The sequence below is a fragment of the Brachyhypopomus gauderio genome, chromosome 11, assembly GCF_052324685.1.
Source record: "Brachyhypopomus gauderio isolate BG-103 chromosome 11, BGAUD_0.2, whole genome shotgun sequence".
Taxonomy (NCBI): domain Eukaryota; kingdom Metazoa; phylum Chordata; class Actinopteri; order Gymnotiformes; family Hypopomidae; genus Brachyhypopomus; species Brachyhypopomus gauderio.
In genome coordinates this window covers 20,932,379-21,044,837 of record NC_135221.1, presented here as the reverse complement: position 1 = coordinate 21,044,837, position 112,459 = coordinate 20,932,379, and the positions used below count along the sequence as shown (strand labels likewise).

General features: G+C 42.1%; 4 protein-coding genes and 3 long non-coding RNA genes across 20 annotated transcripts; 3 read left to right on the top strand and 4 right to left on the bottom strand.

The window, feature by feature from the left end:
- Positions 1–43,012: 43,012 nt before the first annotated feature.
- On the bottom strand, positions 43,013–75,761 carry arhgef9b (Cdc42 guanine nucleotide exchange factor (GEF) 9b). 12 transcript variants are annotated; one of them, XM_077022664.1, is made up of 16 exons: positions 75,468–75,761; positions 73,063–74,659; positions 71,662–71,964; positions 70,626–70,767; positions 70,219–70,319; positions 59,041–59,220; positions 58,654–58,743; positions 57,572–57,772; positions 56,373–56,552; positions 54,999–55,231; positions 53,536–53,665; positions 51,896–52,027; positions 48,295–48,538; positions 47,857–47,948; positions 47,054–47,123; positions 43,013–46,439 (listed from the first exon to the last, which is right to left on the bottom strand). In XM_077022664.1, exons 2-16 carry the CDS (start codon positions 74,605–74,607, stop codon positions 46,258–46,260), a joined length of 3,825 nt encoding a protein of 1,274 aa, XP_076878779.1. In that variant the 5' UTR covers positions 74,608–74,659; positions 75,468–75,761; the 3' UTR covers positions 43,013–46,257. The 12 variants fall into 12 exon arrangements, 11 of the variants coding, with proteins under 11 accessions (XP_076878779.1, XP_076878781.1, XP_076878780.1 ...); XM_077022666.1 differs by having other exon boundaries at positions 47,054–47,104; positions 47,880–47,948; XM_077022665.1 differs by lacking the exon at positions 75,468–75,761 and adding an exon at positions 75,040–75,307.
- On the bottom strand, positions 59,081–64,111 carry LOC143527572 (uncharacterized). The gene is made up of 3 exons (XR_013134176.1): positions 64,041–64,111; positions 61,403–63,151; positions 59,081–59,220 (listed from the first exon to the last, which is right to left on the bottom strand). It is a non-coding gene; the product is annotated as an uncharacterized LOC143527572 (long non-coding RNA).
- A 4,493-nt stretch (positions 75,762–80,254) lies between the features above and the next one.
- Positions 80,255–82,707, bottom strand: asb12b (ankyrin repeat and SOCS box-containing 12b). Of its 2 annotated transcripts, none has more exons than XM_077022660.1 (3): positions 82,553–82,707; positions 81,494–82,359; positions 80,255–81,181 (listed from the first exon to the last, which is right to left on the bottom strand). In XM_077022660.1, exons 2-3 carry the CDS (start codon positions 82,299–82,301, stop codon positions 81,048–81,050), a joined length of 942 nt encoding a protein of 313 aa, XP_076878775.1. In that variant the 5' UTR covers positions 82,302–82,359; positions 82,553–82,707; the 3' UTR covers positions 80,255–81,047. The 2 variants fall into 2 exon arrangements, with proteins under 2 accessions (XP_076878775.1, XP_076878776.1); XM_077022661.1 differs by having other exon boundaries at positions 81,622–82,359.
- A 908-nt stretch (positions 82,708–83,615) lies between these two features.
- On the top strand, positions 83,616–84,880 carry LOC143527449 (uncharacterized). Its single transcript, XR_013134126.1, has 4 exons — positions 83,616–83,799; positions 83,953–84,176; positions 84,425–84,577; positions 84,746–84,880. It is a non-coding gene; the product is annotated as an uncharacterized LOC143527449 (long non-coding RNA).
- An 11-nt stretch (positions 84,881–84,891) lies between these two features.
- Positions 84,892–88,221, bottom strand: LOC143527448 (zinc finger C4H2 domain-containing protein). 2 transcript variants are annotated; one of them, XM_077022663.1, is made up of 5 exons: positions 87,871–87,988; positions 87,347–87,518; positions 86,265–86,437; positions 85,983–86,145; positions 84,892–85,706 (listed from the first exon to the last, which is right to left on the bottom strand). In XM_077022663.1, exons 1-5 carry the CDS (start codon positions 87,885–87,887, stop codon positions 85,593–85,595), a joined length of 639 nt encoding a protein of 212 aa, XP_076878778.1. In that variant the 5' UTR covers positions 87,888–87,988; the 3' UTR covers positions 84,892–85,592. The 2 variants fall into 2 exon arrangements, with proteins under 2 accessions (XP_076878778.1, XP_076878777.1); XM_077022662.1 differs by lacking the exon at positions 87,871–87,988 and adding an exon at positions 88,011–88,221 and having other exon boundaries at positions 84,894–85,706.
- A 5,784-nt stretch (positions 88,222–94,005) lies between these two features.
- Positions 94,006–97,709, top strand: LOC143527450 (uncharacterized). The gene is made up of 3 exons (XR_013134128.1): positions 94,006–94,478; positions 94,569–96,366; positions 96,828–97,709. It is a non-coding gene; the product is annotated as an uncharacterized LOC143527450 (long non-coding RNA).
- A 345-nt stretch (positions 97,710–98,054) lies between these two features.
- On the top strand, positions 98,055–108,415 carry LOC143527445 (progesterone receptor-like). Its single transcript, XM_077022659.1, has 8 exons — positions 98,055–98,847; positions 101,881–102,011; positions 102,215–102,331; positions 102,728–103,000; positions 103,648–103,792; positions 104,330–104,460; positions 105,746–105,897; positions 106,006–108,415. Exons 1-8 carry the CDS (start codon positions 98,414–98,416, stop codon positions 106,162–106,164), a joined length of 1,542 nt encoding a protein of 513 aa, XP_076878774.1. The 5' UTR covers positions 98,055–98,413; the 3' UTR covers positions 106,165–108,415.
- Positions 108,416–112,459: the final 4,044 nt, after the last annotated feature.

Sequence of the window (112,459 nt, the reverse complement as noted above, 5' to 3'; positions counted from 1 at the left end):
CACTGCAGTACTACAATCACGAGAGTGCTTTTTTTTGTTGCTTTAAATTTTATATAATGGATCTGGATACAAAGGCCACAATATTTTGTATATAGCCTTAATTTTCTCACACTGCCTCTCTCTCTCTGACAAATGTCTCAATGTCATCAAAGGAAAACATCGGATGTAAAATGTGCAGGAGGAAATCAGGGCGTAAACAGTAACCGGGCGTCTTTGGGAACTGGGAGAGTGTCTCCGGTCTTTGTTTATGTGTTTCAAATCAAAAACATGTTTTGATTTCAGCATCATCTTTTCAGTTTGTTAGCACATCCCATTTTCATGGACAGCAAGAAAATGTCAAAAATCAATAACTGCGTGACATATCAGTATCTCCACTCTCTTATCTGGCCATACCTGCAGTGCGTGCTATACCTCTGAAGATAAGCAGCATCTCCTGGGTGAGAACTGAAGGAGAACCGGTCAAACAGGAGTAGCAGAGTGGTGAGGCTTAGACCACACGCCCCTGCTAGCGGTCTCGGGTCTGCGAGTGGTCCGAACCTTGTCAGCGCACAGGTCAAGTTACGACCTGAGGGAGAATATTTGAATTGTATTGTACACTGTGGAAGAAACTGAGGTTTGTGAAAGGTGGTCTGCGTGCAACAAAAAGCTGAAGGAGCTGAAGAATTTCCGAGGCCACAGGGAAGAAATGAGAATCAGCAAGCAGTGCGCCCCGCCCGTCCTGGCCAGCGGGTCAGAAATGGGGCTGTCTTGAACAAATGCATGAACACACCTGGAGTCTCAGCAGCCGTCCCCACGGGCCGCCTGCTAAAAGACTGTCAAAAGAAAGCAGTGGGAAACCACCGTTTTCTAGCAATGAAAGTGGGTTTTGAAAAAGCGCAAACTCACCCAAAAAATCTGTCCCTCTAATCATAAAGGAGAAGTAAACACTGAACCAAAAGCACAGGTTCCCTCCTTTTGTGAATTGTTCCTCAGAATATACGTGAGGTATCTGTGGAGAACATTCCGCAGAATGTCTGGGGCCTCGTTGCTTCTAGGACTGGGACCTTCCAGCCCTGCCCGGCTCTGAACGAGGACTTAAGACAGATGGAGAAGCTTCTTCTGTGACTAATTCAACCTTGACTAGTGTGATACTGCCCAACACTGAAAAAAATCTAACCAAAAACATTATCATGAATCATTGAAGCTATGAATCATCACAGTTAATAGCAAGGAAGAGGCAGACATGAAACTCCTGTCTCTTCCTCCTGTTCCTGGACAGGATCCTTGTACTATAGAGAGTTCAGCGACAGACCCAGATAACCAGTTTCCGGTGCCAGAACGAGAGAAGATTCTGAGTACTCCATTTGATGTTGGAAATCTGAAGCAGGACAGACAGCAATCGAGGTAATTGGAGATTCTCAGGCTCTGAGGTAAGATTTACCAGGACATCTAGAATGTGCGGGGGCCAAACCTGTCTGAATGCAAACTTGCCGAATTCGTAAGCCGTGCCCTTGAACTCAAAGTGAACAAAATGCCACTGGTGTTGCCTATCAGGACATGTAAATGTACCTCTGTCAGAATCGACACCGTGAAAGGAGGTTTTTAAAGATGTGCAGTGTTCTCATCGATAGCAGCATGATTTAGCATGGATCTTACAGCTCACTTAAGGGCTGAACAAATTCTTCTGCACTTCAGCCGTTGGGACCCTGTTCACTTCATTTTCTGAGAGGTGAGGCTAGGCTGTCAATCACAACCTTATCACGGTCAGCAGAATATTTAACGATAGCCTTCTTTCAAAAAATAGGGGAGTATAATGGCAGAGACACTTTAATCCCTCATGAATTCTTTGCAGCTCTGTAATGCTATAATGCTATTTCACATTTGGGGAAGAGTCAAATCGAGTAAGAGAATTGTATTTCTTCTTGTGGTAAGGCTAGCAGCGTGATTTAATGGTCACTCTCCATGGAGCGCACTTGTGTCTGCGAGGAAAAAGTGAAAAAGGGCAGAAAAGTGAAAGAGCCGCGAAGATCCTCGTTCTCAGCATCACTGTGCACCACATTCCAACTCTGGATGTCCAACACTTTGACGACCTTTTGATTTGTTTGTTTGAAGGCGACTTTATATCGGTGTCTTGAGTTCCGCCACCTCAGCAAAGCCAGCTCCCCCTCCCACGGCATGATTAGACAATCTGGATATTGTGGAAGGTAGTCAGAGACCATCCAATTTGACGGCTGCGAGTTGAGGAGCCACTTTGGGAGAAAGGGATGTGGTGAAGCTCCTCATTATCCTTCTCGTCCTTAGCTGTGCCGAGCAATGCAGTCATGCTCGGAGAATCCTCCGCAGCTGGGTCAGGAGCATGTGACACCTCCAGGACCAAAAAGTCACGCATGTCTTCAGCGGCTAACTGCTTTAACGTCGGCCAGGCGTCTGATGAGATGGCCTGAGCTTGGATGGGAAAATGAGGTACGAAGCAAAAGTGTGGACACGGTCTAGGTCTGGACATTTTGCAAAAAGGACAGGGGAGGACCACGTGAGTGCTTTCAAATATTTCTACAATTTTAAATGCTGATAAGATTAAAGGATTAGATTTACAAATGAGGCATAAAAGTAGTTTGAATTAGTCTCCTCAGGGACCATCCACTGTTCTTGTTTTAAATGTTTACATATCGTAAAGGCTTTAGGTATCAAAAGTTTCTTTAGTCAAGAATACCTTGATTACAGGCTTAGAAGATTACTTAAGAGCCCTAGTTGTGACTGTAGCAAGGAGGGATAACAGTCCAAATCCCCAAACCCCAACCCCACAACCCCAATTCCCCTTTCACATTCATTTACCACTGAAGAGATGCAGAAACCTAACCCAGCAACCCTAATCCAGCACCAGTTGGTTAGATTTTCTGGAAGACACCAACTAGCAACGTCAGATGTGATCAGTAATTAAATTAAATTTGCCTGAAGAGTTTTTTTTGTGGCAGAGCGGGGTAACTTTGCTTTTCTGTTAGTAGACCCTGATAATATGAATACTGCCTTCTTTCTCTTAAGTATTGATTCTACACTGCTATCTTCCCTGTGTCTTCACTTACAGCATCGACAAAAGCTATTTGTCATGCACGGTGTTGCCTATATCCAATTTACATTTAATGAACAGATGTACGCATAATCTAATGACTATTGTCTTCTGAGAAGGTTCCTGGGGAAAAAGTAACAAAACCATTAGGACACACCTTTCTAAAGAAACACTGCAATATCTTTTAACAAAGTCAGAAGTGTAGCAGTTTGGAGGTGAGGATGCACAATGGGATTCAGGATCAAATCCCAGCAGTGCCATGTGTTTTCCAGGAAAGCAATGTACAAGCAGGTCAGACGGCTAGATGGTGGTGTGACCGAGACACACACTCTCCTCAGAGGCCGTCAAGGTGCTAGTCAAAGCTGTGAGGCTATAATGCCAGGCTGCTTTTATGGGACTTCTGCGCATCAAAGAAGCAGCCTCTCAGATGGATGGCACTGCTGGGTATGGATAGCCCATTTATAATTATGCACATGTACCAAACATCTCAGTTGACACATGCTATAGGATTTTATGTCGTTGCCACAATAACTATATATCAGATTTTAGCATGTACAGCAACCCACAAGAAATGGGCATGCCATAGTGAACAGGATGCACACTGTAAAGAGTGCACACTATAAAGAGTGCTCACTGTAAAGAGTGCACACCAAAGAATGCACACTGTAAATAACTATTTGTATATGTTTCTTTAGGGGTGATATGAAGGCAAAGAGGTGGGTTGAAAATCAGACATTTTTAGGTCAGTTGGAACTTGGCAAGCAGTTTTTATTACTCTAATACATATTGATGATTAAAAGTGGTTGAAAGTGCACTTTTCTTGCTCTGTGTCAACCTCGGTTAGCTTCAATCAGACATATCAGACATAGGCTGATATTAAAGTGAGAATGATCTATTTACTCTGCAAGAAGAAGTATTCTATAATTTCTACAGCAAGACTTCATTAATCAAGCCTGAAGTATACAGCACCAAGGCTTATTTGTCATACACCTCTTTGCTGGTATGGTCAGTGTCTGCTACTCCAGAGAGGTACTGCTTGGAAGGACTGAACATACATATTTGCCCATTTGCCTATAATAACATTACCCTCTTTTTTCACTTGGGTGCTGAAATTTGTGTTGAACTGCCCTCAATAATTTACTGATCCGAATAACACTGCTGTAGAACCTTGGAAGCTCTGTGCTATGCTATTATAATCTATTGTAATCCATTATAATCTTCTGAGTACATATATATATATATATATATATATATATATATATATATATATATATATATATATATATATATATATATATATATATATATATATTTATATATATATATATATATATATATATATAAGCACACAAATGTGCACTCTGGAATTGTGTATGCATGTATTTATTGATCAGTAGGGATAAGGGATAATGTTAGCTGTTGCAGGTCTTAGCAATCGCTGTCACTCAGCGATTAAAGGGATTTGAGCTTTGATTTATCTCACATGGTCCCATTACTGGGAAAAGGTCATTAAAGGGCATGTATTTTTATGTGATGCAAGACTGAAACATAATGTTGCAATATATATATATATATATATATATATATATATATATATATATATATATATATATATATATATATATATATATATATATATATATATATATATATATATAGAGAGAGAGAGAGAGAGAGAGAGAGAGAGCAAAGATCTAAACAGTAGTCATCCACATAAATGATATCTTAATATCTTAAAACTCATAACACTCAACATCTTCTATCACACCTTCTCTCTGTTACCGAGGGCAACCATCTGTTACCATGTATTTTCATCAACCTTTAATCAACACTGGTCAGTTTGTCATCACAGGACCATACATTATTATTTTTTGCAGATTACACTCAAAACAATACTGACACGAACATGGTAGTGACATAGTGGCAGGTGTTGCAGTGATATGAATTCATCAGACAGAACAGCGTTGCAGGAGTTTTTCCACATCAGGGTCACAAAAATGTGTAGGCTGTAATCAGACTCTGACTACAGATGAGGAGGGTGGCTGACGTGAGCTGTACAGGGCAACAGATGGTGTGTAACGTGCAAAGTATTACTGATCTACATTTCTGATCAATAACATCTACAAGGTGTGTATAATCAATAAATTGTTTTTTTCTTTAATAAAGCAGGAGGTGTAATGTAGGATGGATCCCATGCAGATTATGACACACTAACTGCTCTGTGTTTGCTGTGTTTATTCACTCTTTAATCTTCAGTAGAAGTTTGGCATGGAAACACTCTGTGTACACATTCAACAAAACGTGCAGCTTTGGAAAAAGAGAGAACTTTTGAGAGGCTGTCAATCGAAGCCTGGCCAGAATATTATAACATTTACTGTACCTTTGACATTTTCCATCATTGTCTGATGCTTGAGGTTAGCCACACAGTGGCCCATCTGCAAATGTCAATATGACTACAGGGATTCAATTGGCATAAAAGCATACTGTGGTGAGAATCTGCACAGCCTCTGTGAGGTACCTCACAATGTGTTTCTCAATCTGCTTTGTCAAGGAATCTTTGTTTCTGTTTGAAGAGAGAGCTTTCTAAGCAAGGAGAGACAATCTCATCAGAAACAAGCATTGGAATAGTTACAAACAAATCACTGGCATCTCAAATGTTATAATGTAGGGTCTGAAAATAAATCATCTGTCTTTTTTAAAGCCACTGTCATTTTTTTTATATATAAATGTAAAATCTTTCGGAAATTTGTGAGATATACGAGTATTGGGTGAGGTAGACAATTTCTGGACATATAGAATTCTGTGGTTATAAATGTTCAGCGACATAAACCGTATAAGGAAAGTGCAAATGTAAATCATCATTTATTACTGCCTCATTAGTGAGCTACCGTCAACATATTTCTCTACGTTTTATTCGGAACCATATATTTATCCTTAGCCACATTATATATTTTGAATAATGAAGCCTGTATATGGTAAGAATGTTCTCAGCTTCCTCTGAGTACATTTTATCACAGGATGCCCATTATATTACGCCAATTATAATTGCCCATGATCTTGTTAAAAATGATTTTCTTTTCTGAATTATACATTGGATTTGAATAAAATTCCTTCTCAGTATACATAGCCTATGCCAAAAATCCAATACTCTGGTCATTCTGTAAATTGCGTTGCTGGTAGATATGCTATTCATATGATGCAAAATAAAGTGCAAAGAAAACTGTGCATACGAGCAATGTTGCCTCTGTGAGGTAAGAAGATCGATCCCGCACACCAACTTGAAATCCATAATAAACACGCAGCACTGACAGCAGTGTTGAGATGTTAGGAATGCAGCTTTTATAAGAAATCATTTTAAAATGGCATCAGGAAACATAATGTCAAATTCTGTCACCATGAATTTGAGGTTCTGGAGGAGGTATCATCGCTAGCCTGCAGAAGAATGCTTGTTCAAATATGCCATATTCCTCAGATTTACCTTTGCAAGTAAATCAATACAGGTCACTTCACAGTGCCATTCTTTCCAAAGGCGACTGGTCTCCTCAGACTGTTTTGATATAAAATATTAAATTCCTGACAGTGTGCTAAATGCACCACATTTTGACTTGTTGCACTTTCATTCATTAAACGTCTGACTATCAATAACATTGATGTGGAGGATGGCAGGGAATCTTACCTCAAAACCACTTAATTTGCGAAAGCTGTCAGTTTTGGAGGTTTGCAGATAATTATATTTGCGTTTTTTTTGGTGCTGTGTGCTGCTATGCATCAGGTACAAACAAGAGCAAAAGTAATTAGTACTTTGCCGGCTCCCAGACATTACAATTTTTCTGTCATTCCAATTTCCCAACCTTCCTTTTTTTCCTTGTCATTTAAAAGTCTGTCACCCTGATAATTAGCTCACACTAATTAGATGCACTTGCATAATTGTTAATCATTGGTTCCACTGGATACATTGCGAAGAGTGCTCAGAATGCAAACTGGAGCACCGAGGGGAGAATAACGCACTGCTCTAAAAGGAGTAATTGCAATGATTTGTGCATTAAAGCTGATTTTATACAATACCATGACCTTTGGCATAACAGGCCGTTTGTTTTGTTTTGGTTTGCTCTGGTTTAGTTCGGCTTGGCCTGGTTCTTTTGTTTTATTGGCCATTATCAGCAGACTATATGTCTGTTGAATTGAGCCAAGGCCTGAAGTCATCTGCATGAAAATAGACATTAGAAGGTTTGTATACGCACATGTTAAAGTGTGTCGGTGGGGTGGGAGTTATTAGTCTTTTTTATCACCACTACGGACACAACAGAGTGGGCACCGACGACCCAGTCTAATGGCGATGACTCTTGATTCGTGTCACCACAACAGAGCCGCGCACCTAGCAGCATTAAACGCTTTAACTCATGGTTCGGACCAATAAAGCGCGCTGGCCAACAGACGGCTTTATGGCATGTACAAGAGAAAATGCCCCGCGTGTTTATTACCCTGCTTACCGAGTCACCAGAGCCTGACTCCGTCTGATTACAGCTCGAATGCATTCAAGAGCATGTGTGTCAGGCCCCCGGAGACTGCTGAAATGACGAGCTCCGGTGATCCCACATTAACACCACACGCCCTCGTCTCACTGTCAGCTCCGGCCCGGTTGGGGAATCAGCACCATCCATCACCCGCCCTCTGAGAATCGTTTGTTGGAAACTGCAAATGTTTACTTCGGGGTGGGGGGGTTTAGACGGCTAATCATGACCCAGAAGATAACCCGCAGAAGCCCAACATCCGCCCGCTGCTCACATTCTCCAAATTCACGCCACGTAAATGTTTACGGTACGAGATCTATTCAAATGATCTGGTCACGATGGATCCCCGGACAAACATAACGGAGCGCTTTACGCGCGGCTGTAAACAGTTGCCGCGTTTTATTGTGGCGCAACACTCGCTTGTGGAAGTCAAGTCTAAAGGGGGCAGTTATATTTCAACTTCTTATTCTCTCTCTCTCTCCCTCCTTTCTCCATCCCACTCTCTCTTTAACTTGTGATGCCTTTTTCACCCTTGCATTCCCATCACTTTGCTGAAATCTTCCCGGAGCTTAATGAGTTCTATCTTCTGGGGGGGGTTCGGGAGAAAGCCCTGTTCTCTATGCAGGCCCATGAGCGCCCGTAATCCGCCATCGATCCCTCCGTGATGTGTTGCTGTCAGCTTTCCTGAAATGATAGAAAGAAAAAAAAAAAAAAAAAAAAAAAAAAACAAAGGCTCGGATTTCCAATTAGCCTCGATTATAATTGCGTGTTATTACGGGCTCCCGAAAGTCAACGTCACTTTGGCGCTAAAAGGTCCGCGCGCGAGTCTCCGGAGCGTGTGGCGCACCTGACGCAACACCGCGACACGTCCACTTCGAAAAGCGCTTGTTCCGACTGTCAAGCCCCCAGACAGCGACGTAATAGGACTTTCGACACCCGAGTAATTATAATTTCATTGTAGTAATCCGAATGTGCACCGGATTGAACAGAGCCAAGCGGTTATCAGCCACGTGCGCAACCTGCTCCGTGGAGACGCAAGGTGCACGCGCTCGTCGAGGAACACTACAAGCACATTAGAGTCAGAACCGCACGAGGCTCATTTAAAATACATTATTACACTGTCGAACCTCTCCCTTCTTATTTCTTGATGGAGGATAAACCAGTCAGTGTGCTTTCCTACCGACGTAAAAAAAATCGTTCAGTATCCCACTTCAGATTCCAAACGGTATTTTGTCAGACACTGTCATATAGCCTACTGCACACCCTCATCGTGCTGTCGGCTCCATCCAAGTTGGGGATGTCCTTTTATGCAGGAGAGACAGTGTCCTTCACTGACACTTCAGAAGAACAGAGTTATGTAAATTACGAATGGAAAACACGAGGAAAAACAAGCTGCATTGCATGTGTGTGTTTTACATTCTGATAACCCATCAAAGAGTTTGGCATAGCCTATGTGTATTAAAATAACAGGAAGCTCTGTGCGGGGAAAAAAAAGTATCTGCCCAATGATATAGAGACACCGCAGGATAATTAGGATTATATGAGCCATCATCATTGTTTCACAGTTAATGTCTTTTATGGAGCATTTCAGATACAGTACCTTAATGGCAATCACCATTCCCCAGCACACGGTGAAAGGACCCCCCCCCCCCCCCCACACTACCCTGTTAGGGAGTCTTTTGGCAAGGCTGCACAAATATCAGACCTGCCTTATCTGATGAAAAGCAGGCGCCGAAGCGGGTGTTGCGTTGCCATGGCAACAGGAAAGCAACTGACAGGGCTCAGGCGTTCTCTACAAAAGGGCGTCTCACAGGCACGAGACCGTCGGTGCTCACGTCCGTCCGCCTCGCGCTGGCCGGGTTGCTCTCGTTGGCTGTCGCTTTTAATGTAGTCGCGGATTTAAAAAAGGGAAAAGTTCGCGATACAGCGGTGAGCACAGAGAGCCGTGTGCTGAACTTTCCTTACACCGCACTCTCTTGTCGTCTCCGCACATCTGTGAATGGTGCATCCTGTCTTCTCTCCTCACGAATAAATGAATATTACCCACCCCCCCCCCCCCCCCCCCCCCCCAGCTGCGCGAGAGGCTGAACTGTGGACAGAACGCCACGTGCCAGTTCGGCCCCCCTGGTTTTCACTGTGCTGTGGATGAAAACACGTGAACGTCCCCGATGTGTCGTCAAACTTCCCCAACAGCTGCCGCACTCACAGCGAACCCTCACCCCCCCCATCCAGAGGCGTAATGAAACCAGCCCCTCCCTCTACACCAGCCTCTATTCCCTCTGGGCGATAGACATTTTCTTTGTAGCTGCAGTTTGCAGTTGATTAATTAGGCCATGTTAAATAGCTATCTTATTTGAGTTCAAAGGTTAGTCAGCTCTACCACTGCCAGACCTCGGGATGATAATCCAAATATCTATCTATCTATGTGTGTGTATATATATATATATATATATATATATATATATATATATATATATATATATATATATATATATATATATATATATATATATATATATATATATATATATAGAGAGAGAGAGAGAGAGAGAGAGAGAGAGAGAGAGAGAGAGAGAGAGAGAGAGAGAGAGAGAGATATTTTCATAACTATCATGAAGATGGAAACGAAGCTATTTTGGCAAAACTCAAAGCAGTAATTACTCAGGAGACGAGGGCCTGTTGGCAGCCTCCAGTTGTACTCCCAGTGGAAATGGCAGTTGTTCTAATATCCTTCTTTTGATGTTAGTTTTCAGTGATTTTTATTTTGGCAATATGTAGTGCAAATCAGTGTGAATCTAGCAGTCCCAAACACCACCATTATTCTGCATCTTTTGCAACCCCGTAATTCATTCCCCGTTAGGCCGAATCATTTCTGGTGTGTGTTACGGGATTTCTGCTCGTGTTCTTCGGGATCTTGGTCTTGTAGATTCGCAGTAGTATAGAAGAGACCCTAATTACATTTTCATTATGATTTATGATTTTTATTGTCAAGGAGTATGGTGGTATAAAGCTTCTGGTTTGTAGCAGGTTCATTAACAATGTGTACGTGTAAATCATTTCTTGGTTGCACAAGAGCTCAGACGTGGTAATGCACTAAATGTGCCATGAGGCCCTCATTACACACAGATTTACAGATTTATGCAAATGCGCATGCAGGGAGGGGGTTTTGATTGGATGTTAGCCCTGGTGTTTCAGGGGAAAGAGAAGAGGGTCACTGGCAATAAGCACTGAGCATCACAGTAATGTGATATTAATGCTCTCTGACATTACATAATGTCATCAATCGTCCCTGGTGCAAGCAACAAACTAATCCCTTTGGTAGGAAGCTCACCAGAACACTAACACATTCACATTAGATCAGTGTACATATGACATATCTTGAGAGTGCTATTCATTGATCATACAAACTGAAATGTAAACCATTATGAATGTAATAGTCTACTTGGTCTGCACAGTTTTACCGATGTTAAACTCCTGGAAAAAAGCCTTAATCAGTGGCATCAACAGGTAGCACAGGGATGTGAGTGTGTCAGTTTTCATTCATTTAATGTACAATGACACTGTGTTTTAAGAAAGACGGGACAACTAATCGTGAAAAGAGTCTCTCATTTACACTAATTTGTCAGTGTTGATATTATTGATAATTCTAACAGAATTTACCTTGACCTTTACATTGACCTTGTGTTGAAGGATATAAAAAATGAAAAATAATCAGTTGATTCTTGCCCTGATCACCAATAGAGCAATACAGACCTGTTGAATGTGCTTAAAGCCACATATTAATATACTGGGACAACTGCGTATTTTAATTGTGTGGAGTTAGATGAGCTTCTACAGCAAACATTTTTTTTAACTTAAACCCATTTTTTAACCCAACCTCTAAACCATACTTTTATGATGATGTCTACCAACAGCCTCGATTAATCAAAATACACCAATTGTTTGATCAGAATGACTATACACTCAGTCTCCCTTTGATGAGTGTGAAGAATATCTTGGGGGCAAAGAAGTAGGTAAACCAGCAGGTTATTAGAACAGACAGGGAGAAGATGAAAAGCAATCAAAACCTTTCAAGAACATGAGCATGAGAGCATGAGCATTGCAGCTGGGAGCTCTGCTCACCTAGCAGGTGCAGAGCAGAAGATCTCGGTCTAAAACCGAACTATTTAAGTACAGCATGGGAGAAACGAATGAACAAAGAAGATCTATAAATCAATATAAGGTCTGCAGCCTGTGACACTTGTCACATCCATCACACTTTTCCTCACATCAGTGCCGAACGTCTGACTCGGTGGCTTTGTGAAATCTGCAAACTCTGGCTTTAATCTGCACCAGCTTGCTGCAGACATTTAAACTCCCTTAAAATAGTTCTTTTGTACATGTGCTTGTGACCCTTGCTCGCATGTGAGAATAAATGGGCTATAGAAAAGTTTTTTCACCTGATAAGCCATCTGAAGTCAGCCTTCCAACGTGTTCAAAAAACGCCTCCTGATTCCAAAGATGAGAATCATAGTGAATTCGGGTTGTGGCAGATTTAATCGCGTGCGTGAGCCGTCTACCCTAAACGTGGCACTTAACAAGGCTCGATCAGGCTACTGTGACACATCAAACTGCGGCCTGCACCGGTTTCACCCCCCCCCCCCCTTTTCTCGCACCTCTGCGCGATGGCGCGGCTTTCATCAACGCACTCCTCATCACAGCCGAGCTCGCCTCTGCACCGTATTGATCCACGAGCCACAACCGTCCCTCCCCGAGCGAGAACATAACACCGGCATGCCGAGAGAGATGGAGGTGTGGGCGTCTTTCAGATGTCATGATTAATTAGCTGGTGCAACACCGGTTCTTTCCCTAACGCTTTTCATCAGCGCTGACTGTCAGCTCCGCTTCGTGCCTGCAGGTGGGTCCCGGTGCGGGAGGCGCGGGATGAAAGCACCTGCACACAGGCATCGAGTGCGACCTGAGGTTCGGGTCAGCAAACACTGCGTTTTCTCATTTTCACCAAACCACGCGCTGCACGCCTAGCGTGGCTGGCCTGCAAATGGAGGCGCTGTCTTTGACGCCTACCTTTTGTCGTCCCGTCCGTATAAACCCACTGGAAATGTCCAACGAGCCCCATTAGAGCTGCTCATTTGAATACAGAAGAGTAAATCAGGCACACATTTACTCTGTCCTGATCCTTCCAGTTGTTTATATTTTAGTTAATTAATACGAGGCAAACACAGAATTACTGGGCTTAATGCGTTCACATAACAGCACCCCCCAGACACACATATGACCCCATTATGCCATTCTCCTGTACTGTTTCCACAGTGCCCCACACTGTTCCATCCTTCACTGTATTTCTGTGGTTAGATGATTCCCAACAGCTCTTTGGGCCTATTAAAGGGCTTGTATGCCTACTTGTAGTGCTGTTAATGACAAAAGGCATTCCAGATCATAAGCATGCACGGCCTTTCTTAACTTCCACCACTCTTTCACTTAATAAGGGCAGAAGGTATAATTTAGCAGTAATGAAAACTAAAGTGGTGCAGATATATAAACAGCTGACACATTAATCTAGGGTTACTCTTTCACTGTGTCTTCAAGGGATCTTATTACATGTTGTCTATTAAAACCCACATACACACAACTCAAAAGCCACTCAAATCCTCATAATAATGTTTTACTTATCAAGGGGATGCATTAATATGTTCATAAACTTCAAAGGGCATGATATACATACTTAAAATATGGGCGGCTCAAACGGCAATGCTTGTTATGTTGCAGGGCTTATGTAATATTACAAATTGGCATTACTTAGCATGCTACAAAACGATGAGTAACATGTTTCTTCTATTACCACAGCATGCCGCAGACTCTAATTTGCAAAAACCTGGCAGCTAGGGGCCGGCTCAAGGTAAACTCAAGAAGAATGCATACGAACTCGGACAAGTGGAAGTAATTATATTGGATTTCGTTGCAGTGAAGCAGAAAAAGCCATAGTCACTAAACTGCTGATTGTTAATAACTTTTTGCTAGAAGTGACTTGTGCAAATTCCAATGAATCTGCACGACACCATGTGAGAGGTGCAAGATCTCAAAGGGCAGTCTAAAGGGGGAGTACAGCTTGGTGGCACTTTCTGACATTTTCTGGTAAAACTTTCCAGAAGTAAGAATCCCTGAAGGTGAAGGTTTTATTTTGGGAGGCCAGCGGTAAAGCCCCGGCCCGGCAGAGCTGTTTGGTGTTTCCCGTACGCCGCATACCCGCCTCGCCTCAACGTGAGTCTGGTAATTAGTTGAAGTTTTGAATTGGATGTGTAAGGGCAGAGAAACACAATTGTCAGTGCATGGGAGGCCAACCACTGGGATCAAACAGGTCTGAGTTACACTAGTGGAAAATCAACTCAAGGCAACACTTAATAAAAAGCCAAGGAGAGAAATAAAAGAACAAGTTTCTAGTAGAGCTGCAGACTCTTAAAGGCAAAGTCTGTGGTCTTTCTGTTCCTGCTCTTCACTCTCACATAGGTAATCTGGATCGAGATTAAGAAGAGCTGTGTCAAACAAGAGGGAGTCAAAGCCCACCTAAACCTTGCTGTGCCAGCTTCCACTTTATCCTCTCCCTGTCTTCCATGGTAACTTCAAGCACATCAATGTCAGTATTACCAACTTCTTTCTAAACTTTTTTAGTTACACACCTATCAGATGAAGAACTATGGTTTCCGTTGACCATGCTGAAATATGTGAAACTCGTCTTTTCTCTTGACCATTACTTATGTCCGTGTTCTAGTGAGTCATGACCACTTTGACCCAGAGCACAATTAACTGGACCAAATCTTGAAATTATCAGAGACATGAAGCATCCCTTCACTTAATTATTGCTCTGAGCAGGTAACCAGGCCATTAAAGTGAAATATCCTAATTAAAGTGCACTTGAAAGACTGAAAGACTGATTTCAATGTGCAAGAGTCTGACTGCAAACTGGGGGGAAATGATACAATAATTACATCTCTGGGTCGTTATCTGTGGAGTGCACAATGCAATTATCCTCACCAAATTTGCTAAAGAATGATGACGTATTATGAACTTTATGAATGCATGCAGAGATTGCATTAAATGTTGGTTTTTTTAATCATCATTTATTGACAGTGTAACCAACTATACGGTATATACAGTGTAAACCGACACAGACTATGGTTACTCTTGTAAGAAGTGAAATCAAGGACTTCTGTGTCTGGTCTCTTGCTTGGCTCCATGTGATATACCTGTGCTGTACAGAACACCATAATACTGAATCATAAGGCCATAGGGCTCTGGTTTCAGCAGCATTAATTATGGTCACATGACCTTTTAGAGACCAAACTCTGTTCAATGTTGCATTCCAATATTAGAAATAAAAGCAAAACAGAAGCCTCTTGGAGTGGTACATTAAGCTGTCATTAAGAATCAAAACACCAATAATCTTTGTACATGCACCGTGAAAAATCACATTTATCAAAGAAGGCCAGTTTGTCTTATTGAAGGTCAAAGGAATGAGAGGTCCATGTGTTGAACCCGAATCCACCACACCCCACCCTATTTTAAAAAGAATCTGTTAGGTTGATGGTTGGCAACCTTAACGCACCGTATTGACACCTTAAACAACTGATGAATCTCCAGAAGGACAAAATCCATCTTGAATGATTTTTCCATCAGTTAAAAAAAAAGGAATGTGCACATTAATAATTCACACTAATTTCTAGAGCAATTGATCCCCAGTCTTTGCTCTGGAATAACTTAAAGACGTAAAGACAACTGCCCACTGTAAAGCACAGAGATTCCACTGACGCAATGAAACATGCATGCGCTCAAATCGCCGTTGTTTTAAAGTAAATTGTCCCAAGGGACTGCATGACATGATTTCACAGCTGTTTGCATTTTAGCTTTGACAATGTGTTTTTGTCAACCAAGTCATACCTGTTAACGGAAACAGGTTCTTTCTGTTCGTGTTATCGGCAGCACGGTGAAACACTCCTCTTCCTGCCTTGATGGCTTTAGAAGCAAGAAGAGGAGAGAGAGAAAGAAAAGACTACTCTTTCGTTTTTGTGCTTTTTGGTGAACCAATTAGATAGCCCTCAGTCCTCTGGCCATTTCCTCAACAATAGCCTTTGCAAACTGTTCTGAAGGTTGCTCTACAACTTTGGACTTAGCAAATAAATAGGAGGCACTAACTCCATTATATTTTATAGACTATGCTTCAAGGCGCTGTCTAAAGATAAGGCCCAGTTTTATTTGCCACTTTCATAAAGGTGACTTATAACTCATTATTGGACTGTGGTCAGAAGTGTCAATAGCAGATTAAGAGGTGAGGAGAGGGGTGGATACTGGGCCTCCTTCCGGATGATTTAGCGTGACTCCCTGGTATATAACAATGAGAGGGATGCAACTGCAAACCTGCTTGTTAACAGGGTCAATTTAGTTTTTGGCCCCTATCGACACTTTTATCAAAGTGATATATAGGACAGGTCCATTATTGCAACAATATTTCAGGTCGGGTAACGTGGCACGGACAAAAGAGTTGGTAATTATTGCCTGGGTGCGGCCAGGGACGAAGGATGGAAACTGAGGGATTGTTTTTTCCTCCACGGCCATCGTGCTGGGGGGAGTGAACAGGGACACGAGGCGTCCACGTGTGGACTCGGTGCTTCTTAGTCGTTTGGGCCTCTAAATGAACACACAAGCCTCTTCACTGGGCACATGTGCAGCTCCTACCATGGGGTTGATGAGAAAAAATTATTAATGAATAAGTCAGGAGAGATGGCAGCAAAGCTCGGGGTGACTGGTCCACAGACTGGAGAGTGCACTGTTTACCCAGAAGTCATTAAACAGACTCGGCTGGATTTTGAAGGGAGGTTAGACAGACTGATGAACAGTGGTTTGTTTCCGAGCCCTCAGTTGCATGTTTTAATGACAATGTGACTGCAGGAAGTCGTGTCTGCGCACTACAATGGTGGAATGTGCTCACACTGCTTTTCCAGGTCAAAGTCACAAAACGCTGAGACCTTACTGAGCTCTGAAAAGACTTCGCCTCAGGCACGACAGAGGGCATCGGATTCGTGCGGAACTGTTGCTCTCATTAAAAATGAAAATGAAAGACTTTGGATAGCTGCCTAGACTGTGAGGTTAAAGAAGCTCATCTCATTCTGTAAGCACTTAACTGACCAATTATTGTCACCACTTTTCACAGAGGGAACCATATTTCAATGCACTGATATGATGAGCAATTACAACTGTTCAACCTTGAAGGGTATCACAATGCTCCTGTAGGGGTATATTGCAGGCAGACTACTTTTAAAAATTCTTTTTAATTCGAAAAAATCAGCGTGGATGTTGCGTACCGGCTCCCTGAAGCTGAGCTGTCATATCTGGCAATGCTATTTGTGCCCCCCATTTTCAGAACAATCCAATAAGTGTCACGTCTGTCTGCATTCATGCCTACTTACCATCGCTCCTCACAGGTTATTAACAGTGGAGAAACTCTTAAACGCCCACCGGAACAAGGCCGGGTCATGCTCAACAAAGCTGCCTACATTTAGTTGAAGATAATTGGTCACAATTAAGTGGCTCTCGCATAATGAAATAATAAGCTGTGCATGAAGGTCAAGACGGAGAGTTTCAAGCTGCTCTGGAAATGCCATGACGTATCGACAAGTTCAATAATTACTCGTGTTTGCTGTGGAGAAGTCAAATATGAGCAACTGAAATAGAACTCTGTAGGCAAAATTTTGTGGTGCCCGTTTGTGTCAGTTTCGTACCAAGGGCAGTCCTAAAGGTAACTGCGTAATAATGTTGTGGCGAAACAAAAGGCAACACTGAATCAACTTTGCACTCAGTAGATCAGTACAGGAGGTTCAGTACAGTATGTTTTCCAATTTTACCATTACTGACTTTCCAAATCCCCTCAGTGAACCTGTAAAAAAATAATAAAATGAAGGAATCAAAGCAAATGACTGAAATCATCTCAGGTGTTAAAGAAGGCAACTTCATTGCAGTGACATTCGGCGCAAAAGTTAACACTAGCCTCGCTTTTCACAATGTCTCAGCTGGGTCCGCGTCTCTCCCACTCCCCTCCGCTCGCGCCCCAACGCCTCCGCGTGAGCCCACCCACCCTTTGTCTTTGTCGTCTGTTCCTCTCTTTTGCAGTCTGTCTCCTTCGACCGCCTCTCTACCCTTCCATCTGGCGACGGCCGCGACGGTTCCGCGGGACGCGTGCCATCGCAAACTTCGCCGTCCGCAACACGTCTCTTGCCGTCCCTCGGGTCTCGGGCTCCGGCGCCCAGCACGGAGAGTCTTTCTACCGTTCCTGGGCTGCCTCGGATCCTGGCAGAACCTCCTCCCGGGTGGCCGTGAAGACACGGAGTGAAGCGGAGCTGAGAAGCACAATCCCTCCGTCGTGCGGTTTCAGTGTGTAAGCCATGAGAGAGCTGAAATGCACCTTGTCGTAGAGGTTTCAAACGGACAAGGTGAGTCAAGGATGGTATCAGGGACGGAAATACACAATGGTGGGGTGTACTCTTCAAGAGAAAGAAAGAAAGAAAGAAAGAAAGAAAGAAAGAAAGAAAGAAAGAAAGAAAGCAACAGCAGTTTGACTTTGAGTCCTATGACATGGCCGTAATAAAGGTCACATGAAGTAAACCATGCAAACATCCTTGCAACCATGAAGATTTATTAGTCATGTTCGGCTATTGGAAACACATGGCTAATTTAGCAGCCATTACAGGTGACATTTTGATGAATGGTAAAACCTATATTCGCATAGCAGGGCAGCATAATGGTCAATTTACTGAGGTCTGCTGGAAAGTTCAAAGGAAAATAACACCACAATATTTTATTTTCATATGAAAAAAAAATGTCACATTACACAGAATATCCTGTCTTTTAAAAAATTTCTTCTTTTTATTTTTCAATATGGGTCTACTTATGTATTTTATAATAATGAGAAACTACATTCGCCCATAAAGAGAGATAAAAAAAAATAAATCTTTAAAAATCTTTTAAAAATTTAAGGTCAGCTTGTTCAAAGTCATGTGTAAATTGTGCCATTTTAAACGGTATTAGTCATATGTCAGATATGATCATACGAGAAGTCATCAGTCAGGCATAACAGAAGTATCATCATGCAGAATATAACTGTAATTATACACAGGATGTCAAATATCCTGAGACAGACCGTTAGAGTTTCACACAAGGCCTGGCCCACTCACTTCACAATAGACACCACAATAGACCTCATGAGCTCTTCACAGCGGTTATCTGGTAAGCACCCCCCTGTGCCTGTGTTTGGGTGACTAAACCCACAACACCCCCAGAAGGCTCAGCGCTGATGTCTGGCCTACCAGACCCATCCCTTCCAAGCTCATGTCTAAACCTACCACAAACATAACCTCTTTAGACATGACCCAAACTGGCCTCCCTGGTGACTAAGGCCATAACCAGCCCCACTGGAACTTCTAACAGATCTTTCAACCTCCAAAAGAACTCATTACAATGATTTGCAGTAGTGTCTTCATTGTATATATTATACAATATCATGTGCATTCGGTGTTGCTACAGTAGCCCAGGGAGATGAAATCTGGTTCCACTCCATGTTTGTAAGGTTCCGGATTGTGACAAGTAAAGTTTATTCCGCAGGAGCCCCAATATGCAGTTGGAGCATAACCGATAAAGGACACCGAAAAAAACAGCAGCAACAACAAGAAAATAAAGAAATATCAGGAATGAATTCGGCTGCAGCACATCACAAACACGACCCAGGCAGTCGCACCTATTCCGGGCCCAAACCAAACAGCACAGAACCAGTTCGTTGGGAAGAGCACAACAGACCTTGAGACAGTGTCTCCCCTGCTGCGATTTGGGAGACAAGCACCAGGGAGTGCCTTGTACCACAACACAAGATCGCTTTTGATTTAAGAAAACAAAATATAAACGGGATGTCTATGATATGAGTGTTGAATCAGAAGTGAACTAGGAGACCTGTTATTGGTGTGATATTGAATTCCATTTTTTTCTCTCCCTGAATATGCTCCCTATGGTCACCGTTTACGTGGGCATAATGGGAATTTGCCTGGAGCAGAACTTGCACCATATGCTCGTCCAAGTAAAAGCAGCAAGGATTGCCCCTGGGGCAGTGAGCTGTAGTACTCTTCATCTCAGGGTCTAGGAGCAAGTCTTCAACTCTTAACAGCCTACAGCAGGAAGCTGTTGTGCTCTGATAGGCTGGTGAAAGAATGACCTTTGGCCTTGTGGGTGCCACGCTACTTTTGCGCTCCTGACATAATACGACATAAAAATGACATGTAGGGAACTCAAGGGATCTGTCTAGCTACTATGGCACTAGATGTCATGGCAACAATGTCAGGGTAAAACCTTACAATACCGACAATCCAGTATTACAAACATAATCTGGGTTCATTTTGAACCATTGGTCTGTTGTATAACGGTTCATGTGAATTCTTTGGAGCAATGCTATTGGAGAACCGGTGTTCTGAGCTTCATCTCATGAAGTAATGACGGCGATGGCGTTAGTATAAAAGAGTCACTGTGTCTGAAGTGCTCTAAAATGTGCCAGAGTTTAAAGGGGCACATTTGCCAAATTTGTTCTGGCCGTGCACACGGGGCCAGTCCATCAGACTGGGGGTGGCGTCAGAATATTGGCTGTGAAAAACAGGGCATTGTGCCCTCAGGGTGCTCGGAGCAGGCTCTCAGCCCCCCCGGGGAGAGGCTTTCAGTGGTCAGCACCATAACACGCTGCACAATAACCCCCCTCCTGAAACAGAGCTCTCGCTCTGCACTGGTAGTTGTGTTAATGTTACAAAAAAAAAGGGTTTCGAGCAATCACATTGGTAATTGCTAGATGTTTGTCCATTTATTTAATGCTGTCTGTCCTTAGTTAATAAAATGGTTGATGGGATTTTGATGAGAGCTTGTTTGATTCTGAATGGGTAAAATGGATGTATATGCTCACAGAGCTGAATTATGAACAAGAATCTTTTGTGCAGAAGCTTGTGCTAAAAAAAAAACAAAAGGTGAATCATCAAATGAGTTTCCCCTGGAGCCGTCGTGAGCGAATCTAAATATCAGGACTGCTCTCACTCAGAGCTGGCAGCGAACGTGTCGACTTTAAGTCACAAAAGAGAAAGTGTGACATTTTGATGCCTAATGGCATTTCAAAGCAGGATCAGAGAGAACTGGAGAAACTCAAATGGCATATATGCAGTTGTATGTGCGTTAATCCCCTAACGGTCATTTGCATCACACACCCCCGTCGTTTGGCCTTGCATACAGCAGTCACTGCAGCTATACCTGCTGTGTCAGTGATGTTAGGAGTATGTGGTAGTATGATGTGCTGGCGTTATAAGGTTATAGGGCACTGGCATGACACATTACACTAAAGAAAATGCAAGCTGTCTGATTCATGGTCAAAAGAATGAAAAGACTTGTCACTCTACTGAATGTGATTCAAAGGTTTTATTCATCAGGTCAAACTGTAAAATGCAGTGTTAAACACAGACAAACACTGGTTTATTCATATGGGCTGGTTCACATTTTCTTCATTACTATATGATGCATTTCTGTCTGACACAGGAGCTGAGCAGGACTGCTCATTAGTATGGCTACAGGGACTCTCTGCTGGAAACATGCCTACATGCTACTTCTGGTGTTATTTTGAAGGGATCTGTAATATAAATCCGCTAGCAAAATGATAGGAAATATGGCCAATTAAATAAAAGATCTCCACTTTATTTATTTCCAGCATTATTAGTACAACGTCACTGCCTGTATGCATGCTAGCCAGCTCGCGTCAAATGGGGACTGCCAGTGCGTCAGATCTAGACGTATTACTATTCAATTAAGCGTTCCTAATTGAAAAGAATTTTTCAAGGTTACTGGCACTTCAGAATCTCACAATAATTCATAAAGGTTGGCCAACTCCATCTACAACCAAATCTTAAGTTAAAGTTAAAAGTAATAAAAGTAATATCTGTGAATTCATTTTGCACAAGAAGAAGTATGGTAAATCCGGACGCATCTCGCCATGGTAATCCATAACGGTTATGAAAATGAGCTTTATGGTAACCTGCTCCATACGTGATATAGCAAGCACACTTATTTTGTACTGTTTCTGGGCAGAAACCATTGGGTTGCCACATTTTGCGTTTTGCGCATATTTTGATCTTGCCGCGGTCATTGTTTGGAACTGGGGAGACAGGAGGCGGTATACAGGATCAGTGCCCACTCCTTGCCATGTATGTCACTAATGCAAATATAACAAGGACTGAATGTTTAGGTAACTACATAACAAGTGCAAAAGCGTGAGGCATGCTAACTAAACACCCTTTCATTTTGTGCTAAATGACTTTCAATTGCAAATCTGAGGACATTTTCTGCACAAATGATCCAAGTGACACAGTTCATTGGGACCTTCAAAGAAGAGCACTTGAGGTAAAATGTAAAACTATAGCATGAACTATTCATGACCATTAACAAAGCAGTGCGCAGCAAAGCTGAGCAGACAGGTCCGAGGAGCAGAACCATAATGTATGTTTGCTATGGCTAATGCTAACACTTCAGAATCCTCAGTAGCAGAATAGGAAATTTAAATCATTCTGAAATCACCCAATAGAATCGAACTGTATAGACATGTATTCTGAAATCACCCAATAGAATCGAACTGTATAGACATGTGGTGACGTAATAGACGTAACACAAACATGGAGAGGTTGGAGACTTACTGTATATCCCAGAAAGATACTAAAATGTACAGAGTTTGGCATCCTGGCAACTGGGCTTGGGAACCATTGCTTTACAATAACAGTGTACAGTTTCTCACGGTTTACAGACCTCCTCAGATGACACAAGCAGCCACCAAGTGTACATTCTGATGATGCTCCCACTTCCCCCATGTAGACAAGGTGTCAGTGTCCTCTCTTCTATCGTTTTATTCTCTATTGTTTTTCTTGCCTTTCACTGCCCTCTTCTCACACTGTTGTGTTGTGCGTTCACAGTTCTGTAGTTCTGTTCACGGCGCTACAGTCCTGATGTTGTGTTGCACCATGGACCAGAAGAAGACACACCTCCACATTTGTTTACACAGTGACAATAAATGATAACAGGATAATTGGGGAGGAAAAACCTTTCATCCAGACTTCAGCAGATGAGCTGAGCAGATGAGCTCAGATCTAAGAGTCATTCCAAATTAGACTGAAAGGGATCTAGCATTAATGCTAATGGTTTTGCAAAATATTTCGCCTCAGCTGAATCACTGGATATGCTAGAAATATACATTAGAACTCAGGGAAATACAACCCTTTCACCAAAATGTCTACACCTGGGTTTTGAAGAAAGGCTCTATTATCCAAGTCTGATGTGGCAGCAATAACACATCTTTCATAAAACATCGCAGCAGGTGTTTGGAAGGCCTCGCCTGAGTCTTTTTGTCACAACTAAGAAAAAGAGGTCAGCGTCGTCATTACTACCTGCTCTTAAGCAAATGCACTTTGAAGGTCAGTCATGATTAAACCTAAAGTGCGTCGTCTTAAAAAGAGCGACCATTAGCACCTGTGTAAGCTAAAATGATTCAGCGCTTGGCCTGGTGAAGCACAGAGAGACAGATGGGCATATCAAACCTGAACGCTGAAAAAGTCCGCCCGCCAAGAACCTGCCAGGAACCCAACGCCATGCCTAATGATTAGCTAGCGATCGTGCCCTTGCCTCTTAGATGGGATGGTGAGAGGTTACAGTAGGCGGTAATGAGAGTGGCCCACGTCAGTACAGCGAGCACTAACAAGGGACTTGTATAAATCTTGCATATGTTTTGGAGGAGAGCGGACCATCTCTCAAACGCTACAGCGGGCTCTGCACTTGTGATAAAGTGCTGGTTCCCTGCAGTATAACTGCTACGATGTGCAATGCATAATGAAGGAGCCAGGCACAGGGAAAAACCCCTTCCCACTACTGACAGAAGAAGCCAGTGGAGTTTTGTTTTTGATCTGTGGGAGAAATTGGGAAACTGAATAAAAAACATTGGCATGAAATATTAATGGCAATTCAATTAAATAATTAATTATGCGATTAGGCTGTTTATCTGGATTCAAAGCCCAATAACAGGCCTGTGAGACGTGTGCGTATGTCGGCCTGTTTGATAACTCACAATACACACTTGGGAGAAATGATCTTTTTGTTTTCACTGTGTGTGAGATTGTTTTGTCCTGTTCCAACCCACTGTAATTTTTTTATGTTTCAATTAAGTATTGAAACAAGAGTTTCTTGTGGAGATGCTGTCCACAAAAAAAATGTTGGCATGTTGATCATTTTAGTGAGAACTGTTTTCATATATATTTGTGGCATCAAGTGATAGAAACACCCACAGGAATGAATAAGAGGTGTTGCAAAAACACCAGTGACTGAGAGAGTATGGAAGGTTAAAGGTTGGTCCCTGTGGCGACGTGGGCACTTGGGGTGGCATCTCTAATTGGCATCTCTAATAAAAATACCGCACAACACCATCGTAAACCTGTGGTAGAAGTGTGAGCGAAAAATATATATACATATATACACACCCATCCCATATCACTTATGATAAGTCAGTGATCACATAATAGAAGTATGCCTAAATATAAATTTTTTTCACTATAAAACAGAAGTCTGAATAAGACTATATTTTAACTTATTTTAATGTTACCACTTTTAACATGTATAAATGGTATTCTCTTCAACACTAGTGTAATTGCTTAAAAAACAATGTTTTCAACATTCAGAGCTTCAGAAAACAAAGGACGTAATGTTAAAGCTCTTGAGCACACAAGATCCATGATAATTCTCTCAAATGGGCTTTGCTGCCTCAGGAAGTGCACGTACGTAAACACTAAGCTCTTGCTCCAATTGTAATCACCCAAATCTCATAGGACTTACACCAACGTGAAACATTTCGCTGATTTGTACTCTTGCTATAGGACTAAAGTGCTAGTGGCTCTCTTTACCTCTCTAATTAGCATCAAAAGTCCATCATAAACACTTTTGGCATGTTGGTTTAAATGCGAAAAATGACAAAAGAACTAGAAATTCTGAAACAATATGCTGAAATGTGTGATGTGCGGGCAGGGTGAAGGATGAGACATGGAATCCCTCTTTTGCAACTGACGTCACGTTTATTTTTACAGATATTGCGCAATAGCGCACGTAGAACAAATAACACAACGTGTAGACTTTAGACAACGACGAGCACAGGACACTGTGCGCACATTAAATAGACAAACCACATTAGCCCCACGTGATTACGAGACGAGTCACAGGTGAGACGGATTATCACAAGACATAACCACAACCACGTAGGTCCACAGACGCAGACGATACACGTGGACAACGTAAACACACGCCCAAAAGGGAGGGGCCGGGGTCCTCAACGTGACAAAATGTAAACATTTAGATCAAATATGACATAAAATGTCCAGCAATGGTGTATAAATTTTAAATCAGCGAACTGAGAAACTGTGAAATTAGGCATCCGGCTTTTTGTGTAATATTAAGTCTTCACAGCTTTCACAGTCGATTAATATATATTTTTAGCAATAAAATATTTTAGTAACAAAATCAATTAGAAGTAACAAAGGTAACATTGTGCACGTGTAACTTTCATGACTGGCGTCTCCCACCTGTCAGTCGTGTCTTTGTTTCCTGGTTCCACGTGTTCTTGACCCACTTCCGTGTGTTTTTAGTTGTCACGCTCCGTCCTTTAGTCCTCCACCCAACGTTATTGTTCTCATCTGTGTCTAGTTATGTCATTGTGAGTTGGTGTGTTTAAACCCTGTGTTCTGTCTTCCTGATTGTCTTTGTGAGTAGTGTTATTCTGGTTCTTCTGTGTGCTACTTGTTTCCCACCTTACTCTGTATTGTTTTACAACATCCACGCACATGTTTCCCTATGACCCTCGGCTTCGTGTTGCAGTCTTGTCTATATTCAGTGTTGGTTTGTTTGCTGTTGTGTTCGGTTTACCATTATTAGATGTTGTCATTGTCCTGCTCCCAGTTGTTATTTCAATAAACTGCCTTAGACTACACACTTGTGTCCCACATCATCAGTTCACGCGTTACAGTAACAAAGTGTTGCACACTTGTGTCCCACATCATCAGTTCACGCGTTACAGTAACAAAGTGTTGCACACTTGTGTCCCACATCATCAGTTCACGCGTTATAGTAACAAAGTGTTGCGCTTATGTTGTAACAACTAAAACAGAATGTATCGTAGGTTACATGCACACACATTCTGACTGGTGTTTCTGAGTGCACCAGTCACAGAGCCAGATATGTATTTTTAAGAATATTTGTAATATAATATTATATGATAAACAGTATATGATATGATAATACCTGTACTGTGGGTTTACAAACTATTGCACTGAATGAATTTAAATATGTGTGTGTGTGTGTGTGTGTGTGTGTGTGTGTGTGTGTGTGTGTGTGTGTGTGTGTGTGTGTGTGTGTGTGTGTATGCACACACCAACATGCACACGCACACAAATACACATATACATGCACACACATGCACATGCTCACACACACACATGCTCTCACACACACACATGCACACACACACACACACACACGCGCGCACACCCCTCGGAGGTCTGCTTTCAACGCTTAAGCTCCAAGGATTAAATTAGGAGCAAACTGTGCCTGAGAGTTAGTGAGGAGGGAAAGGACCCCAGCAAGTCCTGTACCACAGCCATGAGCACCGCCTTGTGCTCCGGTGTCATTAGCGCCAACCTTTGTAGGAACGGCCCATTACATCTCTGATCATGCACTCCAATTATAAAGCAATTCACTTTATACATTTCTTCTGGGATGTGGGTATAGGGTACAGTTGGAGTCTGGGAGGTTGAGGTTAAGTTTGCTGGCACTGGGAATAGCCCACGTGTCTTGGGACTGAGACATGGCACAAATGCAGGAGGGTTTATTGAACAGATCAAAGTCAGAGACTCCAAAGTAGAAGGACAGTGATCTTGATAATACAGACAGAGGCAGAAACATTACTGTAAACGGAGCAGGGGTTGTAACCAGGCCGACGGGACAATGTGAGCTAAGGCGAGACGTATCTGGCAAACAGAGCAGGAAGGGGAAAACGTGGCAATGTGGCAAAACTGGAGAGATGTAGGATCACAAACCAGAGACAAAACAATGGAGAAGCAGAAAAGCCCAGAGGCACTGGGTGCACTGGGTGCACTGGGATTTACTGGGAATTACTGGCAAGAATCAGCAGAAAGTTGGAGCAGCCGAAGTCCTTTCAAACAAGTGTAGTGTAGTGGGTAGAGAACTTAAATTGGATAATTAGAAGACTGGTGGTCTGGAATGAGGAAAGCAGTTCAGAGGTGGAGTGGTCCAAAGAGGCCTTAGATAAAACATCACTTTACCCATCCCTGCCTCTGTCTGTACAACATGTACATACTGTATCTGCACCGCATGAGCAGAGAAAACATTATGACTAAATATCTGGCAGTAGTTTATGAAACTCCATACACAGGGACCTTCAGCTCTGGTATTTGGTTAGGACACTTCAAGCCTATTGCAATATTTAAAGAGTCTGCAATGCAGCAATCAGCTCTTATCATCCTATTAATTCAAAGCATTTTCAGTGGAAGCTTGCAAACAAAAGAGAACGCAGATGCCATGAGCAACTCACACCACAAATGGCTTTTGTGAAATGCAGCCACTTGTAAGAAATCTGATTAGACCTGGTGTGCAGTGTAGGCAGAGGATTAATTGAAATACTTGGTGAATTTGCTGTGTAGATGTACCACGTTAATGTGAAAAACAACACTGTATTTTCAGGAGGCCGGAGAGGATTGCTGTGACACGGGCATTTTGCAACCCAGAGTAGTTTTTCAATGAAGGCTATATCTCCTTGAGAAGTCAGTTTCATTGAGGAAGAATACACCGATTCAGAAACCTGAAGGGAAGTAAATATGGTCCAGTTTATATATCAACCTGAACACCTTTCCTTAACACCTGACTTCCTACAAACCCACTTTCCCTCACCACTTCTAGAACTGTCCGTCAACGAAGACGGAGTGAAAAACAGTAATAGCATATGCACACCAGCCTTTCCCTTTCGTCGACTGGTTCGGGTGTCACCGGCACCATGACAGGCAACAAAATGAGACATTGCTACGTGAAGAGACCTGTCATGAAGCTAGTGGTGGTGCGGTTTGTGCCGCGCTACCTGTGCTAACAAGCCTGCCGGGCGTTAGCAGCTCTCCTTCACGTTCGCCTGTTCCTCATCGTGTCCACACAACATACAGCTACAGCACAAGCGTACAAACCACAGTGAATCCTGCGCCGGCTGAGTATAAAACCGCTGTCTTCTTTTCAGACAGTGAATCGCATGCTCCTTATGATCCAGCAGCTCTGAACGTCCCTTTGTGTGCATTCTAGCAGCGCTGACATGCTCACTGTCTAAATATGGCATGTTTTGGGCCCTTGGAGCAGAGTGGTTTTACCTTTGGTGTTTTATCATGCTAATTTGAAATCTGTGTCCTGTTCCATCTTACATCCAGAACCAAAGCAGCATTCCTAGTGTTCTTTCTTTCTTTTTTCTATCCTCTGTTCTCCTGTTCTCCTAGATTTGCTTATCAAATATCTCCTTGGGGAGGGGGGGGGGGGGGGGGGAGAAAAAAAAGTTACATTCCAATCACTGTCAAATCACTTGACATATCAATAACGAAGCCAGAAGCAAGATCACTTCCTATTGAAATTCTAACAAAAGTCGCTCACCATAATTAAGTTATACCCACGTCTTTGTTGCTGCCATTGATACAGAGACAGAGAGAGATCCGTAGGGTGAAGAGTATGGACTCTTCTTGACGTTAGCCTCAGGGGACAAAGACATCAAAGATTAGAATTAGGTCCCTCTAAATCAGTTTCCTTATCTTTATGCATTAAGCACAACCCTTAATTTAATTCCCCACGAGTCATCTGCAAACACGGTCCTCCCTGTATTATTTAGAAGTGACTCAGTTTTATCTCTGCTCATCCAACCAAGACTGATATCAGTGACAGTGAGTCAGAATTCATGTGGTATGTGCCATGATGTGTATTTGAAGTGTATACGCGATGTGTATTCATTTTGAAGAGCACATAAATGAATGTGCTTAATCTTACAGATTCATCATGTTACAGACAATGATCTGATTAGGTGGAGGAATCTTTAATTCAGTTCTGCAAAAACACCAATATTTTGCTGCAAAACATTTTGTTAGACGTTTTGTAAATTGAATCACTGTAGGCCCTAGACAATCAGAACTATCACATAACATATTATTTTAAGACCCTCTGATTTAACCTTATGCTCCATATTGCATTTTGAAAGTTCAAAACTTTGTATTTTGTTATGACTCATTGTTAATTCTGAGTTTCACAGTGTGTCTATAACATTTTATTATTCTGGTGACAAAGATATGTGCCATAAGGCATTTTCACTTCATTTATTATTAGTCTTTACGACAAGACATTATCGGGTTCCCTAACAACAGCATTTACTGCCATGATAAATGCTAAACAACTACTTTGTTCAAAAATATATTTTTTTACTTCTGTCTAGCTTTTTCAATAACCAAAGGAAAGAGATTTATATTCTTTTTTACTTTCTACTGCTTGCTGCTTGTGAGAGGGACTGTTAAGTTTCAAGGAGCAAGTAGGAAAAAGCATTAGGAACTCACTGGTGAGTATGATTTTTAATGTAAGAGGCATCAGTATTTTTCCAGTGTGTTTGAAAGGCCTTTAAAAAAGGAGACACACCACCACAGAGCCAATACTGTAAACACACGAGAAGTCAAAGGGTGTGAGTGGGTGGAGAGGACAAACAGAAGGAGGGAAATGGGGTGAGAGAGGTCGCCAGGGCGCCGAGGGCTGACTCAGAAAGAAGAGCGCACCGAGCACTTCTGTGGGCCTTCTCAGCGTTGGCTCCGCCCCTGGCCGGCTCCGCCCCCTGGCCATCTCGCAGGTCTGCACCAATCATCCGCCTCCGTTTAGACACGATGTAAATCCTCTCAGTGGCCAGTGTGCTCCTGGGGTCGATCCCCCACGCCACGGCGTCCCTGTTCATTCAGAGCAGCCCTGTATTCAGCGGTGGAATGACATGCAGACTGGGCGCGATGCCTTGAACCCGTGAATCAGACCGACAGCTCTGTGAATCACTGAGTGTTATGGAACATTCCTAGCAGGCAATGCAGTATATGGTGCGCGGACTGTGTAGGCAAACAGATCTCGGCAGCTCGGGCGCAACAGCTAGGCATATGCAAGCGAATTCAGTCATTATTCAGCACCATATGCTGTTGGACGTGTGGGCTCCAGAAGGTTAGCGAGCACCGAAGCTCATACAGTGAAACAGTATATTAATTTATGGTCCCATTCTGACGGAAATGAAATATGGCGGAGTCTGGCTAGAACGATACTCAACCTAAACAGAGGGGTCTTGTGCGGAGGTCAAGCGTGGGAGGGCCCTTGGCATAAATATGATGCATGGTCTGAGATTAAAATGCAAGGGAGCAAGACAGCACAGATTAGTGTCCGAACACTGCAGCTCTGTGAGGAGGGGCGGGGCGGAGAAGGTACCCTGGTTCGGGGGGGGGGGCAAGAGGCCAGGCGCAAGAAATCTGAATCCCAGGTTTATTGGATTTTCTGACCCGTTCCGTTAAGGGCGTGCAGGATGGATTGGACACAAAGGAGCAAGCGGACGGAGGTGAGGCGTGTGAATATCAATGATTCGCCATAGACGTATGGATTTCTCCTCAGTCTCCCAGAGCGCCCAACTTTCAAAGAGTCAACAGAAGAGCATTGAGTGGGGGGAAGAAAAAGTGCTGGTTGATCCTCCTCATGTGGGAACAGCACTTGAGCAACGAATTATTTCCTCAAGGTTTCAATCTGTTTTACATCCACTGGTCTGAGAAATTGCAGCGCCAAAGAATGCCATTATTATCATGCGCTTATACTTAAAATTCGGTATGAAGAAGTCCATGTAAGTACTTATTCAAAAAAACTATGAATATTATATGAATGATAATGCATAATAAAAAAAAACGTCATTGGCTAGAACGAGTAATGAACATGAGAAAAGTTATGAATATTTTTTCGGATCCCACCATGTACTTGTGGAAATCTTTTTTGCATAAGTGGGTAAGCAATGCGATGCTGAGTTCAGAGAAATATTTTCTCCTGTACTTAGTCAAAACTCATCAAGGTCTGACTCACATTTGAGCAATGAATGAGATGATATAATGTTACTTGAATTCAAAAGCTCAAAGAAAGTGCACTTGCTCTTCGGGAGGAAAAGGTGAGGATTAACCCAAAGACGCAACAGCTTTCAAGGAGATATAAAGAAGAAAAGGTTCCTATAGTGGATTTTCCAGGATGATCAATGCAACCCACAAGAGGAACAAGGCACTTCCACATTCTTTCCCACATTTCTGCACCACGCCTGCTCCCCTCCCAATGGGAAGACTGTCTCCAATGTGAGATAATCTGTAAATCAATGAGGCAAGTTGTAAAACTCTTGCTAAGCCATGTCGACCCAGCTGGGGGTAAATTCACTTGCCAAGAGCATGAAAGTCCTAATTAAAGGGGCGCCGGTTCTGTGGGGCAAAAGGGAATGAGGTGAGAAAGGATCGGACAGGGCATGAAGACCAAACATGGGCATTATGGGAAATTAAGGCTAACGCCCAAACCATAAGTGCTAGCCCTAATTAGTTGAATTTGCTCAAATGGTTTATATGAATTATTGTCTTGTCTCATTCTAGTTACCCTCATTTAGTTTAATTAATTACTTCTACTACTAAGAACAACATGTTCCAACAGGATTCATTATGCTAACTACACTGAGTCATTGCTATCATTTCCCATAAACCATTTGACTGAGTACCACTGCCTGTGAGATCTTTAGTTATTTACTACTGCACAGTTTTACAACCCTAATTTTCGTGGTCTTTCCTAACTTGGAGCCAACAGCATCTTGGATCAGTCAAACCTAATAAGCCCCTGACTGCAATAAAAATATTTTTGCAGTAATGAATCAAAATGAACAGCAAACATATTAGTCTTGCAGAGTGAATCAGGTCCTTACAAAGGTGGCAGGTTGTGGGTGTATTAAACTGCGGAGAAAAACCGCGATGAAGATGCACCAGTCTGACCTTCTCGGCTGGGGCTCTCTTTGCACATGCATGCCTTGAATAAACTCTGTGCACTGCAAAAAATTGATTTGAACAGGGTCAGTTTCACACCACAGCCACTGTGGACACTGTAAACATGTATGTGACTTAGCAAAATAGGTCAGTGTCATTTCCATAAGTTCACAACTGCAAAAGATAAGGCGTGCAGGTCAGCGGGAGCAGAGAATGCCAAGGTAAACATATCGAGCTGTAATTAAAAAGCACAAGGCCAGTAGGCTTTGGTGAGGTTCGGTGGGGCTCAGATGTTGTGGTGAAGAGGAGACCTTGGATCAGCTTGATATGCATGCCACTGCTCCAGATTAATCCATGGACTTTCTCAGCGTGTCCCCAAAGTACTCACTGCCTTTAGGAAGACAAACAAAGGATATCCTTGAATCTCTTCTGGATCACGTCAGTCCAGTAATTATCCTTTAGCTTAGGACAGGGAGGAGATGGTGTGAACCCTCTGGATTGCTGTATGCTGTTGGATGTTGTGCATTCTTTCTGCCTTCCTTTCTATCGTTCACTCTCTCTCTCTTTTGCATAACCTTTCTGTTCTTTCACATAGCCTCTTTTCTGTCTTTTCTCCTGAACTCCCTCTTTTCTTCTGACCCTCCAGCTACCCATAATACACTGGCCATGATTCAACTTCAAAACAACACACACAGACACACACACACACACAAACAATGAAGAGATAGAGTCATTGGCATCAAATGAAAAATGACACATGCCGATTGAACATATTTTTGCACCCACACTAAGTTATGATATATTTGACTGATTTTGCAGCTGGTTGGCTCCAGGCTATCATTTCAAAAACATCATATATCTATAACATATAACTAAAGCATGAATGTGAGAAACATTCACTGGCAGTATTAGAAAATAAGCTGCTTACCATTTTGCCTTTAGAAGACCTTGTGGCCCATCTTCCACCAATCAGGATGTCTAAGACAACATCTCCTTTCCTTGGAATAGCCTCCCTGCCCAGGCCAATATGTAAGAAAGCAAATCAGTATGTCAATATACGCGTGTCCCCTGTCTTGGCTGTGTAAGCATATGCCTCCATTCCTGTCACCTCAGTGGATCTCCTTAATCTGCACCATGGTGGAGGCTCCTATCAGCCATAAGCATAGCACACTGAGGGCTCCAGTGAGCTGTCAGACGTTAAAAGCTCTCCATGGAGTCAAATCTAATAAGAGCACATGGGGGAACTGTCTTTCCAGCTAAACTTGACTATGCTTGATCCCGAGCCCAAAGAGAGTGCTCAGAATGGGTCAGGGGAAGACTGGAGTAAGGAAGATCTTCTGTCCACAAGCCTCTGAGATTCTACTGCAGAAGGTGTCACATCTGAGCAGGTGATTACGGTGCCCTGCGGACGCCAAAGTCTGCTGCACCTGTGAGAGAATGTTCCTACTGACTCAAGACAAGTGGCAGCAGAAGCTTCTTGGCCATTTCTTTGTCCCTTAGATGTGAACAGAGCCAGAACTCAAAGAAATCCCATCCACATTGGCAGACGATGAAGATTAATTGAGTTTTATATAAGGTGAATGTATTTTAAGTGCTAATAAAGGTATGAAAATGCCTTTTGGGTGGTGTGTCTAATTATTTTTCTTTTTTCTCTTTTCCTGGTGCAAAATAAAAGAGACATAATTGTTAAACTTAACCGTTTGAAATCAATGTACTGGTTTGTACATGAAGCAAACAAGTTCTAAGAGTTGTTCAAAGACAACCCCCCCCCCCCCACACACACACACACACACACATGCACACAAACACACACACACACACACACAAACACACACACACACACTCTCACACACACACGCACGCACACACACACACACACACACACACACACACACACACACACACACACACGTACTCAGCAATCAAATGAGTCACAGGAGGAGGCTCACCCTAAACTACAGAACATTATTTTAAAATCACAAACCAAAATAACCAGTTGCATGATTTAATTCAAACTGAATTAGAAGCCAGTTGGTGTTGGGTTTTACTGCACTTGTATGTTAATGAAAAGAGCTTATCAGTACCCATCTCTCCTGGAGTCAGTGGAGGTGTAGGCATTATTTATGAAGTAAAATGTATAATTAATTTTAAACAAATCTTTTAAACAAATGTATTCAGCCCCATCATTATGCAACCTCTCGCACACCAAGAACCCAGCAGTGGATCTAGATCCTCATTTTTCACTCCTATACCTACATACAGTAGCTTGCATAATGCTGAGTCACAGTAATTACTGAATAATATGCCTTAAAATTAACAACTAAATAATAAGCTTGGAGATTTGAAATGTCTGACTGTTTTCTGCTCTTTATATCTTCATAATGGGAAGAAAGAAATGAAGAAATAAAAGAAAGAAATGAAGAAAGAAAGAAACTTTAACTCAACTTTTGTCACTTGCTTGATGGGCTATTCTTTGTGCTGTAGTCTTGATTCTCTGTGAAATGAGTCTGAAGCGCTCTCTTCTTTGTACTTTATTCCCAGCCCGTGTTCCCAAAGGTTAAAAGGGATTTACGTTTTTTTTCCCCACTTTCTGTGTCACCTTGTGAAGCAGGAATATAATAATCCTTAGGTTGCCAACCCTCGCAGCCCGGTGCAGAGAGGCTCGAGTCACAACATTCCCTGACAATCCAGACGGGCCCGCACGCGAGCTGGCGCGCGCCTGACTTCAAATCCCGAGGTTTGCACTTCAAAGACATTGTCACATAATAAGGTATCTCTTCAAGCACATGATCCCACGTATCGTTTTTGATGCCACCGGGCTATTCAAATAATTTCTACTTTAGCGACACATTTGGGTCAGTGGAATCCAAGTCAATTACATATTTACGGAGATATGAATTGCTAATTGAGAAGTGTGGGTCATCTGGGCTCGCCTCTCCTCCGGTCTGAATGGCATTTCGGTGGCTTCAGTCCCTTTGGTTCGGATTTGCCTCGGAGCGGATTTGAAGTGTCACAAATACATTAATGCACCAAGCATTCCCAGCACCCGCAATGAACATTTAAATGAGATATGATGGAAAAGGCAGAGCCGTTCTTCCCGGTCTCCAAACAAGCCGCATGGCTTTTGGGTGCTTTGACTTTGCCGTTGACTCATATTCAATTATAATGTCCCTCTTTGAATTTTTATTTTATTATATTTCAAGGTTTTTAATGCCTTTTTCACATATTTTCCTCAATAGCCATTATTAATCAAACAGGACGAAGAGAGTCAGACAGCGGAAGAAAGACACTGAGTCTTTTGATTAACAGTAATTAATGAGCTCAAACTGGTGCGGGTGGATAAGCGAGCATCGCGTTAAACCGCTCGATGCAAATGCGGATTGTTTACGGGCGCAAGGCCGCCTGGCCCGCCTGGCCCGCCCCTGCTGAGGGCTCGGTGCCACTGCACTACTGGGCCTGTTCCCCGACTGTGACATTTCCAAGGACAGAACCCCACTGCCTTCCCTTTTCAAACTGTTGTTTTCGCTTAATTTCCAGTGAATGGGGCCTGTACAATTCCGCTGTGAGGAGAGCAGCATGCAAAAATAGAAATAGATTGATTTCAGGCTTCCGGCGTCAGGCTTGAAGTTCGGGCACAGTGGCTTCTAGCTTGTAGTGCCTTTGATTCACAAAGCACAAGGCATTAATCTATGATTTTATGCGCTGTTCTGTGTGGTTTTATCACCTCATTTTGTGAGTGTGTAGACAAGCGCATAAGTTAAAATATGACACACACATACAGAGCGTGTGTGTATGTGCGCACCTGTGTGTTTATGTATTTTTATTTATGTTTTTACTGCAAGTCAGTCACTGCACAATGCATTATCACCCACTAAAAATCACACCAGCAATACATGCAGTTGATCCTGTCAGAGCGGACCAATAATCTCACTTTAAGTGCCCCGTGGTGTACAGACAATATTTATTCAAAGCAACAAAACGAGGCCTCTGAGCAAGTGTGCATATTGTGTGAGCTAAACAGTCATAACTAGTTGTGCTCCATCACCACTGAGAATAAGCTAGCAGATGGGATCTGCGAAACATGTAGCAGTGAAGTTTTTGTTTTTTTCTTTTTAATTCATTTCTTTCCAGTCCAGACAGCACACGTTGTGAGCACATCTCTCCTCAAATTAACCAGGAGGGATCGCCCAGATTTTCAGAACGTTGCCAGTCACTCCCAAAGAGTCGCTGCCATACCCGGTTAGTTCAAATGCGAACAAACATAAGGGTTGCAGCAATGGCTCCGGCCCATAAAAGTAGCCTGTCGGAAATCATTACGGAGATGACAGCGGCCACCCTGTTGGGATGTAATTATCAGAGGGCCAAACCAAAGTGGGACTGAGTGGATTTGTTCCGAACGAGCTGTGGACTAGAGAGGCCCGGGCCAGTGTTAATGCAGTGAGGCCCATGTCCTTATTTACTGCAGAAAATGAGCGTAGAGAAGCGTTGACACGTTCTGTGCAAAGGCGCCATACTCGCTTTTAAAGGCAATTACTGGGATTATTTCCACAAAACAAATGCCAGCCTTCTTCCACTACCTCGTGCATAATGCATCTAATTGAATAGATTGCCTCTGAAATGAGAAATTCAGTATGCTTCTTTTCCATTAAATGTGGAGATATCATTTCAGAGTGACAATTTGCAGGCTTCAGAATCACATCCACTGACTGACACTCAAGCTTGTCTTCTGTGAGTTTCTCAGTCTTCTTAATTGCAACAGACTGAAGCATGTAAATAGATTGTGTCTTAGTTATACTGTACGCTTCCTTTCACATCCCTGGTGGGAACAAACCAGGAACTGGTCCACCCCAGGCTGGTTCTTCTCGTCAAGCTACTGATAACCCACAAGTGATGGCTTCATCGTTAGCATTGCTATAATTTCATTATATTACAAGTGCCTTTTGATATTGAGTCTAAAAACAAATGGTTTGTGTGTGTGTGTGTGTGTGTGTGTGTGTGTGTGTGTGTGTGTGTGTGTGTGTGTGTGTGTGTGTGTGTGTTGGTGCATGCATGTGTGCACATAGGACTGAATTTGCATAAAAAATCATATACATTACTCTTGCTTGCATACTGACAAGCTTGATTTACTTGCTTTCATTTGTTTGACTCCTCATGTCTAGAAGTGTGAGTGGATAGTTACTGGTCCATTCAAACGGTAGAGCACCTTGGACTGCACTGTTTCTGAAATGGCTATTTCAATAGAAGGAGTAACATTAAACCATCAATCACCTGACATTAATATACATTTATCTTACCCACCCATTTCACGCAATTCTAGGCAACAGAGAGGAATTCTGCACTGTACATTAAAGTATACAAGTCTCAGCTCTCAAGGCCATTTTAGGAGAGATATTTTGTAATCGTGAATAATTGATGGACATTCAACTTGACTTGTAGCTTTTAATTCAAGTTGAACACGAACTTGTTTCAATTATGTATCCAGCCAAAAAGGACAAGCACATGCTTCCTTTATGGTTATGTATACACCCAGTTTTCCATAAAGAAAAAAAAACACTCATTCATTCCAACAAACACATTTGTTGTTTCCTGGCCACTATCATGACACTCAAGCACTGAATGAAGCCACCTAGAGCTTAAGATAACTTCAGGCATTGAAACAAGGATCCAATCAATGCTTCCTAAAGCTTTAATCACACCCCTCTTTAATGATACTCTCTTCTGCAGGTTCTAATGTCTCCTTTACCAAATTACTTTTTTGCCCTCTCTGTACTTTCCCCCTATGGTTCTCCCTATCATATTGATTGATATTGGCACTTTTACTCCAGTTAGATGGAGGTCTGTTTCTTAAGCTGCTCTTGGAAAACGTCTTCGGTCGTTACCTATTTACGGTCCAGACAGTTGGGTTAAACCAGATGACTAACTGAAGCTCCCATTACAACAACCTGCTTTCCAGGGACATCGGTTTCTGTCAGTCTAGTGGAGTTCTAGGATAGTAACTGTCCCTAATACCGACCACCTTGATTGTGGGTGGATGGTACGAAGAAGAGGCAGATTCTGAGCACAGGCACACCCAGCTGGGAATGTCACTTTGAAAAATGAATTTTGGATCAAATCATTAGCAAGGTGGCAGGAGGCATGAAGAAAGCCCACACAAAAGCTCTTCTACCTAATTTTTTTACATCTACAACATACACGCTCACACACACACGCACACACACACACACACACACACACACACACACACACACACACACACACACACACACACAGCACAGCATTGTTGCCTGACTCTGTCTACACCCCACTACACCCCACCCCCATACTCTTGGAGTTCTTACCGGCAGGATCCAGACCATCAATCTATAACGAGCCAGCGCTCAGAACTCGAGGCCAGCCTGCTTTCTAGTTCTCCCACTCATCCATCTTCGGCCTCCCTCCTTCCTTGAACGTAGTCTCTCCCTTTGAGGGCGTGGCACAGTGAAACGAATAGATATTGTGACTATCACATGAAAGTGCACTCACTCCTAAAGGCAAGAAAATTGCTACTCACTGTCCAAAGGGGCAGATCCATTAGCAAATCACTAGTCCCCACGTATGACTGGACAACACCAAGTTATGAAAGCCGCCTGTGATGTGCTGCATAACATCATGAAGAACATGACATGATCCAAGGATAGGTGTTTGCTTAGGAGCAGACTGACATAGGCGAGGGTGTTTGCACTGCAGTCAGAACCAGCAGGCCCGGAGTCGGCGCGTGTGTAAGGAGGATCATGTGGACTGCGCGTGATCAGATTCGGTCATTCGAGATGATAATCTTGCCCTTTTCTGCTGATCCGAGTCCATAATGATAAAGATGGGTGGATTAAAGTTTGAGAGAGTGGGAGTGACCCTACATCAGTGAGACCTGATTAAGTAAAAATACTAGTCTAAATATTTTGTGGTTGTAGTATTTGTTTTGCACGCTGACTGATACATTGACAGAAAAGTGTGCATGCGTGTTAATTCAGAACAACATTTTAAAAGCCTGTAAGGCGTATGTGCATCTTGGGAGAGTACAAAAGGTTACATGAGCAAGAGACTATAAACTACAGTAGCTTGTATGAACACAGTGTTATCTTTTGTAAGCTGCTATTGTTGATGGAATCACAAATAGCTATAATTCATTTTTCTCCTGAAGAGAAACGTGTCAAAACATTGACCAGCCGATATGACAAACTGTGTGGCGTGACAGTGGAGCCAGAGCGCCATCATGTGGCGGTTGGCGTTACCGTTTTCACTGACACGGGAGCATGCGGTAGACATGAAGGCACTCTTATTAAAGCTCGTGTCTAATGGGTACTGTACCTGCTATGATCTAAATGACAGTCACACACTAATGATCCTATGATGACACTGCGCTATCCATTAAATTGGACTTCACATTCAGACTTATGATGTCCACCTAATGAAGAAACTTCACCGTCTGTCAATTTAAAGCCCCATCGTGCATAAGTGATGAGTCACAGCGAAATTGGGGGGAAAAAAACGTTTCTTACTTGTAGTCAGTTAAATTGGGCAGACAGAACCAGAAATTTCTACCTCAGTACTCTGGGGGGGGGGGGGGGGGGGCATCTCATCGGTTGTGAGTAGCGCTTTGTAGTATTTGACCTTAATCTATTTTGTACGTTTACTCATAGTTATTTATTCAAATTGCATAATCTAAAAAAACATCGACGTCTAGGCTTCATTGCCACATAAGCAGGTCGGAATTATGAATATTTACGATAAATGTTTACGACACATAAACACACACACAAACACACTACATCTTCAGTGAAACTCTTAAGACATGCGTCTATAATCAGCATTTATTCCATTATCATTAACCTATCACACATTTCTTTTATATACATTTTTAGGACAGTAGCATGGTGACTGTATTATTGGTACACTTTGTTGTTATTTCGCTTGCTTCTACGAATACTCAGTGCTGTTATTTAAAAATAACGCCTACAATGGCTATCCTAACCCATGTGCTTAAAAAAGTAAATATGCTAAACTTTGAACTGAAATGCAAATCGAAGGAATAGAGCAAATTCGTTTGTCAGTCTTCAAACTGTCTTCATGCTGTAGTCTTCCTGCAGATGATAGCTCCATCTCTCTTCTGACACCTTATCCTGCATGCCTTCTCAAAAACAGATTTGAGATGTCATTAAGAAATATCATTTCGGCACTGCAATTACCCCAAAAGCATCAAAGGTAGAAGGTTGCACTAGCATCAATTATGAAGAGTGTTAACAGAGTGGTGATGGCACGTCAACGCCAGTCTAGACCCACTTCACGCCAACTATTGTGGTAACCAATGAAAGTCACAAATCTCACATTTTACTATAACATTTTACTATAAACGAGTGAGGCGCGGTTGCAGTGTTACTTTGACTTTCTTCTCTCCTCATTGACGAGTGTGGCTAATTTTATAAGCGTTCGCATCAGGTTTGCCGAAGTACCACTGTGCTTGGTCTAATTAGCAATGAAGGCGAAGCCTCTTACAGGGCCAAATGTGCAGCGTTAACGGCAGTTAACGGTTAAAGTGGTGTCATCGCACTCATAGCGTATATGGACACGACTGTGGGGATCACTGCGCACTTCGGGTGTCATCGCACTCAAACCCAGTGTGGACACGGCAGCGCAAATCACAGCGCACTTCAGCTGATATGGGAGGACGCGCGCACCAATTAGCAGTGGTGAGGTCTCTGTGGAGGCTGTTAATAGTTCCATGTTCCTCCAGATTTCAGACAACCTCAGATGAACTGACATTCTTAACAAAGGCTCATCATCAGCTTTTCTTTCGACGACGGCTGCCTGAGTATTAAGGTGCCTATTCGTTTTCATCATATACGGTGGAGCATATCAGTTTGATATATAGCAGCCCTGCTTTGCCAGGCACTGATGACATCTATTTCCTTGGGCATCACGGTAAGGCCAAAGCAATCATTAAGGAACGCAAACCACCTGAGTCACAGACCGCTTTACACTTTAGTATCTGACAAAAGATGTCATAGTATAAATGCACACACCGCCAGCCTGAAGGACAGTGTTTACTGTCGGCCAGTCCTCACCCGGTAGTGCCTTTGGCATACTTTGACAGGACTACATTTATGTCTGTGGTATATAGATTTATTCTGTTACTGCTTACTGCTACTAATTTTGTGATTCATCAGGTTTTGTCCTGTCATCTAATCAGCTGTTCAACCTGTAAAAACATGTGTAGAGTGTAAAAATGTTTTACATGTTTATATATACATTTTGCCAACACTTATAATTCGGCAGTTACCAAAACATGAAGGTGACCTGCTCAGCCCACACTGAAACAAGCAGAACCAGTGGCCCGGGTGTACGGGAACACTGACCCAACTGCAACAGTTTGGTGAGATGAGGGCCTGTCACATTGTACCATGTAAGTCTAGGCCTAAGTCCACCCCAGCATTGGGAGAAACTGTCATATGGAGACAAGGGTCTTTGCTGTGAGATATTGTTTCATACTGCAGCGTTTTTCTCTGCTGATTCTGCCGAAGTGGACAGCGTACTAAAGGCTGGCGCAGAGATGTGACGCGGAGGAGTTGTGTCTCCAATGTCCCTGTTTGGTGCATAGGGGTGCTGATCTATCAACTCTTGGCCTGAGGATGTACTTGTGAAAAACAAGGCACCAGCCACAGGGGTGCACGTACAACTGCTGTTTGCTACCAGAGGCTGGCGTGCGCAACCCTGCAGAAGTGCTTCCGTGAACAGGGAAGTGACGTTCACAGGTCGTTATCTCACATCTTTGCAGATTTTAGTTTTAATCTCATTGTTTTTTTCTCCATGATTCCTCAGAACAGCAAGGACCATATCAAAGCTCTCAGCACAATGTTTACGAAATGTGTATAGCTCAGGTCCATATCAGAATGTAAAAACCTATAATGTTGTTTTTTTAAGAGTAAACATTTATTCCCCTGCTAATTTGACTGACTGAGACTTTCATCACTCCAGCTAACTATCAGGAACCTTCTGCCAGTTCGTTGAACTGTCCCTGCTTATCTTATGGCTCAGAAGCAACAGCACAGGTGTGTGGGCAAGATAGCTTGTGAAGCAGCATGTGGAGGGGGGGCACCCAGGCACGAGACGGTCCCGGCACTGGTCCATTTGGCACTTTTCGGCTGTCAGATAACTCACCAATCAAAAGGGCTTTGAAGGTAGCAATGAGACCATGAGTCATTCTCCAAGCTTTTCTCCCCTAGGACAAAAGGCCAGATCAGATCCTTGTGTGTTTAATATCACTTAGAGGAAATCACTAAGTCTTCAACTAATCCTGTTAGAAAGGAACATATTCAAACTCCGGTTATTGATAACAAACTTTGTTAAACTACAATGCACTTTTTGGTTTAGGTGAGTTTGTATTATGGGTAGCTTCTATTATATCACTTCACTAACTAAAGTGTAAAGAAATGAGTTACCAACAGTGTAGGCCAAAGGGCATATGTGAATTGAGCCCCATATCGTAGATCCCACTCATTCATCTGGATAAATTGAATCTCGTGTTGCATCAGTTCTAAACCCGAAGGGGGTGTAGGGAGTACACTTTGATGCCATCTTTTCTTTAAATGGCAATGAATTGCATCATACAAATAAAAGAAAAATCATTTGCTTCTTGTTACAACAAAATATTTGCATAAAAATTATTCACCAACAAAAGATAAGACTTGTGAGTTGTATCAGGTTTACTGCTGAAGAACTTAAAAATATAATTTATAAAGGGAAGGACTGATTCCTAAAACAGTACCCAAAGATGTGGATAAAATACTCTGTTGGAACAAATAGACCCTAAGTACCCAGGGCTGGCAGTCAGTTCTGCTAATGCAATGAAACATATCCTTAATTAGAACTGATGCCAAGTGTACACAGTCAATGCTATGAAAAAATAAATAAATAATGCAATTAAAGTCAAATTAAAGGGCAATCGTGGCCAGAAATGACTTACACTGTGTGCCTCATACTTATTCAACATCCATTTATAGCAGCTTAACACATAAAGTTATAAGGTCAAAAGTGCTCTTCAATGACAGCCAAGAGCAGTTTACGAATTGTTTTCAAGTCTAAGACTAGCAAAAGAGAATGAATATATATATATATAGACACATACACACTCACACACACACACAAACATACACACACACACACACACACACAATATATACACGTACACAATATATACACAAAAAGTCAAAAACTTGCCAAAATATCACAAACATTAAAATAAACACCATCATTACAGTTTATTCATCAATTTAGGCAAATCACCGCTAGGACTACACTGGTAGTCCCACAACACATACAAAATAAATGATTTAAATACATTATAAACCAGAACAGTACATTAACTATTTGTTGTCTGGCTGTGGATGTTATTTGTTTGTAAATTGAACTGTAAATAAAAAATAATAATTACAAGTCTACAGTACATCAGTCTAAAAGATGTATGAGCAGATCGCTGTAGTTTACCAGTTTTATGTGCTGCCATCTTGTCAGTAGGTCCCTACATTCCTCTCTTCAGCACAACGGACAGCTCCGTTTGAAAGACTGCTAATTCTAGTTCTTCATGCTGTCTAACTGCACTGTCGGTTTAATGACAGACTATAATGAATGCAGTATTTTTACATTGAGAATATGGATAAATTAAACCCAGTGAGTCATCACAGGGCAAACTGAAACAACCTGTTTTCTGTGTGCTGATGTGCATGAAGACACGTGATTGTGAACTGCACTCATTTTTAGAAACACCATCATCAAGTAACACAACACTGAAAACACTTTCATGGGTGAAGACTTGATATAGCATGGAAGTGCTCGCTTTCATGGCAATCTTTCCCTATGGTGCTGCTTCACTAAATGAGATGTCTCAAAGGTGGCGTAAGGCATATGGACTCACAGAAGCACGAAGAAAGATGGAAGAAAAATAAATTGATATCTCATGCACCCCAAATTTTGTGCCAGTTCCATGCATATATAAAATTTTACACTCTAGTATACAGTTCACCTGTGAAGAATACTTCTTATACTTAAAAAATACATCTCATACTTAAAATACTTCAAATATGTGATCTTTTGATATTTATCTTACATACAAGTTCAAGCTGCATGGTCCTAAGTGAATGAAGGTTTATTTGATTAATTCAGTTTAGAAGTATATTTTATATGATTGAAGCTTTTTTCATTCACCTAAATAAAATGCCAGCTTCATAATCTATGACAAAGCACTGCTGCTCTTAGGGAGGTCAGTTAAATAAAAATCTCATTTGGCACCTCGTGAACCTTGACTGTTATGGACCTGGTGACACGTCGACAGACGCCACACACCGCTTTGTCGCGCGCATGCATATATCGAACGTGACAGCATCGAAACAAACATCCCAGTGGCAGAGCCAGGAACTCTGGAAACAGACCAGCAGCTAGGAACTGAAAGATGCAGATTTCATTGGCTCGGGTACTGAGCAGCAGTTCAGTGCTGCAAGGCACTGATCAATGACATCCAGGCTTCACACCCTGCAAGCTGCCAGAAGATCTGAACCCATTCTGGGCTTAACCTGAGCTGGGCTCCCCCACAGAACCACAGCAGCTCACGCCAGGATGTCGTAAAGGATTTGGGGAAAAAAAAAAAACCAAAAGTGATTGTTTCATACTCTTTAGAAATCTTGGCACACTATAATCCTCAGACCATATCAATCCAGAAATCAGTGATAAACAATGAGGACAAAATAAAACATCTGCATTAATTTTAACATCAAAAGGTTATATATTTTGATATTTCAATTTATCACATTTATTTATGGGTATCTATGCTTATTAGTCCATATTATACAAAATGATGCATCACCTCCAAGAGATTACTTCTACATTGTGCCGTGTAAAATGCAGTTCATTAAATATCAAGAGTCACCAACAAGTCATTGCAAATGTTGTAGGGACTTTTAAATACTCAAGGGATTTGCTGTCCTTCCTCTGTTTCCGAGGCCAATCACACAACAAACCAGCAGACAAATTCAGTCCATGTTCTTAGTCACAAAGTTACAAAGAGTTCTTGGCAAAAATGAACTTTCATACACATTTGTCATGGTGCATAATGCAACCAGATTTGATACATGGGAAATCCATTTTTTCCAAGTCTGTACATGAAATTGTAATTTTATTCATATTTACGTTATCAGGAAGTGTGATAAATAGCATTTAGTGCAGCTATTAGACATAGACAATAAAAAACTATTAAATACAAATTTTATGAATGATTTGACTGTGCTCATTAGAGTGTGGTGATACAATACAAACAAAAATAACTCTTTTGACAAAAATATCAGAAATATAGTTTTGAACAAGAACTCAGTGGACATAGAAAAACTTCAGTGTTTGTCTTATCATGTGGGCTTACAGCATAAAACAAATTTTCAAGCTGTATTGTTGAATTCACTCTCTCTATATGAAATTCTTATCCACCATTATGTCTTAACATTGCTTTAACATTCATTATCTAATATCAAAGACAGAACTAAGCAACTATCAAAAGTATATCCAAGCATTATGTGTGTGATGTTATGCTTAACAATGCTACCAAGATGTTATAATTGAACACTGAGTAAAGTGCTTCAAATAAGATCTGGAATTGATCAGTCAGTCAGACACTCAACAAATCTACAGTATTTGTTTAACTTGACTTTGGCACAAAGAAGAAACCTTTTGACAAACTACAAATTCATAATGGGTAGTCACCTTAAACAAAAGTAAATGAATACCCTGTTCAGAAGATTTGGTGAAGGCTTTTGTCATGTTAAACTGACATTCCCTAGATCCACCTGCGTGGCACACCTCCAAACGAAACACTAAAAACCCCAAAGCCAACGTTCTCACCCTCAGAGAGTGTTTTACAGCTGAAATCTTTGGCAGCTCAACTTCAACCCTCTGCTGCCAATCACCACAGAACATGATCAGAAACGAGAAAGGAGTATCAGTTGGTGTCTTATTTTGTCTTGAAGGACAGCATTCAGCATATAGTTCATACTGTTGGATTATACCGCTAAGGAACCTTCCCCTGAATCCTGCTGCTCCTGCTAACAATAAGTGAATCATAGAGAAACCTGTTAGCATTTTAGCATTAGCTCATGCTAATGGTTACCACTAGCTTCTATTCTATTGTTAGCTATGTCAGCCAATTTGGATGAATTATGTCTTTATTATTGCCCTTAAATCCTACAAGGTGAACGCCAACTGTACATAAAGCAAAACAGTTAGAGACAGTTACATATCCTGTGCCGTTAACCATAGCAGAGGTGACTCTTGGGAAAACAAAATGGATGAATGAATGTATCATTCCTGGGATACTGACGCTTAGAGATGCCTTCATCTCCAGAAGAACAGAGTCCATTTGTCCTCTCATTATTGTCCATCCACAGTGTGGCATACTCACTTGAAGTGCCATCCAGAACACAGTAGTCCAGAATAAAAGCTGCAATTTCAGCTATTTTTTCAATGATGCTAACCTACCAAAATTTTGCCAGAAGGGAGATTGGCTCCGTCTAGGTTGCTGAATCTCAAATATGTCCAACTGTGTCAAGTCATCCGGGAGTACACACTGTCCTTGGGTGGTGGACTCCTGGGGGGGCGGGGACGAAGGGGACACATACCTGGTTTGGCTTACACCTGAGCAGCGCATAGGCAGAGGAGAGGGGACAAGGAGAACAGGGGGAGGGTGGACAACGAAAGACAGACGTTACTACGAGAGGCAAACCCTCACTGCCATTGTGAAATTAGAACTCATGCTCCACATAACACACACTACACAGGAAAACACACTTAGCTACAGCACTGACAGACTTGAGGAGGACAAGTTACTTTTCAAAGTTACTGGGGTTTTGAAGAAAATCTTAAAGCATATCTACATAATCCCAACTACGCTACAACTAGTACTAATATCAATCTGGACAATTGATATTTGTTGTTTAAAAAAATCGAGAAGTTGCCATGGCATCTTGGGGGGGGAAAAAAACAAACACAGCAATCTTGCAGCATGGAAACATGCTTTAAGATCAACTGCTTGTTTACCTTGGCTGGGAAGGACTTTTTATTGAGTCCTGTGCATCTTAAATTCCACAAACATTCAAGTCCAAGGATGCGTTTATGAACGTGTCAGCAATAGCTTTGGTGCTACTGCCCACTCTGATATAGAACTGTCCTGACAACAGTTGCCATGGCATCTTGGAGAAAGTTTAGCTCTACATAGAACGCTTATAAATATACCTTTATCATTTTCATACCATGTCCATATAATATGGCCCTCTTTCTCAAGATGATATCTATAAATGAATCTGCAAATTCAAGAAAATACTTCACCGTTTGTCAGTGAAGTACAATGGATTTCAAAACAAGGTGTAAATATGACAGTAAAAAAGTATTATCCAAAATACTTTAAAGATCATTCCATAGAAACGTCAATGTTCATGCTTTACTTTTTACTTTACAGATGACACACACACACGACTACATGGTTAAAAACATTACCACTTTGTGTTGTTCTTTAGAGAAAATTATATCATCATGCACAAATATTCATCTGTCTTTTCATTGATGTTTAATTAAATATTTCCAACTATCGCATCCATTTATCAAGTAACGTGAGGTCAAAAGACCAGCATCTTGATCACTGATTATATGCTCATTAGTGATTTGAAAACATCAACAGATAAATAAAGGGGGGAAAAGATTATAATATATATATATATATATATATATATATATATATATATATATATATATATATATATATATATATATATATATATATACGTATATATGTAAGAACAAAACCCACAGAGGTAGTGTGGTTATATTTTTTTTATATAGAATGCTTCTATCATCACTGGGAACACCCAACAAAGAAGAATAAGAACTTGGATATTTAGTTATGTCTGTCACAGCCTTTTCCTCTCCAGTTTGGTAAGATTAAAGGGGGAATAAGGATATCAGTACCTACAGAGCTGTGGGGTTCCTTGCAATAGGCCTTAACAGCAATGATAAGACAGGATCTCATCTTAAAGAGTAGAAAAATAACTGAATTCACCTGATATCGCTTCGGTGCCTCACCTTTCTGTTTGGTCACCTTACGCACGGTCATGGCTGCTTGCCGTTTCTGGTATTCAGAAATTTCAAAGCCTGAAGTCCATATGAAGTAAATAAATAAATGAAGAGACAGATCAATCAGAAAGTTGATGACTTTGAGCAAAGTCAGTAGTTTGTGAAGCAGGCATAGTGATATTAGGTCTGAACAGCAGAAGGTTCTAAAGGCATGCAAGAGGCTTGAGCTAATGTAAAAACCTGAAGGAATAGGGGTATTAGAATGCTGACTGGAGTACCTGAAGCAGGGTATCTGAAAGCAGGGACTGTGTATGCAATACAGCCTTTCTCACACACACCACAGAATTTTGATAAGCAGTCAGCATGGGTTCTCCAGAGACAAGAGAGAAGACCAATATAAAAATTGGGTCTTCTCTGCATTTACCTATTTTTTCATCTTCCTGCACCATCTTGCGCTCTTCATGAAAAGCCCTGAGCCAGCGGATCTTCTCCTCCAACTTCTTGGCCAGGAAAATGTGGATCTCCTCCGTGTCTTTGTTGTGCAGCTTGAAGGCGTTCTTCACGCTGACGTTGAAGTCGTCATCGCGCCCATCGATGGCGTCCCTCACGTCATACCTGTCCATGTCGATGCGTCCTTTGTAGTAGAGAATGTCACGCCGTATCAGGTCCTGCCAATGGCGGAGACGTCAAACGCATTAATAAAAGAGGAAATATAGAAAATGAACCCTGCGGCTCAGGCAGAGTGGGCTCGTGGGATCGATGTCTCCGTAAACCGCCACATTTCTGCGCAATTACTGTTGCTGCATCATTTCCCAATCATTTGAAAGAATGAATCGGACAATTCAGTTCAGTTTGATTCGGTTTTGTCAGAGAACTTTTTGCAGTCGGGATTGTCGCAGGGGAGGTTTACAGAAATCTGGGTGTGGATGTAAAACTTCCTGGGATGGGAAACACCAGGGAAAAACCTGGAGATCAGCCAGAACTCAAGAGAGGAAGCCCATTTTCCACTGGCTGATACTAAACAGTGTGATTTTGATATAGAAATTATAACAAGCTACATGTTTCATTAAGGTGTAATTCCAGGGAGTATATATACAACATGGGTGTCATAAATCTGATTAGATATTTTAAAACATATCGTTTTAAAAACATATCATGAAAATTTTTTCCAGAATCATTTTATTATATCTTTAACTTTGCAATAACCGCTACCACTACCTGTAATCTGGACATAAGAAGCAACACCATTCATACATTCATTCTCCTAAAATGAATTTGCAGGTGAATGAGGATTGTGTATTTTACTTGATCAGGATGTTGGAGGTGCTCACCCGAGTCCAGTGGTGTTTTTCTTGTGGTTCACGAATTAGGCTAGTGTTTGTGGGGACTACTCTGAAACCAGCATTAAAGGTCATCTTTTACTTAGACTCCATTTCTTCTGACAGCTCTTCACAGTTAGCACTCTTTAGAAGAGATTTAGAAGCTATTTTTACCAATTGAAGTATCCTTAGTGGGAGGATGGAGGCATGTAGCCTCCCTTACACCTTACACTGCTGTAATGAAGTGCACTTGATATTCCCACTTAATTCCCATTTAAACACATTTATATAAATAGTGTGAAGGAGCAACTGTTACCTCACTTGTCTTTTAACTTGTCACGCAGCTTATTAATCTACAGTTTGACGGGCTTTACAGTTTGAGATTAATCCTAAACACTCACATTTATCCACATAACCTGTCTGTGAAAAGTGTGTTTGTTTTATTTACTGTGTGTGTGCATGGGCGTGGAAGTGGGGGTAAAAGTGGACGTGACTACCCAGGGCCCATGTAGGGAGAGGGGCCCATTTTGCTCATGTGCCTCGTTTACTGGCATTTAAAGGGGTCCACTGACATTGAGAGTTTACAGGACCCAGAATTTGCTGCTACGCCCCTGTGTGTGTGTGTGTGTGTGTGTGTGTGTGTGTGTGTGTGTGTGTGTGTGTGTGTGTGTGTGTGTGTAAGTATGTATGAAAGTCCAGATATATAGTGCTGCTATATTCAGTCTATAACTGTTATAAGGGCCTACCATAAGGACCTATAACTGTTGATTGTGGCTGTGTATATATACTGTATATGTACACAATATTTCTGATCACCTTGCAAAATATTTGTCTTGACGGTTCATGAGAGACAGACAATTTAGAACTAATAGTAATTCAACTAAATTGTTCTCTGTTCTCATAAGATAGACTTTTAAACTGAAAGGATTTTAAATATAGCGCATAATTTTTGCTACTGTCAGGTGTACCATTTCAACTATTAAAAGGCTTCAGAGAGATTTTGCTCCATAGTATACTTTGACAGAAACAGAAAACAAGTAAAATATGGCACACAAAATAGTTTGTGTGCAATTTAAATACAAAAGTAACCTCCTTTGTGCTCAGAGAAGTAAACAAAACTAGCTCAAGAAACCAAACACTGTTATCAGACACTTCAGACATCTCTTTCTCTTCTTTCTTTTTCACTCTTGCGCTCAGGTGAGCAGAGAGAACAGTCACGGCAAAGGAATTTCAAAACTTCCATGGTGAGTACAAGCAGGCTAATGAGCATGGATTTATGCAAATCGCTCTATCTGGAGCACGAAGATTGATTTTCATTCACACGGCAGGCAATTTAAACCAGTGAAGTTGCTAAACACAAATACAGAGTTTTGTTGTTTGTTTCTTTTTTTATAAACAGTGATTTTATAAGCAAAATTACTCACCGCTTACGAACGCTGACATGCACGTTATTGCCTGTCGGTTAGCTTTAATAAGCATCTTCTGAATCACTGTCAAAAGCTTCGTAAATGAAATACTGAAAAGCAGCCTAATTGTCTCATAAAAGTATTTACATCTGTCTGCGGGGCTGATGTCAACATGGGGGAGATATCCCAGTTCAGCGTTTATAAGCCACTGATTGGTAGAAAAGGAGAGAAAAGTAGGCCCATTTTCACCATGCCCAAGAGACTACCATTACACATATTGGATTGCCTGAGCTAATAAAAAAAACAACACGGAACAAAGCTTTGTGCTGCATAATCAAAAGTGTCCTGAAGACTCTTCCAAATAAACAGTAGCTGCAGGCAATATTAAAGCAGGCCACAATTTCCCCGATGGAAAGAAATTCATCCGTCAAAGATGAAGGGGGGGGGGGGGGGGGGTTAGAGGAATGGATGCAGAAACGCACAGCCAACCATGTTTACATCCAGAGATTCATTTGTGCATCTATGTTAATTAAGGTCTACTAATGAGATGCTGAGATCCCAACAAGCAGAAACTTCCATTCGTTAGGTGTGACCAGCTTGTCCACAGGCAGGACACAGACACAGCTACTGTATTAACATATTATTGAGGTTTATAAACTCTGGGAACATCCTGGCCCCATCTTAGTTTCACTGATGGGCTTTACAAGTAATATTCCCTCCATTATCATTATAGATGACTAGCCATTAACCATAATGGGGATGAAACGAAGACCATTGTGGTTCAGTGGGGAGTGACACCCTGTATACACTTAAAGGCACAGCAAGTAGCTTTGGGCTCATAATTTGCAACAAACCGGCCTGCTGAGCACGGGTTATCACAACACTTAAATGGGAAGTAGCCTTTGGTGCTTTTCCTGATTGCTGTAGTAAAGAAAGCCATTTTCCAGTGCTCACACACCATGAAGAGCCTTTCTTTCCTGTTACTATGCAAGACCTTTCCCTTATGCAATGTATGTTACATGCTACATGCATGCATTTTCAGGGTTAACATGACTTGATTCTGAGGTCCAAATCCAAACCTATTCTGTTTATTTTATGTTTTAAAGCATACATATTCCACTGATGAAATACTCATAGATGGATTTGGCCCAGATGGATATGACTTTAAAGCTTCATATCATTGTGTTCATTGAAACCAATTGGACTATGAACAATACAAAACTCTAAACCACCTAAATGTACTGTAGTAAGTACGCTTATTCTATTATTGGTTAAGATAGCTTGTGATTAAGAGCCTTACCTTTTTACATAAAACAAGCTGATGGTCAAAGAGGAAGAAGACTCGTTGTTGACTCCGCCCATAAGGCTGATAGATCCAGGACAACTCCCCAGTATAAATCAGTTCAGAGCTTCTGTCTAGGATGTCGTCGCCCTGCACGAAGGAACGCCACTTAGTTCACCACATCTGTTTATTGAAGATGATCTTGAACTTGAGAAGGTATTGAAATGTAATTTCTTGATTTATGTGTTCAATCTAGATTCTATGATGAGGGGTTCTCAGTTTGTCTCAGTAGCAGATGTCAGAGCGAATAAGCATTCTGTTCTCATAGCCCATACCGAATAGCCCCTGAACAAAAAATCAACACATGGAAATAGAAAAGAAAAAAAGACCAGAATCTCCAGGCACATGCAAACATCTCTGTGTCTTCTGTGAGTCATCTGGAAATGGTAATGACAGGACCATCCTGGGATAGACTGTCAGCTTGCTCTCACGCATATGGCATTGTCACAGACAGTCACTGGTGGCAGGCCCTTACCACGCCGATAGGTAATAAGATTAGATCTGAAACGTGTGACAAGCTCTTTAGATACGAGAGCCGACACACTCAGTTCTAACCGGACCCCTCTGGAATGAGAGGGGAATTCAATTATCCTTCTGACACTGATGAAGCATTCTCATGACAAGCTTGAGTATAATGGCAAAAAATAGACTTGCCATCCATACAGGTGTGAGGAATTGGGACAGACTGGCAGCTTATTTAAATTCACCATCTGTTTTTCCATCAAAGTCAAGTCAGATCTCATGCAAATGATGGCCGAGGAGTCTTCCAAGATAGTGTGCAGGAAACAGTGTTTCAGTTATACACAACCCTTTTTAAAATAATAATGCAAAAATGGAAACGTGATATTAATGTACATATGTAAAATTTCCAGAGACTTCTTCCAGTGAAATGACATTAACTTGTGGAGGAACTCTTGACTAGAGATATCTGATTTTTAGTAGTCTAATTTTAGTAGTCTTTAGTAATCTAATATTCAATGAAGATGACCAGATTTGTAGTATCATTTTGCCATGATTTTGCCACTCATTCAAATAACCATCCAAGTTTAATTAGCTAAGAAAGCCTGCAAGACTGGAATTTGAATTTTTTTTGAACAATGACAGTCTTAAGACTCACAGTTGCCGGGTAATAAAAATATAGTGGTAGTAGGTGTTAGTTATTATATATAGTTCATAGAATTATAGCAGGTGTTTTTATTTGCAAAATTGTAAAATTGAAGTCAAAAGAATCTGAAAGAAAATATGTCAGCTCTACAATGTTACAGTGACTAAAGCATGTCAAAATGTCATAACGTCAGCAAAATGTCAGTAAAAGCAAAAATGCAAAAATGTTGGAGTGGCCACATGAGAACATGAAAATGATTCTAATACAAATTTTATCAAAAAAAGGGTAGATATTTGATGGATGTGTTAAAAACTTGGAGGCTGAAAACAACAATGTGTATGAGTGCTTTATAGGACCCAAATCAGCATGCTCATAGTAGCTAAATGTCATAGACAAATGCATGAATGACAACCTCCTCAGCCTATCTCCTATTAAACAGGTAAACCTGGGCCATGGTGAGCGGGGTCTTGTGTCTTCAGCGGTGCAGACTCACCTCCCAGTCCAGCACGGACGCCTGCCACTGCGCTATCTTGTCAATATTCTCCAACCTCCTCTTGCGTTCATTGATCTGCTGGGTGACGTTCCTCATGACAGCCAGTGCTGCGGCCACGTAGCGGTAGTCGCTGAGGAAAGAGCAACCACGGTTTACCTTCACGTCAGGACCACGTCCAGGTTCCAGTGGCAACAAATGAACTATTAAATACATAAAACAGCTTTTCATATGCGATGCAATATCAATATCAAGCAGCCGATTTAACGCGTATGTCTAATTAACGCAATAAATACTGCATAAGCATGCATTGATGAGACAAGAATCTTCATAGGTCCTTCTATTTATTTTCTGCCGTATTATTACATTGACTTCACCCATGTAACCTGCCTGTAGAAACCACCTTCCTTAAAGCCTCCTTTGCCACCTACAGGACAAACAAGCACAGTGGACCTGCCAGTGGCGTGCCAGTCTGTGTGCCAGGCATCACGCGAGCCGTCGTGGGTGAGCCGTTTGAGTTTTCCTGGCACAGCCGTGCTCCGTCTGCACAGCCTATAAATAACGCTGGCTCAAGATCAGATGCTAGCGGCCGCACTTCACACCAGTAATGGACAATGAGCGAGGACAGCTCCTCGTCCATTGTCCCATTGTTCTGGGCCGGCGGCGTACAGACGACCCACTGGGGGAAGGCGGGTCAGTGGACCACTGGGTGGCTCTCTACATATCCGTGTTGTGTTCATTTACAATACCGTCTGTCTGACCTCACCGACTGCTAAATATATGATGCACGAGGCCAGGAGGCGGGGTTAACTTGGCCACTGTTGCTGGCCTTTCCACATGTTTCCATTTTAAAAGGAAAAACCTCCAGCTCTGGGCGACCGGCTCCGAATGTAGATGTCGCAGACAAACGCAAGCTGGGAGAGAAGTTTCAGGGGATGTCTGGCTAAATGTTTAGACCTTTGTCAAACCACAAAGCTGCTCGCGTTTGATTTGAAATGACACCAGGAAATTGAGCTTGATAAGGATTAATTGGAAAGCATTCTGTGAATTAGGGCCAGTGCAGACTGAGCTTTTGTTCCTTTGAGCTTTGCAGAAAGTCTGACATATCAGTAATTAAATCAGAAGAAGCATTATGGGTGGGAGTCACAGTGTAATTCTGTCTCCACAGCACAGCAAACAGAAGCTTTGTGAACTATAACAACAGCTATGATTCTAAGTATAGAATAGGCTTTTAGGTATGTGCGTATACAGTATTAATAGATCATATTTAAACGTCTATTTAAGGTTATGTCAATAATAATCTAAACCATACAGCTACAGCTAGTGATTCGTTCATCTGATTTGAACCACAAATAGCTCACTGGGTGATAAAGCTGCTAGCTGTGTGAATGTTTTTTCCACTGCGTGTACACGTGCGAGGGCACGTGCACGAGTGCCAGCAGCTTGTGCCCACACGCTCGCACTACCTGTGCTCCTGCGCGGTGTACTTCAGGAGCTCAGCCAGCTGCAGAGGGTATTTGCAGATCTTCTGAACGGGCGTGAGCAGGAAGCCATCGATGGCGATGTCGATCATCTGCTGGAGGAGGCGACACGCCTCAAAGAAGTGCTGGTAACGCCCGTCCTTCATCAGCTTGGAGAGCTCCATGCACGCGTCCAGGTGGTTGTTGCAGTACTCAGAGTAAATCCAGAATCCATCTTGCTGTAAAGCAGAAAGAACATGTGTAGCCATTAGCACTGGACCAACGCAGCATCTTGAGCTTCGCTAACAGCTGCTATTTACACATTCCATTATACAGCTGGACTGAAATGTACTAATTTATGACTGTGTACCAGAAACATCCTTAATAATGGAAGAATGGTTGATTCAAAGGAAAAAAATGTACTAAAAAAATAAAAATAAATTTTTTTAAACAAATTACATCTTTAGAAATGACATAAAAACACATAAAAATGAATTGGTTGCCATTTACAACTTGTAAATCAACAATGGCTTATCAAAAAAAAAACTCTGACAGCGTGGCCATACAATCACTCTGATGAGAATGGATGCACCATAGTCAAAGGCGCTCATGTTCAGTGTTGTCACATTTCTGAAGTATTCCACTCAAACCAACAGAGCCACTTTCTAAAGTGCTTGATGCAAAGAATCAGACAGAAGGACCAGCCTGTGTTTCTGAAGCTTGTCATTTGCATGTTGGCACTGAAACAAAGCCAGATACTTTATACTTAAAGCGTGCTTTCACTTTGAAGGATGGCTAACACTGCCTCAGCGTTGCAGGCCCAGACAATGCTAGTGTCTGGAATTCAAGGCTAAGCAAACTTAAGCGCTAATCCTAAAAACGTAACCCTCATACTGCAACTGAGGATTAGCCGCACATAGCTGAAGGGCAGCGATTTTGGCAGTTATCCAAGATGAAACCTAAGTTCATCCACATCTACACTGGGCAAATACATTTGCAGCCTTGTACAGTGGTTAACCTCTGCACTATTATGCTCCATCATAATTCAGGATTGTTAATGAAAAGGTAGGGTTTCTCCAGAATGTCATGTTTTTAACATAATCTAAGAATCGAACCTGAAACTCAAGATTACAGCTATCTAAGTTGAGGACTATTGAGCTGTTGTTGTCACTCAACTGAATAGAACATCCAACATCTGGTCCACCATCAGTTTTTGAACCAACTTTCAATAATGGGATCAAGCATACTAACCTTAATCAAACTGTATAATGGCTTTAAGGAATTTATTAATAGCGTATAATGTTTTATTCATGTGGTCTCATTAACATAATGAATGAATGAAGGCGGCGGCACAGTGCAGGAATGCATTAAGGTACCTACATGTTCCAGGAAGCATGGTCCAATTTCACTGAGATGTGGTTCTTCTGTGTTGTACTGCTTTTCCAAATCCCTAACAAATCCCATTTGAAATCTGTATATGTCCTCGATGTTTCCAAAAATGACCTTCAGCTGGTCATCATTGAACATGTCTATCCTCTTCCTGCACTGCCTCAAGTAGCCCTTCACAAAAAGAGAAAACTGAAACTCATTGCCAATATTGACTTGTAGTAAACCGTACACTGACATAGTTTGATACAAGCGTGTCATCGGTATGCTATAAAACCAAAGGGAAAAACATTCATCAGAGAAAAGCATTTACATTCAGCAAAGTGCAGACAGATATAGGAGACGACTGGAGACAGATGAAGAAAACCCCCTTTGCCATTGGCCTGTCATGTTTATACAGTGCTATTTAAATATCATCCATGGCACAAATATCATCATGGACACTGTTTGCACAATGAGGAGGGGAAGAAATCCCTCAGCTACCAAGAGGACCAGGCTGACTTCCTCCAATGAATCAGAATCATTTGGATGAGTCAGAGCCAAGAGGGTTTTGTGTAAGTCTGTGATCTGACTGAGAGACTAGGCAAAAGCACATTTGACTAGCCTGCTAGCTTGTCAGCCACCCTGGGCAGCTAAGAAGGCACGCACAGAACCTGGGGTCAAAAATAAGTCACAAGAGTCAGGACTGTGGGTATTTCTTCCTGCACAGATCACATCAATGTAATGTGCTGACGGGACATCAGGTTTGCAGAGGCGGACAGACAAAGGTTTGGTTTGAAGCTCCTCCAGAGCTCATGGCTGGGCTATTCAGTGCAGGACCGGTGTCTACACATATTTGAAGAAGCACCGGATTTCACTAATTGGGATTTCTTCTATGTTAAATAAAGATGAAACTCTGGAGAGTAAGAACAAAACACGAGAGATCTCAGGAGCACAGCTGAAGTCTGTGGGATTCCATCGGACAATCTTCAGTGAAGATGAGTGAAGGAATTCACTAATCCTTACATGTGCTTGAGATTGAGCGCTCTGCCAAAAATAAAAGCAGCACAGCAAAGTTTTTGGACCATTCTCTCAGAACCGCTTATTACAAAACACAAGCGTCCCAGTCACAACAGGAACCCTGACAGGAACAACAGCAGCTGTCACTCACAGTCGTGTAGAGCATATGAGATTGCTGGAGTTGCCCGCTGTACCTCGCATATGTCCTTCAGATGTTTGATGTAGTGACGTTCAGTGCTCATGATCTCGTTGATGACATTGGCCCTCATCTGGTCCCTGTTCTGGAGAGGCTGGCCCAGGCAGAGGCAATCACCTCCTGGCTCCAGGTGACCGTTCTGGATCTCACTGGTGCCCTCGGCTGGCTCTGTGCCTCGATCTTCCTGGTTCACCCAAAGCTACGGGACAAAGGAGAGGAGGTACAGTAGACTTACATTATGCTCATGAATAAAAATATAGGGCCAGGTACATGAGTCTTCCTTTTTTTGCTTGAGACTGGGAACAGAACAGGTTGAACCAAGACTTCATCGTTCCTCAGATGAGGCATATGGCCTCTTTGTTTTGTGGAAACACACTTGCTTAACATACATGATTATGGTTTAACATTTACTTACAATGGAGATAACTAGAAAGTCTACAATGTTTGGTTTACTTTACAGTAAAACTTTACAGTACTTTACTTTTCTGAAGAAAATAAAACTTTTTCATTGCTGCTGTTCTTCTCTTTTAGCTCTTCAATATCAAATCAACACAGTGTTGGTTTTCATGGACGTCTGGGTGCCTGAAAAAACCCCCCGCTTGTATCACTGGTGTAGCAGGGCCCCGGCGCTGGGAAATTACACCCCCAGCTAGCAAATTAACTCACAGCTCAACAACAAAGAGCATCTTAAATCAGAGGCATCCACTGAATTATGAAGCTTAGCATTTGCCAAGTGACATTATAAGAACAAAAAACACAAAAATGGGATGTTGGCTCGTGGTACAAAAGAGCAAAGAGAGAGGTGGTATCAGATAAAATGTGAAGCAGCCTGCTATAAAAATGCTACCAAGCACTGACATGAAGCCTGTGGTACAAAAGAAGAGTCTGTGTTATCATAATGGTACGTAGGTGCGTTACAGAATGATCAGGTACACAGAATGTTTCCATTTGGAGTATAAGCTACGAGCTCAAACATGAAGTGCACATGACCTCAGCCTGACGTGCTTTGATGCGCGTGAGGCGGCTGCGTTGGACAAACTCGACGGCACTTGATGGGATTGGATGAGCCAAGAAACGCACCTTTGCTGTTGTATTTTGGAACCTTGGTGTTGCTATAGGGTTGATATAGAAAACCTGTTTTGTTTGGGGTTGAAGAGGGTGGGGGTCGACCTTGGAAAAGAATGACAAAAATACATTTTGGTTCAACATAGCCTTATGGGTATGGATATGGCTGAGTGAGATGGAAATTGGTTGGGGGCTCTTTCACCAGCTACGCCTCTAGTTATCACCTTTCGAAGCATGGCTAAGATGTTCTAACTCCATTCGGGGTCACAGCGTAACCTCACCTTACCATCGAAGAGGGACGGAGCTATGAAAATGATCGGTGTGGAAAATTGATGGCACAGAGAAGCAATATCATATCAGAAGGACGCATTGATCAAACATGTGAACAAAAGCTAGACTTACTCTCACAAAGCTGGCTGGGAACCAACCCTCCTCGTCATCGATCTGGCCCCACCACCAGTCCTTGTTGGAAGCATCCAGGACCTTGATGACATCCCCTGCCTTAAACGCCAGCTCACGCTCGGCCATGGTCACATGATCCCACACGGCCTCAGCACTGACGATTGAACCTCCGCTGATCAGCTGAAGAGGGGCAAATCAAAGGTTGATTAGTTTATCTAGACTGAGACCAAGATTTAGGGAGAATGCTAGTAAAATACCCAGAATGCAAGGTGGTTAAGCATGAGTTAAAGCTAGCGCTGACAGTGTAGCATGATATCCTGTGTGCAATTATAAACAGCACCCCTGGCGTCCAATATTGCTAGTCACATAATAATGAAAAAGTTAACCATAAATTCAGATTTCAGTTAAAAAATTTGTACCTTTGTGCTTTCTATACAGAGTGAATGTTGCCTTGGCACTGCAGAATAAAATGTAGGCCAGTCTATACAGACTTAATATTTAAACCTTTACATTGCAACTTGCAAACATGCAAGTGAATCAAACACGGAAGAAACAAATCTATAAGCATCAGTTAGAATTATTAACTATGGACGGAAATGACAGCTACTTCAGCAGTGCCAAAGAGACCCAAGGTCAGTACGCCCTGGTCCAAAAATCTAGGATGCATCAAACAAAGCCTTATTTTAGACATTCTCAACTTTATCTCCTGAAACACTACTGAACTGCTACAGCCAGGACAGGTACTAGTTTTGGCACTGGGTGAAATGAACTATCCTGTTCTCACATTGCTGATTTTAAATTTAAATTACACATGACAGAAAGGCAAAAGAACACAAGAGACTAAATGGATCTACCTGCAGCATGTTCTTACTATAATTATGACGGCTGCTGTTTTTACTTATTTATACGTGCAGCATGGCTAGTCGTATTCTTCAGAGGTAGACGGTGGGGTAAAGGCCATTCTTGTTAAGACTGAACACGATCTGACACTCGCCACCTCACCTCGCTCCACTTCATCCAACCAAAGACCTTCTCATTCACCTTGAGACTGGCTCAAACAGCCATGGTGTTTTCAGGAGGCAGGTTTGATGTTCCAGACCCACAATGCTGGCTGAGTCTTAACGTCTTAAACAGTGAGCAAAACATGCCCATTCAAGACACGGGAGTCAAATGCGAAATTAAATAATTAAATAAAATAGAAAAGCCTCAACAGCTTAAAAGCAAGGCTTGAACCGGCACGTCCATTCTCCCAAGGGCTGGGTGGCACGTTGATATGGTCAGGTTTCTCCTCCCGTGCTAGAGGGTGGAACTACCCAGCTCATGTGAGGAGAACAGCCAGGGATTCGTGATAGATCGTGTCATGGGAGGGTAAGGAGGCCAAGAGGGGTAACGCCAGCAGCTGCTGGGTGCAGCCACAGGGTCAGGAACTTCAGTTACAGGGTCAGGAACTTCAGTTACAGGGTCAGGAACTTCAGCTACAGGGTCAGGAACTTCAGCATTGCTCTAAGGTTTCCAGACTATTGCCAAACAAAATCCAGCAGCGAACATCTTGTCCACTCCCTGTGAACCATCATATACTGTTCAACCAAGATTTCAATACCAGTGAGGATGAAAATGGACTACTGGTTCTGGAATAAGCCCACAAAAACTAAGAACAATATTTCAATAATTGGTTTTTTATGGTATGCAATTAAAGCATGTGAATATTCCCCCCAAGGAACACTATCTGCTCTGTCTGTTACTTAATCCAAATTCAGAAGTTGCTCTATATTGCTTATTGAGGTTCTCACATTAGTCATGCAACAACCATAATGCATCTATCTCATCTCTGGATACAACATCAGGTAAAAACACGAGGTTCTCAGTATCATTATGATTCAGATTGCTGCCTCTCCTTATGGGATCTCAGGGGTTTCTTTAAACACAACTGAATAAGTGACTGTTACATAATGGATCACTCTGCCTTGCCTCGTGCTTTCTGAGACGTCCCCTGCATGTGAACAGTTTCACAGGCGAGCTTTCTAAAAACATCAGCTATAAACCATTTCAGAGATGAATGTATAACCATGATTTGAATATGATGGGAAAATGAAGGAGAGGCAAGATCACAGAAACACACAACTGGTTCATTAATGGTTTAAGAAGGCAACACAGAATCCACTTATTACATGAGGTTTTACACAAAGCACATTTCTGTACTACCGTGTAATCAACTACAGCTGGCAAATACCTTTCGGTCATCTCCCTTTTCCTAGTACATTAGCAGAGCTTAATGCATAATAGACTTCGTTAAGGTTTTTATGCAAATGATGTCAGACACAACATCCAGATTTAAGAAGCAGATTTAAAATGACAGTCTTACCATGTTCGAGGCAGCTACATGCACATGTTGGGAGAGAGTATGCATCGATCTAGCCGGATCAGACATTTGCGATGCATGAAAACAAAATGATATGTGACTCATTGGTGAGTCTTCCAGGAGAAGAAAGCAGGACTGTGCAGACCATCATTCGGTTCTGCAGGTACGCGACAACACGGTATCCCCACAGCGTTCTATAGCTGGAACGTCTACGTCTGACATTATGTAACACGTTTTCGTCCTGGGGATCAGGGCCAATCAAAGCTGCTATGCTTCTATCCAGCATGAAAATACACAACTGACTCTCTCTCTCTCTCTCTCTCTCTCTCTCTCTCTCTCACACACACACACACACACACACACACACACACACACAAACCCCCTCACTGGGGATCAAACAGAATATCAAAAGGATGTCTCCTAGCTCCTTGAATTGATGCCACAGGTAATGTGTCTCTGACCTGCACTGGGTTGCATGTAGCAGAGCATCACAACAGAGCATCACAACAGAGCATCACAACAGAGCATCACAACATCAGGTGCCCATCAGTTGTGCAGTCCTATTTGTTCCATCTATTCAGCACTAGTAATATTTTAGGGATTTTCACAGCTGCTGGGGTGAAAATTGAATTTAGAACTGGGAAGTGACACATGTTCTAAAGAGTGAAGAATTGTGGTGCCACACTCTTGTGCATGTGACATCACCATTGAATACTTCACTAGGATTCACATTCCTCACCTATTCTCCTCATCAGATCATTCAAGATGATCTTAAACCCTGTTCTTCTGATCCATAGCAATACCAAGAACAGCATAGGGTAGAAAAGGCATTTCACATCACCCATCATGATAGTCATGTGGATATCAAACGCTTGGTTGTGTGTATCATTTACACATTTCTGCACATTGTGCCAAATATTGAAAATCCAGAATAATGTGAAATCTCCTAATGCAGATGTTTTGTTTTGTGATGCTTACGGTGTGTGTGTGTGTGTGCATTCAGAGTATGGATCTAAAATATTTTTTAACACTGAAACACTAATCTTGAAATGAACCTCCAGCATAGGTTTGCCAAAAAATGAACTTTTGATTATTGTGTGCTCTATAACATGTGCTTTAACGGAACACGAGTCTCCTCCATTTCAGCCCTGGCCTAATTTTTACATAACAGCAAAAACCTTAGGCTTCAAAAGATGCAAATGAACTCGGTTGCAGATGTCGACAAGAATCCCACTAAAGGACCCAATTCCCCATATCATAATTCCGAATATTTGAATCATATAGCATAAATGATTCTGGCAGACCAACAACATAGACGATAGCTGGACGCACAATGGATCACTCACGGAGAATAGCGAATAACTCGGAAATAACTGGACCCTGAGACAGTGCAGCTGTAACTAAGCGACTGCCAAAATATGCGCTTTGTAAACAGACATTTCTGGAAGCCAAGAGGACTGGGGACGTGTATAATAATGTACGGACGTCATTCATCTCTGTCTTGCCATGTTGAAACGATGGGTGTCCCCAACTCAATCGCTCCCTCGCTGTAATAACCGAGTGGATCACGGTGCGGCCGGGCACACGGTGACCCGGAAAACCCATTAACGGGAACTGAAGAAGAACATTAGTATAACGTTCACAAGCACCAATATCGCGATCACTGTGCACACCACCACCGTTTGTACGTCCAAGGTCATGGTGCAATGCAGGAGGCTGCAATATTCAAGCGAATGAACCGGCAAGGATGCTCTGTGTAGTCAACCTGGCACCTGCGTCCCTGTCCATACAGACATCACTCTAAATAAGAGACACTCTCCATATAGATTTGTCTTCTTACGTCTTAAGATAAAAAGCATTCAAACAGAACAATCGTCCTCACCATCATCATCGTCTGTCGGAACAGTTTATTAGTCCTCGAGTCCTGACCAGCCGGTGTTTACTGCCCTTTTTACCTCGGCTGTGCGAAGACCAGCGGGTGCGCATCAATTACAGGACCGTCTCCCAAAGATGCGACGCGTGTGTGTATCCGCGCTCCGGTGTATGAGAGACGCACAAAGCGCTTCTCCCTGCATGTTAATAAACGTCCAGCAGCTGAATAACAGCTTCACGTGCGGTGGCGAGAGGCGAGACAGCCGCTATATTCAACACGCCCATCAGGATGCTGAGTGAGGATGCTCCTTTTAATAGCTTACAACTTAGTACTATGCATGACATTAATGAAACGTTTTCTTCGGTGTCACTAGACGTAAAGAGGAGTGAGGAGATTCATTTGAGTAACACGCCCTGACACTGGAACTTTATTTCCATAATTTATTATACCAAGTATAGTATTTCCAGTGTCTCCTTACAGCCTACAATGTTATGTGAGGCTGCTGCACAAAATAGGTGTATCAAGAATTTAAAAAGCGTTGTTTTAAATAAATAGAAGTAAATGTATATGTATGGGATGTGCAGAACCACACAGGAATGGATCAGCAGTCAGAAGAAATAGTTTTAATTTAGGCCTAATTTATATTAACTGTTGTTTCCTACAACCGCTACATCTTGCTTGTTCTGTAACATAATCTAACGAGATTTTTTTATATAGGCCTGTATCCTTCAAGAGCTCCTGCAGATTATTGAAGTTTCCACACACAACCTGTTTCTCCTGGTGTCCATGATGCACGAGGACTGTGCTCCCCGGTGGCTGCCTCCATTTCCTCCTGACATTTAGACAACAAAGGTCACATCTGAAATTCTACATTTACAAAGACCAACAGATGCAAATACATGTCTTGAATACACAGTCGTTTGCAGGAGTGTCATCGATATCTAGGGGGGGAATGAAGACGTCAGTGCAGTCCAGATGTAACAGTAACTGCCTTTCACAGTGTCAGCGGATTCTGCTTTTATTCCATGGATGCTGTGAGTGTGGACCGGGAACTGTGAATAAAACACACCCCCTATGCCCCCCCCCCCACCCCCCCCACCCCCCCACCCATCACAGGGGGCAGAGGGGGTAGAGACTGGAAATGGCTGAAGCATCAAAATAAAGTGAAAGGGGACAACTCAAAATGTCATGGCTAATGCCGGTTTATTGCGGCGATTACAACGTCTGTATACTGATTTGTAATTTTTGACTCAGGTTTAAAGATTTTTCCATGGAGAAAAGCGAAGCCATTTCTCTCCCTGCACACTATATCTATTAGGGAAAACAAGACAGAAAGCAGGGCTTATACACCCATTTGTTATTCAAGATTCCTAAGTATGTGATATCGTTTTGACACTTTTAAAAGATCTGCTATTGGCATAGGCTTATCACTTGAATTTAGATTCTTGGATCTCAGCTAAACACTCTAGTCTAACAAAGCTCTGTTGGTTACATACATACAGATGTTTGTCATTGTCATTTCTTGATGTTTATCGAGAATATTTAATAAAACCAGATGCAGAAAGCTTGCAGGTCATTTAAATTACCATAAATAAGCCACAAGATGACTGAGATAACATTTGTAAGCTTTAACAAAAAAATTATTTGTGTCTGGTATGTACTTAGAGACACTGGAGGGGTCTCAGATAACAATATAAAGAATAAAAACGTCCATTTGGAAATACTAACGTAACTTAAATAAAAATCTCATTCAGCCTTTTAATATCTGGGTATCAGCGTTCACCTCTTCGGTATCAAACCCTTGCCAAATTCCAGAAAAAGGCCAGTCAAGCTGTGTGTTTATTGCCCTGCCTCAAAGCACAGTTCAGCATCTCGTAATTACTCTTGCGGTCTCTCGCATGAGATGATTGCACAGATTTTGTTCCCCACTAGCAAAGGCCTCTATTTGTAGCGCACAATTTGCTAATGGGAGGGAGCAGCCTGCCCACCCATTTCCCCTCTGCAGAGACTGTTTCTTTTCTTCAGCCCCCTGTCCCTTCGTTCACTTCCTGCTTCCTGTTACGAGGTCTCGGCGGAGGGCTGAGAGGGCCTATAAATACTACGCCGGGCTCTTCCTGCACAGCGCACTGTCACCATTGTTGTGGTATCAGCTGTGTATTCGTTCAGTATCTGAATATTAATTTTTTTTTTGGTCCGAGACACAAAAGGTCATTCGGTGTGGGGCTGGTCGTGCAGATTTACACTAGGCAGCCCTGCACTTTCAGTGTGCTGACATCACTGGTTTCAATTCACATTGAATGTTTTCCATGAAGAGTATTTGCCATTTGGGCGGGGCAGGTAATACGCGTTTGCTCACAGCGTTTTATTTAAGGCGCGGTTAGCCCAAAGACGCAGGGTAATGCGTATCCTGCAAACTACAAAAGGGCATTCAGATAATGTTGCACACTCCAGTTGACAGAATGTGGCCACTTCTTAAAGAAAAAAGAACGGATTACCTACACTGACCCAAGAACTATACATAATGACCAATTTTCAGCAATCTGATTAAGTTATTATTGAATATCATTATATGAAAACCTTTACATGATAACACTGTTGGAATCAGATTAGGCTGCTAGAATTCGTGCTTGGCATAGAAGATAAATGAGAAAAGAACCTTTCATCTCAAAGGTTTTATTAATCATTCTTCATGCAGCCTACTGTCCGGCACTGAAGGTCCCATAGCCTACAGAAGGTCTTTATTGGAAGCAAAAGTCCAAAGTAAATCCCCTACCTTTTTAACAAGCCATAGCTATGTCATATCAACTCAGCACATTGCATACACAGTGTATACAGTACATCACCTGTAAATGGGTTTTCCATGTCTAACAGAAAATGAAGCACCAGCAAAATTAGTAGTGACTCTAGTGACACAAAATATGACTCTTTGCAAAAAAAAGTAATAAATAATGACAATCGATGGCACATTTCCACCTGAATATGAGATTTTCAGTAAACTGAGGTACTACTTTGCTAGGGAGCCAACTGTCAGCAAGCATTGTCATTTACTCAATACATCCTTCTCAAGGGAGATTATTTGGGCAGAAAAAGCGACTTCTCCCGCAATAAGTAGCACTAAGCTAGTAGTACTACGTTACTCACTAGCCGAGGTACTGCCTCACACCTCCAGCAGGCTTCCAGAGGCTGCCGTGGCCAAATGCTACCCCGTCTGACAGGAAGCACAGCAGGAATTAAAGGAATTCTCATACCACGCAGTGCCATCTAGCCCAAGCGGCAGACACCACAGAGCGCAGGGACACAATGACACCCTCTCTTGTCGTCCCCAAGTACATGCTCGTCAGTTGCATAACCAGAAAAGCATTAGAGCAAAGGCAGTGCCAGTGGATAAGGAATATATGACTACTGTAAATCTGTAAACACATATTACAATGCTTACAATACAAAACTCCCCTAGCCTAGAGAAGAAACCACCTGTCAAGCTTCTCTGTACAAACTTCAAGACACATAATATTGTTTATAATGTGCAGTTCCAGAAACAGAGGATGCAGTGAGGAGCACAGCATCTAAAAAGGAGAAATGGCCTCTTTTAACAACTCGTTATCTCTAGGACATGAATAAAACATGCCGGTCATGCCTCAACAAAATTGGGTTACCACGATCTGCTCTGTGCCATAGACAGAAAAGTTGTTACAGTTTGGCTAAAGCTGTTAAGCTTTGAGACAGTTAAAAAATGAAAGCTTTTCTAACTCTGCTGACTATGAATGATAGGCCTATATATAACCATCCTTTGATTGTCAGTGTGTTGAAACCAACTCTTAAAATCCCATTTTATTCTCATAGTTTGTTTTAAATCTATGATACTGTCTCCTGCGATTGAATCAAAACTCTGCGAAGTTATGCTGATATGCACTTCTTACTTGTAGACTGTATGTTGAATGGTTGTCCTCCAAACACACTTAAAACGGTCACCGCAGTAAACAACTCGTATTCAGATCTCACATATAGAAGTCTAACACTTCCAAGTAATGTTCACCAATAATAACAATGTAGTGTGTAGTTTCCAAACCAGTACACTACTGGAAATTACACATTAGCTATCCTACATCCAGATGCTATTCTCCATGTAGCACGTAAAGGGTGAGCAGAGAATTCATTCAGGCTCTCGAGGTAATGCTTTCCATCCACAAAAGAGAAGATCTATCTTCTCTATATACTGTACGAGAACGTTTTCATGAGCGATGCTGTTTATCTGAACCGCTTAAACAAGTGTTCCTTTCCGCGTTATATCGCCCTCTCCACATTGTCTGCGTGTGACGCATGGCGATTAAACCGTGGCCAGCAGCTCATTAACGCTCCTGTTCATTTGGGTGGCTGCTGGATCACAGAGCATGAAGTTCAAGGATGGAGGCTGACAGCTTGGTGGCGATATGTGACGCCGAACCAAGCTGCGATCTGAGCCCCCGTGGCGGAGCCGCACAACCACGTGAACACGTTACCACGTAAATCTCAGAACCAGGGTGGAAATGCTTCATGGTTTTTGCAATTGTTTCTATGAGGTCTAAAAATGAACGGCTAAACAATGCAATATTGTGAGAGAAAGGAAATATATTGGGAAAGTGAGGCAGAAATCATGTCATTTTCATCTTGTAACGACACACTTTTACTGCTTTATGATTCGATTACTGTAATTCTCATTATTCCTGTTAAACAGTTCTGACTGGGCTATGACTTGCTCAGAATTCAACAGCTAGAGTTATATCAGAACACGGTACAAAATGGCATTAGAGCACAAAAACAGCTCGAATAAAGGTACTCAGACTTGCGTTTATCATTTTATAATGCTCATGCAAGATCATTTGAAGATTATGCTAATAGGTGATGCACCCATCATCACCACAGTTGCTGTAAATCAGCGTCCCAACCTCAGTTAACCTCGTTAATGTTCATTTCCATTAAGTCAGCTCTACGTTCAATCAGTCTCTCGCATGCATCAGAATTACCCTGCCACTCTAATAGCTCACTATGAACTTCTGGAGCTTCTGAATCCTGAGCGATGCTAGCATACACGCCGTTCTAAAAAATATGGACTAGTGCTGAGGAAAAATATACATATTAATGTTCCTGAAGGGGGAATACAGAGGATATTTTTGGATAAACAACCACGTGGGCTTCATTAACATATCAAGGTACATACAGAATGAGCTGAACTGAATAGATTGCATTTTAGCAGGCTGAATAAAGGCGGGCGGATCGCACGGTGAAAATGAGCGCAATACAATATGCTTGTCAAATCCACATGGCAGAATAAGGCCTGCAGGCCTGAGAGGCATCATCCTCTTTCATGACTCCATTCCTACTGGGTTGGGGAATCCATTTAAATGTGAGAAGTGTGGAGGGGCTCTGGGGTTTAAGGTGGGGAGCTCAACATCTGGGCCAAGCACGATTTCAGCGGCACACAGGAGGAGAGACGCCAACTCCCCGCGAGATGCTCCACTCTCCACCACCCCACTCACTCTCCATGACTCATCCGGTAATGTAAGTTGTTACGTAATGTAATTAGCGCCGAAGCAAACTTCGTTATTTGGTCTCAATTTACTTTCTGAGAGAAATGGAATTCTACTCCATGATCGCAAGGCATCATATTTTTACACGGAGACAAAGATGATCTGGAGGCTACAAACTTAGCATTAGGGGCTGATTAGCACTAGCACCAGGCTTATTGATACTTTAATTAACACCGCAGTACTTCTATGTCAGGCTCAATACGTCATGTAGTGCGACTGTGAAAGACCTGGGCCTATAACCACAACAAAAAGAGGAGGACAGAAACAACACTGCTTTGACCATTTCTTCACAGCAGCACTAAGTTGGGTACGCCATTGAAGCCCCGTCTGCAGTTCTGAAGGACCTGTAATCCACACCTTCACAATTTGCAGAAATTCACAACTTTCTGTGTTTGTATTTAAAGTTAGGCCTGGCCCGAATATTCAATTCATGAACTTATACACACACACACACACACACACACACACACACACATATACATGCACGCAAACAATGTCACACACACATACACATGTACGCACACAGTCTCACACCCACATATTTTCTCCATTTAACTCTTGTTCCTCTGTTTCTCTCTCACTCTCATTCTCAGACAAAGAAGCTTTCTAAAGATAGAATCAGTAGGCCTCGGAAAACAAGCAGCAAAGAGGATCACAGCAACACAGCTCCTGATGAGCAGGTAATCACCTGCTTCATAACTGCTCCAAGGACAGGTGACTGCAGAGATGCCAGAGAACATTCAAGAGTTTGGGAGAGTGTGTGTTTCTATCTACCCATATAGTACACACTCCTATAGACCAGGAGACAGGCAGTAACTCCTTGCAGATTGGACAGTTCTTAATTCCCAAATATAGCAATAATGGGGTCCTATGGGGTGACATTAAGCTCTGAAGCTGGAGACTCATTTCTTAAGAGGACTTTAGAATTACATATTGAATTTCTAATTTAAGAGCTGAATGTCTTGAGAGCTGAAGATGACTAAATAATCCTGTTATTAAAACTGGACTAGGAAATGCAGAAGATTTGGAGTTATAGTTATGGTTGGTGATGCTTCATCCTATGTATTACCCTGGAATACAGTGTGGGATACAACTTTTACAAAGAGTTTTGACTAATCGTGCAAATAGTCATTCATTTAATAATTCTTTACACTGAGGAAAGTGTCAGCTATGTAACAAAATGTGGATAATATAATCAGACACTACAATGATCCTTCTATGACAAAAGGATTATTATCGGTTGATTTTAAGATTTTTTAGACCCAATTCCACAATATATCTTAAATCTCTCACAGCAGCGTTTCCTTATACTTTTATCAGTAACACAAATTTACTAGGCACTGAGAGTGGTATGTCGACACAGCAAAATATGGTTCACCTACCATATTCACTTGCAAAGGTCCAGAACCAGGCCTGAGAAGTCTTCTGGACCTGGTGCTGTCTTTCCGCATCCGGACAGTGGCCGACTGTGGAACACACCCTGCTGTAGAATGTAGGAACCCTAATGTGATACTCACACGTAGCAGTATTTCATCTTTTCATTACAGTGTGATTTATGGGGAGGCTTCACTGTTTCTCTGTTCAGGTATGGAGTGGAGCAATAAAAAAACTGCATTTTACACACATCATCATCATATTACATGAGAGGTATAACATCCTCCTCTGTGAATGTCATCGTGTTGTGGTGTTTTTGACTGAACTTGGAATCGGAGCTTGTGTAGGCTGCTACTGTAAAACCTCAGGAGCTGTCCAAACACGTTCCGGGCTCGTGTCCAGCGCAATACTGTACCTGGATGGGCTAGAAGCTGTGGCAGGCCAACCACCTCCAGGCCCAGGATGGTATTCTGGGGGAGCGGCAAGGAGCGACACCTCTGGAGGACCACTTTAAATGGCGGGTCCTGGGGCGACACGCCGGCAGGACGAGAAAGAGCCTGAAACGCACACGACAGAGTTTACACGCCGCCCGCCACTCGCACGGAGCCCGAGCAGCCGGATGAATCATCGAAGCTTTTGAATTATTATGAAGTGGTGGAGTGGATGAATCAAAGCACGGAATGAGTCAAAGGCAGGCAAATGTGCCATGGCCGACGGGAGGACACGAGAGAGAGGGAGCAGCATCGGAAAAAGAAACACGACCTTCCAAGGAGACCCCCGCATGCAGAGGCCTGTTGAGAGCACTCGGGGGCCCCGTTCCAACAGGCTTCCTAATCAGAAAATGCAATGTGATTCATTTCCATGCTGTTAGTAATGCGGAGGTCAGCCTCATGGCTCTTCCATTTTTCTCAGTACTGAATCATAATGGCAAACAATACAGAGGAGCTAGGCAGCGGGAGCACATCGCAGGTTTTCTGGAAGCGGTCTCGCTGGAGTGCCGGTGAAGTGAAGCTCAGGTGGCCTAATCCAGTGCTCATCCACTGTGTGGACGTTCATCCCAACGTTTTTAAGTTAATGTGGTTTACATCACATTACTGTCTAAATATATAATTCACACTTTTAACACTATGTTACACTGACAGTCTGATCATGCTCACCATTAAAAGCAGTATTCTATAGAGGATGAGATCTTGTTAGCATTAGTAAATATGTGACGAGTGTTTCTTTAATGGAAAAAAGAAACTCCTCTCATATTAATGTAGCCCCTCAAGTTAATGTGTCTTTATTTTGCATGTAATCACATGTCTGTCAACCAAACCAGTGTGTACAGTACTTATATAACTGATTCAGATGATGAATGCAATTGCCATCACTATGATTGTGTCTCATAGCCAATAAAAATGCTAACAGTTCCTCCCCTCTCGTACACTGCGAGGATAGATCTATCTTACACTCTGTGGACGGGGCTGGATGGATGCGTGTCCCTCTATGACAGAACGTGGTCTCCTGGGAGGACGAGCCTTTCGTGGGAGCAGTGGTTGCAGCGTGCCTGGGGAGTCCTGCCATCCCCACAGGCAGACGCGATCCTGTTCTGAGGACAGAACCTCCTCCTTTATGGTGGGACACTGCGTACTGGGCCCGCCCACACACACGGACGCAGGCCGGGCTCGTTTTGGAGGGAGCACCCTGATTGGTCTAGAGGTTCTGAAGCATCCCAGACTTCCTTCGCCCGAGCGACAGCCTCCTGCCGAGGCCTATTTCAGCCACGTGGTTATGTGGGAGAGACAAAGTGAGTGACCTGAATGTGAGGTACAGTTGCTTCCACACAGCCTGCTTTTAGAGTACTGGAACTGGGGAGGAGGGCTAGAGCTGCCATAAGGTAGATTACACTGGATCACTGCCATAAGGTAGATCACACTGGATCACTGCCATAAGGGAGATCACACTGGATCACTACCATGAGGGAGATCACACTTGATCACTGCCATAAGGTAGATCACACTGGATCACTGCCATAAGGGAGATCACACTGGATCACTGCCATAAGGGAGAGCACACTGGATCGCTGCCATAAGGTAGATCACACTGGATCACTGCCATAAGGGAGATCACACTGGATCACTGCCATAAGCTAGATCACACTGGATCACTGCCATAAGGGAGATCACACTGGATCACTGCCATAAGGTAGATCACACTGGATCACTGCCATAAGGTAGATCACACTGGATCACTGTCATAAGGCAGATCATACTGGAACGCTGCCATAAGAGAGATCATTATAATTGGAGATAATAGTATTCAGTAAAACTTCAAATATTAACTCCAACTCTAGCTTGACTGACTAAGGCTGTTGGTGAAGCTTACCTTGAAATATGTGACTCATATAATCTAACAGCCTAAGTAATTGAGCTGTACAAGCTATTTGATAAAGAGCTATTGGAAATAGCATATTTCCCTGGTGGCTTGGTGATTTCTAGTTAGGGGGTTTAAATGGGTCTTTCCGGCTGTTGTTTTCTGTGTTGCACTTAATTGCTGTACCTCTAGTGGCCAACAGATGGAGCAAAAGGAAATCCATTATGTTTAAACACTGAGTGTCCTCTTTCTTCCTCATCCATATACCATTGTTTCAAAAAGAAAAAAGAAACAGAATTGTTATGCCAATTTGAATTGGTTAGTCATGGAATGAAAAGCAATGGCTCTGTTATATGATATGTTATAATGAATGAACAGTATGAAGAAACACGTCCAGTGGAATTTAACACTTCAGATCTTCTAAAATGTCAACAATAAACCAAATCCCAGTTGACAGTTCCTGAAAACAAAGATGAACATTAAACAATAAATCTTACCTTGAAAATTTCATCTGGACAGTCTGGAACTACCTCCCTATCCCTAAAAATATCTTGTTTATTGCTAATATTTTGGGTGCCCGGGTCTTTGGATTTGTCTGCAATGGCAGAAACCTCAGATCCAGATTCGCTCTGTTCATGAGTCCCTCCCTCCTGTGACAGGAGGTCCATCTGGAGCTCAGGCTCTGATAGAGAGCTCTCCTCTGGAGCATCACCTCTCTGGTGGTTCTCAATGGTTGCCAAAGAGGTGTGAGTGGAGGTGAACTGGGACTCTGTTCCATCGGAGATGCTGCCCTGTAATCCGTTGGCACTTTGAGAGTCTGGGCAGGCTTTCCAGGACTTCAGCACCACACGAGGAGAAGGGCTCACTTCTTCAGCAGATGAGACCACCTCACACACATCTTGGGACATGGCAGGTGTTGAGGCCTCAGCTTTCTCCTCACTCCTTAACGTCATAGAAAGAGAATGGGGGAATTCCCCAAGTCGCTGTGTTCTCGGCGAGCCAACAGGGGAGCACTCTCCTTCAGGTGGTGAGAAGGTTCTAGATGAATTCCTCCATTTTCGGGCAGTTTCAGCCACACTGTTAAAAAACTTGAACAGGCCTCCAAAATGGCTGCTTTTCGCATCAGGGCCTGTTTGTCTAGGTGCACGATTAAAGTCTTTGATACATTCTATGTCAACAGAGCCATAGTCCGAATCAATTGTTTTGTCCAGTGTGTGCATGGAGTCAAAACTCTTTTCTAATAAAGTTGAACTTCCCCTTCCTATGAAGGAAATTCTTCTCAAGTAATTCCAAACATCACCCCCCTTTGACCGTCTTCCCCCTAGCGGTACCTTGGGGCAATCCTTCACATAACGCTCCTCCTGAACTGCCACAGATGAGTTGTTGCAGTTGGAAAAGTTGGGTTGGGCTTTCTTCACGTACGTGATTCTCTCCAGATTCTTACATCCATTCTGATGGCTGCCTGCGCTCTTAGGCACCTGATGATCGTCCTCGAGTGTTGCAGAAAGGTCTATATCCTCAAGGGAGCAGTCAAAGTCAGTGGTGTAGCCGGCGTATGAGTGCCTCTTGCTTTTATTCCTGAGTATGTTCCTCTGAGAGTGCAGTGAGGTAGGAGAGTCACGACTCTCTTCGCTCATGCCATCTCGAAGGCCACCCTGAAACTTTGCAGCAGAGAGTTTGCCAACTTTGCCTCTAAAGACTGATGGCGACTTTAGTTTCTTGAAGCCCTTTACCCTGTCAGTGAACGACAGCTTGGGGATGGATGCTTCTCCAGGGAGGATCATAGAGTGAGGACGCCTCTCAAAGTCGGAGGGCCCTTTCCGGCGGTGCAGGATCCTCCAGATACCTGTGGTCCTGGAAGCCCGGAGAGGCTCCTGCTTTTCTCTGACGGGTGTCTGGTAGGGGACAGGACCCGCAAACTTGGATTCCCGGATTCGCACAATCCCCGTTTCGCTGTCCATGTCCAGGGACACATTGAAAACTTTGTTGACATAGCCATTGGGATCGCTGCACTCAGACACGGAGCTGCCTGTATTGTCCATCCTGTCAGCTTTCGGTTTTAGGGAACATCATTTTTGTGGTCCACCTGAATATCTAAGAGGTGGATATCAGAAACAAAATGAATATTAGCAATGTTAGGGAAACAACTGGTTATTTCCTAACCCCAAGTCCTGTGTTAGAAATAGGCATCTTTACACACACACACACACACACACACACACACACACACACACACACACACAAACTCTCTCTATAAATTGATACCTGCTTAAAAGCAATTCATTTATAAACGTGTGTGTGTGTGTGTGTGTGTGTGTGTGTGTGAGAGAGAGAGAGAGAGAGAGAGAGAGAGAGAGAAAGAGAGTTCGCATCCATCCACAGAGGTCCATCACCAGCTGTGCATGCAATTCTGAAGGAGGTGAAAGAAGGAGGTGAAATATCTGTTTGTATATGCAGAAAATGAGCAAACTCACCTGTTCACATTTTCTGTTTTTACAGCAACACAATTTATTTCCAGTAAGAATTTAAGTATTCTCAACAGTCAGAATCTTCTTACAGTCACCTTTACTTATAATATCTCTTCACCTCATCAAACAGCTTGATGTGTCATTTCAACTAACAATGGAAACTGCCCAGATATCTACTGCACTACAGGAGTATACATCAGACATCTAACTGGGTATTTTTAAAAGTGTGTGAACCTGATCCAAACGCACGGTAATAGGCTACCCACTACACACTTCACATACAAACAATTTCGAATTTTCTATGGAAGTTAAATTGCCTTCCCTTCTAAACCACAAAGCACTTGTTCGAATGTAGATCAACTAACATTTCTTCACTATTACAAAAATGTCATAGTCTACTGATATTAATAAATGAATTACTATCACAACTTTACCTTCTTCCTGGAATTTCAAACACGGGAAGTAAATCCTACTTCGGAATATGAAAATACCGATCAGATATGTTTCCACAAACTCTGAAGCCCCATCTTAGAATCGCAGACATTTCCGTTAGAATATTTAGTAAGTTTGTAGACTGTGCGCTTTCCCAAAGAACAAACCGAAGTGATTTTGCGGCAATGAAAAACTGTTGAACTCTTGCCCTGAAGAGGCTAAGAGGCTGAACAGACGCCGACACTAAGATATGCAACAGGCGCTTCACGGGTGATCACACACACACACACATACACACACACACACACACACACACATACACACGCACACACACACACGCGCGTGCGCACGTATACACACAAACACACGCACACACATGCACAAACGGTTCGCACAACGCCCAATTCCTCTTAAGTCAGCAGTGCATTAAAACTAATTTTTGCTACTGTTGTGCAGTAGCATCGACTCATGTACAGTAACAGTAGTTTGTGGTACACGAGAACGACAGAGTTGACAGATATAACTGTCAACCAGCATATTTAACTTTTCATAACTGAATTAAACTGTTAAACAGTTTGTAAGTCAAGCTATATGATCTCATTTGTGGCTATTCTCAACATTTATGCCACGAGACATCAAATGTCATGAGATATTTTCACCTGGACATTCACACAGAAAAAAAACATTCACAACACAGAAAAAAATAACGCATGAATTTTATCCCGGTGAGGAGATGTGGCGAGTCTACATATATTTACACATTTCCTTTCTGTCCTGTTTTGGTCCTATTGTAATCATATGGCATTTTCCCCCTTTACACAGGAAAGAGTGGCTCTTACATCAATGGGAGCAAAAATGCTCTAGACTTGACAAAGACAGGAAGGCTGAGTGAGTGTGTGTGAATATCTCTGCCACACACACTTCTCCCTCCTGTGTGTGAATATCTCTGCCACACACACTTCTCCCTCCTGTGTGTGAATATCTCTGCCACACACACTTCTCCCTCCTGTGTGTGAGCACTGAGGCGATTGTGCGTCTGTCCCTCTATGTATTCATGTTTGTCATCATCGTATAGCCGTAATTGCGGTTTCATAACACAAAAGAGGCAGTCTGAGTGCCAACCACTATATTAGTAAGAAATGCTATTATGGAGATTAAAGGTGTAGAGGCCATTAGGAAATCAAGACAATAACTAAAAAATCTATTACAACTAACGACTAATATTATGGTAAACATAACACACCAGTACTTTTCTTAAAATAGATTGTGTCAGTAGCAAATTGGAATCGAAAAGCCTCGATCTTGAGGTTATTAATATTGGTTAGATGATGAGTGGTGCGTTGTGGGTTGAGGGGATGGATGTGGAGACTGTGTCCGTGTGCCCCTCATCCTGACGCAGGGCTCACGCAGAGAGGCCCGCTCCCCACGGCTCACTTCCCTAACACGGTCCGGCGCCTTTTCCTGATGTCCATTCCTGTAACAATGCACATCCTGGACACCGAGCACTGCTGAATTTCAGCCTTTTCCCTGAAGCTAAGGCAAGACACAACATCTACTTCAATGGGGAAAATATCTGCTGGAGGGGGGTCGGAGGGAGGGGTGTGGACTTTCCACGAGATGTTAAAGAAACACGGAGAATGTTTATGAGAAGGTTTATTCTGCACTTACAATAAAATAAATAAAACACCATAAATAAATAAAACAAAACACCGTGAAAACCAACCGGATTTGCATTTTAATCTGGTTTTAGTCTCATTCTAGCCTATGTGGGCTTGTTTACCCATCCTAACGTTATCTCCATCCTGAACCCTTGTTTGGAGAACACCTCTTCAAAATGATGTCATCACTTTTTCATTCTGTAGAACAATCGGCGTCTTCCTCCTCTTCCTGCGACCCAGTCGCGGTGCAAAACAACCAGCGCGGTTTTGACCCATAATTGTTTCACCAGTAATTGTGAAGCGCATATGCTAAAAAAAGAGTCGAGCACTACGTGAAAACGTGACACGGCCCATAAAGCACTGACCATATAAACCTAAAGGCCCAAAGCGGCCGGCTCAGCTGTGATGTTTGCGAGGATGTGTCCGCTAATGACCCGATACCGGGTCGGGACTCGGCCCAGCGCCCCTACCTGCGCCCCAGGCCACCTGACACTCACCGTGAAAGGGAACGCAGGTAATTGCCGCCGGCTGCACATGGATTTAGATAAAATTACACTCACATTCTTGGCATTCTCCCTGTCGGAGAAGCACATTCTTACCATAGCCCCGAGTGTTACTAGGTCCACAACACCAGTCCATCCTCACGGGCCTCCCCCGAGTCACACATTAGATTCCTCTTCACAATATCGATATATTCACGATTATTCAGTGGGCTTCCTGTTCAGGGAGGTCTGAGTAGAGAGCACTTTGTGCAAATGCTCTTGAGATAAGCCAAAGAGGTTGAGGTGTGATGTCAAGAACTCTGCATAATAGTAAAAGTATATCTCTAAAAATGCCACTCTTGCCAATGACCAGGTACAGGTGTGCTTCAGACAAATTATACCATTTTTAGACATTCACTCTAGTATGCTGAGAGAATAATATTTAAGCTTGTGGAGCACACTTGGAACACAAAAGCACACTGTTATCTGATCTTTACATTTAACACCAAAATGATGATGTGCTCTCAGAAATAACTACTGGAAACAACTGCTAAAATGTTTTGAGGCAACTGCTAACTTCAGAAGAACTGTTAATTTCTACTAGAAGCTTGAATATACACATATATTAACCAGATGTCCCCTGAATGTCCCTGGCACCTAACCAGGTCAAAGCCTGATTCCAGATGTTTTATATGCTGATAAGTGTATGAAGAAAAACTTAAGTTGGTCATTACTTGTAGACACCCTAATTGGTGAATGTGTGTTTGAAGGTGTGGCCCGAAGGGACATCTTCCATAATTCCCTGAGGGTGAAGACCTAGTCCCTAGAGCTTAGGAGAACACATCCCCAAGGGACAAGAACCATGTGAATACAACCCAAAAGGGGATAGTCTGAAAGGGCCTTCCTTCGCTGGACAGCCGTGCACTTCAACCACATGGTATCAGGGAGAATCTGAAAACAGGAAGTCAAGCTGCAATAAACATGGTTATACTTCCTTTTTTGTGGCTTGCAAAGGAAGTGAGACATTTTTTAGGAATTCCATTCCAAAGAGACAGAAAGAAGGACGAAATGTAGCCTTACGTTGGTAATGTGGCAGGGTTGGGCAGCAGCATCTTGAGAAGTCTGTTAACTTATCAACTGTAGCGTTCATCTCCATGTTTGAAAGGTCTTTAATCATGCCTTTGAGTTTGAGGAATACATAGTGTAGCATGACGTCATTGCAAAGTGGCCTACTTATGGCATTTGGGTAAGGCTCCTAATGTTTATTGTGTATGTTACAGGTATCAGCTTTACCACTTCCCCCTATCAGAGCATCTATCATTTGGCTACAAGCCATGCCAGAGTTTATGGGTCACCACCAGCACAGAAGCTCAGGCTGTCCTCCTGTGAAAAATGATCTTCCTTCCCTTATTACATTTCCTTGGCTTCAAACAGGACATTTTTTAATAGCAAAATGGCACAAAAGCGGCAAAGACTTGACTTTGGGTTCTCTAGTCATGTCTCCAGCATTGTTCTGTACAGCGAACGATGCTTGTTAGAAGTGAGCAGCTTCTCTCTACTGTAGAATTTGAGATACTTTGTTAATGAGAGAAGCTTGAAGTGTTGAGAGCTAATACACCACCACAAACAAAAGGCAGTGATCAAATATATGAGGTTTGTCCAAGGGTGCCGGCGTCTTAATTTTCGTGTTTATTGTTGCAGTGGGTGTTGGTGCCTGGTTATTATGCCTATCAATTAAACACCCTTCCCTGCACTGCTTCATTGCTTTTCCCTCCCTCTTTTCATCCCTCTATCCATCTTTCTCTCACTCTCTGTTTTCATTTCACCACCCTGTTCTTACATCCTTTATATGCCCTTTTATTCACCGGGTTACAACCCAAAGCAGGAAGGTATGATGGTTTTTTTTCCAAGGGGTTGGCATATTCCTGGGAAAAGTGTCCATGTTATCATCAACCCCCAACCCCCGCACACACACACACACACACACACACACCCGCCATGTGCCCTCTTGCCCTAGCCATGCTTGGAGACACAATGCAACAAAAGCCAGTCCTTGGAGAGTGGAGAAGTTCCAAATTTGACCTATTTGGTGAGAAACTACATAAATCTGTACAAAAAGTTCCTTTTGGCTACAATACAGATCAGCGCTCCCCTCCCCCACCAGCTCTCTCTCTCTCTCTCTCTCTCTCTCTCTCTCTCTCTCTCTCTCTCACTGTCATGCTTTAAAATCTGGACATTAAACAAATGACCTGCACCTGTTACAGTGCCATCTATTACCTGTTTTAAAAAGGATGGTCACCAACTTAAATTGAGTTTAACCCAGTCAGGAGCTGCTTGCCTGAACCAAGCTGATGGAGCAGTGTGAGACCAAGCAGGTAGTGGAGGAGTCAGCCTGGGATTTAAAAGTCATTCCACCACTAACAAAAACTCTTTTTTGTGCACTCCAGTGTTCCACCCCTCACACGTACTACATAAGCCACGATTATCTAACGTTTCACTTACAGTTGTTTTATCGCATTGGAGCTTATGACTGCACTTTGTGAACTTCCCAAATGTTGTTTATTTCTTGTGTTTAAACAAACACACACACACACACACACACAGAAAAAAGAAAGGCTTCCTGTACTTTGAGAATGAAAACTATGAAAATCACAGAATTAAATGTTTAATCCATGAGTTAGATACTTTTGGTGACCAAACATACATCTAATCAATGATTAGTCTAATCAAACAAAGGTGCTATCAAGTAAAAAAGCTATGAAAGATTTCATAACCATAAAAAAGCTAATTTTACTAGGGATCACTACTCAGAGAACAGTATAATTAAAGAGCTCCACCGTGTGGCAGTAAGGGTACACGTCATGCTGTAGTAATCACATTGTCCACTAGAGGGCATATAACGGCAGGCTTCACCGTCTTGCTCTGTACCAATCTTAATCTTAATCTTAATCTTTGGATTGCTGTGAAGAGTGTGCCAACGAAAAAGTATGCCACAAAAATTTAGTTTAGAGTCCAAGAAAACAAATAAACTACAGCTTTTCCTCACGGTTGAATGTTCTGTTTCTTTCTTTTGCCTTTAGAAATTAAATAAATAAAAAAAGGTAAAGTCATACAACGTCCAGCTCCAACGTCCAGTGATGTTGCAATCCTGGCAAACTCACCCATGGGATGCATAGTGTAAAGATTTTAACCAGCATGCCTCTTAATATTAACTTTTTGAATACCAATACAATAGCTTTAGTAATTTTAAATAAAATAACTTTAAATTATGGATTTAATTATTTAACTATCTATTGTGTTCACAGTCAATAAACACATTATTATGTGCGCATCACGGGCCTAACTCATCTTAGTCATCTGTCAATTGCACTGAATCAACAAAAAGGTAGAAAAACAAAACAAAACTAGGTGTAGAGTGATATACACGCCTCCTAGCACAACATCATGTGGTATTTTTCAAGTAGTTCTTCAGCACCTGGGGAATATCCAGGTGCTCAATTGCACACACTTTGTTTGCCATTGCGAGGTACTTCCATATTGCAAGTCGTGTCTGAGACATCAGGGTTTTGGGGCACACTGCAAACAGAAGGAAAATGTATGTTTAAAAAACATTAGAGCATAGTGACAAACACATTTGTACTTTTATACACTGTATGCACACACAAAAAAAACACACACACATGCATGCACATCAAATTCTGATATAAAAATGAATGAGGAAATTATCTGTCCATCTTAATAATATAAATATTTTAACTTAACCCAGCGGCAGAGGCAATTAAAACCAACCAATCAAAGCAAATGATCATAACTTAATTATTGAGGGTCTTACAGTAGGCTTTTGGTCGTGAGATAAACAAAGAGACTGTATGGTGTGAAGAAGCTTACCTCTTTCTTTGAGCAACAGCATGACAGACTCGTTCTGTGCGGTTGACTTGTCAGTAATTACCGTGGGGAGATAGACGTTTGCTCCAAAGTCTATGAGGAGCTGAACATATTCCACCCCACACCCATACCTGAGACACATATCCAGCACTGTCTTGGGCTGCTTCACCCTAGCCAGCATCTTCTCCTCCACGCAGTTGTAGTCCGGACTGGCCCCATGCAGTAGCAGCAGTCTGAAACAGTCCAGGTGCCCGTAAACTGCGGACATGTAGAGGGGCCCTCGGCAGCCCGTGGTATTGGACGCCCAGTCCGGCACCTTGGCGTGGGCGTCGACCTCGGCCCCGTGGTGCAGGAGCTCCTTCAGGATGTCCACGTCACCTTCTCGGGCTGCAGTCATCACCGGCGAGCAGTTGTTGTAGGGGCTGCCGTTGGGGTTGGCGCCCGCCTTGAGCAGGGCGACGACACACTCCAGGTGTTTGCCGCTGACGGCAGTGAAAAGGGGCGTCTGGGCCTTGACGTCCAGGCTGTCCACCTCGGCCCCGTGACTCAGCAGGACCTCCAGGCAGCGGACGTGGCCCCGGGCGGCCGCCATGCGCAGAGGTGTGCCGGGGATGCCCCAGCCACTGCGGCTGTTAATGCATCTACGGTACTGCTCCTGGGACAGCAGCTCGGCCAGCAGCTTGGCGTCATCGTCGGCGATGGCCTGGTGCAGCTGCTGGCAACCGTCCTCCTCATCCTCTCTGGGTTGGAGGAGGGAAAAAATCTTAGAAATGTCCATGATACTCATATCGCTGGGACTTTGCAAAATCATCCTCTGGTGAACTTCTCAAAACTCCATTTAGTCTTCAGCAAATGGACTCTAGAGTAAACTTTGGACAAGAAGTTTATTTGTTAACAAGGACTTTAAGGTAGAATCAGAAAACACAACGTCATTAGGAAAGTATTTTTGTTCAAAATATTCAGAAAGAATATTTTTTTCTTTTAAGACATTTAAAGCATTAAACCAACATATAAACCTTAGTGACATAAATCCGAAAACCTGAAAAGTGCCACAGCGCTTACCTCAAAGACCCCGCACTGTTGTCAACAGGTCCAAATCAGACAGTTATGCTAGCATAATAGTTCAAGCATATTATCCTTTCAGTCTGGAGATACAAGGGTAGTATGTAGTCACAGTGTTGTGTTCAGGGACACAGACAGTAAGTGGACGCAGTGTATGTCTGCCTGACAGCAATGGGGGGCCTGGTCACCAAGAGGTGCTAATTTTAGGACACAGATGGATCTGCCTAAACTTCCATTCTTGGAGGGCCAGTGTGGCGCTTTATAATTAGAAAGGTGATAGAGTTGTGTTGGCTATGGGGGACACGGCTGAGGGTGGCCGGGATTCAGAGACAGTAACATTTAATTTCCATGGTGACATATAGTTTTGGGACACATACTGTTGGCCTAATCTATTCTTTTTGCTTTTTAATTGTTGTAAAGTATGTTGGGAGTAAAGGTTTTGGGGATTTTTTTGTGTTTTTTGAACACACATCAAGAAATGACAAAACGCCAGCCCACAATTGCACAAGCTTTTGCGCTGTGCTAAATTCCTTATATTCTGCTGCTAACACCAGAGCTGCCATTGGTCTGAAGAGAACAGCTGCTCAGATGATTCTGTAGACGACAGTCAGCTACTGGGACACCTCCACGCCTCAGGGGCAGATGGTTCTATACCTTACCTCCCCTGGAATGTGATTCTGTTTCTTTTTTTTTCGTTTGTTTGCTTTACTTTGCTTACTCCACACATTTTGCTGAAAGCAGAGAAAAAATCTGCAGACTGCAGAAAGCTTTTCTATTTTTTGTCTATCCATCTACATTTCTCTTTCTATTAGATTTCCCTGTCTATGAAAAGAAAATAGAAAATAAACTCTTTCATTAAAATCCATCATTAAGAAATTTTAGAGAGGGTGTAAACTCTCTTTTAAGAGAGGGTGTAAAATGAATTCATGATTAGTCACGTGGCTTATATTTCTTTTTTTTTTTCTTTCCATTCCATTGTGATTCCCCACAGGCGCATTACTGCTGGTACTGTATATTACTAGTATAACTCCCTCCGTAACGCTAGGTGGCGGTAGGTGTTTCACGGCCTTTGGTTTGTAGTGTCAAAGAAGAACGCGTAAACATCTGTGTCGGCACTTAAAATAAACATTGTTTAATCTAAAATTGTTTACTATTATAGCCGAGAATTTAAAAACATTTAAAGCCAAAAAAACATGTTTAACGTAGACATGTATATTTCTGAACAGCAATAATCAACATAATGAAAGGTGAGAGAACACGACAGAAAACATTATAATTGCACCAAGTAAAACAATTAAAGGGCAGTAAAATGTATAACATTTATAGAATTATTTAAGTTAAACGTATAAAACGTATAAAAAGGGGTTTTTGTAAAAAGTAAATTTTTTTGCCATCCACAGATAAGAAAGCAGAGCAAGCAGACGAGACAGTTGCACTAAGGGAATATTGTAAGAGAATGATTGAGCGTCTTAATCAACAGAAAGATTTGCCTGAATGTAAAGAAAAGCAACAGCAGAGGAAGAATGTGATCACACCAATACTCATGAATATTCATGAACAGTGTGTGCCTGAAGGTCTTATAGGCGCACTAAAGCTGAAGACATTCAGGGAGGAGATGAGGAGGGTAAGAACTTTTTCTCTTAATCCAGTTATAATGTTGCCTAAAATAACAATATACTGTTACATAGGCCATTGCAAACGACAGTAAAAAATGATGAGTTGAAATGCGTATTTGAATATTGGATCCATCTTCCTTTTCTTGTCAATGCAAAAAGGAACAAAAAAATAGAAGACAGTTTTAGTGCTGCACCAGACAGCGATTGCCATGCAAACTATCCATTATTGTATAATTCATGTGGAACGGGTCGATAGGCCGCAGAACTGGACTTCCACGAGCCCTCCCACTGTACTGTCTGCCTGGAGAAACAAGCTGAATTGGCACTAGACTTCTTCATCAGAAAGAAGAAGAGTCAGCTTCAGACGCAGCTACTAGAGGACAAAATTCAGGACCATCTCTACAATAAAGTAAACAGTACCACCACTACTGCAATAAAATAAACTGTGGCTACTTTGGTGGGATTCTGTTTGATTGATGTGTGTGTGTGTGTGTGTGTGTGTGTGTGTGTGTGTGTGTGTGTGTGTGTGTGTGTGTGTGTGTGTGTGTGTGTGTGTGTGTGTGTGTGCGCATTTTAGGATGCCGTTTGCCTGCTCGGGGAGATGTTGAAAGATACGCCCAAGCCTTCAGATGACCCAGGTGAAATATGGAAGAGACTGTTGTCAAGTGAAAGATATGTATTATGTGGTAATAAATAAAAAACCACTTGCATATTTTTTTATGTTTGGGGTTTTTACTGAACAAATTACCATATCAAGTAAAACTGCACTGTACAACACATGGCAACACAGATAAAAAAAAAACTATACTGATAAAAACATTCAACGTTTAACACTTCTCAGTAAGCATTAGGAGTTTGACTCTTAATCAAGATTAAATTAATCAAATCAAATCAACAAACTGATTCAAGGTGTGTCATACATTACTAAAATATTAAGGACAGCAAACATGCAATTAAAAAATTCAAGTCAAATATTTTAACTTCATTACTCATGTTGTAAACTAATGCAAATCTTGCTTTACTGTAATCATCATGTAATATTTAAGAATGCAAACCCCTTCAAAGCTTTACATTTCTGATGTCAGTAAAAGATTAATACACGTCCTTGTTTGATAAACTACATGACTATTACTTGGTATAACTATATAATTAGGCATCCTGAATGTAAAACTGCATACAGTTCAAAACTGCATTTTCCTATTCAGAACATAATTAAATGTTAACCACCTGGAATTATTTAGGCAAGAGAATTAATTTAGGAAGTAAATTCAATATTGCATTGAAAAATGTGTCTAAAAAAATCTACGTCAAGTATAGTTAATGGACTACATCACAAAAAGGGTTCAGGTAACTGCTTACATTAAATGTCTTGAGTTAATAAAAGACCGTTTATGGTTAAAAACAGCAAGCTACATAGTTATTAATTATTCATCAGGCTTCCTCTTGGGTTTCTTTGGGTTCCGGGAACGACTCTTTGCCTTACACAGAGGACAGATGGGTGCATTACGATGAATTTGCTGGTGACAAGACAGACATGCCTGTGGACACAAACACATTCATCGGTAAAAAGGTTCGCTCTCGGCATCGTATCCAATGATGGTCAGTATTGCAAACACTACAGTAAATCTTAATAATTACAATAATAAAACTAGCTTTTTGGCTTTGGGATTAAAAAAGGGATTTTTCCACTGTGGTCTCGAAAACTCAGCAACACCACAGTTCAATGGTTCAATTCCCAGAGAGCACACACAGTGATTAAAGGTACTAAATAAACGTATCTGCCACATGTACACGTAAACAATATGAGCGCTGACCTTCATGGGCGGAGGCTGCTGTCGGAATGTGGCTGGTTGCCGGGCATCTTGTTTCCTGGAGACCTGTAGTTGTTGGGCGGCGGCTGCGGCTGCCGCAAGGGATTCTGGGATGATGGGCTCATGTGCCTCCTTCTGCCATTCGGCCTTTTGCTTCTCAAAGTAACTAGACGGGAAAACAAAAACACTTCACGCTTGAAGGTACTTCTATCTGAAACACATGTGGCATGGTTGACTTTGGACCACAACATAAAGGTACTTCACGGCGTTTACAAAATGACCCACTCGAGTGAGAGTCTCTCCTCCTCTTCGTTAAGATTGGGCAGTCTGTTGAGGCCCAGAGCCATCCTGAGAGCATCCACATGTTCCTTCAGCGGCTTGTACTCATCATGGAGACGCCGTGTGGTCTCCAACAGCTTGTTCAGATCATTTTCCGACTGCTTGATAGTACTCTCCATCTTGTGTTCAAAGAATAAAGACACTTTCAGCTCACTCATGTGAACACAACCCACATATCCAACTTGGTCCCAAAAAGACATTAGCTAGCAAAACCATTTAAAGAACTCCACTATTTTTTTTATAAAAACTTTAGAAAATGCTTGTTTCTAATTATATAGAATTACACTAACACCACAAATAGCAGATTCCTACTTGGCTTAAAAACAATCTGCTAAGGCAATAATTGAAGCCTTCACAAAGCCTAATAAACTTGCATTTCTTTTTAAAAACAGGGAACTCATGGTATATTTACATTTTATTACTTACATATTACTAATTGGGATGATCCAAATATCAGTGGTGATATTAAGCCAATTTACATTCAGAATGTTCAGAAAAAACATCACATTAAGGATAAGGATATTCTGGAGATGTTTTTATTACAGTTAAAATGTGTTTAAGACCAGTGAGAAGCTGCAAAAAAGTGGCAAGGTTGTGCCACACAATGCTAAATAGCCTAATGGGATAGAAATATTTTTATAATACTTTTATTTATATACTTTTATAAGACTTGTTTGCACATAATCCCCATAAATTGTATTTTTCCTATTTCCATTTGGGGCATCATGTGAATTTTCTGTGAATACAGTATTTATTATATACACAAAAAAATTCTGTGTGAATTTTCAAAATTCACCAATGTTGTGATGATGCATAAGGAACAACAACAGTGGCTTCACATTTCCTCTGCTGGCCTTATTCTTATTGTGCATATTTCCCCCCATGTGAAATATATGTACATCCAGGGTGGGAACTGAAACTGCTGGTTATTGTGGATTTTTTTAGAGCCATGCATCACAAGGATAATGTTAATTTAGCCATCCATAAAAACACACAAATAAATTGACCAAGATGGTCTGATCACACACCACGTTGATGTCAGCATGAATGAGGCGCAGTTCCTCCACGTGGGCCATCTTCTCCTGGAGAAGCAGGTCCATCTCCTGCTTATATTCTCTCAGATGTTTCTCCTCAGACTCCAACGCTTCAAACTCGCTCTTTAGCCGAGATTTGATCTTCTCCATCTGAAGTGTTTTGTTCCTAAAACATGAACATAGGCATGAGAAACCAACGAAAACGAGGATCATCCAGTTAAGATTTCTGTAATGTAATTTCTTTTAATTTAGCTTGAAAAGGATGTCAGTTTGAAACATCAGGTGTGTATGAGCACCATCACCCTCCACCCTCACACAACTCTCTCTCCATCTCATCTCTCCATCTCATCTCTCCATCTCTCTGGTGTGTGAGTGCAGGTTGATCATCTCAGCAGGTTTAGCTCCTGTGTCCTTTGTTTGGCAGTAGCAGCTAGCTAGTGTGTTGTACAGATACAAAGAGCTAGGCTAGCTAGCTATATAAACAGTGGACGAAAAGGTGAGACACATTACAGACGAACCGCATATTGCACACCATCTACACGTGGATCCATCAGGTCGTAGGAGCGAATTAACCTGCGGATTAAACCAAATCTAAAATCCACACGAGACACGCACGCAGCTCTCCGGCCACCACTGGAGCAAAACAAGACATTCTTACCTTATCTCCAGGATATTTTCTAATTTACACATTATTTCTTGCTCGTCTGCCATGATGTTACTTTATCTCCCGGACGCGTCCACGGAAGGTGTTAATTCCAGCTGACTCGCTGCCTATTTATCCACAAATGCCACTGTAAATAATAAATAAAACCCTCAGACGCCCGACAGCTGGCCTTGCACATCTGCGCATGCGCCTGCAGCAGCCCTGCAGTGACGCTCACGTGTGCGCTGTAGCCGGAGTGAGATTTGTTAAAAGATAACTGGATCATAACTAAGTGTCGTTTGTATTACTTTTTTTAAACTAACGCATATGATTGAAACAAAATCTTTTAAAATGTTACTTCGTGGTTAGACACAGATTAATCGGTGACACACTTTGGTGTGTCAGTAACAAAATAGTTGGGTACACAGAGGTACAAGTAAGAACATCTGAACACATAAATAATATTACAGGGGAAAAAAAATCAGAGCAGTATAAGATTGAGATTCCAGAGTTGCCCCAGGATTTAAAAGATGAAAATATGTTATTTAGCAGCACATAGGACTGGTTTAATTAATCATAATCCTAATACATATTGTAAGTCCTTTCATATGGCTTGAAGAAGGTTTCTCAGGGGAACAAGTTTACAACAAAGTGGAACAACTGAATTAAAAAAGTAATGTCTGTAAGTACTGTTCTAGTTTACTTCTCATAATAGTCTATTAGAATATATTTCAGTAGATTTTAACATAAGTGCTTCATTTTAATTATAGGTACATAGCTAATGTGACATTTTAAAATATGACATTCATTACACTTCTGTTAATTAATGTGACCTTTTAAAATCAAATATGCATATGAACTAATTATAAGATTGATTTACCAAAATATGTCATGTTGCGTGCTGCAGAAAAAAGTTGGAATTTAGATGTCATTCACTGTCTGAAGTGATAATAAAAACCCATGTATGTTTTTCACCACTGATATAATCCATGTTTGAGATCACGAACAGGAGGAACCAGCATCTACAGTGTCAGTCTTCTGGAAACTTAAACGTTTTATCAGTTATTTCAGGTCTCTCTGTAGATGATATATAATGGAGGGCAATGGTCCGTGTTATGTAGCTGATTAACTAATCAGATGATCTTTTACGCTGCTGTAGTAATAAGGGCCACGGGCATCTGACAGCCATTTAACAGTTTGTCAAGAATATTCTCATGATCACCGCAAACTGTATATTTTTATTTCACAGGTTAAAACTGGATTATGTAAATGTTCAGATTTCAAAATTTCCCTGACATTATAATATTTTTAACATCTGACACTACAATGCCTAATCATCGAAATATCCATAAATAGTGTATGACTTAACAAATTACTACTCCGTGAGTTTTATACAATGTTTAATGGATATTTTTTATCCACCAATGAATGTTCGAGTTACCACTATGAACGTTGAGCTGGAGTTTGCAATCCAGCCCAACATACAGGCAAATAGCTTTTCAACCAAGTGAGTATTTGAAATAGTTAGAACATGTGGGGAGGTTAGACATTTCTCATGTTAAACAGCAAAGGTAACATCAAAATAGTACACACAAAAGTCAGAAATCATGACAGTGATCATATGGTGCATGTAAACGTCATGTTTCTCCTTTGCAGGTTGTTGGACTCTAAATGTGGACTGCTGACTCTGGGCTGCAGTTCCAGGACAACAGAGGCTTAACCACATGGCTGAGACTCAACAAGCGGTTCCGTCATGCTAATGCCATTAACGAAATGTGAATTTCTCAGGTTGGCTTAAAATTACTGCAGCACAGAGGCACACAAATGTGACATTTTTAGAAGCCTATATTATCAACATATGTTCCAAAATAAACGGGACACATTTATTTTTCTAGTGCATGTGAGTACGTACTTTAACTTTAGTTTGTTACTTTTGTATATTATAAGTGACAGGAGGCCATAAAACGCTCTTCTTGCAGGTGAAGATCATCCTGAACAACGACATCTACTCCTTGCCAGGAACTGTTGTGCTACTAGCATCTTATGCTGTGCAGACCAGACACGGCTGCATGTACTACCATGTGCCAGGACATGTGTCGTTTGAAGTTGCTCTCCCCAAAGGTGTTAGCTATATCTTCAGACTATCCTAATGTCAACCAAACATATTTTGAAATGTTTTGCAAGACATTGAGTCTATATGTTTAATGTGTTTTGTATGCACTTTATGGTAAGAGTCTTGGAGCACGTAAGATGTCTAAAGAGCAGTGGGAGGAACAGATTTGGGTCTGGCATGAACAGCATAAGCGTCTAGCCAGGTACTGTACAATAAATCCGTTAAAACACTGTAGAACTGTAGAATCTCCTGTTTTACAACATCTCTGCTCATTTGTGTTCTTCTCTAGCCAAAGAATTGTGAGATAGCTGAGTCAGCCAAAGCCAATGTGTAAAAATACTGAACCATGTGTAAAAATACTGAACCATGTGTCACAAAGTCTCCATTTGGAAAACTCCACACATCACCCCTTTCTTGCTTGTACTTTTCTGACTCCACCTCGTTAATGTCTACATCTTTTGTATGTTAATGCAGTAGTTAATGACTGATGTCATTAGAAATACTTCAGAAGTACCTAATCTCACTGAACTCTTAATTAGCTACATCTCTCTTTTATAGATGTCCAGTAACAGATTATGGTCCCTGTATATGTTCTCATGTGTTTGTTACCCATTGCCGATGTCCTTTGCATGGCAAGCTATTAATTCTCAACAAAACACTGGTGCCAGCACTGTAGTGACATAGTAGTGGGTGTTGCATGTGTGAGTATGTCAGGAACAGCACTGTAGTGACATAGTAGTGGGTGTTGCATGTGTGAGTATGTCAGGAATAGCACTGTAGTGACATAGTAGTGGGTGTTGCATGTGTGAGTATGTCAGGAACAGCACTGTAGTGACATAGTAGTGGGTGTTGCATGTGTGAGTATGTCGGGAACAGCAGTGTTGTGACATAGTAGTGGGTGTTGCATGTGTGAGTATGTCAGGAACAGCACTGTAGTGACATAGTAGTGGGTGTTGCATGTGTGAGTATGTCAGGAACAGCAGTGTTGTGACATAGTAGTGGGTGTTGCATGTGTGAGTATGTCAGGAACAGCAGTGTTGTGACATAGTAGTGGGTGTTGCATGTGTGAGTATGTCAGGAACAGCAGTGTTGTGACATAGTAGTGGGTGTTGCATGTGTGAGTATGTCAGGAACAGCAGTGTTGCTGGAATTTTTGCATGTTGGCAGATACAAATACAAGCTGTGCTTAGTATGATTTGAACTAGAGTATTTTACTGCTCAACTACAAGCCATTTCTGATAATTAAATGCTTCTAATAGATTGTCTGGTTAGTGTATACAGTCCCCTTTTGCCATTAATACTTAATGACATTTTGCTAGTGTGTGCTAGCATTTCTCTATGTTCCTAGCCCTTGATCAAGCCTTCGTATTGCATTTCCATGCTTGGTCATGTTTAGTTATTGTGGATATGTCTTTCACAGTGTTGCCTGCTTGAGTTTTTGATTGCTTTTCTCACGTGGACCTCACGTGCTGCTCACGTGTATCCTCTGTCCCATGCTTTATATCCAATGATGCTAAGTCCTTACACAACTGTACACCTACACTTTCTATTCCTTTTTTCACATGAAGCTATGGTGGAGTATCTCAAGATTGGCCAGGATTAGGATTAGGATATGTATAGGGTAAAAAAATTAAGCCAACTGACAAGAGGTCCTGTATGTGTGACCTGTCAGTTAGTTTAGATCAGTCTCAGTTAAGATCACCTCACTAGGAACTGAATGTTCCAAATAAACCTCATTACAGAAGTGATATACCTCTGTTATCTCCATTAAAATCAATCACAGGACTTTGTGTTCTGTGCAACCCGCCTACGCGTTAACAAGCGCATCTGGGCTCTGTGTGGGAAAACTTGATCTACATGCATCGTCGCCAACCAGACACCATCGAGGTGCAGAAGATGAAGGCCCAAGCAAGAGAACAGGAGAACAAGAGGGAACAAGAGAGGGAACAGAAATTCTGTACAAGTGTGTTATTGTGTCCTGTAGACTGACAGAAATAGGGCACACTTCTGACACTGACTGTGGTTACCACAACATTAGAATATAAAATATTACATATTACAAATATAAAAAGTACATAAAATATAACACAGAAAGTCATTTTCACTTCTCTACAATGTTATAATGCTCAGATTCAGATGTTAGTGGTTGTCCTACTGGTTTGGTTTAGGGCACTACAGGAAAATCTAAAAGAAGCAAGAAAATGCTGAAAGGCAGAATGAAAATATTGCCAAAGAGACCATGTAGCTCATGGGTTTGAATTGAGAGTTTGAATTGCGAACAGGGAACACCAGCCACCAAATTAGCAAAATTTCTAAATTTACAGTTTTTGACGACTGCTAACATGCGTTTCCCAAAACTTCAGATACATTGTCAAAACTCTAAACACAGCAACACATTGACCTCACACAAATAGCCAAATACTTAATACCGTGTTCAAAAGCGCATTTTCTTAACTAAATAACAACTCTGCATTTCACAACGCAAAGTTTTCTCTTTATACACCAATGTTGTTAAAACACAGCAAACCTGGTTCAGTATCCAATCATTCTTTCAAACACTAGCACAGATTCTCTATTTGAGATGAACATAGTCAATCACTGCACAATCACTGTAAAAAAACTAACATTTGATGGCAGTACAGAAACAGTATTACATGTAATATTTTACTCTCTCCCAGCAAACAACAGATATTTTACAGTAACATCTGTTGTTTTCTTAGTCAGTTCATTTTTACTGTAATCCGCTTCATTTGGACTTTTTTTTTTACAAATGTGTGTATTTTTGGCAACATACTGCATACACAATGAGTGATATTTACTGTTAGGTACTATATGGAATGTAGATTAGACAAAAAAAGTAGTCAGTAACAGTTTTGCAGTAAAGGGTATATTTTACTGTATTAGGGACATTACTGTAAATTGTGGCCTAAACCAAAAAATAATTACCGTAATTGTAAACATAATTAGCCATGGTCTCATATATGTAAAAATACACATATACAAAAAAAGCCACACAAGGGGGAAAAACAGAATACAAAACTGAACAGTCTTGTTATGTGTAATGTAAGTGGTGTTCAGCAGTTGGCCACATGTTTTTCATCCTCATCACATCTGATGTTAGCCCTTGCCATGCACCTGAGATAGAAAAGCTTGGTATGCCTTATTCACCCCTGGCAGTCTTCAGCTGAAATGTCTCTGCAGCCGGGATTCATTGCATCCAGGAGGGACATTTGGTCATGGGGCCGATGATCATACACCTTCAACCTCCAGACTGAAAAAAGTTCCTTAGTGGGGTTGAGGAAAGGTGAGATGGGCGGGAGGAAAATTTGCAGGACAAATTGTTATATTTGCTCCAGAGGTGTATAATCCAAGTTCAGAAAGTAAAAGTCCTCACCAGGATTTTGCTCAAGCTTGCTAGATTTTCTAATTAGTGCAATCCAGGTAAAATTAGTGGAATCAACACAATCCAGGAAGCCTGAGCAAAATCCTGGTGAGGACTTTTACTTGAACCTGGATTATACACCTCTGATTTGCTCCTCTCTGACCCGGTACATTACTGTACTTCATTTTATTTCATTGAACTATATGTGCAAAAAATATGTATTACAGTAATAGCTTTTCAGCTGCCTTTGTTTTTGCAGAACTTTGCATTTTTGAACCTTAGGTTTTCATTTTTGACATGCTGTGTGCAAGCAATTGTAAATAAGGCAAAAATGATCCAGAATTTTGTTATTGGATAACCTTGTGTGTATAGAAAATTTAAGCATTATAAAAACATGTAAAATGACTGCATTTTGTGCCATAACAACATGAGTTGAACTAATAATATAGCCACTATAGACTGATGTTGTGTTCAATGTGTTTAGAGTTTTGAAAATGTGACTACAGATTGGACAATCGCACGTTAGCAGTCGTCCAAAACTGTAATGTCATGGTGCTGTGGGTGAAAATAGTCGTAGTCTGGTTGTGTCACATTTGCTAATCCAGAGCTTGAAGAACAGACCCAGCACACACTGCTGCTGGAGAAGGAGAGTATGTTTGTTCAGGAGGAGGCTGACAGACTGGAGGGGAGCGCAGGCTGGCAGAGGAGGCCAAGGCCACACTGCTTGAGCAGTTCGAGAACCAAACCACCAACGGTCCAGAGCAGGCATCATCATAGAGTCTGCCCAACAGGTTATACTGCATATCACATACCACGAAAAGATCTTATCTGACTTCTGTTTTCTTTCTAAAGGCCACAGAGTTGGCTCGAGATCTGCTGGTTGGAAGATGCCATGAAGAAGAAGAAGAATAAGAAGAAGGGGCTAGAAAGTGGGAGAGTAAGAGGAATCTCATGATGTCAAGGCACAAAACACAGAACTAACCTAAAGGTACTCAATGTTTGCTTCATAAATGCAGATAAATGCAGGACGAATTTGATGAGCAGTGGTTTATTCATCTGCCCATCGTTTCTGAACAAGCCATCACGGTAGGTGGACCTGCAGAAGACAATGGAAGAACTGTAGCATAGGTTGATGAGGATGTACTTCCAAATGCCATCACAGATGGAAATTCACCATGATGACAACGATGAGAGCAGCGCAGGACAACAGTGAGGAGCAGCAGGACAGCAGTGAGGAACAGCAGGACAGCAGTGAGGAGTAGAGCAGGACAACAGTGAGGAGCAGCAGGACAACAGTGAGGAGCAGCAGGACAACAGTGAGGAGTAGAGCAGGACAACAGTGAGGAGCAGCAGGACAACAGTGAGGAACAGCAGGACAACAGTGAGGAACAGCGGGACAGCAGTGAGGAGCAGCAGGACAGCAGTGAGGAGCAGCAGGACAACAGTGAGGAGTAGAGCAGGACAACAGTGAGGAGCAGCAGGACAACAGTGAGGAACAGCAGGACAACAGTGAGGAGCAGAGCTGGACAACAGTGAGGAACAGAGCAGGACAACAGTGAGGAGTAGAGCAGGAGAACAGTGAGGAACAGCAGGACAACAGTGAGGAACAGCAGGACAACAGTGAGGAACAGCAGGACAACAGTGAGGAACAGAACAGGACAACAGTGAGGAGCAGAGCAGGACAACAGTGAGGAGCAGCAGGACAACAGTGAGGAATAGCAGGACAACAGTGAGGAGCAGCAGGACAACAGTGAGGAACAGCAGGACAACAGTGAGGAGCGCAGGACAACAGTGAGGAGTAGAGCAGGACAACAGTGAGGAGTAGAGCAGGAGAACAGTGAGAAACAGCAGGACAACAGTGAGGAGCAGCAGGACAACAGTGAGGAGTAGAGCAGGACAACAGTGAGGAGTAGAGCAGGACAACTGTGAGGAACAGCAGGACAACAGTGAGCAGCAGGACAACAGTGAGGAGCAGCAGGACAACAGTGAGGAACAGAACAGGACAACAGTGAGGAGTAGAGCAGGACAACAGTGAGGAGTAGAGCAGGAGAACAGTGAGGAACAGCAGGACAACAGTGAGGAGCAGCAGGACAACAGTGAGGAGCAGCAGGACAACAGTGAGGAGCAGAGCAGGACAACAGTGAGGAGCAGCAGGACAACAGTGAGGAGCAGAGCTGGACAACAGTGAGGAACAGAACAGGACAACAGTGAGGAGTAGAGCAGGACAACAGTGAGGAGTAGAGCAGGAGAACAGTGAGGAGCAGAGCAGGACAACAGTGAGGAACAGCAGGACAACAGTGAGGAGCAGAGCAGGACAACAGTGAGGAGCAGAGCAGGACAACAGTGAGGAGCAGCAGGACAACAGTGAGGAACAGAGCAGGACAACAGTGAGGAACAGCAGGACAACAGTGAGGAGCAGCGGGACAACAGTGAGGAACAGCAGGACAACAGTGAGGAACAGCAGGACAACAGTGAGGAGCAGCAGGACAACAGTGAGGAGCAGCAGGACAACAGTGAGGAACAGAGCAGGACAACAGTGAGGAACAGCAGGACAACAGTGAGGAACAGCAGGACAACAGTGAGGAGTAGAGCAGGACAACAGTGAGGAACAGAGCAGGACAACAGTGAGGAACAGCAGGACAACAGTGAGGAGTAGAGCAGGACAACAGTGAGGAACAGAGCAGGACAACAGTGAGGAGCAGCAGGACAACAGTGAGGAGCAGCAGGACAACAGTGAGGAACAGAGCAGGACAACAGTGAGGAACAGCAGGACAACAGTGAGGAGCAGCGGGACAACAGTGAGGAGCAGCAGGACAACAGTGAGGAGCAGCAGGACAGTGGCTGAGAATAACGACTGCCTGCAGAAATCTTTGCTGGTGAGTTTGGTAAGCAGTAGTTAGTGGCACCAAAGGAAGCAAGAAAAGTTACTGTAGATATGTTGTCTGTATCTTCAGAAATTGCATGTGACAATTTTTACTGATTTTATGTATATCTTTAGACTTTTGTATTGAAGCAATGTATAATGTTTTCAAACAAAGTTATTTCATCACACTAATTCAAGATAAAATAAAGCTTGTGTAGAGAAGTGTGATACATTAGTACTTACATTTAGTTTCAAGCCTAATCTTGAATATCCTTAAAACCTGTAATAGCATTTGTAACATTTCTGACAGTATTATTTTGCTATGTGCCTAATAATCATATTGTATTGATACAAGTTATTGTTTTTGGCAGGAGGGGCAGGATTACCCAGTAAAGCGGAACCTTACAGTATTTCTGAAGATTATATTTCAGGGACATTGCAGATTATTTATTTTGGATTTGTTTGCTTTCACAGGTCTTTAACTCAGAGTTATTTGGCGCTCGTGATGATATCAAGACAGCAGAAAACGACCGTATCCATGCGGAGAATGTGCGATTAGAGAGGGACAAATACATCTGACAAGATCTGACAAGAAGAAAACACCAACCAGTGCATTGTGTACATTAAAACATCTCCCTGACTATATAGCTGGCTTCTTTGATGTTGTCTAAATAGAAGCTGTCTGATAATGTAGTCTAAATAGTAGCTGTCTGATAATGTAGTCTAAATAATAGAGCTCTCAGATAATGTAGTCTAAATAGTAGCTCTCTGATAACGTAGTCTAAATAATAGAGCTCTCAGATAATGCAGAGTAAATAGTAATGCCCTCTGATAATGAAGTATAAATAGTAATGCTCTCTGATAATGTAGTTTAAATAATAGAGCTCTCTGATAATGTAATCTAACGGGCTGCAGGGAATCCCTATTTATTCAGTTTATTGTGTATAAGTAGCTACCCAAAAGCTTAAGACTATGACAGTATAACCTCTGACTTTGTAACATAGATGACACCTGTTTCTGGACTACATGTTTTACTATTCATGGAAATGAAAATACTTCCAACTTGTTGGGGCCTGCTAGAAATGTCTGCCTGCAAATTAAATCCAGGCCCGAATGCCATATACTACTGTTGCAGAATGAGCAAAACATATTCATCCAATTTTAATCACATAGAATGTTCAGCAAAGCACACCGAAATATTTGGTTTTAAATAAGCCATGAAATGGTATCTGGTGGAATGCGAGACCCATGTTTCAAATGTAGCAGGATCGTGCTTTGATAATGAGGCGAAAGACACTGTGTTCCCTCTCAAAGACATCTGACCTTTTTTATGCAACATTTTTGATATATCTTGCAAGTAGCAGCCTTAATGAAACACAGACATTAGAAAAATTAAGTTCCTATGAAGTTCCTTTCTCTCACTCAGAAAAAGCAACAAGATTTAACAAATTATTTAGTGTGTTTGGTCTAGTCTTGTAACGACGTAGCAATGTAGAAAATAAAAGGGTTATTCATGCATTATGTATATCTAGCCGGCGAGTATTTTTAGGAACTTCAGCACGCCTTTCGCAGAAAGTACTGACTGTACCCGCGATACAGTAGGTCAATGCGACAAGGCGCTCATATAATCGCATGGGCTGAAAACATTCTTCATATGTGTGAGTGGGGTGTAATAAGAGCTTTAAGCATACTGGGGATCATACCTGTCCAGCCTTTAATAGTTACACACAACCATAAATATGACATATGTCTCGTGCTCCTGACTACAGAATGGGAGGAGATTATGCAAAGTGTCGTCTGTGCATCAGCAAACCGCGAATTTATTTCTGCAACTGGAGGACGCAGCAGGTTTAAGTTTAAGCCCTGGCCAATATGCAATAGAGGAAACGATGAAACGGAACACTTATTAAGGCTAAACTAAGATTATTCGTTATCTGGAGCAGCTGCATCAGAAGACAAAAAGTCTGACAGTGTATAACAGGTTGTCAATCATTTATGGGGACATGATGAAATGCTTGAGGTGAACTGAGAAAAGGATGTCAAACTAAGACAAGTCAGCGATGGATCTAACACAGGAGAGACGTATCGGAACAAACGAGTCCACTATGAACGGTGCAGCCGACCGCTTCAGCGCTTTTGACGAAGACTGGACAAGACCGAGATTTTATAGTGAAACTGGGAACTTAGTTGAGTTACGAACAAATAGTCTACTGAAAACCGAGACTAACATCAAGAACAGCAGTGGAGACTGTCTACACGGGAACGACAGTGCTGCAATACTCACACAATCTGCTAAACACTATGCGGTTCCGCCGATCGACCCAGACCCACACGAACCGTTTTATGATATAGGCGGATGTGATATATATGGTGCTCCTCCTTTGATGGATTGTGCTTCCCAGCATTTCTACCCAGACGGAACCTTCACGAGGAAACCTTTCACCGTTTCATCAGCAGGGCTCCTGGACACACGTGTACTCAACTTTGACCATAGGTAGGCAAAGCATTTTAGTACCACTTCCCCAATAGTTCACATCACTGATAAACGTCGCCATGTGTTTATGTGCATGGATCCTTGGTTTACGTATCAGCTGTTATGTGGAGCCTGTTTGCTGCATCTTTATGTTCCGATGACCTATAATAACCGGTAAAGAGAAAACAGCAAGCCTCTAAATATCCACCAAGTGCCACGATCAGTCAGTGAGAAGATCTGCACAATGTGAGTCCCTCCTAGGTACGTTATCTGCTCCAGGCCCACACAACGGTATTCTCTGGCTCACAATGTGACTAAGCATTAATTTGTAGGCCTAACGCTAAAATAGGTTCAATGACCGAAGTCAAAAATTCCATGTGCCCTAAAAGTGGCTTAGATGTAACTCTACACTTTTGCTTTCGTTTATTTTCACGGATCTATGAATATGTAAATACTTCCAACTTCTATATGTCCACACACCACTCCGCCTGCCAAGAGTTTGTCCTGCTCACCTTTGACTGCATATCACACACGCGCGCACACACGCGCGCACACACGCACACATGGCATCCTACAAGCGTATCATAATTGTCATATATTAATCTATCGCCCCTTTGGTCTCCATGGCCTCTAGTCACCTTGTAAACGTTTAGATGTTTCTTTAGGAAACGCTTTGAAGAAGGCGCCTGCTGCTTCACAATATAGCTACAGTTTATATATATTTCATACAGCATGCAGGAATTATTATGATATTGACAGTGTACAATATGTACATTTAAAAACTTTTATGCTTTAGAAACCCCCACGAATAAAATACCTAAAAGAAGCAACCTAATACCCGTGTATGATGTGTGATTAGCTATTGTGCATGGTTGTTTTTCCAGGTTGTGTTAATGTTGGCAACTCCTTGACCACAAATCATTCATATGAATGCATGTGGGCGAAGGTTGTGTTCAGGGCTTTGTGCATTCTTCTCATGCCACATGCAACTTGAAACTAGACTGCTACAGCTAATGCTATTCTAGCAGCCTATGATCCTGACATGCTTCCTTCAGTCAAGTGACATGTTCTGTCAAAAGTAATTAATATAGCCATCATATAATTCAGCAATTTAACTATCTGACAAACTGTTTTGAGTAACATTTGCCATACATTTCTTCATCAACATTCTCAAATGTCTTTTCAGCATTTTACGTGAATATATAACTTGGCAGGCAAATATTGTGTAATAGCATCTTGCACATGCAGACTCATTGTGCACAGGCAGATAAAAGAAGAAAAATACATTTAGCCACATATACTGCAAGTTGATTTCTAATTGTCAGATACTTTTTAAAATACACATGGCTGACATCTGGCCCAGGAGCAGTGTTAAAATGTCAGGCGGGCCCAACACTGTTCAGGTCGGCGAACATCAGAGATTGGCGAACGCTGATGTTGAGGTGGTGAACATAATGTGTTAACACAACTATTTAACACAATTCACTTGAATGTTTAACCTCTCGACATAGAAAAGGGTCTTATTGGTTTGTTTTGACTGGACTGCACGTCCAGTCAAAACAAACCAATAGTATTTGTTGGCAAACAATGACAAAGCCAAGTGTGCAATAAAATGTCGGCGCAGCACGGATATAAAACAAAACGATTCCCCAGCTTCATTCCCTCGTGGAAAGTTTTCATGGGCTGACTTGACCTTTCTGTACTTGAAATGTTCTGCAAAGTTTGTAGGGAATATCCTAACGAGGCAGATAAAAGTGGTTCGTTTTTGTCAGAACTAAAACTTTTCGAATCATAACTCGAGAGTCACGATAAGATCACACTGTGTTAGTCACAACAGGATCAGGCTGTGAGAAGATAAAGACTGACAAATCTATATGAGATCAATAAAAAACGGCCCTGGAATTTGACAGCTAGTACTGAACTGACATTACTTACAGTAGGTAAGGTAATGTTGGTTAACTTGCATGCCAATAAGTTGAGATTAATTATAATGTTAATTAAAAACACTACATAGTTAACATGGTAAAAAAAAAAACAAAACGTTTTACTTTGAAACGTCAGCTAAAATGTTCTGAAAAGGCCACTGCCAACTTCTTTTTGATTTATAGCCTCAAATGCCTCACTGTAAACTTAGCTGTGTCAACAATATGATTATGAATAAATATTGTGCTATATCGCATGTGATGACCTGCAGCAGACCAACTATTGTCTGTGTTTCTATAAAAATATATTGGCAGACTTTTAGGTTTGTTGAAATGCAACCGTATTCTTTTACACTAACACACAGTACGACCTTGGGGACCGGGTGTCATAGTTACATCATTAACGTTCATTATTCAGGCTAGCTAACATGGCTTTGAACTCCACAGATGATGGAAAATAACAGTGTTTACTGTGTGCCATTCTGTGTCACTGGGTGTGTTTTGAGGTTGTCAGGGCCATTGCCACGTAGCATAGAGTATTAACGTACTATCTTGTAAGGTAACAAAAATCATTTTGATTGTTTTATATTCACATATCCTCATCTAAACATTTCCTCACATTCCACTAGTAGATGTGACCTAGATTACCTAATATAACAAGAGTACTCTAGTTTTACATTTTTGTTTATAATGGCTGGTATGTGCATCAAGTGTTGTCCTTAAAGTCATTATCCTTAAGTTCTAAGTAAAAAAAATAAAAAGGATTTTTACCCATCTTTGCCTATGCAGGAATTCTCTGTTCGTAGAAACAGGCGCTGTTGTGTGTGGGGACGACACAAAAGAAGCTCAGATTCCACCAAGTTAGACAGCATTTTATTTGGTGTATTATACAGGCAGTTTGTGGATTGCGGATGTGACCGCGTTCTCCGGCCATGTAAATAGTCTTGAAAAGCTGTTTATTTGTCCAGGGAGATAACACACTGCATACATGCCAGTTTCAGCAGATGATATTGTGTTAAAATAGATCACTTGAAGTGATAACACTGTGTGTGGCATCTCCTCCTCCTCTTCCACCTCCTCTCTCTCTCTCTCTCTCTCTCTCTCTCTCTCTCTCTCTCTCTCTCTCTTCCAGTCTGGAGAACACAAACCTCCTGTTTCCAGTCCTGCGCGTGTGCCAAATCTGTGGAGAACAGGCCTCTGGGTGCCACTATGGGGTTCTTACATGTGCCAGTTGCAAAGTGTTTTTCAAGAGGGCTGCTGAGGGTGAGTGTTGAGGACGCTGTGTTGGTCATCTGCACAAGGCAGCGCAGGTTTAACTTGCTCCTACGTGCTTACATGTAATTTCTTCTGCACACATAATGGTATTTGAACACATCAGGGGTTTTGTGGCCTGTTTCCTTGGACAGTAACACTACAGGGTTAAATTCCAGGGGCAGCAGGTCATTCAAGCTGTTTTATGTTTTTAGGTAAACACAAGTTTCTGTGCGCTGCCAGAAACAATTGCACAATTGATAAGCTGCGGAGACGGAACTGCCCATCTTGTCGTCTTAAAAGATGCATTGAATCAGGGATGAGTCTGCGAGGTATCTGCTCATAGCTCCTCAGTCTTTTTCAAAGACATTGTTCCCAGGGCTTTTGAGGTTTAAAATGGGATTCAATCTTAACAGAAGTGAAATGGAATTAAATGAGCAAGGATGTAATGGAATTAGCCTTAGGTTTTGCTATGACTGAGATAAACGCAGAAAACTATTCCTCTACATTGTGTGGATATGGTTAGAGTTTATTTAGCTCCTTCTATACATACTGTATGAAACATGTTATTACATCATTAAAATAAGCTACACACATCAAATGTGTTGCAGGATAAGTGACATCAACAATGAAGCGGAACTGTAATTTGACGTAGATTAAAAACTGTTTAATTCTGCTCGCTGAACCAGCTCAGTCCACCTAATTTTGCTTATTTTGCTTCATTCAAGCCCGAAAACTGGGGAAAATCAAGCAGGCTGTGGCAGTCAGGAGTGACCCGGCCTGGGTGCCAGTGGTCACGGCCATGACGCCCGTCTCTCCCCTCCCGGCTCTGCGGGACCAGCATGGCCTCCTCAGCATCCTGGCTCGGATTGAACCCGCACCGGTGAACGCCGGCCATGACCCGGCTCAGCCCGATTCGGCCGACTCTCTGTTGACCAGTCTCAACGAGCTGGGAGAGCGTCAGCTCGTCACGGTTGTCAAATGGGCCAAGGGTGTGCCAGGTAACAGCAGACGAAGAGAAGATGAATACTTCATCGATCATCAAAAACAAACAAGCATCGGTTATTAATGATGCAGTACAAGGGTGGCTCTGATTCATGATCTACTACCCTGGAGAGATTAGTTGCAGCCTGAATCGAATGCATCTGTTCCAGCTGATCTAGGCCTTTAGACTGTGTATTAGGATCAGGCTTGTTGGAACTAAACTTTGCAAGACTCTTAGGCTGGGAATTTTTGGTAAAGAAACTCTAAAAGTTACAGGATGCGGTAATGTTTTTTTTTTATGATACATTTACAAATATTCAAGGAAATTATGTTCACATGGATATTTTGTTACAGATTAGGTAATGTTCAGTGCATATACAGTGTTTGTAAAAAATATCTAAACTCAGTATATGAAGTAGCCATATAAAAAAATAAATATATGGAATAGTACATAAAATTTTTTAATATGCATTTTAACCATATACTTAATTTCAAGTAATAAAGTAAAGAAATACATTAATATAATTAAATAATTAATACATATAATTGTGATTTCTGTTAAACAGCCATATGTAACAGACACCCACAAACAGATTTATATTTGATCTTTGTGTGTTGATGCCGTGGATGGTGTTTGTTCTGCACTGCCTTGTTGTTGAGGCAGGCTTTCAGAAGCTGCACGTGGATGACCAGCTGGCTGTAATTCAGTACTCCTGGATGGAAATCATGGTGTTCGCCTTGGGATGGAGGTCCTTCAAAAACGTCAATGCCAGAATGCTCTACTTTGCCCCTGATCTTGTGTTCAATGAGTAAGCAAAGGTTTAGCAAAACATCACTGTCACATACGCCAGCATTGCTGAAATATTAATGATCCATAAACATGGCTACCTTTTGCTGCAACAGATGGTTAGCATTTTTTTAGCTTTCTATTGGCAACATGGTCTTTTAACAGCATGCTATTCGCTTTTAAGTACGGCTCTTTCACTGAAGCCAAAAGGCACGAGTAAACTTTACTCACAGTGGTTTGCCCTCGGTGTCAACCTAACCCTGCCATACCTCCCATCTAAACACTCACTCTGAATAATGCATCTCACATAAATATTTCATCAAGGCTCTGATGTACAGGTATGCCTTCACACGTCTGGTGCTTATAGTAAATATGTGGTCTTGTCCTGACAAATACACCCTGTAAGGGGAGGTAGCAGAGAAACGAGCCAGTTATCTACAGTGGGGGTGAAATTTCACACGGCAATAACAGTTTAGCGGCTAGGCTTGATGGCGGGCGTGGGTAATGGAGATGACTGGCCCTGGGTAATGACTCGTCCCCCGCCCTGTTCTCCCTGCAGCCAGAGGATGCAGGTGTCCAGTATGTATGAGCACTGCCTGCGTATGCGACACCTCTCTCAGAGGTTCGGCCGCCTCAAGGTGACGCAGGAGGAGTTCCACTGCATGAAGGCTCTGCTCCTCTTCAGTGTCGGTGAGTGACGGCTCTCCAGAGACTGCACCACACAGCTCTGTCACCTCCTCCACCCCCCACGACTGCACCACGCAGCTCTGTCACCTCCTCCACCCCCCACGACTGCACCACACAGCTCTGTCACCTCCTCCACCCCCCATGACTGCACCACGCAGCTCTGTCACCTCCTCCACCCCCCATGACTGCACCACGCAGCTCTGTCACCTCCTCCACCCCCCACGACTGCACCACGCAGCTCTGTCACCTCCTCCACCCCCCATGACTGCACCACGCAGCTCTGTCACCTCCTCCACCCCCCACGACTGCACCACGCAGCTCTGTCACCTCCTCCACCCCCCATGACTGCACCACGCAGCTCTGTCACCTCCTCCACCCCCCACGACTGCACCACACAGCTCTGTCACCTCCTCCACCCCCCACGACTGCACCACGCAGCTCTGTCACCTCCTCCACCCCCCATGACTGCACCACGCAGCTCTGTCACCTCCTCCACCCCCCATGACTGCACCACACAGCTCTGTCACCTCCTCCACCCCCCACGACTGCACCACGCAGCTCTGTCACCTCCTCCACCCCCCACGACTGCACCACGCAGCTCTGTCACCTCCTCCACCCCCCACGACTGCACCACACAGCTCTGTCACCTCCTCCACCCCCCACGACTGCACCACGCAGCTCTGTCACCTCCTCCACCCCCCACGACTGCACCACGCAGCTCTGTCACCTCCTCCACCCTCCACGACTGCACCACACAGCTCTGTCACCTCCTCCACCCCACGACTGCTCCACGCAGCTCTGCTGTCCAAACCTCATCGTCACAAACATGATGTATGAAGACAAAGACTGAACCTAGCACAACGTTTGGGCAGTTTAATATACGGTGTAACTGCGCACTTGGTGGGAGGGAACGATTTGGAGAACTAAATTAAGGGGCTTCTGTCAGGCGCCGTGCTGCTGTTCAGCTGATGTAAGCGGCAGAAAAAAAGATTTGGGGCTGCGTTGCCTCTTGTCTCCACGCTAATGAAGTAATGAAGTGTCAGCTCTCAGATGCTTGAATTTTAATTGCCTTGAATGTAACTGCAGTTGGAGCCAGGTTGCATCATCTCTGTTACATCCAGAACCTCAGGTAGTCTGACTTTTGCTAGAGCTGAGACTGAAACAGAAATAAAAAAATATGTGTAGGTGGTCAGAAGTGAAGCAGTCGTGTAGAATGTTATAAAGACTGCTCTCTCACAGTTACCCCGGCCCAGGAATGTTTCTCCTCTTTGAGTCTGGTTTGCTTTAGTTCCAGAGCACGGCCTGAAGAGCCAGAGATGTTTTGACGAATTGCGATCTACCTACTTCAACGAGCTGGACCGCTTGGTCTCGCACACCAGTCGGGGTGACCACGCCGAGAGACTGTTCCAGCTCACTCAGCTTCTGAACTCCCTGCACCGGGTACGGGCTCATGTTCACGCTTTTCTTTATTCATGACTTAATGCTGCGCTCAGTTCTTCTTCTACGTTCTCATGCTCCTCTCCATGAACGTTCCCTCTCTGGCTGCAGATCGTGAGGAAGCTTCATCAGTTCACCTACAACCTGTTTGTCCAGGCCCAGTCCCTGTCGGTGAAGGTGAATTTTCCGGACATGATCTCCGACATCATATCTGTTCACGTACCAAAGATTCTCACAGGCATGGCCAGGCCAGTTCTCTTCCACGAATAGCACAGCGACCTTAAGCCGTCTGCCCCTATAGCCTTGTCTGGTGCACATCTGTGGGGTGTTTTGGCTGCAGCTGCTGTAGCAAATTTTGCTTTTTCCCCCTCCAAACGCTGTTTTGTTGAAGCCAGTACTGAAAACAACGCAAAGCCCTTTATTTTTGTTAAATGGTGTTTATTTTCAATCTCCTTACCAAAACGAAGGTTTTTCTTCATTTTATAAATGCAGCCATTGGTGAAGTAGTAGCTGCAATTATTTTTTCTGGCCAGAAAACTATGGTTAATTAATTTTTGTTTTCCAGTTTAGAACTCATTTATCTTTTTTTGTTAAGTTTGTGTGATAGCACAAAATACTTACTGTAACATTAGTGTACTACTGCAGTTCAAAATGAGCTCACACTTCCTTTTGATTATTTTTTTATTTTCCTTCAAAGTAAACAGTAATTATAGGCTGTCAGGAAAACCTTATGGAGCAGAAAGTACACATTTTCTCCAAAAACCTAACAGCATAAAACATGATGCTGACAAAAAAATAAGATTATTTACAGACTTTGAATTGCTTTAACTTGGATTGATAAGTTATGAATGTAGTTAAGGTGTAACAGAGTTACATCTAGATTTGGTTTTAATGTCTAAAGGTACATGCAGTTAAATGGCAAAACAATTTTAGTCTTAAGCTGAGAGGAGATGAAGAGAAATATAGTTCTAAGCTAAGTAGACAAATAACATACACAATGTTGCAAAATGTTTGTGTGAAAATATGCATGAGGCAAACTAGGCAAACTTTGTGTTTTATGAATCAATTCAGGACAATGGCTAACGTTATGTAGAGCCAAAAATATATAATTACATTGGTTGGTTTGTTTACCTTAGACTTAAGAAAGGTTCCATAAATATAACTAATTATCAGGTAAATTTCCACTTTAACTGCACAGTATATAATGATTAGATTTTTTGTTATTTTCACTTAAACGTTCAGTCTAAAAGGTTGGGGGGCTTAAATGGAGAACTAAACACCAGTGTGTTTGCAAATCAGACAGATGGTCTGAAATACAAAAACGTCAGTGCGCACAACAAAGGCAGAAGGAGGCTGAGACATCTCCCTTCACTACAAGTTAAATCCCAAGGACACGGACCTTTACTAAAACAAAGGGCCAAAAAACATTTAATTCACAAGGGTTAGTTTTGCAAGAACTTATGACCAAAGCGAGCATCCACCTGTACCTCCCAAGTTTTGCATCTATGCCAGTTGTTTATTATCTTCTTTTAATCTGATCGATTTGTACTTTCTATTGGAAACAATTCTCTGTCCTGGATCTGATAACAGGCAGGATCTGTTTTCTGTCTTCACTGCCATCACTGCAACCCCCCCCCCCCCCCCACACACACACACACACACACACAAACACACACACGCATGCACACACACACACACATACACGCACATATACACACACGTCTGAGAGGAAAAAAAAATCTTAACAATGAATACAAATGAAATAAAGGACTGAGGGATCATTCCTGTGTCTGACGGCTACATGTCTGTGAGAGTATTATGGGCTGCTGCTGTTGTCATGGTTTTTGTTGTCATAGTTTTTCGTTCAGTACACAGAACCTTTTTGGCTTTCTGTAAAACTCATTCGTGTAGTGAAAATGAATGAGAAACTACTTTGTGCTTAGATTTATTGTATGTTTTCAAATGATATAAATCTTACTTTGTAAATAAACATAATTCAGCAAATCCCTGAGATACTGTCAATCACAATTTCCTGTAGTGGGCAGTTATTTACTGCACCTATGTGGTACTTACACATTGCATCATCACAGAACCCTCTAGTGGTGAAATAGTATAACCACTGCCAACCTTAAACCCACTGCGTTAAAAAGAAAAGCATCACATTTGAGTGCGCATCACTATATATATAGTATATATACATTACATTTCATTGTGACATGATGTGCTTATGATGGATAACCTTTCAGTGGGTTCTTTAAAATGTGTTCAAGTTTGTTTTTTGAATCACACGATGGTCATTATTATCCTCCAGGCACACTAGTATGTATCACTGTCATAACACTCTGTACAATTTGCTGCTTCAGTGGTTTCTCCTTGGCCTAGGTGACCTTTTGCTTCCCCCCCCTTTAAACCTGTGTCATGTTTTTATGTGAATGGATTGAGCCATTTAGTATCTGCCTATTAACAGTCTGCTGGTTTGGCTTTGTGTCACCAGCCCTTGTTATTTCTACCTGCCCATGCGTTTTACACTGCTAATGATAATAAATTTTTTTGGTGCTTAATTTTTGTTTATTTTTTGCTTGTTTATTTGTTTTCTGTTTATTTGATCACATATTTTACAGGCCTTCTAACAAACCAGAAAATAACTTCAGTGAATCTGTCTCACTGATTAACTTTTGAAAGGGTTTTTTTTCTCCAAAAGCATCATATTTTGGGCTTCGATTGCAACGGCAGCTGTAAGAGGCCGTGTGTGTGAAATGCAGGTTGTGATGGGGACGGTGGGTCCCCAACACTGTCCCCAACACTGTCCCCAACACTGTCCTCAACACTGTCCCCAACACTGTCTCTCAGCAACTGTTCTGTCTTCATAAATTAAACAGAGCAGAAAGGGGTGAAAGCGAAGGCCAACTTAAAAAACAGCTTATTTTGAAATCCGTTCTTTTCATCATCCAGACACATGTGGTTGACTTTAAAAGCAAAGAGCGGGTAAAAAATACCGTACCTGCCAAAGTACACATTCAAAGCGAATTTAGTCATTTTTGCTTGTATTTACCGAACCCATTTACACATCAGTATTGCATTCAGTAACGGAGTTACTGGAAAAGAATCAAATGTTTTCAGTTGTGAAATGTAATAATGTAGGTCCTTTCCACAGAATTTGGGTTCCTGCCTTTGTGTCTACTGCAAAAGTTGATGTTTCATTCCCATCATAACGAAAACTAAAAGGCAATTTTTGGCTTTGCCAAACCACTTGTAAAATGCAGTGAACATAGTAAACGAGTGTCTGAGCGACTCATATTTCAATATTTCAATGCAACATAATACTTTCATCTTTTGGAATCCAATTAAGCATATCGTGTCTACCTAACCACCCAAAGTGCTTCACCTTTCAAAGCGTATTCTCTTCAATGCATGACTCACAAAAAAACCAAAAACTATTATCTCTGGCATGTCTGTGAAGGAGCACCCAAGATTGCTTCGTGCTACAGCTAATGGAAGCGCAGCTATTATCTAAGCACAAGTCCATTAACAAGCAATTAACTCCTTATTAATATTTTACCAGACAAGCCCTCATCTCCACATGTTTTATGGAGGTCCCCCCTGTTTTTTTACCCCCCCAAAGTATTTCAACATGATCTGCTTTTAAAGAGAACATAAAGGGCTGCAGTGTAATGGCCCTGGAATCACTAATGCAACCCGATAGCAGCATCGCATCTCTCCAGCTGCTCGGGACTTGGCCGTCTGCAGGGAGCTGGTGCAGATAGCTGCGGCTACAGGGGCATTTCCAGCCAGAAAAGGCCCTCCATTATACAGCCACTCTCCAGAATGCACACATTTGTCCTCACTTTCATTTATCACGACCCCCCCCCCACCCCACCCTCGCCGTCGCTCCACCCCTCCTCTGAGAATATTTTTGTCTGCGCTTTTTTTCCCCCCTCGCATTCTAAAGTATGATAGCGAAAGAGAAATGAAAGCAATGCTTTTTCATCATAGCCTGTCTTTCAATACCCCCCAAATCTTTTAATTTATGGTGTCGGCGGGGGTGGGGGGGGGGGGGGGGGGCGGCAAATCGGCTGCATTTAGGCGTCTAACACGCTGCTCATGCATCAGCATTCAGCCCCATGTCCAGGGAATGTTTACGAATGCACATGAGTCTGTATGTAATACATGGGGAGAAAGAAAGAGACCCTTTTTCATTTAGAGTTCACATCCATTAGGAACTGGAGCAGAATCAGGACAGGACCGAAGCAAAGTGCCGATGCGGTAGTTGTGTCTGTCTCCCTCCACTGGGGGCAGCCATGGTCCAAACTTCGGCTTGACTAACTGTTCACTGACTAAAACCAAATTCTGTTGCTCTTGGTTTTCCCTAACCACTAAGCTCTCGCCTCTTCTATATATATTAATGGCGGGAGTTGTGCATAATGCATTTACCTGTTTTTCACTCTGTATATTCTAATAAGTATTCAACAGTGATGGAACTCAATTTATGCATGCGCGTTTTTATTTATGAGACGGGTCTGTTAATGCCATGAACGAGGGAGGCAAGCCTGACCTTTCAAAAGCAACTAAACTTTTTGTTGTTGTTCCTGAAACAACAGCATGAATCATATACATGTTGACTAGAGTTGCTGCTTTGCCTTTTCTAAGCGTACCCAGCACTGCTTTTCATGCAAACCTACGCTCAGCTGCTGATCTGAAGGCCCTATATGTCATTTTTTAAAAGCCCTTCGTTTTCCAAATCCAGATTCTGCTTCATTGTGGATTAAATTCCATTGAAAATGGAGGCTTAGTTTCTAGCGTAGCTCTACAGCAGAGCACTCTCCAGAAATCTGCCCAAAGTGACGGGGTAAAAACAGCCGGACGGGGAGAGACGGGAACCTCTCAACGCAGTCGAGTGTTGACTTGCTCGTTTTGTTTGCAACCGACACAGACGGCGCCCCACTGATGACACAGAGGTCGCTCGACGACCTTCACTCTCAAAGCGTCTGGCATCCTAACAGACACCATCTACACGGAGCTTTCTTCTGTTTCCTGTCGGCTTGTAAAAAACTCCGCCAGAGCAGCCACGAACAGACGAGTCGCCTGCCCGCGCCGTCCAAGTCCGAGTGGGCGACTGTCGCTCACAAAGCATCGGGGCGCCATTCTTTACATAAACCGTATACCTGCTAAATCTGACATGTCAGAGGCAATATGTACTGAAGGCAAACCCACATGCAAAAAAATAATAAACTATAATTGAGTCATAAGAAACTTTGTAGAAACTAAAGGTCTGGGATTACAATCTAATTACAGCCCAATTGCTCGAGTAATTTCCCAATCACAACATAACAAACCATTATCAGCACGCTGGGTGATTCTGTGAAATCTTGTGCTTAGCTGTTGATCCCATGGTGGACCACTGCCCAGAAGAGGGGCTCCATTAAACCTGCCTCGCAAGTTAATTATCCTTCAAGTCAGCCCTTCCCTACTTCCTGAAATTCAATGTGACACTCCGAGCAGGTTTTTTTTATGCTTCACTGCCATAAAAGCCCTTGGTCGCATAATATGTTTCCAAGATGGGTTTTGCAGCTGAAGCTGTCTGTGCACAAAAGTTTAGAGGGGAAAGTCTGGCTGGCTCAGACTAAAGAGTTCAACTCATACCCAATGCTAATCAGTAACAGCGCAATATTTATCTCCCATTAAATGAAGTAAATATAACTGTTGTGAAATATCTCTGTTTTTTCATATGGTTAATTGGCAAAACATATTTTTTAAATTTAGAAGTAAAAATGTATGCTCTTGTTAGCTTAGATATAGGATTTAAAGAGACACTTTCAGACCAAAGAGATCTGGATTTTACCGGTTTTTGAGTCACCAATACAATGACGTTACTACAGCTGTTTATATATGTATTTTAGGCTTAAAATATACTGAGTTATTAGATGTATATTTTGAAGAAAATTGCAAGTTATATTCAAATTGTAATGCAGAGGAAGTCAGTAAGAGCTCAGACAATAAGTCTATAGCAATTATGCTTTCATTATTATATTTTTTATTAATTAAATGTTAATAAATTTTTTATTTATTACCTAAAATAGCTATAAATAACATGGTATACACAAAGTATGTTGAACAAACAGACTTCTTTTTTGGCATGAGACCAACTCTAAAATCAAAATGTGTAAGAACTTTTATTTCAAAATGTGGACTTTTGCTGTCTTGAATGACCTTGCCCCTCCTAACGGCTCCCGCCGCCCAGCCCCAGTACCCACGTTGTCTATTGTCTCTTTAGTATTTACTGAAGTGTCCAGTGTGCAACAGCCGTGTGAAGCTACTAGAATACTGCATGTAAACGGCTTTATATTCTTCAAATATAATGAAGCTGGCAGCCCCACGAAGCCCTTCACAACTGATTACATGCGTAGTATTGTGCTAGTTAAGGTAAGAAGTAGGTTACAATTATATTTCGCCTCAGAAATGGAAAGTAAGTCAGCATTTGCCTATTATCAGTTCTAATTCATTTAATAAAAGCACATGAATAAGAATAAGTTATGAAGCCAGTATTTCTAAAGTGGCATATAAAAAT

Excerpts from the sequence above, each read along its gene's own strand:
- arhgef9b (XM_077022664.1), bottom strand. The coding sequence starts at position 74,607 with ATGGACAATACAGGCAGCTCCGTGTCTGAGTGCAGCGATCCCAATGGC. Across the intron at positions 47,949-48,294 it reads GCAGGAAGATGAAAAAATAG|GCTTTGAAATTTCTGAATAC; the intron begins GTAAATGCAGAG and ends TATGGACTTCAG. Across the intron at positions 46,440-47,053 it reads GGCCATATTATATGGACATG|GTGTAAGCCAAACCAGGTAT; the intron begins GTATGAAAATGA and ends TGCGCTGCTCAG.
- LOC143527445 (XM_077022659.1), top strand. The coding sequence starts at position 98,414 with ATGGATCTAACACAGGAGAGACGTATCGGAACAAACGAGTCCACTATG. Across the intron at positions 98,848-101,880 it reads GTACTCAACTTTGACCATAG|TCTGGAGAACACAAACCTCC; the intron begins GTAGGCAAAGCA and ends TCTCTCTTCCAG. Across the intron at positions 102,012-102,214 it reads TTTCAAGAGGGCTGCTGAGG|GTAAACACAAGTTTCTGTGC; the intron begins GTGAGTGTTGAG and ends TTATGTTTTTAG.
- LOC143527448 (XM_077022662.1), bottom strand. The coding sequence starts at position 88,063 with ATGGCAGACGAGCAAGAAATAATGTGTAAATTAGAAAATATCCTGGAG. Across the intron at positions 87,519-88,010 it reads GAAAATATCCTGGAGATAAG|GAACAAAACACTTCAGATGG; the intron begins GTAAGAATGTCT and ends TTCATGTTTTAG. Across the intron at positions 86,438-87,346 it reads TTCATGCTGACATCAACGTG|ATGGAGAGTACTATCAAGCA; the intron begins GTGTGTGATCAG and ends TTTGAACACAAG.
- asb12b (XM_077022660.1), bottom strand. The coding sequence starts at position 82,301 with ATGATTTTGCAAAGTCCCAGCGATATGAGTATCATGGACATTTCTAAG. Across the intron at positions 81,182-81,493 it reads GCTGTTGCTCAAAGAAAGAG|TGTGCCCCAAAACCCTGATG; the intron begins GTAAGCTTCTTC and ends TTCTGTTTGCAG.